Source organism: Electrona antarctica (genome assembly GCF_951216825.1).
Source record: "Electrona antarctica genome assembly, chromosome: 15".
Classification (NCBI taxonomy): domain Eukaryota; kingdom Metazoa; phylum Chordata; class Actinopteri; order Myctophiformes; family Myctophidae; genus Electrona; species Electrona antarctica.
In genome coordinates, this window is record NC_136796.1 from 45,802,917 (window position 1) to 45,947,095 (window position 144,179).

Genomic DNA, 144,179 nt, shown 5'->3' on the forward strand with positions numbered 1-144,179 from the left:
AAGCTGTAGATTCTATGTTGGAGTGTTGGTTATCTGTAGTCTACCAAGCTGTAGATTCTATGTTGGTGTGTTGGTTATCTGTAGTCTACCAAGCTGTAGATTCTATGTTGGTGTGTTGGTTATCTGTAGTCTACCAAGCTGTAGATTCTATGTTGGTGTGTTGGTTATCTGCAGTCTACCAAGCTGTAGATTCTATGTTGGTGTGTTGGTTATCTGCAGCCTACCAAGCTGTAGATTCTATGCTGGTGTGTTGGTTATCTGCAGTCTACCAAGCTGTAGATTCTATGTTGGTGTGTTGGTTATCTGTAGTCTACCAAGCTGTAGATTCTATGTCGGTGTGTTGGTTATCTGCAGCCTACCAAGCTGTAGATTCTATGTTGGTGTGTTGGTTATCTGTAGTCTACCAAGCTGTAGATTCTATGTTGGTGTGTTGGTTATCTGCAGTCTACCAAGCTGTAGATTCTATGTTGGTGTGTTGGTTATCTGTAGTCTACCAAGCTGTAGATTATATGTTGGTGTGTTGGTTATCTGTAGCCTACCAAGCTGTAAATTCTATGTTGGAGTGTTGGTTATCTGTAGTCTATACCAAGCTGTAGATTCTATGTTGGTGTGTTGGTTATCTGCAGTCTACCAAGCTGTAGATTCTATGTTGGTGTGTTGGTTATCTGTAGTCTACCAAGCTGTAGATTCTATGTTGGTGTGTTGGTTATCTGCAGTCTACCAAGCTGTAGATTCTATGTCGGTGTGTTGGTTATCTGTAGTCTATACCAAGCTGTAGATTCTATGTTGGTGTGTTGGTTATCTGTAGTCTACCAAGCTGTAGATTCTATGTTGGTGTGTTGGTTATCTGCAGTCTACCAAGCTGTAGATTCTATGTTGGTGTGTTGGTTATCTGTAGTCTACCAAGCTGTAGATTCTATGTTGGTGTGTTGGTTATCTGCAGCCTACCAAGCTGTAGATTCTATGTTGGTGTGTTGGTTATCTGCAGTCTACCAAGCTGTAGATTTTATGTTGGTGTGTTGGTTATCTGTAGTCTACCAAGCTGTAGATTCTATGTTGGTGTGTTGGTTATCTGCAGTCTACCAAGCTGTAGATTGTGAGCATTTATTTCTTATAATGAAGATTTAGTTGTTTCCATGGCACAAAATGGGGAAATAATAACACCAAGAAATTAAATAAACAAATATCGGCATCAGTATCGGCTGTTGGCTAAATTGTTCTTTTAACCCATTTTGGGCGGGAACCCCTTTTGGTGTTAGCATTATGTTATGCTTTAGCTATTGAAAAATAGCAGATCTACAAGCTCATAGCGCGCCACCGAGTGGCGCGCTACGAGCTTGTAGGTCTGCTATTTTTGAAAAATCGTGAAAATATTTATTTCAGAAAGGTCAGGCCTAAATGGGTTAAACATCGGTATTGGCCAAGAATTTCCATATTGGTGCATGTACTATTAAAATGTCCCTTATTAAATGCAAGATTATATGTTATTGAGTACAGTCAGTACACATAACAAATGAAACAAGTTAAAGTACGGTAATAATGGAAGAGTCAAGACACACGTTTGTGGCAGTGGATCAAAACAGAATAGGAAATAAAATAATATTTTGTGAGCAGCATGCCTGTTAGTAACGAGCAGTCTGCTTTCTTTCTTTCTTTCTATCTTTCTTTTTTTTTAGTTTTAAAAGCAGGGCATGTAGCCAGACAGCATCTTGTGCAATCGCAACGTCTTGGATAGCAATCTCCTCAGCGCAGCTTGTAGCGTGCTAGACTATAGGAATAACACTTTGTTCCCTCCTCCTCCATATAAAAAATAATAAAAACTAGACTAAAATGTTAGGAAGGGGACCAGAGATCCAGTATCTCCATTAGTCATTTTACACTTGGTTGCATGCTGAAAATAGCCGATCTACAAGCTCACAACGCGTCGCAGCGCGACGCGTTGTGAGCTTGTAGATCGGCTATTTTCAGCAAGTGTAAAATCAATCATTACGACGGAATCAAGGCCCGCCAAAATACATTTTAGGACAGGAATAACACTTCGTTCACTCCTCCGAGTCCTTACCCTTTTAGACGTAGCACTCCCGTTCACCGGGGATGGTGAGGCGGTCGTAGAGGTGGAGGAGGAGGAGGTGACGGCAGCCGAAGAAGAAGAAGAAGGTGCAGCGGTGGCTGGTGGTGTCGGCGTGGAGGAGGAGGAGGAGGTAGAGGAGGGTGGGGTCGGTCTGCCGCTGCTGTTGCTGTTGTTGACACAGGAGGGGCTCTGCTGCTCCCTCTCCCTGCCCTGCACGGAGGGGCTCGGGGTGGGCCTGTCCGCCGCCGCCACACCTCCCCGGTTCCCTCGACTGGCGGCGCCGCCACCTCCTCCTCCCCCACGAGACGTGTGCCTCACGGTGGCGCGGAACGCCGGCCGACACACGTAGTTCTCCAGGATCTTGGGGGGTTTCTTCATGCGCTTGGCCTGCAGGCCGATCTTCAGCTTCACATTGCCCTCCGACAGGCTGCTCTCCTTGATGGAGAAGTGGGACTGGTCGCCTCCCGGTCCCCCGCCGCCACCACCCTCTCCTCCGTTTGCGCCTCCTCCTCCTCCGGGTACGGAGGAGTCGGCGGCGGCGGGCGCGCCTCCGCCCTCTCTCTCCTTCTCTCTCTTCTTCTTCTCCTCGTCGTCCTCCTTCTTCCCGCCCCCTCCCTCCTTGTCTCGCTCCCCCGGGGGAGTGGACGCGGGGAGAGGAGGGGGTGGCGTGGCGGTTCCCCCCTGAACCTTCTGATCCATCAGAGATCTAGGGGGAGTCCGGGGCGACTAGGGGAGGGAGGGAGGGAGGGAGGGGGGGGGGACGATTGGGGTGCGATTGCAGGTAAGAGTGGGTTGTTGTCTGTTGCTAAGGGGAAAGGCCGGTGGTCCTGACGGAGATGGGACGGGGGTGATAAGGGGAAGGGGGGGAGAAGGGGGGGAAAGGGAGGGGGGTAAGTGGGGGAAGTGAAAAGCAATCTTCGACTGGCGTTGTCTGTCCTCCCTTCTCTGGCTGTCCGGATCTCTTTCTCCGCCCTTCAGCTGTTGAGGGGGGGGGGGGGGGGGAAAGGTAGATAGAAGGAATTCCAAATTAGTCACCTGATCAGGGAACGTCACACAATGGACCATATGCAGACCGCGGCCATCTTACCATATAAGTTCATGTCATGGTGCTACCTAGGTGCAACTTCCATTGGCAGCCCATTCATCCAAACAGAACAGACCTATCTGATTGTATTAAACAACGTCAAACGCACCAACATTGCAGCTGTACGAAGAGCTTGAATTATTCTCTTTCTATCCTCAAAGTGTTTGTTTCATAAAAATCCACTGTAGACATGTTATTATGAGTTACTTTCTGTCCAGTTTGCAGTTTGGAAGTGCTCGTTAGATATCACTCGACGGCCCTGCGTACCACCTGTTTTGAATTTGCACATTGATTGATTGATTGATTGAAATATTTATTAACAGTTTGCCGAATTACAGTACATTTCCAGCACAACTCAATAGAAAGACTGTTAACTGTGAGTGGACGACCCAATAAAGCATTACACTTGTTTACAAGAGGGTCCACCTTGTTCAATTCATCAAAACATTTAGAGACGTACAAATAGACACGTCTACATAGCCAAAGAACAGAACAGGAATGCATCATAAAGGAGGTAAAAAGGGAAAAGAAACATATACAGTGAGGGGAAAAAGGGGTGTTGGGGGGATTCCGAATTTACGGGGGCCAGTTTCGAATTGCAGCCGTCCCTAGGTGCCCTTTGAGAGCGGTTTTGAAGGAGTCAAGGGATTCGCATGTCTTAATGACTGTTGGTAGGGGCGTTCCACATTTTGGTGGCATAGGAGCGAAAAGAATTTAGTCCCTTGCTTGTGCCGAATCTGGGTTGTACATGGTTCGTTGCACTCCCTCTGGTGTTGTGGGTGTGGACTTCGTTAACATTAACCCATTCTGACCTGAGATCAGATTCTAAAAATGTCTTCTACATCCTGACAGTTTTCTGAAAAAGCTATGTTGTCAGTATGTCAGTGGTTCTTCGATTTTTCAAAAATATCAGACCTACAAGCTCGTAGCACGCCACTCGGTGGCGCGCTATGAGCTTGTAGATCTCGGTCATCATCGAGATCAATGACAGCTGAGGTAGTGTTGACACCGTATGACCGTACGTACAGTGCACGACGTCCCGTAATGAATGCTAGAGGAGAACAGGCAGACAACAAAAGTGTTTTATTTATTTGTATCATCTATTTGGTTAGAAAACTGTCCTTCGAGCCTGTCTGGGTGACTTTTTATGATGCGTTTGTCCTCACAGAGGCAGTGGCAATCTGTGGCCTATTTACTCTAGCTGGGATGTGTGTCTACCTTAACCCATTTTGTGCGGGAAACCCTCTTTTGGTGTTGTAAGCGTTATGTTATGCTTTAGCTATTTGAAAATAGCAGATCTAACAAGCTTGTACGAGCTTGTAGGTCTGCTATTTTCGAAAAGTCGTGAAAATGTGGCGCACATCTTTGAATATGTATTCTTTCAGAGCGAGTTTATTACTCAAATCTTTGTTACTGGGGGGGGGGGGGGGGGGGGTCCCTAACCTGATACTCCGGCCACCTGGGAACTCTCAGGCAGACTTGATGCCCGGCCACAAAACGGCCTGGCCAATCAGCGGCAGCTAGAGGCGGGATCAAGGCAGCACTGTGTATGCTTTGATCCCGCCTCTAGCTGCCGCTGATTGGCCAGGCCGTTTTGTGGCCGGGCATCAAGTCTGCCTGAGAGTTCCCAGATGGGAGCAGGAGGGGGGAACCCAGTGTACTCTCTGCTGCCCCATCTGGCGGAGTCAGGTTAGGGGGTCCCTGGAACAACATATTTTTAGATGGGGGTCGGAGGCCAATTACATGTGTTTTTGGGGGTCCTTGACATGAAAATGTTTGAGAGCCACTGACAGAAAACTGTTAGGATTTAGAGAAGACATTTATAGAATCGTCCTCAGGTCTAAATGGGTTAAAAAAGGAAAATGGTGCTGCCGTGCTGCCGTGCCCCCCTAAGGATTCACACACCGATTCTAGCACAGCTCAATTGGAAAGGAAAAAACTAAAACAGTGTTACTACCACATACAGCCAGGTACTTTGGCCTAATGGAAGACCAAAAAAGTAAGGCAAATTAATATCATGCCAAAAGCCAAAAGCACTACACAATACTGGCATGGTTGACCCATTTTGGGCGGGAACCCCTTTTGGTGTTAGCATTATGTCATGCTTTAGCTATTGAAAAATAGCAGATCTACAAGCTCATAGCGCGCCACCGAGTGGCGCGCTACGAGATTGTAGGTCTGCTATTTTTGAAAAATCGTGAAAATGAGGCACAAATCTTTGAATATATATTCTTTCAGAGCGAGCGTTTTTCTTATTTCGACGTCAGGCCTAAAAGGGTTTGGTTCCATGGACAGCTATAGGGTGTGAAACTACAGCCCCACTGGGTCAGTGTTTGTTTTTGGCAGCATCATTTTGATTTTAGTTTTTAGTCATTAAGTCTCTTGAATGGTTTTCATTTAGTTTTTAGTCACATTTCAGTCACCTGGAATGTTTTAGTGTTAGTCTAGTTTTAGTCGACTGAATGTCATGGGATTTTTTAGTCGACTAAATCTACAGGCGATTTAGTCGACTAGAGCGTGTTTCGGCGGGCCTTGATGCCCGTCGCAATGACTGATTTTACACTGCGACGCGTTGTGAGCTTCGGCTATCGGCTATTTTCAGCATGCAACCAAGTGTAAAATGACTTATACTGGATCTCTTGTCCACTAGTCCCTTCCTAACATTTTAGTCTAGTTTATATTTGTCGACGAAATTGTCAGTACACTTAAACTTAGTTTTAGTCACCATAGCTTAGGTTTCATGTAGTTTCCATTTAGTCTTCATCAGTGGAAAAAGGCAGTCGACGAACATTTTTCGTCTTAAGTCGACAAAATCAACACTGGCACTAGTGGATATAGGAGGTAATACCCATAGAGTATATAAAAGGATAGAGACTCACTGAACTGCCGCGAAGCTCTGCCCCCCCAGCTATTCATGTCAGTGGAAGTTGCTCAGTGGCGTTTTGAAGCACCCGGAAGACTGCCGGAAGTACCGTCTCAGAACGTCTACTTCCGCATTTGACCACCACATTTTGGTGGTCAAATGCGGAAGTGCAACCGAGCGCTCAATGTTAAAGCCCAGCTGCACGGGGTTTCCCGGTCGTGAATCCACGGGTCCGCCTGTAGTCCCTCCTCCTACCACTAGGGCCCAGTGCTTCAACGTTGAATAGCCTCACTGGCCCCTTGGTAATACCAGGGTGAGGGGGGTTCCATTTACCTGTCAAAGCTAAGTGAGCACAGTCAGCGCTAACGCTGCTATCAGGGTCTGATTGGCCCTGGGAATATCCCCGCTGAAAATGTGGCTTTCAATATGATTACACCTTTTTGTTTTGCATAAATGCGTCCCACATTGAATTGTATCGTGTCCGCTGGAGAGCTACTAATCCTAGCCTATACGACGAGATGACGATGACTTACACATAGTACAACACACTCTGGCTCCCTGGGTGGTTTCTCGTGATACAAGCAGCCAAATGAGCCATATCCCCCCCAGTAGGGACCCTCATTTGCTGCTCTCGAAAAATGCATCTCTAAGTCTGTACAAATCGGCCCCAAACCGGTCACTGGCTATAGCGTGGCAGCGGCCAAGTGCAAGCACGGTTTCTTAATTGTGTTCCTTAGAGAGAACAGCCCCCGACGATTCAAAGAAATCGTCCACAGCTCCCTCCCTCCCTCCCTCCCTCCCTCCCTCCCACCCCCCAGAGTGATTAAATGCGGCTTCGCCCCCGAGCAGGTGCTTTCTGTGCGCGGGTGAAGTCATTTGGAGGCGATTCAGAGAACTTGTGACCTCAGCAACATCGTCGGGGTCCTCTGGGACAGACAGAGGATCCGGGGGCCGCCTTTTCTCAGCCTTCTTCCTCCTCCTCCTCGGTGACCACCGACTGACTGAGAGTGAGTGATAGGGAGTGAACCTGCCGGCGGGTTTCCATGTGCCCTACATTAGCGCTAAAGCACTAAAAAAAAGAGCCACTTAATGGAACCTCTCTGGAAAGGCATATACAAGTTATTGCATGGCAAAGCAGCTAAGGAGCAGCAAGAGAGAGTGAAGGAATCGGGCAGTGTGCTGAGGCTTTAGGAAAACTGTTTGTTTTGGATTGCGATTATGGGAGAGTACGGTAGTAGAGAGACCGTCTGTGGAACCACACAGTCAGTATAACTGCTGAACCAATTCCAGTCCAAGCTCGGGGTTCCACGCCCACTTTTCTATGTTTACTTCAATTACTCACTCCATTTCGCTTCAAAAAACTCTCTAGACCCCCCCCCCCCCCCCCCCCACCCCCTCCTTCTGCTACACATTCCTGCTCAAATCACACCTCCCTCTTCTCGCAGACACTCCATCAATCTCTCTGTTCTTTCGACCCTTTCTTTAAGCCTTCATTTCTATCCTTTTCCTCCCCTGATCGCCGGACTTGGAAAGCAGCGAGGAAAGGGAAGACAAACTAAAAAGTTGCTGTGTTCCTTTCTTTAATCGAAAACACATTTCACCCCCTCCTCCTCCTCCTCCTCCTCCTCCTCCTCCTCCTCCCTTTAGTCTCTCAACCCTATGCTTTCTCTTGCTGAGTGACAAATGTTCTCCCTGTTCTTTGATACTGCTTGATGCTGCTGGGATAATATTGGCTGCACTGCACAAATTAAATCAAAAAATTATAATAAGAAGAAATCATGATGTTAAAGCTGCTATAAGCAATAATATGTCAAAATTCTAATGACCTTTTTATTTTTATTTTATTTTTTGGTATTCAGACAGCCAGATATGGGTAGAACGCTCCCAAAAATAATTTAGTCTCTGTGACACATCTAGGGGCCGCAATCTGCATTCAAAGATTTTCCTAGAAGCTTTGTCATCGGTCGATTTGCCTGTCTGCTTCCTGATTGGTTAGTCATTGCGACCGGGTTTTTTTCCGACCAATGACAAAGCTTCTAGGAACATCTTTGAATGCAGATTGCGGATCCCTAGATGTGTCACAGAGACTACATTTTTTTTGGGAGCGTTCTACCCATTGCTGGCTGTCTGAATACCAAAAAAATATAAAAAGGTCATTACAATTTTGACATATTATTGCTTATGGCAGCTTTAAGTTTCACAATTATGTCAAGTCAAACATGGCAATTAATTCCAAACACCTCATTTGAGAAATGTTGCACCATTGACCTCGTCATCTCCTCACCAGTAAGTACACAAGGGTCAACTCATTTCTCCATCATCAGACTAACCAGGACATGCACACGTAGACATCAAAGGGGGCTTCAGCCCCAGCCCTTTTACCCTGTCTGTAAAACAACTGCCCTTTCCACTAGACCACGAATGCAGCATTCACTACATGGTGAAAGAGATGCAAATGACACTCCTTTCCATGCCATGCCGGAAGGCAGCATTCAGGAGAATTGCTTTTTTTCCGAAGTCTCCTGAACTTGGAACGCAGCATTTTGCGTTGAACACATTTGTTCTGAAATCCATGTCGTTACACACCGCATCTACACTAGCTAAAGAGCGCTGGGTTGCGCCCCGAAAATAGCTGATCTACAAGCTCTCAACTATTTTGGCTATTTTTGTTCAAAAGTGCCCTCTTAACGGCAGAACAAGATCACAGAGGCTGCTTGACCAACGATATGACACGACAAGCAACACAAACATTATGGAAATGTTAACCCATTTAGACCTGACAAATTCTATAAAAAAAATGTCTTCGAAATCCTGACAGTTTTCTGAAAAAACCCTATGTCACCCTATGACCCTATGTCAGTGGTTCTCAAACTTTTTCATGTCAAGGACCCCCAAAACTATATATGTATTTGGCCGCGTCTCAAAATATGTCGTTCCAGCCCCCCCCCCCCCCTAGAAGCAAAGATATGAGTTGAAAACATTCGCTCTGAAAGAATATTCAAAGATTTACTCCACATTTTCATGATTTTTCAAAAATAGCAGACCTATCCAAGGTCTGCTATTTTTCAATAGCTAAAATTTAAAATAATGCTTAAAACACCAAAAGGGGTTCCTCCCTGCACCCTGAATGGGTTAAACATACTTGAGGGGCGCTAGTCCCTCCTATGTCCAGCTTTTAGTGTGCGTGTAAACACAAACTTTGTCCTAACAAACATTAAATGCCATTGATAATGAAAGGCCAGCTTTGAGTGTTTGTGTAAACACAAACATTAACCCATTTAGACCGTACGGCGTGTGGGAACGTCATAACTAATCCAACCGACGGGTTGCGAGGACGTGAGTGCATTTTCATTGATATAAAATTAGATAGAAAAATATTCTGATTTTTTTTTTAGTTGGCCTCTCCTTCTGCACCATACTCCTTGCTCTTTCGCGCATGTGCGTTGTCGTTCACTATCCCTGTTTACCGTTCACAAAGAAAGGCTTGGTGCGCGTAATCTAAGGAGCTCTCCGTGGTTTTGACCAGATGGATATACTAAGGTCTTCATTTCTGACTTCAACATGCCTCTCGTTCAAAATATGAAGCGAGCGATCATCAGCGACTTTATCGTAATCTTAGGGAGGTAAAGCAAGCAAAAATATTTCTCCCGGTTTTTGTCCGGAACTGAAACTGAAGGGGGAGGAGGGGGGTTTACAGAGTAAAAGCGGCCATATCTTCCCGGCACCCCAAGCTTCTATTTTGAAAGAAGTCCCGGCGCTGATTGTGTTAAAAGCTGGACATGGGATGTGATTGGCCGGAATGAGATGATGACGTATGATGATAAGAGCGCCCCTCACTTCACATAGGTGTGATTTTTTTTTTTACACTAAAACTTACCGCCAGCATTAACTGATTAATAATTATAATTAGATATGAAACAAAAATGAATAGGACCATAATTTTAGCTATAATTGTGGAGCCCTAGATCAACGGTTCCCAAAGTGGGGTCCGGGGACCCCCAGGGGTCCTTGAGGGAGTTCCAGGGGGTACCCAGCTAAATGATAGTTTGGAACCAAATGGGCCCTTATGGGTCTGTAAAAATGGAACCAAATGGACGCTAAAAGGTCCATTTGTACACTCTCAGAGTTACATTAACATTGATTTTACAATATAAATCGGGGGTCCCAGAGAGAGAAATTACATTAAATGGGGGGTCCGCGGGCTAATTAGTGTCAATTTGAGGGTCCTTGACATTGAAAAGGTCTGCTGGTCTAACGACAGCATGGGACCAAACAGAAGCTTCTGTAGTAGCAACCAGAGCCTTAGATATAGACAGAGTTACGCAAACTGTGTTCACTTCATGGGGCTTCAGTCCAATGGCGGCTCTCCTACATAGACTTCTATTGGTCACTTCATGGGGCTTCAGTCCAATGGCGGCTCTCCTACATAGACTTCTATTGGTCACTTCATGGGGCTTCAGTCCAATGGCGGCTCTCCTACATAGACTTCTATTGGTCACTTCATGGGGCTTCAGTCCAATGGAGGCTCTCCTACATAGACTTCTATTGGTCACTTCATGGGGCTTCAGTCCAATGGAGGCTCTCCTACATAGACTTCTATTGAGAATGGGGACAACCAACTGGGACAAGTCCTGGACCGGAAGTATAGGCAGAAATGCATTGGGACTCAACAACAGCAACAGCTCAGCTTTAATGATCTTAAATCCCTTTATTTAAGATTGTTTTGTAGTAATAGTACAACGTAAACATTAAAGAGAGTTGTGGCCTGAGCCGTGGCTCAGCGGTCCAGGCTCCTTGGCCGGTAGCCCGAGCCTGGCAGTGTGCCGCGGGTTCGACTCCCGATCCCGACGGCCTTTACTACGTATCACTCCCCCATCTCTCTCCCCCATTTCCTGTCAGCCTACTGTCTGTCCCTCTATAAAAAATATAAAATAAAGGCTAAAGCCGCAAAAAAACTTTAGTTGTTACTGTACAATACTTTTAAAACAGTTATCATGTTGCACACATGCAATTATATAGCAACTATTTGCACCGCCCTCGTTGAAAACAATGTATTTCCCAACTCCAGCTTGGCTCAGTTCAGGCTGCATGAACATTGACAAACAGCGCTCGAGCGCTCCGTTTCTGCCCCCTCAATATCGTAACTCTTCTATTAGATGGCTCTGGTAGAGCAACGAAGCTGTGCTAAGAGCCCAGTGAGGCATGACACCAGGTTACAGCAGAGCCTCGCTGTGAGTCAGAACCTCTCTCTCTCTCTCTCACTCCATACGTCTAGCAGGGCCAAGTCAAACCAATTAGAGGCACTTGTTCTCCTGTAAACGATCTGATGGCCAGCTTGCATCTCTTTCCGTTCTGAAAGCGATAGTTAACCCACGTAGACCTGCTGAGACCAGATTCTACAAAACATTTGACAGTTTTCTGAAAAACCCCATGTTTCTATATCAGTGGTGCTGCGTGCTCAACCTTTTTCATGTCAAGGACCCCCAGAATGATTATGTATTTGACCGTGGACCCCCCCCCCCCCCCCATCTGGAAATATGTTATTCCAGAGAGCTCCCAGAAGCAAATATTTGAGTGAAAAACGTTCACTGTGAAAGAATATATATTCAAAGATTTGCGCACATTTCCACGATTTTTCAAAAAAATAGCAGATCTACAAGCTCGTAGCGCGGCACCGAGAGCTTGTAGATCTGCTATTTTTCCAAGAGGTAAAGTTTAAAATAATGGTTAAAGTGGTTAAAGGCTATAAAGGTGACACTGATGCGGCCTCGGGCCTAAATGGGTTAAGAGGATGTTGTTGATAAACCCGCAGATGAGAGCATCTTCTTGGCATCGGGTTACTTTTTGGCTTTGGAAAGGATGTGTACAGTCATAGTCGTTAACGACTCATTATTATACATTAGACGTTTTACTCCTAAATGCAACGCTGCAGGTTTATGATCCTACACAATATGCTCCTCCTGCCTGCAGCCAGGGGAGGGGGAGGGGGGGGGCTATAGTTCAATCAGTCATGTTTCTCACAGCAAGTTTTTTTTTAGCAAAAGGCCAAGAATTCCAAACAACTCGCCCCCTTTATCAACTCGCCCCGGGCGTACAGGCCGGTGGAACGGCATGCGCGGCCTGGTATTCCTAAAGTAACCTAAGTCAATTATGCTTAAACGGTTAAACCTAACCGTATTCCTAACCTTAACCCCAGTAAAACTATATGTCTAAACCTAACCTTATTCCTAACCTTAACCCCAGTAAAACTATATGTCTAAACCTAACCTTATTCCTAACCTTAACCCCAGTAAAACTATATGTCTAAACCTAACCCTATACCTAAACTAAACCCCGGTAAAACTATGCCTCTCCCTAAAAGTATTTCTAACCTTATTCTCAGTAAAACAAAATAAAGAATACAAGAACCGTCGGACCGAGCGGCCGGCGTGAGGTCGGCGGAAAGATCGAGGGGCGAGATGGTTTAGGGGGCGACCGTACCCGATACCAAGGCCAATGCACACCTCAGAAGGCTAGTGACAGGTGCGTATAGGGCAATAGAGCATATATTAAAAAAGGGTATCTTTGAAAAAACTAAGAAAAGGTCCCGCTGACACTGTCAAGACACTTGCCAAGATGTTGCTCTTTATTAGGTCGACGTTTCGGTCGCTTCGGACAGACAATCACTCACATAGCTCAACAGCTGTCAGCCACTATAGGCAAAATTGTAACCTGGAAAAAGGGGACTATTATTAAGACCGGGGGGGAAAAAATGACACAAGAAAACTAAATGTGTTCTTTTGAAATGAAGGGCGGACCAAAAACAAAACGATGACTTTATGTCGAAACGGTGGAACCGAGGCTGCCTGGAACGTAGTAAACAACTTCCCGGGCCCCCCCCCTTTCCATTTTTCTCCTCCCCTTAAAAACTCCCTCCTGACTTTCACTCCCCTCCTTACTTTGGCACATGTTGTTCATAACTGCTGGTTTCCCCTTGGCTAGAGCGGAGTGAGTCAGTGTATATTATCGACCCCACCCCCCACGGTATTCATATGAGGGGCTGGCAGGCTTCAAAACCCTACTGAAACTGATTTCATTTGCGCACTACGTATATACCCACCCGTCCTCCTCGCCCACTCACTCACATACTCTTTCTCATGAGCATGGACTGTGTGTGTGTGTGCGTGTGTGTGGGGGGGGGGGGGGGGGGGGGGCACCAAATTCCTTCACTCCTGTTAGCTTGCATAATGATCATGCTGCTGTATCCACATAGCTTCCGAACACACAATGGTGCAGGTTTCTCTCTCTCGCAAAGCTAGAATGACAGGTGTCAGTCAATCAATCAATCAGAGCATCCCATTGTGGATGACAGTGAATGTACCGCATGTCCTGATTTAGGAGGAATCTTATAAATTGGCTCAACAATCCAGTCGCTGAATTAACCTAAAAACAGTGAGAGACCTCATTTTTTAAAATCATTGTAGACCTAAATGTTTGATTAATGGGAAAGGCTGAATTATGTTAGTTTTCTTTTCTTGACAGCAGCATAAAGCTTGCCTACTGTACTAGACTAGTTCCTACCTAAATCATTCACTGACAGACAGACAGGTGGTGTTTGCGGTTGAAGACATGATACAATCTACTTTCGGATCTTACAACACCACAATCAACACACACCTTTCATGCCCGTCAGGAGAGATTATAAAACTCCTTTACTATAAGTGTTGTTAATTATACCGACGTGCTTACTCTGGCATTACTAATGTATTATACAGTGTAGCCATATCACACTGATGATTAGACAAGAGCTATTATTATCGAAATCCCCTACAACGAGTTTTTTTTTTTTTAAAGCGAAATTTGGGATATAGGCTATACTGAATGCATGTAGTAGTAATAATAATACAATCAATGTGTTTAAGAACAATCACCTCAGCAGATATAGGGTGTGGAAGCTGTCAAAATGCGATCAATGGGTTGTGTGAATCACCTAACTGGTGTTGCAGCCTATTGGAGCAGCAATAATTCACAAGAATCGGTCAAAAGAAAATGCATTAATTAAGTTTTATCAATATTATTTACTCACCTTGGTATTTTTTGTCCACCCAGAAATGGTGCTCACATCATTATTTGACTTTGTATCCTTCCTCCGTGCGTATCAACATGGTGGACACACATGCTTTTATATTCCAAGTGCTGATGTGCCAAAAAAAAGGGGGAAAGTAAAACGGTGGGAGGAAAATAAATCAGATATGTGAATGAATGTTCAACTCAGATGTTCACCAAGCCTACCATTATCACTATTATCACCCATAATGGCCATGATGATGTACGTATAGTCACTTTTATAGGACATCTTTACGTGTGCAAGTGGAGCGTTATTACGGAATTAAATAAATTAAACTCGGGTGTTATAACAAGGTAATGAACTAAAACACCGTATAACCTCCGAACCGGAGAGGGGGGGGGGGGGCACAAATAGCTTTTATTATTGATTCATTTTAGTTTATTTTTTTAAATCCCTGCAGAAAACAAAGTTTTTTCGGATGTGGCGCAAATGCGAAGCGTCAACAACAACACTATCCGTGGCATTCCTCTATACACGTTGTCCCTAGAAATGGAATAATTACAGTTTATTGAGAAGAGAAAGTATAACAGTACATGTATCCAAGTTGATGTTTATGTTGTAACCGCTACTACCATCGGGTCCCATCCATTATAAAAGACACATTGTAGCCACATCGTATCATCAATGACTATACAACTCGCCACAACGTATCATGTTTATGTAGCCACGTTTATCTCAGATGGAACTATTCTCGGATAAGATATATTTGATCTATCTATCAGCATAGGAAACATTTAGGCTATAAAACATAGCAGTTTACAGTATATACATTACTGTAGCAGCACAGCTAACGAACGGCTAACGTTTATACTTCGTCGTATATACGAACGCCGCGCGGCACATTTTTTTTCTTCTCCAACGTTATTTTTTTAAACTGGGAAAATTCGCCGTTGACGTGATTTTTTTCCAGGTTTACAAAACAACGTTCACGTCGTTTTTTTTCTCGTATAAAATCCACTTACAACCAACGTTGTAAAAACGAGCCGTTATATAAATAAAACAGGGACGCGATATTGTTTTAGCAGTCACATATTAGCGATCAGAGGCTACAATCACAAAGACGTTATACTTCTAAAATAAACCAAAACCCCGACACAGACCTAGAGATCAAAGCGACGTGTGGGGATCGGTGATGGTAATTATAACGCTATTGACGTTTCTGTTAAAATAAAAAATAACAGATGCAAAGCAGCGTGTGTATAAAAAAAAACACACACATACATACACACATACACACACACACGAACTGTCAACAAAATGGCGGCTGCGTTGAATCAACAGAGAGAACCCGAAATGGATCTCCCTCTTATTTGGTCCTCTCCCTGGTCTCGTCCCCCCAATGCTGGATAAAACCACATTTGTATTTCCTTACGGAGAATGTTCGGGTAGTCCGGGAATAGTTCCGAAAGAAGAGGGTCCGGTGCGGTGCTCTCCCGTTAGCCGAGCGTGGATGTGTCAGAATGGGGCCTGGCTCGTTACTCGGGCCTCCTCCATGTCTGCACAGCCCCGGATCATACTGTCACTACAGGAGGGGAGGGAGAGAGAGGCAGGCTGGGAGGGAGGGAGGGAGAGAGGGAGGGAGGGAGAGAGAGCCTGGCAGCCAGGGAGGGAGAGAGAGAGGCAGGCTGGGAGGGAGAGAGAGAGAGAGAGAGGGAGGGAGGGAGAGAGAGAGAGCCTGGCATCCAGGGAGGGAGGGAGAGAGAGGGAGAGATGGAGGGAGGGAGGGAGAGAGAGAGGGAGGAGGAGGGCAGATGTCGGTCGTACGCACGCGGCACCGTGGTCACTACACGCACACACACACACACACACACACACACACACACGCACGCACACACTCACTGCACTAGGGTATAGTGGTGGGTGGCTACTCTCTCCTTGTATGACAAAATCTCTCTATTGCATCATTAACATTATATTCTGTTTCATAATAGCAAGTGTGTGTGTGTGTGTGTGTGTGTGTGTGTGTGTGTGTGTGTGTGTGTGCGTGCGTGCGTGCGTGTGTGTGTGTGCGTGCGGCCGTGCGCGCCCGCAGCATCAGTGCAGTTAGCCCAGTTAGTTACATTAGTGATAGGGGAGGACTCAACTTTCACACCGTCTCTGAATACATAATTGACGACCTTGTGAGGGGGAAGCGTTCCGGATGCTGCCCACTGTGGCAATGTTTACCCTCAGCAACAGCGACAAGTCTAGACCTCTACACCCCCCCCCCCTACACCCCCTCCTCTTTCTAGGAATGAATGGATGATTGAAAAGGGGGGGGGGGGGGGGGGGGGTGGAGCGAGGAACTATATACAAGCCAAAAGAAAAAGCTATATGACTAGTATATATCCTATTCTATATCGTTATTCTTTTGAGGTTGAAAATATTTTTTTTCTTTCAACATGATCTCAAATTATTTAATGGTTATAACAATATTGATTGATTGATTGATTGAAGTATTTATTAACAGTTTGCAGAATTACAGTACATTTCAAGTACAACTCAATACAAAAGACTGTTAACTGTGAGTGGACGACCCAATAAAGTACTATACACTTTATTGGGTCTATACACTTGTTTACAAGAGGGTCCACCTTGTTCAATTCATCCTATAACTAGCCTATATCACAATGATAATTGTTGCATATATTGTGGTATATTAAAATAATGGGCATCATGGAAAATGTCGCAATTGTTGATATCTGGATGTGATTGGCCTAGTTTATTGTTTATTGCTTATTTCATTATTTCATTCATATAAGCTACTCTTCGTGTACACAAATTGCATTACATGACATTACATAATAATAAGCCTATAAGAAAATTCAAACAAATGTTTAAAAATCGATCTCAATTATGGTGCTCTGAGGATCAGTGGAATTTATTTGAGGCATGTGTGTACCAGAGCCTTAGAGTAAGACAGAGTTACGCAAACTGTGTTCACTTCATGGGGCTTCAGTCCAATGGCGGCTCTCCTACATAGACTTCTATTGAGAATGGGGACAACCAACTGGGACAAGTCCTGGACCGGAAGTAGGCAGAAAATAATGCATTGGACTCAGGCAACAGCCAGCTTTAATGATCTTAAATCCCCTTTATTTTAGATTGTTTTGTAGTAATAGTACAACATAAACATTAAAGAGACTTTAGTTGTTACTGTACAATACTTTAAAACAGTTGTCATGTTGCACACATGCTTAAAATAGCTATTATTTGCGACAACTCCAGCTTGTCTCAGTTCAGGCTGCATGAACAGCGCTCGAGTGCTCGGTTTCTGCCCCCTCAATATCGTAACTCTTCTATTAGATGGCTCTGGTGGTGTGTACCAAACCTAACCATTAGGAGCAGTGGTTTGGGGTTCAGCAATCTGGGAAATAAATTAAGGAAAAACAGCACCCTCTTTTCCTTTGATTAATTGACCCGAGTCAACAGTCTGTCTGTCTGTCTGAGAGAGAGAGAGAGAGAGAGAGAGAGAGAGAGAGAGACTAGGGGTTAAGTGTCTTAAGCTCAGGGACACTTCAGCACAATGGACAAGGGTGAGCCTATAGGCTCAAACCAGCGACCTCCTGATTCCCAGCAGTATCTCTAGCTGTGGGTACTGCTAGAAGTACCCACAGCCACACCTAAATGCAGAGTTGATAAAAATGCAAACAAGTATAGATATAGAAATATTCCCGAACTTAAGCCTATATATGTCTACTTCATTGAGGCCCATATAGGTGAGGTGACCTGGAATATCAGTGGAATATCTATATAATGAAACTATACTACTATACTATACTATACTATACTATACTATACTATATAATATATAGTATATATACTATTACACACACATACATATCGCACCGCCAATCCGACCAGGGCCGGCCCGGCTTCATGCGAATGCCTTAGGTGCTGCAGCACAGGGCACCAAGCTTGGGGGGGGGGGGGGGGGGGGGTCATCAAGCGACGGGGAGAATGTAAAAGAAAACTTAACTATCGCGGAAAAAGCGTCACATTTTAGAAGGAAAGGCTGCTAAGAAGGAGCACTAAAACGGTGGAACACACGGTCTGCGCAGCGTCTATTTTCTACGCTGTCCCGTTGGCTGTCCGTTGGGCGCGGAACATGGTACGCCGATACACCGCATATGCACTCATTGTGGGACGCGACAGGACACATATTGGACAGCATCGTTGCGCATAGGCCTATGGTGCTTAGATAAGGTAGTGTGTTGACTGTTGACCGTCCGTGGCATGATTTATTTGAGCAGAAAACAGGCCTTCTCCTGTCCACTTGTCTTGTTGCCTTATTTGTAGTCAACACACAGCAGTGAAATGCTTATAGTAGGGGGTAATACCGTCATGAAATGGCTAAAATCGTTACGCGGTGGATAAAAGCACCACATTTGGTACACGCACTCTTTAGGGTGTATCTCACCATCTCAGAAGGGGTGCCCAAATTTTTAAACACATTAAAGGCTTTTTTTAGGGGAAAATCCAAAATGGCCGCCAGAAATGACCTATTATACCTAAAGCTGATATAATTCTGAAATTTTTACTGATTGTGCCAAGTATAACCTTCACATTTATAGTTATTAGACTAATATTAAAGGATTTGGCAAAAAGAACCCCTGACAAATGTCTTAAATATGTTTTAAACAACTTTAAATGCCAAAAATGTACTTAAAAACCACTCGGAATGAGATGACCTTCCACATTAATCCCTTTCTGAGTGATATATTGTCAATGCCAAAAATATACAATTGTTTTTAAAAACTTTTAAAAGACCATATGAATGATTACCAATAGATAATATATTGTAAAAATCTTCATATGACCAGAGATAAGCCCTCTATTGGGGCACAGCTCCTATCGTCAAAAAATGGCCAAATCGTTACGCGATACAATCGATACAAGCATGACAATCGATACACTCGATACAAGCATGAAATTTGGTACAGATGTCCCTTGGGTCATCCTAAATCATCCTAGAAGGGGTGCCCAAAAAAATCTTTAACAGGAAGTGAGTTATGTAAAAGATTCAAAATGGCCACCTAAACTGTTGACAGTTGACTCAAAATACACCAAAGTAATCTCCAAAAAGCATACAATTTGGCACACATGTCCCTTGGGTCACCCCAAGACATCCTAGAAGGGGTGCCAAAAACAATCATGAACAGGAAGTGAATTATTGACAAAATTGAAAATGGCCGCCTACAGTGTTATTTGTGATTGGCTCAAAAAGCCTATAGAATCTCATAGAAGCATACAATTCAGCACATATGTCCCTTGCATCATCCAAAGACATCCTAGAAGGGGTGCCCAAAGGAATCCGAAACAGGAAGTGAGTTATTGACAAAATTGAAAATGGCTGCCTACAGTATTATCGATAGTCTCAAAGACAACTAAAGAATCTCCAAAAAGCATACAAGAGACACACATGTCCCTTGTGTCATCCTAAGACATCCTAGAAGGGGTGCCTAAAGGAATCCGAAACAGAAAGTGAGTTATTGACTAAATTTAAAATGGCCGCTTACCCTACACTGTTGACAGATGAAAAGTGAGTTTTTTGCTAAATTCAAAATAACCGCCTAAAGCAGAGACATCATAAAAGCGTATAGTGCTCGTTCCTAAAAGGGATTATTTGTTTGTTTGCATTTGTTTATTAAACCTTTTAGGAAGGGGCCATGTTGAAGAAATTCTAAATGGCTGTTTAAACTGTTGACAACTGCAGTCTGTATAACCTGGTACATTTACACTACATCATCATATTTATTTATTTTTCTTTACTTTACTCTTTGAATCTTCTTTATTCATCTAACTGCATATCTTTATCTATTTTACTCAGCATCTTTATCTTACTCTGAATATTGTTATTTTACTCTCTCCATACAAGCAACACATCTTGTACACGCACTATTTAGGGTGTATCTCATCATCTTAGAAGGGGTGCCCATTAAAGGCTTTTTTTAAAGGAAAGGAAAGGAAAAATCCAAAATTACCTATTACCAAAATTACCTATTATTTCTAAAGGTGATACATGTTGAAGAAATAAGAAGAAATTCTAAATGGATGTTTAAACTGTTGACAACTGCAGAATGTATAACCTGGCGTATTATGTTTAAATTTACACTACATCAGCATATTTATTTCCTTTTCTTTACTTTACTCTTTGAATCTTTATTCATCTAACTCTACTCAGCATCTTATGTTACTCTGCATATTGTTATTTTACTCTCTGCATCTTAGTTATTTTGCCCTCATCTTGTTGCTTATGTTGGACTCTATCTTCTTATTTATTTTCTTCTAGCAACTGTGTGCCATTTCGCAACTACCAGCACATTGACATAATGCTGTGCAAGGTAACCCAGCATCCTGGCACCGTCTTTCTCGAACAAAGAGGCAGCCTCTGGCAAGAGTGTGAATAAAAGTGTCCACAAATCAGCAACTTTAATCCGTCCATATTTCAGACCAAAAGCCAGATTGGTAAACTGCTCAATCTGAATGTTGTAGCAGTGCAGCTTGTGTGGGAGGAATGTTTTCCATTGAGAGACATTTTTGAGCAAACAGGTCCTTCCTTAGATCATTAACATTTTCAATGTCAGTTGTCTTGCCATACAGAACCATCAGTTTTCTTTTGTATCACATGCTTTAGGTGGCCATTTTCAATTCAGTAAATAACTCACAATAGCCCACTATTTTGGGCACCCCTTCTAGGATGTTTTAGGATAACCCAAGGGACATGTGTGCCAAATTTCATGCTTTTATGAGATTATTTAGTTGTCTTTTGAGTAAATCGACAACATTGTAGGTGGCCATTTTCAATTTAGTCAATAACTCACTTCCTGTATCAGATTATTTGTGGTACCTCTTCTAGGATGTTTTAGGATGACCCAAGGGACACGTGTACCAAATATTATGGTTTTTGGAGAATCTTGGTGTCTTTTGAGTCAATCGCCAACAATCTAGGCGGCCATTTTCAATTTTGTCAATAACTTACTTCCTGTTTCAGATTTCTTTGGGCACCCCTTCTAGGATGTATTAGGATGACCCAATGGACATGTGTACCAAATATTATGATTTTTGGAGATTCTTGGTGTCTTTTGAGTCAATCGACAACACTCTAGGCGGCCATTTTCAATTTTGTCAATAACTTACTTCCTGTTTCAGATTTCTTTGGGCACCCCTTCTAGGATGTCTTAGGATGACCAAAGGGACATGTGTATCAAATATTATGGTTTTTGGAGATTCTTTTGTTGTCTTTTGAGTCAACTGTCAACAGTTTAGGTGGCCATTTTCTATTTTGTCAATAACTCACTTCCTGTTTAAGATTTTTTTGGGCACCCCTTCTAGGATGTCTTAGGATGACCCAAGGGACATGTGTACCAAATATTATGTTTTTTGGAGATTCTTTGTGTCTTTTGAGTCAACTATCAACAGTTTAGGTGGCCATTTTGAATTTTGTCAATAACTCACTTCCTGTTTAAGATTTTTTTGGGCACCCCTTCTAGGATGTCTTAGGATGACCCAAGGGACATGTGTACCAAATTTCATGCTTTTATCCGCCGCGTAACGTTCCAGACGGTATTACCCCCTACTATTAAGCGCGAGTCCTGCACCGCACACGACGCGTGAATATGTGGCGCCTACGCAGAATGCTATGGCTGTAGCCCTCTACTGGGCAAAAATTACAGTTTTAACCAAAGTTTAATGGAAAATATTAAAGTTAAACGCAGTGCCGTCGCTACCTATACGTGCAATACGCACTGCGAGTAGGGCAACACGCCGAGTAGGGCAACCAAATGGTCAGCTACGCCCCTGGTTAAACGCATGACATGTAGCCTATTGGATTTCCCAGGGCGCGCATTATATCTGTGCAAGTTTGGAACCAATTGCACTACTGGTGTGCCATTACGAAGCTGATAGGATAGGATAGGATATCATCAGTTATCATAGTCAGACTTAAAGCCGGACCTAAACTACCATTTGTTTTAAAAATGTGTGGTAGAATGCATTTAGATGTAGGGTGCGTTCGGAAATGCACCCTGAACGCACTGGTGTGCTCTCTTGTCGTTCGTTTATTCAGTGCACTCGGTGCGTTGTCGTTCGAAAATCCAGTGCGCTGCGCACCGGGTGTGCCGAGTGCCCGCACTGAGCGACCCTACCCTGAAGCTGGGGTTGTCCAGTGTGAACGTGTCACAGCTGTGGTCGTTCGTAAATAAGGCCCACTGAACCCCCTCTGTGACGTCACCGCCCACCACACTCAACAAACTGACCACATTCCCGGTGCGCATTTCCGAACGCACCCATAGTGTGCCACTATATTTTAAACCATGGATCTCATATAACTAAATCAAATTGGAATTGTGTTATGTAAAAGTAAAAGAAAGGATTGTAGATGGATGCAGTTCACAGGGTTTGTCTTTTAATAAAACTTTGAAACAGAGAAAACAAATTGATGAAAGTAAGGAGAATGGTAGGAAGAGTTTATTTTAACCCATTTAGACCTGGGAACGATTCTACAAATGCCTTCTAAATCCTGACAGTTTTCTGGAAAACCCCTATGTTTCTATGTCAGTCATTCTCAAACATTTTCATGCCGAGGACCCCCAAGATTATATGTATTTGGCCACCGACCCCCATCTGAAAGTATGTTGTTCCAGGGACCCCCCCAGAAGCAAAGATTTGAGTTAAAAACTTAGTTAAAAAAATAGCAGACCATTCAAGCCAACCTTTCATTATGTTTCACAGTCACTGTCAGCTATAGGGCTGATATTAGTTCATGACTCCTGAGTGAAGTCATTCAGAAAACCACATCATGGGGATAGAGCCAGCGACACGGACGCATCACTTCCGCAACGTCGTTGTCAGTAAACAGCGGAGACCATTTGGTGTGGAACACAAAAAAAGGGGTGCTGCTTACAGCTCACTGGAGTACAACACGCCACGCCAAGGTCTTTGGTGGAAATACATTAACTGAGTGGTTCTGAAGGTGAAAGCTGTGTTACGTTTTAGCAGGGCGTGTAAATATGTCAACTCAACAAACACTCATTCTTGCCCTGATGAAGACCCGGTTAGGTCGAAACATGTTGGCAGTCTTTTTTTTAACCCATTTAGGCCTGACGTCGAAATTTAAAAAAAAAAGTCTTCTAAATCCTGACAGTTTTCTGAAATACCCATGTTTCTATATCAGTGGTGCTCAATATTTCATGTCAAGGACACCCCAGAATTATCTGTATTTGGCCACGGACCCTCATCTGAAAATATGTTGCTCCAGGGACCCCCCCGCCCAGAAGCAAATATTTGAGTTAAAATCGATTTTTCAAAAATAGCAGACCTACAAGCCCTTAGAAAACATTCGGTGCCACGCTACGAGCTTGTAGATCTGCTATTTTTCAATAGCTAAAGCATAACATAATGCTTTAAAACACCAAAAGGGGTTCCCGCCCAGAATGGGATTAATTTAATAAAGGCTTTCCTCCTCTTTTTTTTTGAGTAACCCGGATCGTCTCTTTTTTTCTTCATATCAACAAACAAATCACTTGTGATGTGACGACAAAGACAAAGCATGTGAAATCTGGAGCAGTGGTAAACGTTGGAGGGAGGTAGAATATCGTCCGTCCCCCCCGTTTCTCAGAGTGCTTGCCTCTCCTGTCGCCCCGATCTGATGGAGGGGGGCAGCGGTGGCTCCGACGTGGGAGGGAGGCTGTTGTCGACGCCGTCGAGACTTTTGCGGCAAACGGGACAGGTGTCGTGCTGGTGAGGAAATGCACAATTTAGGATTATGTACAAATAAATAAGGCTATATCAAGCTTAAGTTATACAGCAGATCGTTTTCTATGGCAGTGGATTTTTTTTTAATCTATAATTTTGATCCCACGATTTTGTAACCCATTTTTCACCCCTGTGTCAATTATCTAATGTGATCCGGGGCTCTACACACCCTCCGCCAACCTGGGGAGAGCAACGGACTTGAACTCATGCTTCCTTCATGCATGAGTGTCCAAGTTGCTCCTTTACACCTGACAGGGGGGAGTTTCCCTGGTTGGAGGTATAGCGCGTGGAAGGAACACATTATTCCAACCAGTTCCATTCCCCTCCACCAGGCGCCCCGGCTGGCCAGGGGGAGGCAGTTTAGAGACCAGGATTACTGCATGTTTTTGTGAGGGCAGTGCATTTCAATGTGTGGTCCGGCCGGGGGCCCCTTATAGGTCCTCCATCTGGCCACGTTCTCAAATGAGGAGTAGTTTTAATTTCAATATAGTTCAAATCACTTGAACGGTTCATGAAATCAGGGAAAACTTTAACCAAATTAACACATAAATGAATAAATAAATAAAATAACCTAATAATTAACCAACATAAGCAAGACCTCTAGGTTACATTATCTACTGTTCTATTATACATGCGTTCGGGGTGTTTGTTTAATGACACCACGCATGTGACTGAGTTTATTTTCCTGGGTGCTAAAAGGAATGAGCAAAACATACTGCTCATCTATAAATAGCCAAACTTGTGTGAGAATCACAGATTTCCCGTGAATTTCACCAGTTACTTCCGTATAACATTATAGTCTCCTGGATTGTGTCGATTTCTCCACCGTCCCGTCCTCACGGAAAACACAGATAACTATATAGTCCAGGTCCATCACATTATAAGTTAGACTCAGGTCCCCGTCGTGTATGACTCTATGCTCGTGTCTCAGAGAGAGATGACAATCTCTCAACTTGTCCATCTGGATCTTGATTGATTGTACATTTGCGGCATTTATGTTCAAAGAGTGGGGGCTCGATTGCAGTGTTGTTTTTGGCAGCAAATTTCTATTTTAGTTTCTTGAATAGTTTCCATTTAGTTTTAGTCACATTTTAGTCACCTGGAATGTTTTAGTGTTAGTCTAGTTGCAGTCGACTAAATATCATAAGATTTTAGTCGACTAAATCTACAGTCGATTTAGTAAAAAAAATATTTTGGCGGTGCCTTGATGGCGTCGTAATAGACGATAGACGATCTACAAGCCCACAACGCGTCGCGACGCGACCTCTCTAGGGAGATGCCCGAGAGGCATCCTAACCAGATGCCCCCGAACCACCTAAGCTGGTGGAACACTTCATGACCATAGGTGAGAGTAGGAACACTTCATGACCATAGGTGAGAGTAGGAACACTTCATGACCATATGTGAGAGTAGGAACACTTCATGACCATAGGTGAGAGTAGGAACACTTCATGACCATAGGTGAGAGTAGGAACACTTCATGACCATAGGTGAGAGTAGGAACACTTCATGACCATAGGTGAGAGTAGGAACACTTCATGACCATAGGTGAGAGTAGGAACACTTCATGACCATAGGCGAGAGTAGGAACACTTCATGACCATAGGTGAGAGTAGGAACACTTCATGACCATAGGCGAGAGTAGGAACACTTCATGACCATAGGTGAGAGTAGGAACACTTCATGACCATAGGTGAGAGTAGGAACACTTCATGACCATATGTGAGAGTAGGAACACTTCATGACCATAGGTGAGAGTAGGAACACTTCATGACCATAGGTGAGAGTAGGAACACTTCATGACCATAGGTGAGAGTAGGAACACTTCATGACCATAGGTGAGAGTAGGAACACTTCATGACCATAGGTGAGAGTAGGAACACTTCATGACCATAGGCGAGAGTAGGAACACTTCATGACCATAGGTGAGAGTAGGAACACTTCATGACCATAGGTGAGAGTAGGAACACTTCATGACCATAGGTGAGAGTAGGAACACTTCATGACCATATGTGAGAGTAGGAACACTTCATGACCATAGGTGAGAGTAGGAACACTTCATGACCATAGGTGAGAGTAGGAACACTTCATGACCATAGGTGAGAGTAGGAACACTTCATGACCATAGGTGAGAGTAGGAACACTTCATGACCATAGGCGAGAGTAGGAACACTTCATGACCATAGGCGAGAGTAGGAACACTTCATGACCATAGGTGAGAGTAGGAACACTTCATGACCATAGGTGAGAGTAGGAACACTTCATGACCATAGGCGAGAGTAGGAACACTCCATGACCATAGGCGAGAGTAGGAACACTTCATGACCATAGGCGAGAGTAGGAACAGTCCATGACCATAGGCGAGAGTAGGAACACTTCATGACCATAGGCGAGAGTAGGAACACTTCATGACCATAGGCGAGAGTAGGAACACTTCATGACCATAGGCGAGAGTAGGAACACTTCATGACCATATAGGTGAGAGTAGGAACACTTCATGACCACAGGTGAGAGTAGGAACACTTCATGGCCATAGGTGAGAGTAGGAACACTTCATGACCATAGGTGAGAGTAGGAACACTTCATGACCATAGGCGAGAGTAGGAACACTTCATGACCATAGGCGAGAGTAGGAACACTTCATGACCATAGGCGAGAGTAGGAACACTTCATGACCATAGGCGAGAGTAGGAACACTTCATGACCATAGGCGAGAGTAGGAACACTTCATGACCATAGGTGAGAGTAGGAACACTTCATGACCATATAGGTGAGAGTAGGAACACTTCATGACAACAGGTGAGAGTAGGAACACTCCATGACCATAGGTGAGAGTAGGAACACTTCATGACCATAGGTGAGAGTAGGAACACTTCATGACCATATAGGTGAGAGTAGGAACACTTCATGACCACAGGTGAGAGTAGGAACACTTCATGACCATAGCTGAGAGTAGGAACACTTCATGACCATATAGGTGAGAGTAGGAACACTTCATGACCACAGGTGAGAGTAGGAACACTTCATGACCATAGGTGAGAGTAGGAACACTTCATGACCATAAGTGAGAGTAGGAACACTTCATGACCATAGGCGAGAGTAGGAACACTTCATGACCATAGGCGAGAGTAGGAACACTTCATGACCATATATAGAGTAGGAACACTTCATGACCATAGGTGAGAGTAGGAACACTTCATGACCACAGGTGAGAGTAGGAACACTTCATGACCATAGGGGAGAGTAGGAACACTTCATGACCATAGGTGAGAGTAGGAACACTTCATGACCATAGGGGAGAGTAGGAACACTTCATGACCATAGGCGAGAGTAGGAACACTTCATGACCATAGGCGAGAGTAGGAACACTTCATGACCATAGGTGAGAGTAGGAACACTTCATGACCACAGGTGAGAGTAGGAACACTTCATGACCATAGGTGAGAGTAGGAACACTTCATGACCATAGGTGAGAGTAGGAACACTTCATGACCATATAGGTGAGAGTAGGAACACTTCATGACCACAGGTGAGAGTAGGAACACTTCATGACCATAGGTGAGAGTAGGAACACTTCATGACCATATAGGTGAGAGTAGGAACACTTCATGACCACAGGTGAGAGTAGGAACACTTCATGACCATAGGTGAGAGTAGGAACACTTCATGACCATAAGTGAGAGTAGGAACACTTCATGACCATAGGCGAGAGTAGGAACACTTCATGACCATAGGCGAGAGTAGGAACACTTCATGACCATATATAGAGTAGGAACACTTCATGACCATGGGTGAGAGTAGGAACACCTCATGGCCATAGGTGAGAGTAGGAACACTCCATGACCATAGGTGAGAGTAGGAACACTTCATGACCATAGGTGAGAGTAGGAACACTTCATGACCATAGGTGAGAGTAGGAACACTTCATGACCATAGGTGAGAGTAGGAACACTTCATGACCATATATAGAGTAGGAACACTTCATGACCATATGTGAGAGTAGGAACACTCCATGACCATAGGTGAGAGTAGGAACACTTCATGACCATAGGCGAGAGTAGGAACACTTCATGACCATAGGTGAGAGTAGGAACACTTCATGACCATAGGCGAGAGTAGGAACACTTCATGACCATAAGTGAGAGTAGGAACACTTCATGACCATAGGTGAGAGTAGGAACACTCCATGACCATAGGTGAGAGTAGGAACACTTCATGACCATAGGTGAGAGTAGGAACACTTCATGACCATAGGCGAGAGTAGGAACACTTCATGACCATAGGCGAGAGTAGGAACACTTCATGACCATATATAGAGTAGGAACACTCCATGACCATAGGTGAGAGTAGGAACACTCCATGACCATAGATGAGAGTAGGAACACTTCATGACCATAGGTGAGAGTAGGAACACTTCATGACCATAGGCGAGAGTAGGAACACTTCATGACCATATATAGAGTAGGAACACTTCATGACCATATATAGAGTAGGAACACTTCATGACCATATATAGAGTAGGAACACTCCATGACCATAGGCGAGAGTAGGAACACTTCATGACCACAGGCGAGAGTAGGAACACTTCATGACCATAGGTGAGAGTAGGAACACTTCATGACCATAGGTGAGAGTAGGAACACTTCATGACCATAGGCGAGAGTAGGAACACTTCATGACCATAGGCGAGAGTAGGAACACTTCATGACCATAGGCGAGAGTAGGAACACTTCATGACCATAGGCGAGAGTAGGAACACTTCATGACCATAGGCGAGAGTAGGAACACTTCATGACCATAGGTGAGAGTAGGAACACTTCATGACCATAGGTGAGAGTAGGAACACTTCATGACCATAGGTGAGAGTAGGAACACTTCATGACCACAGGTGAGAGTAGGAACACTTCATGACCACAGGTGAGAGTAGGAACACTTCATGACCATAGGTGAGAGTAGGAACACTTCATGACCATAGGTGAGAGTAGGAACATTTCATGACCATGGGTGAGAGTAGGAACACCTCATGGCCATAGGTGAGAGTAGGAACACTCCATGACCATAGGTGAGAGTAGGAACACTTCATGACCATAGGTGAGAGTAGGAACACTTCATGACCATAGGTGAGAGTAGGAACACTTCATGACCATATATAGAGTAGGAACACTTCATGACCATATGTGAGAGTAGGAACACTCCATGACCATAGGTGAGAGTAGGAACACTTCATGACCATAGGCGAGAGTAGGAACACTTCATGACCATAGGCGAGAGTAGGAACACTTCATGACCATAGGTGAGAGTAGGAACACTTCATGACCATAGGTGAGAGTAGGAACACTTCATGATCATATATAGAGTAGGAACACTTCATGACCATAGGCGAGAGTAGGAACACTCCATGACCATAGGCGAGAGTAGGAACACTTCATGACCATAGGCGAGAGTAGGAACACTTCATGACCATAGGCGAGAGTAGGAACACTTCATGACCATGGGCGAGAGTAGGAACACTTTATGACCATAGGTGAGAGTAGGAACACTTCATGACCATAGGTGAGAGTAGGAACACTTCATGACCATAGGTGAGAGTAGGAACACTTCATGACCAGAGGTGAGAGTAGGAACACTTCATGACCATATATAGAGTAGGAACACTTCATAACCATAGGCGAAAGTAGGAACACTTCATGACCATAGGCGAGAGTAGGAACACTTCATGACCATAGGCGAGAGTAGGAACACTTCATGACCACAGGCGAGAGTAGGAACACTTCATGACCATAGGCGAGAGTAGGAACACTTCATGACCATAGGTGAGAGTAGGAACACTTCATGACCATAGGTGAGAGTAGGAACACTTCATGACCATAGGTGAGAGTAGGAACACTTCATGACCATATAAGGTGAGAGTAGGAACACTTCATGACCATATAAGGTGAGAGTAGGAACACTTCATGACCATATAAGGTGAGAGTAGGAACACTTCATGACCATAGGTGAGAGTAGGAACACTTCATGACCATAGGTGAGAGTAGGAACACTTCATGACCATAGGTGAGAGTAGGAACACTCCATGACCATAGGTGAGAGTAGGAACACTCCATGACCACGGGTGAGAGTAGGAACACTTCATGACCACGGGTGAGAGTAGGAACACTTCATGACCATGGGCGAGAGTAGGAACACTCCATGACCATGGGCGAGAGTAGGAACACTCCATGACCATAGGTGAGAGTAGGAACACTCCATGACCATAGGTGAGAGTAGGAACACTCCATGACCATAGGCGAGAGTAGGAACACTCCATGACCATAGGCGAGAGTAGGAACACTCCATGACCATAGGCGAGAGTAGGAACACTTCATGACCATAGGCGAGAGTAGGAACACTTCATGACCATAGGCGAGAGTAGGAACACTTCATGACCACAGGCGAGAGTAGGAACACTTCATGACCACAGGCGAGAGTAGGAACACTTCATGACCATAGGCGAGAGTAGGAACACTTCATGACCATAGGCGAGAGTAGGAACACTTCATGACCATAGGCGAGAGTAGGAACACTCCATGACCATAGGTGAGAGTAGGAACACTTCATGACCACAGGCGAGAGTAGGAACACTTCATGACCACAGGCGAGAGTAGGAACACTTCATGACCACAGGCGAGAGTAGGAACACTTCATGACCACAGGCGAGAGTAGGAACACTTCATGACCATATATAGAGTAGGAACACTTCATGACCATACAGTAGGTGAGAGTAGGAACACTTCATGACCATATATAGAGTAGGAACACTTCATGACCATACAGTAGGTGAGAGTAGGAACGAAGATTGCGAATGAAGAGCAGGAAGAGAAGGACGTCGACGCAAGCAAATTCTCGGTAGAATTTAAAAATAGCAGTGGTAGGAGTTCACAAGGACCGGCGTTGGCAACCACTGATCTAGGGCTCATCGTGAAGCAATTATTACAACATTATTATCCCATTCTGGGCGGGAACCCCTTTTGGTGTTTTAAACATTATGTTATAATTTAGCTATTGAAAAATAGCAGATCTACAAGCTCATAGCGCGCCACCGAGTGGCGCGCTACGAGCTTGTAGGTCTGCTATTTTTTGCGGCGCAAATCTTTGAATATATATTCTTTCAAAGTGAATGTTTTGAACTCATACAACATTATTATTACACAGTATACAGCAGCAACAAAACGGCTACTGTTTTCCCTGCAGGCCCTCCCAGCGACGTGTGGGTTTGGCGACAGACTGTCTCTAAAACCCACATGACAGAAACGAACGGGAGTATCTCATGTTGAAACCCCCGGGACGATGGACCACAGCCACTTCTCGTCCTTCCTTACCAGTTCGAGCCAAGGCACTATACAATCACCGTGGAAGTAGTGATGGCAGGGAAGCTGTCTGACTGATTCCCCCAGAGAATACTCCTCTCTGCACACCGGACACTCCAGTCGGCAGTCTGCGGGGAGGAGAGGAAAGGGAATGACAGTTCTTTGTTTAATGTGTGTCTTGTGTGCGTGTGTGTGTGTGTGTGTGCGTGTGTGTGTGTGCGACTGTGCGTGCATGCTCAACGTGTGACGTGTGTGTGCATAACCATTTTAAATCATGGGACTGATCAACAGTGTCATTTTAATCAAAGGAACCTGTTGGGACAGAATACTATTCTCTTAAGTTATCCCTGCTTTGTCAACATACAGTCAGTCAGGTCGTCCGTCCGTTCATACCTACAGAGATATGTCCATCTTTATGTACAGTATGTCCCAAACCTGAAAGCAATATCTCAGGATGTAAGGAACAAACGGTCTTGGACGTGAGAATGAACTGATTTGAATTTGGTGACATTTTTGGGGGATGTAAAACTTTTGAGTTACTGAAGTGACTTCTCTGACTGAGGTGTTCCGGGAGTCATGTCTCCCACAGTGTGTGTGTGTGTGTGTGTGCGTGCGTGCGCGTACACCAGTACAGTAGAGAGTGGTTATATGTCCACACGGGGAAACCACACCTGTTTGTTCCTGAGAGACGCCGACTGTTGGCAGAGATGAGATCATCTCCTTCTCAGCAGGGGGCGGCCCTGTGCTCTCTAGCTGACCCAGCAACTGTAGGAGGAGAGTGGAGGCAGTTAAAATTAACTACAATCAACCAAATTAAACTAGCAGCATGTCATTATAGGTGACACTGTTCAAAAAACCTTTCAAACATTTCCCTATATTTTTACACTACTTATGTGTGGTCCACATTCTGAAAGAGGGCCCATTTTTTTTATAAATACATAATTTCTGCTTTAACCCATTCTGGACGGTGAACCCCTTTTGGTGTTTTAACTAAGCGTTATGTTATACTTTAGCTGTTGAAAAATAGCAGATCTACAAGCTCGTAGCGCGCCACCGAGTGGCGCGCTACGAGCTTGTAGGTCTGCTATTTTTGAAAAATCGTGAAAATGCGGCACAAATCTTTGAACATATATTCTTTCAGAGCGAACGTTTTTTTTTATTTCGACGTCGGGCCTAAATAGGCTAAGTGGTTAAATACAGGGAAAAGTTCAGTTACTGTATTTTGAAATCCGTTGAACTGAAGAGTGAACATTTAATCTCCCAATAGCACCGTTTAGAAGAGAGAAGGAAAGAAAATCCCCTCTAAGGACTAGCATATTTAAGTGCTATAAATATGGACAAGAACCAATACAAGCAACTTACCCAAGAAACATTTCTGACTTTCTGACAGTCTCATTTCTATGACTCATACCGTATGTCCTCACTACACTACACTCTGGCAGAATGGAATGGATTCAGACATTTCTCTGTGTTTTACAAATAGATCAACTACAAAGAAATGTACACACACAGAGGGGGGGGGGGGGGGTTGGCAGAACGGGCTATTTTAACCAGTTCTGCCCGGGAACCCCTTTTGGTGTTAGCATTATGCTATGCTTTAGCTGTTGAAAAATAGCAGTTCTACAAGCTCATAGCGCGCCACCGAGTGGCGCGCTACGAGCTTGTAGGTCTGCTATTTGTTGAAAAATCGAAGAACGACTGACATAGAAACATAGCTTTTTCAGAAAACTGTCAGGATGTAGAAGACATTTTTAGAATCTGATCTCAGGTCAAAATGGGATAAGACAACGGGAACATAGCCTTTTACAGAAACAGAAAGAGAGAAAGAAAGAAAGAAAGAAAGAAAGAGAGAGAGAGAGAGAGAGAGAGAGAGAGAGAGAGAGAGAGAGAGAGAGAGAGAGAGAGAGAGAGAGAGTAACTGAATAGCAACTATAGGATAACAGTTTGCAGCGAGGCCAAAAAACATCTCAAGAGAATGCTGAGACAGACGGACGGACGGACGGACGGACGGAGAGAGAGAGAGAGAAACAAGAGAAGAGCTTATGGTTTTATTTGCTGGTGTAAGGCATGAGAGAAAAGGACAAGACGAGTAGAAATGAAACTGTGTAATGTGATTCTGTATATAACCGCGGAGGGAGTAGACTATAAGAAAAGAGACAGAAAAAAAAGAGACCTCACTGACCTCCGTGATCACGGCATCGAGACCTCCCTGACCCCACGCATAGTCCCCTGGGCTGGAGTGCAACTGTAGCATGCTGGATCTGACGGACGGAGATAGAATGAAGAGACAGCGAGAGAGAGGGAGCAGAATGTCAGTTTGTCATCAAAGGAAATAATGCAATTTAAGCCGTTCTGGACGGGAACGCCTTTTGGTGTTGAAAAGGGAGCATACCTATGTTCCTCAGGTTCTATGTTCCCCAGGTTCTATGTTCCCCAGGTTCGATGTTCCCCAGGTTCTATGTTCCCCAGGTTCTATGTTCCCCAGGTTCTATGTTCCCCAGGTCCTATGTTCCCCAGGTTCTATGTTCCCCAGGTTCTATGTTCCCCATGTTCTATGTTCCCCAGGTTCTATGTTCCCCAGGTTATATGTTCCTCAGGTTCTATGTTCCCCAGGTTATATGTTCCTCAGGTTCTATGTTCCCCAGGTTCTATGTTCCCCAGGTTCTATGTTCCCCAGGTTCTATGTTCCCCAGGTTCTATGTTCCCCAGGTTATATGTTCCTCAGGTTCTATGTTCCCCAGGTTATATGTTCCTCAGGTTCTATGTTCCCCAGGTTCTATGTTCCCCAGGTTCTATGTTCCCCAGGTTCTATGTTCCCCAGGTTATATGTTCCTCAGGTTCTATGTTCCCCAGGTTCTATGTTCCCCAGGTCCTATGTTCCCCAGGTCCTATGTTCCCCAGGTTCTATGTTCCCCAGGTTATATGTTCCCCAGGTTCTATGTTCCCCAGGTTCTATGTTCCCCACCATGCAAAAAAGGTTCTTTGTTCCCCACTTAGAATAAACCTAACCTAGTAATTTTAGTAATTCTAGTAAGACTAAAAGTATTTTAGCAACTTGGTCTTAGTGTTACTTTTAGTAGCACATTGTGATTTAAGCTCAGTCTTTGAACAATCCATTGAACTTTAGGCCTGCCTATAGGCTACTTAAACTATGTAGTCTTAGCCAACTAAAAATTAACACTGGCATAAAATAAACTAAAACATAATTGCTCAGACTCTTCAACAAAGATGGCAAAAACAAACATTCTTTGTTCTGTATATTACAATTGTATAGCACAAAACACTGAAGTCCTTAAACCAGAAACCTATAACGCTAACCCTAAACCCTAAGGTAAGTGGGGAACATAGAACCTGGGGAACATAGAACCTGGGGAACATAGAACCTGGGGAACATAGAACCTGGGGAACATAGAACCTGGGGAACATAGAACCTGGGGAACATAGGGATGACCCCGTTGAAAACTGCATTATGTTATACTTTAGCTATTGAAAAATAGCAGATCTACAAGCTCATAGCGATTTTGAAAAATCGTAAAACGTGGCGCAAATCTTTGAATATATGTTGAATATATGAATATTTTTAACTCAAATATTAGCTTTTTCAGAGGGGGGGGTCGGCGGCCAAATACAGATAATTCTGGGGGTCCTTGACGTGAAAAAGGTTGAGAACGACTGACATAGAAACATGGGGTTTTCCAGAAAACTTGTCATGATTTAGAAGCCATTCTTTTTAGAATCGTCCTCAGGTCTAAATGTGTTAACCCATTTTGGGGCGGGAACCCCTTTTGGTGTTTTAACTAAGCATTATGTTATACTTTAGCTATTGAAAAATAGCAGATCTACAAGCTCATAGCGCGCCACCGAGTGGCGCGCTACGAGCTTTGTAGGTCTGCTATTTTTTTTAAATCGTGAAAATGCGGCACAAATCTTTGAATATATATTCTTTTTGACGTCAGGTCTAAATGTGTTTAAAGGGTTAGTGGGGAAAATAAAATATAAAAGTGTTTTCCATTTACAGAGAAGCTGGTGCTGAGCTCTGGTTTCCAGTGTTGGCAAACAGGCCGGCCAAGAACTGCTGCACGATCCTTTTAGAAAGAGGGAAAAGACAAGAAGACAGAGACGTCTCCCGTTTAGAAGATGCACACTTTAGGAACACTTTCAACCTACGGTATGTAATGTATGCTATTAGAAGCCAAAATGTTAAATTTAAAAAATGTCAGCAAAACAAAATAGCAAGATACTGTATCTAGAATAATCAGAATCAACTTTATTGTGACATCACAGGATTACGAGTGTAAAAGAAGAAGTGGGTGAGATTCATAATCGTGCAAAAACTCCATCGTTTTTGTTATTAAGATAAAAATCACACCCGTGTGAAGTGAGGTAACATGTCGATTTGCTCCGACACTATGGCGTACAATTCTCCATTCATTCTCAATGGGAATTTAATCTTTGTGTAAGACGAAAATCTACACTAATAACTGAATATAGGAGGGGCTATAGCGCCCCTCAAAAAATGAAAAGTCACATGTAAGATTACATTAAAATGTAATTTTAATTTTATCAACCTAAATTTAAATGTAACTAGAAATGCACTCTATCGAGGTGCCACTAACTACAAGCTCATAGCGCGGCACCGAGTGCCGCCCTACAAGCTTGTAGGTCTGCTATTTTTGAAAAATCGTGAAAATGTGCGTCAAATCTTTGAATATATATTCTTTCAGAGCGAGTTTATAACTCAAATCTTTGCTACTGGGAGGGTCCCTGGAACGACATATTTTCAGGTGGGGGTCGGCGGCCAAATACAGAAAATTCTGGGGGTCCTTGACATGAAAAATGTCGAGCACCACTGACATACATTCTTTTTTCAGAAAACTGTCACAATTTAGAAGGCATTTGTAGAATCGTCCTCAGGTCTAAATGCTAAATGGGTTAATGGGTTATGTGGGTTAACCCATTCTGGACAGGAACCCCTTTTGGTGTTTTAACTAAGCATTATGTTATAATTTAGCTATTGAAAAATAGCAGATCTACAAGCTCATAGCGCGCCACCGAGTGGCGCGCTACGAGCTTGTAGATCTGCTATTTTAGAAAAATCATGAAAATGTGGCGCAAATCTTTGAATATATATTCTTTCAGAGCCAATAGCCGTTTTTAACTCAAATCTTTGCTTCTGGGGGAGGGTCCCTGGAACGACATATTTTCAGATGGGGGTCGGCGGCCAATTACAGAAAATTCTAGGGGTCCTTGACATGAAAAAGGTTGAGCACCACTGGCATAGAAACATAGGTATTTTTCAGAAAACTGTCACGATTTAGAAGACATTTGTAGAATCGTCCTCAGGTCTAAATGCTAAATGGGTTAATGGGTTATGTGGGTTAAAACCCATTCTGGGCGGGAACCCCTTTTGGTGTTTTAACTAAGCATTATGTTATACGTTAGCTATTGAAAAATAGCAGATCTACAAGCTCATAGCGCGCCACCGAGTGGCGCGCTACGAGCTTGTAGGTCTGCTATTTTTGAAAAATCGTGAAAATGTGGCACAAATCTTTGAATATATATTCTTTCAGAAGACTTTTTATTTATTTCGACGTCAGGCCTAAATGGGTTAAACCCGTCTCCACTCACCCCTCCACCGCGGGCATTGGGTCGGACAGGGACGACCTCCTCCTCTCTCGGCCAGGCTGGCGAGAGGGAGATTCCGTCTCTCTGGTTTCCGTTGGTCCCGAGGAGGAGGACGAGGAGGAGGTTTCAGAAGGACTGCTGGGCTGAGGAGGCTCTACCTCCTGAGAAGAGATGTGTTGAGGAAAGAGGTTGTGTTATAGATTGTGTCTAATGTCTGTCGGTTTTAACTATAGGCTATTTGTAAGGAGTTATGTCTGGTCATTTATTTTCTTTTGATCTATTTTTTTTTCCTTTTTGTCTAAATTCCTTTTTGTGTGTTTCTGGTTATCGTGGTATATTATATTGATTTTGTATGCACTTTATATTTTGAATACATAACTTTCGCAATTTGAATGGTTTTTGTCCTTGGTATGTACATGAATGTGCATACTGTAGGCTTTAATTGATATTTAAATTTCTGCTCAAAATGTTTTGCTATTTTTTGTGTTGCTAAATTTTGTATTTATTTTAATGTATTGTAAACGTTTTTTAATTGTAATTTGACCCCAGGAAGAATAGTCTCTGCTGAGGCAGTAGCCCGGGGTCCACCTATGCTTTCTATGGCATAGGCAGCTCCCGAATCTAGACGCTGCTGCGCGACATGAGACTAATTAATTAGAGCGACAGACTGCCTGGGCACACTTGAACTTCTATGCGCGGCCAAAGGAAGCTGTCTTTTGTGTCATTTCCGGGTTTTTAGACAGCTGGTGGATGGAAATGAAGCTCCACCCACGCGGCAGAATGCCACTGGGGCGGAGCTTTGCCGGGAATCTGGCCGACACGGCAATCTGCCGCCTGGGTGGAGCTTCATTTCCATCCACCAGCTGTCTAAAAACCCGGAAATGACGCAAAAGACAGCTTCTTCTGTCCGCGCATGGAATCTTAGGTGTGCCCAGACCCAGAGAGAGAGAGGAGTGTGTGTGTACGTGTGTGCGTCAATTTAACAAAGGTGCAGACGATCAGAAATGAGCAGAGAGTGATCGACGTTTGCGCTACTGTATGCCGAATTGAAGTGGCCTCTCGCTCCCAGACTTTGTTTTTTCTCCCTGGAAATAAAAATGTCTGGTTTTCCGAGGCTACTGAGGCAACGACTAATGGGGATCTAAAATAAACAATGAACAAACCTCGTCCAGGTCACTGGCGGACGTCACATCGTGGTTGGGGGCGTCTGAGTCGGAGTCAGAGGACGGGGGATCCGACAGCAGTGCAGAACGCTCCATGAACAGCAGCTGCCATAGCTTGAATTAAGAGAAAATTACTAAATTAAATAAAATTACTATTTTAATTGAACCACTTTTTAACCACCCAAGCATCCCTTATTCTGGGGGTAACATTTGCCCCCAAAAAAAGCTGATCTGCAAGCTCACAACACGTGAACTTATAGATCTGCTATTTTGGCTGAGAGATTTGGTGTAGATGTAAAGTACAGTAAAGGTCCTTCAGTGTTGATTTCGTCGACTAAAACTAAGAAGAAAAATGTTCGTCGACTTTTTTTCACTGACGAAAACTAAATGGAAACTAAATAAAAACTAAGTTACGGTGACTAAAACTAAGACTAAATATACTGACAATTTCGTCAATAAATAGAAACTAGACTAAAATGCTAGGAAGGGACTAGTGGACAAGAGATCCAGTATAAGTCATTTTACACTTGGTTGCATGCTGAAAATAGCAGATCTAGATCGGCTATTTTCAGCGAGTGTAAAAACAGTCATTACGACATCAAGGCCCGCCGAAATACAATTTAGTCGACTGAATTAACTGTAGATTTAGTCGACTAAAATCCTATATTTAGTCAACTAAAACTAGACTAAGACATTCCAGGTGACTAAAATGTGACTGAAACTAAATGAAAACTATTGAAGAGACTATGACTAAAACTAAAATCAAAATGTTCTGCCAAAAACAACACTGGGTCCTTGCAGACTGGCTAAGAGATTTGGTGTAGATGTAAAGTACAGTAAAGGTCATTGCAGACTGCTGTAAAGTACAGTAAAGGTCCTTGCAGACTGATGTAAAGTACAGTAAAGGTCCTTACAGACTGCTGTAAAGAGTTTTTTGAGCGGCGCTAGCCCCTCCTATGCCCAGCTTTCCGTGTTTGTGTGAACACAAACATTGGCTTGTGATTGGCTGATCACCCCATAGCGATGATTTCATTGGCTGAGCAAAGTACATATTGTAGATAAATGTGAGTGAGAGCCAAGTGAAGACGCCAAAAGTGATTGGCCGGGAATTACTTTTGTGATGATGTGATTGGCTGAGCACGGAATGTGATGGACTTTTTCTGGGTTTTCTCACCCTATTTCTGAAAAGACGCAGCAGTCTACAATGAACTTAACTCTGTTTTACTAAGATTAGAGGGTTTAAAATAAATGGTTAAACCAGATCAGATTGAACAGATTTGGAAGCAAAAAGGGATGTAAGTTTTTATACTGTACCTCCGAGAAAAGTGTGATTGGTTCATCGCTGGGTGCTGTTCTATTGTCCTCCAGGAGACTGGAAATTAAATGTGTAAATATAAGCATAATAATCGTGTAAAATAGAATAGATATGAGCAACATAGAGTCTGATAAGTTAAAGGGATATTTCACTTTCAAAAACACTTTTGGTCATTTTATCGTCTACTCAGGCTTATGTGAACACCGGGAACACCCCAGACAGTTTTTACGTTGCTTGATTCAGATATTTGATATTCATTTTAGCTGCCCCGCCAACTTCCTATACAAACCCATTGTAACTTCAAACTCTATTTTAATCATCTTAAATTCAATTGATTGACAACACACATCCTTGGTTCAGGTGACTGATATTGTCCTTCTAATTACTTTAAAAAAATGTTTTAATCATTTAAAAAAAAAAAAACATTATGGATCCTTATTCTTCTCATTTTCTAAAAATTTAAAATTTAAATTTAAAAATGAAAATGTATAGATACTAGAACTAGATGTATAGATACTGAAAATATGTTGTTGCAGGGACCCCGACAAGATTTGAGTAAAAAGCGTTCGCTGGGACAGAATATGCGCTATGAGCTTGTAGATCTGCTATTTTTCAATAGCTAAAGTATGCTTAAAACAACCAAAAGGAGTTCCCGTCCTGGATGGGTTAAAACATTTAGAACCCTTGGTAGTGGATATCTGGGACGGGATTTATATAGACATATAACTCGGATGTTTCAATAACTTGGTTGAGGTATAAGTTGCGCGCTCTGCTCACGCACAAGTAGGCAACTCGTGCGCGAAGCGCAAGTTGGAAGCTCGTCAGAGTGCATTTCTAGTTATGTCCGTGTCCCCTTTATGCCCATATATGGAGATTTCTGTACCTTTCTCTGTGTGAGTCTGTGTCCCTTTATTCCTATATATAGAGTTTTGTGTTCAGACATGCCCAAATATGGAGTGTTGTCAGAACAGCCCAGCTCCATATTATGGTCTGTCCAGAGCCCGGGCAGAGAGAGGCCTTTTGGGGGCGGTACTGGACAACCGTGGGTCCGACCGACGCGACACCGGGCACTGTCTGCACCCCCCTGTGGGGGTGTGGAACGCGTGTGTCGAATTTGAAGTCGGTGCGGGGCGAACGGTTCTCGAGTTACGTGGATTACAGACGCACACACATATACAGAAGAGACGTGGTGCATATAAGATAGAGATACTCTACACTTAAAGGACCACTTCACCACTTTTCAACATCTCTTCATACCACCATTTTTTCCTACTCAGTCTGTGTCTCATAGGAGGGCTTTGGGCAGTTCGGACACCCGTCCACCAGTGACATCATCATTAGGCAATTTTTTTTTAAAACAAGATTTGTTTTAAAATATATTTAGATTTGTATTATCGTGAGAACGATGGCTTCAACTTTTGCATTGCAACTTTTCAGGAAAAGAAAGCCTGCCGTTTCTATTAGCTTGGATTCACCATCGATGATGTCACTGGTGGACGGGTTTCTGAACTGCCCACAGCCTTCCTATGAGACACAGACTGAGTAGGAAAAAATGGTGGTGTTTTATCATGAACATTAGTTAGGACCAATTATAGGAAGATAAGTTGAAAAGTGGTGAAGTGGTCCTTTAATAAATAGTAAATATTAGGGGTGTATACGTTTTAACAGCGATACGACACGTATCACGTCACATGGTTGATGCGATACATGGACGATATTGGTTCATTATGGTGATACGATACGACTCAATGATTTTAAATCGATACAGTAACTATTTAAAATACATTTACATTATTTTAAATGAAGTAATTAAACCCCTCTTTTTCATTTTTGAGTATTGATACAATCGATTGATTGCATAGCAAAACGATTCGATACCGATTATTTCTATTGCAAAACTATACGATATTAGGGCTGTGAATCTTTGGGTGTCCCACGATTCGATTCGATTCCGATTCTTGGGGTCACGATTCGATTCAACTCGATTCTCAATCCAAAAACGTTTTTTTAAAATTCAAAAGCATTTTTTTTCCAGATTCAAAACTATTCTCTATTCAAAATGATTCTCGATTCAATACATAGGATTTAATCACAATCTACTCCAGTCTTGAACTGAAGTGACTACAGTAACTTGAAAATGACTGAAGACATGATGTTTACTGATGTTTAGGGTAAGCTTACATTTCATATCACAGACACCATGTAGTGAAAACTCCTGTAACTGTAACCAGAAAAAGAAATCAATTTTTGGAAATTATGAATCGATTTTGAATCGTTCATAACGGAATCGCAATTCTAATTCGAAGCGATTTTCCGATGCAGTTACTATATCGTTACACTCCTATAGTAAATATCCTTTGTATAGCGGGTTTTGGTCATGATTCACCAGGATTCTGGATGGCTGGATTCTATAGAGCGTCGCAGTCCCGCCCCCTCGAGAGAACCGGAAAATAATTCCCCTTTCATTTTCCTCATAGACTTTTCAAAAAGTATTTATTTAAAGACGTTTACGCTGCGGACAAAGCCAACTCTTGTCGTCACAAATCATGACAATAAACACAATGTTTTGGGCCAAACAAAGAATTAGAAAGAAGAGAAAAAAATGGCAGGTTACAACACTTTTTTGGTTGTTTTTATTCTTTGTAATTATTTGTTTGGTCCAAAATATTGTGTTTGTTGTCATGATTTGTCACAACTCGAGTTGGCTTTGTATGACGCTTATAAGGTAAAGGTCTTTAAATAAATACTTTTTGAAATGTCTATGGGAAAAACTGCATTGGGAATCATTTCCTGGGCCCTGGTAGGGGGCGGGACTGCGACGCTCTATATAGGCTTAAAATAACTGATATTTTTGTAAATCTCTATGGGAGAAAAAAAAGGAATGGCCTATTTATCAGTGGGTCCAGAAAACCACGCCCACTGCTATGCTCTCAGTCTATACTAGGAAGGGGGCGGGGCAACAAAAAAGGATATCTAAACATTGACTCAAGCAACTTACAAACTGTCTGGAGTAATCACATGAGACTATGAAAATGACCAAAGGTTTTGAAGTGAAATATGATATCCCTTTGCGTTTGTAATTGTAGCTACCTGGAGTCTTCTGTCACCTCTTCAATGAAGCCAGACTCACACCTGGGGCATATCAAGTCCTTGAGGAGAATTAACACACATACAGACAGACAGACAGTAGGCTAAATGAAAACTAAATTATATTTTTAAAAAAACCACCTTGCAGCACGCACTCTCTCTCTCTCTCTCACACACACACACACACACACACACACACACACACACACACACAGTCACACACACACACACACACACACACACACACACACACTACACGCACACACGCACGCACACACGCGCGCGCGCACGCGCACACACACACACACACACACACACACACACACACACACACACAGAGCAGGTGTCATACATACATACAAACTCTAATGTCTAATATAAAATATTAGTGCATTAATTTAACAATCTTTAGACGTTGTCTGCAATATGGTCACGGTGGTCTCATACACGCCCCCCTTGTGTTTCTCACATGCGTCTGACTTGACTACCGGTAACACGCACGCTCGCCAACAGTAGTACAGCCTACTTCTAAATATGGCAACGACGCAAAACGAAACTTGCTGCTATTTATTCTTCTAAAAATGAAAGCTTTTCACAGAACGTCATTCATCCAGGCCAATCAAACCACATAACCACGTAATAAAACAAGTATTTTTATTCTAGTATAGGCTTAGTAAATGGCACAGATTAATAGCATAATATAAAAGAAGAATACTTTACAGTATATCGACTATATCCTACTTTTCGAGAGACGCACAAACTCTCATTGCCTGGACGGATATGTTTAGTCATTTAAGGCCAGTCCAGCAACGGGTGTAAAAAACGCACACTGTCACTCCCTCAGTATAAACAACTCACCGGGAATTGTGGTTCAATTTCACATTTACAACAGTGACAGAAAAACCGGTGTTGTGTTGTTGCTGGAGCCTCCGCCATCTTCATAGTAGGCTGTGTGTATATATATATATAGCACTGTCACTGACATAGGTGTTGCACAGACACTGGTAGCCTATCGAATACTGTGACCCTCCCTCAGTGGGGTCGCTGTAGGGCGCGTTCGGAAATACCGCACCGGAGCGCACATACATGTATGCGACATAAATAGTGTAGACATAAATATCATGTTTTTTTTTTAGAATTAGGGTACAAAGCTCTGGTAATTAAGACTTTTGACCAAATTAAATCTCCCCTTAGGACCATTACCCTAAAATACAGGACGATTTACTCGACATAGATTGTTTTCATTATCAGACAAGTCATCAATGTGCGAATCAGCGTCACCTAAAGTAACACAATCCAATTGCTTATACATTCCGGTGTAATATCTGTATTTACAGTCGTTAACTTCGAGCTTGCCAGAGAAGGGTCAGTCGAGTCTGGAACTGGACTTGTAATATGTAGGTAGACCTATAATTTTAAAACTACTGGACTGCACTGCAGTATAGTTTGAAAGTGTAAATTACAAATCCGGTTCTACAACTGCAACAGCTGCTGGACGTCTCACAATTTAGTTTGCAATTATTGCATTATTGCAACACATTTGGCTTTAAGCACATTTCCAAATACTCAAACAAGATTCAACAAGAGTGAGAGTCAAATATATTTGAAGTAGGCTAAAGTTAGATTTAATTGTCAATGGCATTGGCTCTTATTTCCTAACTTATTTCCAAACTGCAAATTAACTAAATAGGCCTATGAAGTCACAAAATCAAACAAGTTGTCACCATGACATCATGGATGCAATTTTCTTCAAGTGCATTGGGGGGCACCGGAGTACCTATATTTCTAATAAGAGACTGGCTTGCTCACACACACATGAGCGGACTGTATTTACAGATGCAAAATCAGAATTGCAAAATCATAGTAAAACATAACCACAATGGAAGACATCATGGATGCAATTTTCTTCAAGTGCATTGGGGGGCGCCAGAGTACCTATATTTCTAATAAGAGACTGGCTTGCTCACACACATGAACGGACTGTATTTACAGATGCAAAACCAGAATTGCAAAATCATAGTAAAACATAACCACAATGGAAACAAGCCCTTAGTAGGACCTTTTAACATTATTGTGTTTGTGTAGCTCTACCATGTTGCAAACTGAAAGAGATATTTCACTTTCAAACACGTTTGGGTTTACTCACTTTTGTGAGCACCCAGGGCAGTTTAAATGTTGCTTGATTCAATATTTAGATATTAATTGTATCTGGCATGTCCCCTTCCAATAAAAAATAAACAATTCTAACTCCAAACTCCATTTTAAATTATTTGCACGCACACACACACACACACACACACACACACACACACACACACACACACACACACACACACACACACACGAGTCCATTAGATAAGCATCTCTCACTTTTTTATTAAAACCAATACAGTGATTTTTAATAACAATCATAACAACCACAAACAACCACCAACAGAACAACATCACAACCAAAACACAGTTCTCTTTTTTTTTTAAATACAGTAGGACAGTTTGGCAATAAAGGTAAATATGCATTCTCATTTGGCATAATAACAAAAACAATTGGGTTAGTTATCACTGAAGCAACACAATGGTAGTATTGGTAACAGATAGTTGAGCTATACTCACTCCGTACTGAATCAAATGATTTAAGTGGCATTGATTCCAGTTTTTTTTAAGCATGTGCACGTCCTCACCCCCCTTTAGGAAATGACCCAGGCAAGACATGCTCCGAAGAAACACAATTGGCACACCGCTTGACTTGTGTACGTGTGTGTGTGTGTATATATGCGTGTGTGTATACGTGTGTGTGTGTGTACGTGTGTGTGTATGCATGTGTGTGTAATAACATAAATGCATTTAGTTATTGCTGCAGTATATTTGCTACAGTACATCTGCAGCGGATGCCATTAATACAGCACCCATGGGGCTGAGTGTCTTGCTCAGGGACACTTTTGACACTTAGGTAGGTGTGTGTGTGTGTGTGGGGTAACATTCCTAAATGCCCCCTCTACCCACTATGGCCGTGTGTGTGTGTGTGTGTGTGTGTGTGTGTGTGTGGTGTGTGCGCATTGATACAGTATATATCTATATAGTACATATACAGTATATTGTATACTGTACATAGAGATATAGATACTTACACTTGATTTACCGCATGTAAAACAGAGCCTTTCCCTGCATTCATTCATTAACACTTTTAGTTTTACAGTAGGTATCTTCATCACAAACAATAAAGTACGTAACACCTCTCCCACACCTCTTTTCCATTCCATAATATATATTATATCAACAACAACACCCATGACTTGGTGCCTGCAGTTAGAATTACCCAAGGTTAATTCAAATAAGGTTAGGAAGCGAAGACCGCACGGTGGACTCCATGTTGCTCCCTGGAAAGGAAAGAAACATGCGCAATTGAGACCAAGGAAGCTGAACGCGGAAGTGTTGGCTGCATATAGCCCATTGCGCATGTTTCTTTCCTTCCAGGGAGCAACATGGAGTCCACCGTACGGTCTTCGCTTGCTAACCTCATTTAATTAACCTTGGAATTACCCAATGCCTACATGGCTGGCGTGGAGGTCACGTTGACCTTCACTGTACAACTGTACACACTTTTTTTTTTTTTTAGCAAAAGGCCGATGCATTGCACACCTCAGAAGGCTAGTGACAGGTGTGTAGGGGCAATTGTAGCATACATTAAAAAGGGTATCTTTGAAACGCAAAGAAAAGGTCCCACACACACACACAATCCTCAGGACATTAATTTTAGATTGTCTGTCCTTCATCAGGACAGACAATTCCTGTCTGCCCTGATGAAGGTCTAAAAATCGACCGAAACGTCGACCTAATAAAGAGCAAAACATTTTTGGCAAGTGTCTGACAGTGTGCGGAGGTGCATACTTAGTTTAGACTATAGTTAAGACATGGGTTAAGGTTAGGTTTAGGTGCGCTGCCCCGTGGGAGGTTAGGTTTAGGGTGAAGGTTTGAGATAGGTTGTAGTTGTAGGACTAATGACTGGTCTAACCAATGACTAGTCTAAACTAAGTACTGTCTAAACTAAGTACTGTCTAAACTAAGTACTGCACCCCAGTGTGCGGGACATTTTCTTTGTTTTTCAAAGATACCCTTTTCAACTGTCACACTTTAACATGAGCCCATCATGGTCCTACTACCCCCTTATCCTGCAGTGCAGATTCCCTTGAGCGCCGACATGCAGGAGCCACGTTTTCCTCTCCTCAAAATTCAAATCATGAAGGGGGAGAGAAATCAAATGGATCCCATCTCAGCGCCAGGTGGGGGAGGGGCGCTCCAACCGTCCAGCTCACCTTCCAACGCCGCACCTGTCGCCCCGCCTCCCTCCTTATCGAGGAGGTCCAGTGAACGCCGCCTGCCCTGCATTGGCGGCCGCCTGCCGCACAGCCTGATTGGACATCACTCCGCTGGCGAACTCGGCCTGGGCTTTCGTGAAACTGGCGTCCGTCTGCCTGTACAGAGAATGGACCTGCAGGGCATGGTGGTGGGGTGGGGTGGGGTGGGGTGGGGTGGGAGAGAGAGATACCTGATACACATAACCAATAACCAATTCATCATCACACCACACCCATTGTCAGAGGGGGGAAAGACGATACCCTAGAAAGCGATATGGAGGGCATTCCTGGGACCGCAGATTATATGTTGACAGCTCTGTGACCGGGGCTACTATAGGGGTAATTATCAGGAGTGTCGCAGTCTTTCATTTTTTATTTATTTATCATTTTTATCCCACGATTGTGTAACCCATTTTTCACCCCTGTGTCAATTGTCTAATGTGATCCTGGGCTCTAACACACCCTCCGCCAACCTAGTCCCCATATATGGGGGACATGGGGAGAGCAACGGACTTGAACTTATGCTTCCTTCATGCCTGAGTGTTGCTCCTTTACACCTGACAGGGGGGGGGGGGGGGGGGGTTCCCTGGTTGGACGTAGCGCGTGGAAGGAACACGTTATTCCAACCAGTTCCTTTCCCCTCCATCAGGTGCCCCGGCTGGCCAGGGGGAGGCAGTTTAAATCTTTATAATTTTTATCCCACGATTTTGTAACCCATTTTTCACCCCTGTGTCAATTATCTAATGTGATCCTGGGCTCTACACACCCTCTGCCAACCTAGTCCCCATATATGGGGGACATGGGGAGAGCAATGGACTTGAACTCATGCTTCCTTCATGCCCGAGTGTCCAAGTTGCTCCTTTACACCTGACAGGGGGGAGTTTCCCTGGTTGGACGTAGCGCATGGAAGGAACACGTTATTCCAACCAGTTCCTTTCCCCTCCATCAGGTGCCCCGGCTGGCCAGGGGGAGGCAGTTTAGAGACCAGGATTACTGCATGTTTTTTGTGAGGGTACCTACCCTAGGGGACACGGGGAGAACATGCAAACTCCACACAGAAGGGCCCTTTCGCCAACCCCGCCTCGGGTATGGGCACTGATGACGCGGAGGAGGAAACACGCCGCCAGCACCCACAGCGTCCCGAGCGGGAATCGATCCCAGGACCTTCTGTGCCACCGTGCCCCCTTTCATGACAACGAGACCCGGAAAAGAATTCCCCGTTCATTTTCCTCGTAGACTTTTCAAAAGTAATTTATTTAAAGACGTTTACGCCGCGGACAAAGCCAACTCGAGTTGTGACAACATCATGACAACAAACACAACATTTTGGGCCGAACAAATAATTAAACAGAAGAAAAACAAAACAAAAAGTGTTAACCTGCCGTTTTCTTCTTCTTCTTTCTAATTATTTGATCGTCCCAAAACATTGTGTTTTGTTGTCATGATTTGTCACAACTGGAGTTGGCTTTGTACGACGCTTAAATGTCTTTGAATAAATACTTTTTGAAAAGTCTATGAGGAAAATGAACGGGGAATTATTTTCCGGGTCTCTCAAGGGGGCGGGACTGCGACGCTCTATACAGGGCAGATGATATGCTCTATGCATTTTTGTCCCCCCCCCCCCTATAAATTGGTACGACTCGTTCCAGATTGGCCTTAAAATTTATTTTCTGTTTATTAATCCATTGAGACCTGGAACGCATCCATGTCACGTTAGCGTTTAACCACACATTATGTTATAATTTAGCTATTGAAAAATAGCAGATCTACAAGTTCATAGCGCGCCACCGAGTGGCGCGCTATGAACTTGTAGGTCTGCTATTTTTGAAAAATCGTTAAAATGTGCCTCAAATCTTTCCGAAAATTGTCATGATTTAGAAAACCTTTTTTTTTTTAATTTCGACGTCAGGCCTGAATGGGTTAAAGAGGTGGAGGGACCATCCGGGACACTCTTACTGAACAAACACTCTGTGTCTATAGCAATGAGCACTATGGTAAACCTCTTAACAAGCCTCAACGACCTTATAGGCGTATGCAAAGGCTCAAGTTAACTTACGTAACTTAGATAGCGTTTTATGTAGACATAGCACTCCATAGTGTATATACGCATAATTTCATTATATAGATATTCCACTGTTAGGGTCTTAGCTTACGTAATACGTATGATTCTTGATGAGTTTTTTTTTTATGTATTTGATGTATTACCATGTTTTGTTCTTGCTTACTGTAAATCGCTCTGGTTTAACTTTTTTTTCCCCCCAAGTCCGTATATACGGACGTCGATGCTAGGTGGCGTCATATCCCAGGTCCGTATATATACGTACCCCAACGTATACTCCCGTTTATATAATGGTTTAGTCCTACGGAAGCTTTTAACATTGGTCCGGTTCCTATAGCAACGCCCCACCGTTCCAACTATGGGATTGCAAATATATTCACAGTGCAAAGCAGTTGAAAGGAGGATTTCCAAGCCTCCATAAATCGGATTCTAGAATCGCTGTCCTTGATTCACATTTCGGATTTAAGTTGTGCCTTTGTACTGCCGCCATGTAAAAGCTTCTGATGAGAGGTAAAGAGTGTGTGCGTGTTCCAATGATATTGGGTGTGTGTAGCGAGTGTAGGGGGGGGGGGGGGGGGGGCAAACTCAGACTTTTTAAAGTGAACGCGTATGCTGGAACTGGGGTTTATGCTAACAGCTAGCGGTAGAGATAGAGTTAAGAGTGTCTGCTAAAGTGTCTTGTAATTTGTAACAAAAAGCTTTTTGTTTTAACCAAAAACTATCACTTACCCTGCCTTTAATGATGCGCGTGTTCCTGCTCCAAGTTAAAGTATAGATTCAAGTATTTGTGATGATTATTTATCCTTTATGTACCGGTTTGTGTTATCCTGTGTATTAATCAAGCTCTTAGCGCGGCACCGAGTGCCTATGAGCTATGAGCTTGTAGATCAAAAATCTTGATAATGTGGCGAAAATCTTTGAATATATATATTATTTCAGTTCGCTCTGCTTCTAGGGGGGGTCCCTGGAACAACATATTTTCAGATGGGGTCGGCGGCCAATTAAATACAATTTTTGGGGTCCTTGACATGAAATATTGAACACCACTGATGATAGAAACATAGGCATGAATGGGTTAACGTAGTCTACCATGAAAATATATTGACTAAAAACATTATATACAAGACAAGAACTAAGTGCCTGTTGCAGCTGAACAAAAGCAGAATAATTGAATATACTAATCATAAAAACCCCAAAATGATTGCTGTAAGCCAATATTAACTAGGATAATACATTAAAATATATGTGTGTCTACGTTGCTTCCATGGTAATATCCAGCATAATCCAAACCCATCCATTTATAGGCACAGAGATATTATAGATAAAAGGTATTAACTAGTCATATTAAGTAGTCATTTGGCATTATACTGTACAGGCGAGACATTCATCCGGAGTTTACCTTCTTAAGCATGGCGACCCCCATGGCAGTCTGGGCGGTGAAGCACACAGCGTTTAGCAGCATTATCACACCAACGGGGACACTGGTCTTCAGAGCAGCCAGGCTGACTATCCACCCACTGAGGAGAAGAGAAAGTTACGGAGAGATGTAGGAGTTAAAAGGAGAATTCCAGCCTGGGCCATAATGGTCCAGGCACCTTGGCTGGTAATCCAGTCTGGCAGTGTGCCGTGGGTTCGACTCCCGATCCCGACGGCCTTTACTGCATGTCACCCCCCTATCTCTCTCCCCATTTCCTGTCAGCCTACTGTCTGTCCCTCCATAAAAAAAATATAAAATAAAGGCGAAAGCCACAAAAAAAAAAAAACATAAAAAAAAAAAAAAAGGAGAATTCCATGCTAGAAGGCTACGTAGAAATACATTACAGAGATGCAATGACAGTTGAGTTTGGAACAAAGTTTTGGCGGAGCCTGGTGGTGGCTGCTGCTATAGCACACACAGCCACACACCCAGTGTTGTTTTTGGCAGCAAATTTTAGTTTTAGTCATTTTAGTCTCTTCAATAGTTTTCATTGAGTTTCAGTCACATTTTATAGTCACCTGGAATGTTTTAGTGTTAGTCTAGTTTTAGTCGACTAAATCTACAGTTGATTTAGTCGACTAAAATGTATTTTGGTGGGCCTTGATGCAGTCGTAATGACAGATTTTACACCATTTTCAGCAAGTTTTAGTCTAGTTTTTATTTGTTGACGAAATTGTCAGTATATTTAGTCTTAGTTTTAGTCACCATAGCTTAGTTTGCATTTAGTTTCCATTTAGTTTGTCAGTGAAAAACATTTTTCGTCTTAGTTTTAGTCGACGAAATCAACACTGCACACACCATATAGGGACACATACACACCGTCGTGTAATGTATGTATGGCTACCGAAAAAACTTGACAATTGACAAAAAAAAAAAGAGGTTGCAATCTCTCTCTCCCTTACACAAAGGGGTTGAGTGTATTGAGCAGAGACACAGTACGTTTCTGTCTCGGCGTGCACGAATGCACGCACGCACGCAACGGGGTGTGCAATGAGATTACGAATGGCATTTGCTCAGCATGTTTTAGGTTATACTTGCACAGCTGGTGTTCAACAGAGGTTACATAATAAAGTAACGCAGTCACACAAACGTGTTTACATGAGTGCTGCTACATAATATGACCAGCTAAGATGTTTTATTTATTTCTACCCGGGTATTTATAGAAGTTTCAAGGAATCATATTGCATTCCTTGGTATAGCACCACACACCACAGATAAGAGTGTTGTTTGATACATTTTACTTAACCCATTCTGGGCGGGAACCCTTTTTGGTGTTTTAAGCATTATGTTATACTTTAGCAAGCTCACAAGCTTGTAGATCTGCTTTTTTTTGTATCGTGAAAATGTGGCGCAAACCTTTGAATATATATTCTTTCAGAGTGAACATTTTTAACTCAAATCTTTGCTTCTGGGGGGGGAGGGTCCCTGGAACAACATTATTTTCAGATGGGGGTCGGAGGCCAAATACATATATTTTTGGGAGTCCTTGACATGAAATATTGAGAACCACTGATATAGAAACATGAGGTTTTTCAGATTTTATTTTTATTTCGACGTCAGGCCTAAATTGGATAAAACAGTGGGATCACTACATGTATGGATGTCTTATTGCTTTATGGGTCCGTGATTTTAATTAATAGAAATGAGCTGTGGAATCATATTCTGTAAAGTGACAATTTCATGTATACCATGTATGAAAAGAAACACAGAGAAACATCTTTAGTAACCAGACCAATCTTGGTCACGATGAATTCAATTTGTTAAGTCAAACCTGTTTGAAAGAGTATAATGCGACAATTACACTTGTGCTGTTACCTGAAACCCCATCCTGGAATTCCGATGGTCATGATGACGTACGTGACCACTTGGGCAAAGAACACAAAGAAGAAAGCGAAGAAGTTGAAAGAGCTGTCACTCCTGAGAAAAGAGAAATGGAAAGACATTTCTTTCTTTAAATTAATCAAATGAAATACTCTGCAGGCTACCATTCTTACATAGCACTACAACCATGTTTAGACCCAGCTCATCTATTTGGGAGCTAGTAAATGGTAAATTTATATAGCGCCTTTATCCAAGGCGCTCTACATAGATTGTGCATTACATTCACCCATTCACTTCACACGCACATTCGTACACTGATGGCGGCGGAAACCATGCAAGGCACCAACCAGCACATCAGGAGCGAATTCGGGGTTCAGTGTCTTGCTCAAGGACACTTCGACACCAACTCTGGGTGGAGCCCGGGTTCAAACTGGCAACCTTGCGGTTACCATCCGGTCACTCTACCCCTGAGCCACCACCGACCTAGTAATGGTTACGCACCTAAAAGCTTTGTACACAGGCCTGTACCAACAGACGAAAGAACAAGGAGTGAATAGCAGGGCCCACAGGATAGCTAGGCCCAGTCCCACACCTCCAGAGGGGTCCACGCAAAACATAGACAAAGACGAGATCAGGTTGAAGAGCAGAGTACATGCACCAACTGGAGGACAGGAAAGAGGAAGAAAAGAACGAGAAACAAGATAAGCGTAACAATAGTTAAATTACATACATTTTTGTTATGTCACCGACTATCAAGTATTAACCTCAGTATTATTTACCTGAACTGAAGAGAGAAAACATGCAATTATTTCCAATTGATCAACAGACCAAAGTACCCAATCGACAAGTACAGTAACAATTAAAAATGTGAACGCAGCAGTTCTGCCCTTCTGTGAGTTTTCCAAAAATAACCAAGAAGTCATGGTGCTTCAACCACCCTATTTGGGCATGTCATGATCATGAGTGATTTCTTAGACCAGGGGTTCTCAACGTTTTTGGCCGGGGACCCCCGAAAATGCTTTGGCAACGTCTCGGGACCCCCGCCCCGCCCCCTCCCGACCCCCATTATAAATTGACTGATACAATAACCTTAATAATAGAGACAATACACCATAAATAAATACTGAAACCAGATATAATCATTAGGGAAGGTGTATGCATGTACTATGTGTACTATATGTAAACTCTTCATTTCCATCTTCTAGCCATTCAGTTGCAAAAAAAAAAAAAAAAAAAAAAAATATTTTTTTTTTTTTTTTGGAAAATGATTTGGGGACCCCCCAAAATAATTTGGCGACCCCCCGAGGGGTCGCGACCCACGGGTTGAGAACCCCTGTCTTAGACAATCTACAAGCTTAGCTCGCAGCAACCCGTCGAGCTGTAGACTGGTGATTTCCACATGGCTCCATCATACGAAGGTGTATAAAGTGAGGCTTAAGTGGTTAAAAGACCTGGGTTGGTGGAATTATGAAATAACCTGTATAGGAAGCAGGCAGGAGATGGATGCTGGATGAGTAAATGGGCTAGCCTATTTTGCATTGGAAACTCATACACTCAGACACGTGATCGCAAATCACATTGGATGTGTGTCGCATTGTAGTCTGAAAACTCCCTTCCTCAGACTCCACCGTAGCCCGTAGCCTCGACGACCCTGCAGGCGTATGCAAAAGCTAAAATATGTAATTTAGATCAGTGGTTCCCAAAGTGGGGTCCGGGGACCCCCAGGGGTCCTTGAGGGAGTTCCAGGGGGTCCCCAGCTAAATGATAGTTTTGACCCAATTAACCAAATGGACCCATATGGGTCTGTAACTCTGATAGTTAAATGAACATTGATTTTACAATATAAATTGGGGGTCCAAGAGATAGAAATGCCATTAAACGGGGGTCTGTACACTAATGCACGTCAAACTGGGGGTCCTTGAAATTAAACGGGTTGAGAATCACTGCTAGAGCCGTAAAAATATTATCTTATGGGGGTACCTGGCATATCCTTGACATGAAAAAGTTTGGGAACCACTGATTTAGATTGCATGTTATGTAGACAAATGTCAGCTCATTATTGATCTAGATTATATACTCTTTACTTTTTCTTAACTTATACCCTGTTACTTTTGATTGTTTCATATTATAATTTAAAATGTTACCATAGAATGTCGCACAAATATTTCACTGCACATACTTGCAGTATATGGCCGAGTTAAGCGATATTGCACAAGAGGGTGTTCTTTATCGTCATTAATGCACGCCTGTGGTGCTGCAGGAACTCGCCCGCAGTGTGAACTCGCCCTGCCTCGAGTGTAATATTGCAATTATACAACAGTCACCCTTAAAACTAAGATAATGGCTAAACAAATCATAATTTGTTTAGCCGTCTGTCGTAGTGACAGATGTAGCCACTACGACCACAAATGTCCCAAGAAACTCCGCTAGCCTAGCAACCCAGTCCGCTGCGCTTTGGGAGAACAGTAGCCTGGCTAATACGCCAGACTCAAATCACACTGTCGTGTGGTATTTGAGTCTGGAGATGCTGTGTATGGATCTTGTTTCCCGGGGGGCAAACATTTTCTCTTTGACGCAATTGGTCAGAGCTACTGTCAGTCAAAGGTCTCAAGCATTGAACGTCAATGTACCAAAGCCCGCCCATATTGCATGCCGTGTCCCGATTGGCCACACCAGTTCTCTGGTGTAGGAAATGGGCGTACAATTGAGCCTCTCCAGACCGTAATCCGCCGTCAGGCAATTTTTTATTTTGCCAACGGCTGATTCGGTCTGGATTATTAGCCAGGCTAGGAGAACAGAGCAGCTGATTTCTATGTTTTCATTAGTTGTTCCTTTTCCTTTGCGCTGGTTTAAGCCTGTTTCAACCAATCAGATTGCTTCCTCGAAACGACCCGTTGTATAATGACAAATAATGCCTCTTGAATTTGAATTGTCTCATGTTGGGTTGTCTGCAGTGGTGGACTGGCCATAGGACGTACCTGTCATATTACCGTTTTTCTTTTCTTTTTGGAAAGGCAGGCAGGCCAATAGGCAGCAGGCCACCGGGAAAGGTCCGGCCCTGCTGCCATTCTGCCATCATGATAATTTCACTGTTATCAGTGAGTGACAAATAAACCCTCTTCTATCTTGAGTCCTTTTGCCAGCATCATTCTTGTGAGAGCAACACAGGGTTGTGTAGTTGTCTGTTGGTTTGTATCATACTTGACAATTCAATAAGGGTGGTGAGTTTTTAGACTTAAATTTGCTGAAATTAAGTCAAATCCATCTCACCGCTGAAGTGCCCTTGAACAAGGCATTGAACCACTACGATGAAATGTGTTCTATGAGCAGGGCCTGGCTGGAAACAAGTTCTTAAGCTTAGCCCAGATACCCTGGGTAAATATAGTAATCATTTCATTTCATTTCACCCTTTCCCTCTTTAGAATACTATTTTGGGGCTGTTCGGAATTGGTCAAGACTCAAGACACACTTTGCTAGCACGCCAATGAACACATACCGACGAGACACTGCAAGCATTTTCTCAACTGTCAAGACACAGCGATTTGTTTTGCTTGAAATAACTCGCATGTGATGTGCTTGGACCGACCTGGACTATACTCAAGTCTAACTTATCTCAAATGTTAAAGAGAGAAAAAGTGGGACTAACCTGGACTTAATGCAAGCCTAGTCGCAAGCGACTCAATGAGTAGTACAAGTAAGGCGCGTGAACGCGGGAAGCGAACGCAGCTCGTAAATTGCAATTAGAATAAATTACGTACTTTTTTTTCTTTCTACTGTGTGTGTGTGTGTGTGTGTGCGCGTGAGATCCAGTATAACGCCAGGGCTCCACCGGACGCGTTGCGTCTCCGTCGCGTCGCGTCAAAAAACGCACCGGTTCAATTTTAATGCACGCGTCGCGTCTCCGTCAACGCGGGCAGTGGAGCCACCCTTCATTGATTAAAAAGGGATCATTCCCTGACGGTGACGGAGACGCGACGCTGACGCGCCCGGTGGAGCCCGGCCGTTAGTCATTTTACACTTGGTTGCATTCTGAAAATAGCCCATCTACAAGCAACGCGTTGTGAGCTTGTAGATCGGCTATTTTCAGCAAGTGTAAAATCAGCCATTACGACAACATCAAGGCCCCCCAAAATACATTTTAGTTGACTAAATCAACTGTAGATTTAGTCGACTAAAATCTTATGACATTTAGTCGACTAAAACTAGACTAACACTAAAACATTCCAGGTGACTAAAATGCGACTAAGACTAAATTAAAACTATTCAAGAGACTATGACTAAAACAGAAATTTGCTGCCAAAAAAACAACACTGGTTCCAACTTGCACGGAAGTTTTAAGAAACTTGATGTATGAATTTATGTGCAGAGCAACAGAGTCAGAAAATGACATCATTACTGCTGTGACTAACTCTTGTATACAGTTCGTATAGATTCTCTTCCAAATTGTGGAAGCACTGGCCGACTTGTCTGCATGTTAGACATTAATGTAAGTCGTACTGTACTGTACTTTGTGTAATTTGTACCGTTTTATCTGTATTGTACTCTTTTGTGCAGTGTTGTTTTTGGCTAATTTTAGTCATTAGTCTCTTCAATAGTTTATTTAGTTTCAGTCACATTTTCACCTGGAATGTTTTATTGTTAGTCTCGTTTTAGTCGACTAAATATCATAAGATTTTAGTCGACTAAATCTACAGGTGATTTAGTCGACGAAAATGTATTTTGCCGGGCCTTGATGCCGTCATAATGACTAATTTTACGCTTGCTGAAAATAGCCGATCTACAAGATCTACAGATGAGCTTGTAGATCTGCTATTTTCAGCATGCAACCAAGTTTAAAATGACTTATACTGGATTTCTTGTCCACTAGTCCCTTCCTAACATTTTAGTCTAGTATTTGTCGACAAAATTGTCACTATATATTGAGTCTTAGTTTTAGCCATCGTAGCTTAGCTTATTTAGTTTCCATTTAGTTTTCGTCAGTGAAAAAAGGTAGTCAACGAACATTTTTCGTCTTAGTTTTAGTCGACGAAATAAACACTGCTTCTGTGATATGGATCTCCCTGGGTCTGAAATAAAAGCATCGATTGATATACTGTGGAACTCACACATCCAGAAGTAGTACATGATGGTGACGGTGCGCTGGAAGTTCTGGCTGATGTCCATGGTTATGTCCTGGTAAAAGCATGGTCCCACCGGGCAAAACGAGGGCAGCGGGGGCCAATTATTCTGACGAGCTAAAAGAAAAGAGGGGGATTTTACACAGAAGAATTCTGATGAGTGCATTTACACAACGCTCAAATTGAAAGTTTAATATGTTGAGAAAAACAATATGGATTATATTAACAGTGCTGCAGATTAACCCATTTTGGGCAGAAACCCTTTTGGTGTTTAACATGAAGTTATAATTTAGCTATTGAAAAATAGCAGAGCTACAAGCTCATAGCGCGCCACCGAGTGGCGCGCTACGAGCTTGTAGGTCTGCTATTTGTGAAAAATCGTGAAAATATTTATTTCAGAAAACTGGAGGATTTAGAAGATTTTATTTTTATTTTGGAGGTCAGGCCTAAATGGGTTAACAGATTTATGTAGCATCAAGCTAATCGTCCAGCATTTACAGCAGGCAGGGTGATTGTGTAGTATACTTTATTCCATGTACAGTATACTTCATGTACAGTACACGCGTCTATCTAGTTTGCGTCCGAACATAGACATGGTAACGCCCCGCCTGCCTCTGATTGGCCTACCGACACTGCTCGTCTTGACCGTCCTCCAAGATGCGAGGTTTAGTTATTCCGTGGTGGGAAATAATACAAGAGAATGACAGCTTGGCACGCGCGACAGAATGCTTAAAAAGGATAAAGATGAAGGGAAAATAGAGCTTTTTCAAGTTTACACATACAAATACATTACACAATAATCAACACAAACACTTTATTTAGAATTAGAACACACCCGTCCCAAATCAAATAATATTATGGCGTACATGTTCAATTATTCAATCAAAGCAAACGGCATTAAACAATATCAGTTTTCCTCTTCTAAAAAAATAAAAACGTAGTCATCTTCCCACCACCACGGGAGTAACCTCGCATCAGACTATCCAGCATAGCGGAGGACAGTCAAGACGGGCAGTGTCGGTAGAGTACAGTAAGGGCTCGATCACACCAAAGTTTAATTCTACCTATGAGGTTGGATTCTGCCATTAATGCTTTTCAATGGGAATGGCGTGGTTTGATGGTCTTGTGCATCTTTCTGTGTGTCACACACACACACACACACACACACACACACACACACACACACACACACACACACACACACACACACACACACACACACACACACACACACACACACACACACACACACACACACACACACACACACACACACACACACACACACACACACACACACACACACACACACACACACACACCTTGAGTTTATGCATTCTACAGGCCTACACCACGTCTATTTGGAGCAAATAAATGCTCGGGATGCTGCTCCCCTTGTCGAACTGGTTCTGCATCACTCTAAAATATAATCTGAACCGTCCACCGTCAAAGCAAGTCCCCCCCCAGTAATCCCCTTCTTGTTTTCCATTTCCTGACAGTCTTACGAATCCTTTTCTTTTCTCTTTTATTTGTTGCTGTTGCATCTCACTACACCTGAGATATACTGTAGTTTGATTTTCTTTTTAAAGAAGCAAACAGCCATGTCGGAAAAGGCTCTGCATGATTATCAACCAGAGAACATTACATTTCTTCACAGAAATTGAACATCCTGACAGCAAATCAACCAAACTATTGTACAACAGACCACATGTTCACTCTCAACACGCTAATCGAGGAAGAAAAAAAAAGTAAAATATTCTCCTGTTTTGTAGACAAAAAGCATTTACCGGTAACTCAATTTGGCACGAGGGTCTAATGTACAAACTGCTAGAAAGCGGAATTGGGGGGAAAAAACCTACGACATCATCAAATCCATGTACACAACACAATGAACACATACGCTGTTAGGATTGGGAAAAACACACAGACTTCTTTCACCAAAGCAGAGGAGCTAGACAACAGATGACCTGGTGTTACTGTCCCCTACCAAAGAAGGATTACAACAGCACCTTGACCTCCTGCACACATTTACCCTAACCAAGTAGACCGCTAGACCTACCACATGGTAAATGGTGCATTTATATAGCGCCTTTATCCAAGGCGCTTTACAACATTCACCCATTCATACACCGATGGCGGCAGAAACCATGCAAGGCTGAGGCACCAACCAGCACATCAGGAGCAATTAGGGGTTCAGTGTCTTGCTCAAGGACACTTCGACACTAACTCTGGGGGAGCACACAGGGTTCGAACTGGCGACCTTGCGGTTACCATCCGGCCACTCTACCGCTGAGCGTCTCACATGTAAACAGAGCTGCTACCTTTAAACACATCTTAAATCTGAGTTTTTTGTATACTATTTAAATAGTCTTGAGAAAAAAAGCCATTTTAGAAATGGCTATAGCCGCTTGCCCAAATGTGCTGACCTCATCACATTTGTCAAGACGGCTATGGGCATTTTCAGGCCAAGGAGTGTTTTTTCTTTGCAAAAATAATGCTCAGAATGGATTCAGAATCATGAAAACCACTTAGTTTGACATGTCACATGCAATTAAAGCATGATGAAATTTTGATGTTTTTGCCTTATAGGCCTACAGGATGTTAATGGTATGGTTATTTGAATCATAAAGGTTTATATACTAATCACCATTTCTGGGATCATGAACATTCCAGTAGACTGAAGACAGAAGTGACTGCAAAAACGATGCTGCTATTTGTTTCAAAAAAGCTTTATACCCTGTATGACATGTATATAACGATGCAATGTGACAGCTCCGTTAACAACATGCTGTATCCCCTCCAACTGTATACACTTTCTCCATTTTCAACCGTTTTTATTGTATTGTGACACTTGCTTTGGCAATGTAAACGTATGTTTTCTCATGCCAATAAAGCTCCTTTGAATTCAAAATGAATTGATAAAGATAGCAGTACAGCCACCTAATAAAGTTGGATAAAGTCGCAACGTACAGTAACCAGGCTACAGACAAAGCGTTTGCTAGTCTGCGCGCTACAGGGAACGATGGTTGCCTGGTAGACAAAGCGTTTGCTAGTCTGCGCGCTACAGGGAGCGATTGTTGCCTGGTAGACAAAGCGTTTGCTAGTCTGCACGCTACAGGGAGCGATGGTTGCCTGGTAGACAAAGCGTTTTGCTAGTCTGCGGGCTACAGGGAGCGATGGTTGCCTGGTAGACAAAGCGTTTTGCTAGTCTGCGGGCTACAGGGAGCGATGGTTGCCTGGTAGACAAAGCGTTTTGCTAGTCTGCGGGCTACAGGGAGTGATGGTTGCCTGGTAGACAAAGTGTTTGCTAGTCTGCGGGCTACAGGGAGCGATGGTTGCCTGGTAGACAAAGCGTTTTGCTAGTCTGCGGGCTACAGGGAGCGATGGTTGCCTGGTAGACAAAGTGTTTGCTAGTCTGCGGGCTACAGGGAGCAATGGTTGCCTGGTAGACAAAGTGTTTGCTAGTCTGCGGGCTACACAGGGAGGGATGGTTGCCTGGTAACTTCCAAGACAGAAGGCGATGCAGGATACGGGGAGCAGGGTCCTGAAAATGAGTGACAGTTGCATCACTGGCCATCACCACCAGCCTGTTCAAGCCACTGCCACGCCCACGGCAGAGCCCAGAGCAGCACCACCAGACCCTTGAACAGTTTCTACTTTCTACTTGCTTACTACTTATTTATTTTATATGCATACACATATTGTATCATGTAGATTTGTCACTTTGTACTATGAACTTTGATTTTTTTCTCTTTTAACTGCAATGATGAGCCTGCACAACCAAGAATGTCGTTGTTACTTGAGGTGAAGTACAATAAACAAATAAAATCATGCAAAAGGACATACAATGAGTGCTGGCATTTTCTTCACCTCAACTTATATCTTCGAGCCTTGCACCTAGAAGGATTTTGTTTTAACCTGGAGTGCTGCGGGTTGTCTGCTATGGCGGTACTTTTTTTTTAATACCCATGTTACTTGTAATGTGATGTGACAAAGATTGATTCTGATTGGGACAGAAGGCGCTGGAAGCTACTCCGTTTTTTGAGTGGTGCAAACCACTCCAACAACTGGCTTTGTACCCGTGTACCCGTGTTTGTTCGTACCAAAAAAACGAGAATGGTTGCTATGGTTAGCAACCAAAAAAACGAGCATGGTTGCTATGGTTAGTATGTGACGTCACTGACATCACAGATATCACGTCAGAGTGAATCAATCTCTATATAATCACTTTTATAGTTATTCACAGTAACTATAACAATAAATGTGTAGTTGCACCACTCAGTTCACACGGGTGTGATTTTTTTATGTGCTGGGTGGCCGCGCACAACCTGATGGAGCTTAGCAGCTGGCAACCATAGCTTGGTGTGACCGCGCCCTAAATAATGCCCTCTTTACTGGACTTCTGAAAATGACTGCTGGAAGAATCCAGCTCATTAAAAATGCTGCAGTCAGAATATTCACTGGGATGAGAAAAAGATGAAAACAGTGGCTCCTTATACAGGGGTTGACACTAAGGTCTCAGAGGCACTTGCCCGTCGGGCAATTACAGATCATGTTCTACTGGCCCAAATGTCATGCCCACTTGCCCGAAAAAATAAGTCATAAGTACATTTTTAAATACTTTCTGGGCCTGTTATACAATACAGAATTGCAAAAGTACTAATAATAAATAATATGCAAGGCTCTAGTCCTGAATACAGCTCTGACCTGTTCACTACCTATAAACCAAATCAGAACTCTCAGATCAGACACTGGTCTCCTAAACCTTCTTATTCTACTGTATATTATTTAAAGTAGTCATTATTTCTGTTTGTGCAAGTGTGTGTTTGTGTATGTGTGTGTTTGTGCATGTGTGTGTTAGAGAGTTGAGACTGAGTGACATGGGTGGGGTCGGTGTCAAAGGCACGCTGTATCATGTGAATGTGTGTAATCATGGGTTATTTTTTTAATGCTTTATTTTATGCATGCAAGGGGGAGGTTGTTGCTGTACTATACTGTATATACAGTACACTCACACAGAGACATGGGACAGTTAACAGAAAATAAAGTGTCTTACAGTACGTTTTAACAGCGGGCGAGCATCGGCCGACACATCACCCGCTATCGCCCGAAAAGATGAATTATTTGTATCTTTTCGGGTGACGTTGCTCCGCCCACTTTCCGACCATCGCCTGTTCGCCTGCTATCGCAGGTAGTCGCCAGTAGGGGTCCCGTAGACAAATAATGCACTTCCGGAAAATTCGTCTGGCCGTCGCCCGCTGTTAAAAACGTACTGTTAGTGAGTAGTAAGGTGTTGAGCCACACAAGCCAAAAGAACAGCTTCAATGCTCCCCCTGCATCTGTCATAGGAACTCTACTAGAGAGGGAATATAATAACATATATAACATAAAATATATCATAACAAGATATTATCCCATTTGGTATCTTTGATTATGCTGGTGGAGAGCACCAAAAATCAAGCTCGGCCGAGATCCGGTGTGGTGACTGCGATGGCCATAAATAAATCATTTTCAGACTAATCAAACAATACAGTGGCATCTTGTGCCCCCGTGGATGGGAGCGTTGTCGTAGAAGAGACCACTCCCATCAGGATAGAAGTGGTCCATTATATTATCACTCAAAATAAATACATGCAGTGATCCTTCCCTCTACGGGGGCAAGTGGCCCCAAACCATGCCATGGTCACTGAATGTGCACGTTCGACCACAATTCACAGCCCTAGTTACCGATGTCTTTCCAGACCTATGTGTAAATGTAGGTGTCACTTTAGTCACTGTTCCTAATCCAACAGTAGCCAATTGAACAGTCTTAGTACATCTATGACCCAATAATGTTCATATTATTACATATTCACTTTGATATTTTCCTCTTGCCATCGCAAGCCATATCCAAGGGCAAATGGGACGGTGTTAATTGCTTCTTTGTATCAAGCAGTCTGAGCTGTATAAAAACAGATGCATTTGTTTGTCCAGTTGTTATTTCAGTTACAATAATTGCACTGTATGTAGTCATAGCACATCATAGTACATATGTATAGCATAGTATAGTATATATGTATAGTTTATATGTATAGTGTCATTATATAGATATGTTCTAGTTACGTTCTTAGCTTACGCATGTTTCATGATAAATGCATTTTATATATGTGATGTATTCCCATGCTTTTGTTCTTGCCTAATGTAAATCGCTCTGGATTAAGAGCGTCTGCTAAATGCCTAAATTGTAAAGTTTTCCCTTTAATTTGTCTCCCATCTGTGTGTGTGTCTACCTATCTAATATCTATCTATCTACCCATCTATCCATCAAAATTATATGCATGTTGAATGTGCTTTGTATGAAATGTGCTATACATTTGCAATGGACTTCATATGACAAGGCTTCCTTACACGTTCATCAATCATTGTACTTTTGTTGTACAGTAGTAGCGTGCTTTTAAAAAGTTGGAAAGGACTTGCTGAGTGTCTAGCAGGACCGTTTCATGCCTGCTGATGGACGGATAGCATCCTGCTAGAATCACCAGACTAGTATTAGCCTAAACAAACACCTGACTTTAGTACACCGTCTTTACATTCTAACTCCAAAAGCATTATGAACAGCCCTGCACATGACTGGTATGCCAGTGCGCATGCGTCGTCAAAATGTTTGCTGCGCGGTAGATCAAAAGTATGCGAGGCACATTTGCGTACCAACAGCTGAGACAGTTATGTAGAGAATCCTGACAGGCACTCAAATGAGATGTTAACGTCCTGTATAGAGGACGTTTAGACTTAGAAAGAAACTAAGTGTTGACTAATCATTAGAAGTAGCTCTTATTTTGATGGGGAAGTCAGAGCACAGGAAGTCTGTTTCAGTTGTAAACAAGCTACGATGACAGTTTTAAAAACTGTTATGGATGGTGAGCTGTTAGCGACCATATTTACAATATGTCACTTAAACAATGTAGGTTACACACGTTGTAATTAAACATGGAACCTGCAGGCTTTAGGTGAGTAATTCATTGTATGTGTGTTGGACGTTAGTGGTTGTGCTAATGATAAACGGATACCTGCTGCTAAAGGGATCCTCCTGCTGCTTAACGACTACAAATACACTGTCTGTGACTCTGTGTACTAGTGTAGCTTGCACCTGCCCGTGTGAACGTCCAGGTGCTCCTTTGAGTACTAGCCCAAAATAATAATGTGCACCCCTGATTATGAACATAGATTTCCAGAGCCTTCGGAGTTCAGACCTCCCCACCACCCAGTGGGTTCCTACCGGCTCCAGGTCCCAGGCTGTGGGACTCCAGCTCCCTCTCTCTCCTCTCCAGCTCGCGTGCCTTCTTCTCAAGCTCCTCCTGCTTTTTCAGAAGCTCCGCCGTGGTAGCGCTCACCGCAGTCTGCTACAGGAAGGAACACACAGTCAGGGACAGACCTGGCCTCGGACGTCAAAATCTTTGAATATGCATTTGGTGGGCAACTTCGGGCTGGTATCGAAACCTAAATTCACATCATTCTATTGTGAGGAGGACATGGGAAAGTCAAGACTCTCCGCCAGACAATTTTTCTTTTTAATAATAAAATGTGAGCACCTGCTCTGCCTCCTTCTACCAAAAGTTTTTGTCTTTACAGTTAGTACACTCCATTCTTCTACTGGTACATTATTTTTCAAAGAGGAACACAAAAAAAAATAAAGTATGAATCCTGACTGATCTGACCTAAATCTATCCTTCGATATGAGCATGTAAGCATGATTGCTCCTAATGTACAGTATGCACCAGTTCACTGTATTTAGATTGCATTGTACTACACGACATGCTTAACCCATTTTGGGCGGGAACCCCTTTTGGTGTTAGCATTATGTTATGCTTTAGCCATTGAAAAATAGCAGATCTACAAGCTCATAGCGCACCACCGAGTGGCACGCTACGAGCTTGTAGGTCTGCTATTTTTGAAAAATCGAAGAACGACTGACATAGAAACATAGCTTTTTCAGAAAACTGTCAGGATGTAGAAGACATTTTTAGAATCTGATTTCAGGCCTAAATGGGTGAATCACCAAGAGGTCTTCATCACAGTTAAGTGTGCTATGTAGAGCACAGCATTTGATCATACTGTAAAAGCAAGAGGAACCAAAATGGAACCAAAACTCTGAGTTAGATTGACGCTGAGGATTTCACAGAGCAGAGCACGTGCAGAGGTCGTGCAGGGTTGATTTTGTCGACTAAAACTAAGACGAAAAATGTTCGTTGACTACCATTTTTCACTGACGAAAACTACATGGAAACCAAATGAAAACTAAGCGATGATGGCTGAAACTAATACTAAATATGCTGATAATTTCGTAGACAAATAAAAACTAGACGAAAATGTTAGGAAGGGACTAGTGGACGAGAGACAAGAGATCCAGAATAAGTCATTTTACACTTGGTTGTATGCTGAAAATAGCAGATCTACAAGCTCACAATGCGTCGCAGCGCAACACATTGCAAGTGTAAAAACAGTCATTACGATGGCATCAAGGCCCGCCAAAATGCATTTTAGTCAACTAGACTAACACTAAGACATTCCAGGTGACTAAAACGTGACTAAAACTAAATTGGAAGCTATTCAAGAGACTATGACTAAAACTAAAATCAAAAATGTGCTGCCAAAAACAACACTGCTGTCACGTGGTGCAGCAGAGGGTCTGACTCTGAGGGTCTCGCTACGGAGACTCTACTACACACCTGAGCTCCCTGGCTGGTGTACGAGCCATAGTTGCGCGGCTCTGTGGGAGTGGTGGCCTTGCTGGGGGGCGTCTGTGCAGGAACAGGCCCAGCAGAGGGCGATGTGGCTTCGTACGGCGGCGGAGGCTGAAGAAGAAAATGTTCAAAACAACAACAGTGGTGAGTCACACAGGAAGTCATGCATTACAACCTTAGAGTATATATTAATAGAGACGGCACGGCACCGGATTCCTCCTCCCATCCACTTGCATTAAAGGACCACTTCACCACTTTAACATCTCTTCATATAATTGGTCCTCAATGACAATAATGTTAATGATAAAACACCTCAATTTTTTCCTACTCATAGGAGGGCTTTGGGCAGTTCGGACACCCGTCCACCAGTGATATCATCATTAGGCAGATTTTTTTTAAACAAGATTTGTTTTAAAATATCTTTAGATTTATATTATCGTGAGAACGATGGCTTCAACTTTTGCATTGCAACTTTTCAGGAAAAGAAAGCCTGCCGTTTCTATTAGCTTGGATTCACCATCGATGATGTCACTGGTGGACGGGTTTCTGAACTGCCCACAGCCTTCGTATGAGACACAGACTGAGTAGGAAAAGATTGTGGTATTAGTGAACATTAGTTAGGACCAATTATAGGAAGAGAAGTTGAAAAGTGGTGAAGTGGTCCTTTAAGTTGCTCAAAAGCGCATGAGGCGATTTCACTCCTCCTTCCGGGTAGGAACAGAGTGCATTCTGGGATGGATTGGGCCCAAACACATGAACGCGCTGCCGTTGACTATAATTGCACGCAAACAGCGTTCACGGGTCATCATGAACGTGCGCAATGATAGTCAACGGACCAGTGCGTTCATGTGTTTGGGCCAGCGCTGCAATACCAAATTCGGCCACTATGTCCATTTCGCATCAGGGTTTCCTCCGGGTGCCGTCTCTATTCATATATACTCTAAGATTACAACCATTGGTGTCATGCTCGTAGAACACAGTGCCACGCCGTGGTACCACTACGTTTTTGACGTGCACGTGCAGGGACGGAATGGTGCACCATACACACATAGACGCACTGTACCCCAATTGTTTTTGTTGCAAAAATCCTTAATTGCTAGCCTACTTGCATAACAGGTTTCTAGCTGGCAGTGAGTGTCCTCCTGTCCCCCCGGCCGACAGCTCCTCCCAGATTTACACCGTCCGTGTCAAGTACGAGTACCCAAAATCAAATCATTAGCATTTGTTTACCATGAACGTCCGGAAGCATGAGGTCAGTCCGCTGCCCCCCCAGGTTGGCAGAGGAAGTGTAGCGCCCAGGATTACATTAGATAATTGACACCGGGTGGAAAAAAATGGGTTGCAAAATCGTGGGATAAAAATTTAAATAACAAAAAAAACATGAACGGCCTCATACAACTGCATAAAGGCAACACAGTTGAGTACGTTTACTCCATTACTCATTCTGGTGTTCTAAAGAATGCCTCGTCCTCGACCGAGTAAAGAAAAGATTCCTTCCAAAGCAAACGTTTTAGTTCTGCTACCGATGCAGCCGCGCCTCCTCCTACACCACCTCCTGCAGCAGACACAGTGACAGTGGACGACCAACTAGGCGAGCTGCCTGAAGTAAGTAAACAGTAACATGCTGTGCAAAGTCAGTGTGCACACAGTGGCGTGCACAGATAGACACTAGGGGGTGCTAGAGCACCACCTGCCCTTGCCCTCTGGACAGCAATGTGCCCTTTTGTACAGTATGTGGACCATGGTGACATTGATCAATTCTTGATTTTAAAAAAAAAAGGCTTCTAATATATTATTTATGCCCCAAAAGCTATCAATCTCACACTATTAACACAATCAGTGCCGGGATTCCTTCAAAATAGAAGCTCTGGGGTGCCGGAAAGACATGGCCGCTTTTACTCTGAACCCCCCCCCCCTCATCAAGGCCCCCCAAAATGTATTTTGGGGGGCCTAGATGCCGTCGTAATGACTGCAATAATAGAGTGCCGAAGTCCTGACGTCACTCACTCATCCCCTGGTTCTGCCTGGTTCACGGAAGTAATTTCCCTATGGAGAATAACATGGGCTCATCATCTAACCCTTGTTTCATATAAGCGTTATGGTCCAGAAATTAACAAGCTGTCTCTGCGTTATTGTCAGGGAGGTGTCTCTGTATCGTTTGCGACCGTCAGTCACTCATGTTTATAGCGAAAATGTAACTAATTCAGCAGCAGTAACAATAGCATTTTCTCTCAGTCAGTTGATTCTTCATATCCATATGAGTGTAACGGCCTGGATGACATGTTTATTTTTCAAACACAGTTATTATATGAGGCGGTCTAAAATCCCCCCTATGGGTACAATTAAAAGAACTCTTCGTCTCTGGTGAGTTGTCACTGTCGGCTGTTCTGTGTGCATGCACATGTAGGCGCGCGTGCATGTGACGTCATTAAAACGCAGTGGTAAAAAAAGAAAACACACCATTACACCACTGATTACAACCTATCAACTGCTTTATGAGAGTTTGACCCGATGAAGAGCCATGGTTTGAAATGTTGTAATTAAATTACAAGATGAGGATGTAGGTTCATTCTCCCCTCCCCCCCAACCCATCAACTGCCCAATGCCCATCCCCTCTGGGAACAGTGCGGTTCACCACTTAGAAAATATTTTAAACTAAAGCATTTATTCTGTGCACAGAATAATGGCTATATTAAACACAAAGTCAACGTTCGTTGGGCCTAATCTCTAATGCGCTGCTCTCAATAGATGATCTAATCAATGCAGTCCATTGAAAAGCAAAAAACTGCGCCCGGGACATGAACAAACAGTCACAGACAGCGAGTGCAGTGGTGTAGGCTATAAAGGCTACTGTCTGTCTGGCAACTATAAAGCAGCACAAAGCCAAGATCTCAGCGATGATAATAATAACAACAAATCTTTAATTCTCACCCCCGTTTTATTGTCAAACGGGTTGTAAAGGTCCAGTGTGGCATATCCCGTGTTACTGCTGTGCTGCGTCACAGAAGGGTCCTGGCAGAGAGATATAGAACCACACAAAAATAAAGGGTTATATAATAATAACACTAAACGTTAAGACAGACATTAACAAATCAAGGACTTAATTATGTTATGCCTAGTTCAGAAAAATGCTGGACTTGGCTGACAAGTGAACGGGTTAGATTCGTCTTGAGTATAATAAAGGACAAGTACAGTACAAGAGTTGAAGTGTGGGTAGTAGATTAGACGAGTGGCCTCCACATGTCACATGAGTAACGGCGTGCCTGCAATCCAGTCAATCAATCGGAATCCAGTAATGGGGGAAAATGCCACACATACCAACGTCAAAGCCGCGCGCTCTCTCTCTCTCTCTCTCTTATCATCAAACAAACACAGACGTTAATATAACAACATTATCTAATCTACTGCAACACCAACGATGTTAAATACACCATATTTGTATTGATTGATCACCTGGAATGGATTGTGGTCGTCGCCGACAGGCTCCGGGAAACTTGTGTATTTTGACATCTCGGTGATGATAATAAGGGAGGGACAGTCCTCTGTTGTTGTTTGAAGAAGAAGACAGAAAATAAACACGGTAATGTTAATGTCAGCCAGGGGCTGAGGAGGTATAAATGCCAGCAGCCAGACCTAATAATCCCTTATTTAATTTATCCCGTCGTTGTTGACTTTCCCAAAAGCATAAACCGTTGACTAGAACGTTAGACCCCGTGGCTTCCTCTCTACTGTTAAGCATTGATTTCCCCCATCCCATCCATCCCACCCCATGCAAAATGCTGGCTCATAATAAAAAACGCATCAACACTAGCAAGTAGCAACAACAACCACCGAGCATCCACCACCAACAAAGACATTTCTTTTTAAAACAGGTCGTATTAATTGTACTCAAGATAGATATATAACTCCACACTGGCCTCGTTAATTTGTTCTATTTCCCAGTCAATCATGCATCGTCAGATCTTTTTGTTATGTTATGTACACACACTCAGTCAGTCTTGTTATGTACACAGTACCAACCAAAAGGGAGTAGCTCGGAGCTCCGCTAGTCCACAAAGTAGGAGAATCCAACCAGGAAGTAAAGTACGCCGTAAAGTCTAGGATCCCATAGCCCGGGGAGGTCGGTCGCGCTGTGATTGGTTAGTTGTCATTAGTCTGAGACCGAGTAATCTAGTAAGAGAGTGGCGACAGTAGCGTTGACTCCCATTGGAACAATGGAATGCGGAAGTGCTCATTCTATCTCAATGGGATAGTTCCAGGAGCAATGTTTGGAACTATAGTATAGCCCATAGGAAGCCGCTTTGCGGCGAGTCTCTACTCTCCTACTCTACACTCTGGACTGAGATGAGTAACTGGCAAAGAGATTCTATATTAAGAGGCGACACTCCCATTAAGTCTCATAGGGGGGGCGTCAGCATAGATCGGGGGCGCACTGGTCAGCGCCCCCGACCAGTGCCTCCACCATTTTGGAGTGATGACGCAAATTCCGGTTGCTCTAAAAGAAACATTTAAAAGTAATTTTCTATTCTATTCTATTCTATTCTATTATGCTTCTACAGAACTGGTCTGTGTTGAACAGCGAAAAGGTATTATAAATATAATTAAATATATTTAAATTATTTACTCATTATTTATCATATTTATGGATGGATCAAAGCTGAAGAACGTGCGGCCAAACTTGAATTCAGATTTAGTGCAATGGAAAGGAAAAATTAACTACAACCATTATAAAGCATTATTGTTTGATATAGCCTACACGAAACCTTTCTCCCCAGACAGTCAGAACATCAAGTCATCTTTATTCATGTAGCACATTTACAAACAACAGTTAACCCAAAGTGCTTTCCAATGGGTCATGACCAACACAGGCCTATTGTACTGTATAGTAATACAGTAATAGCCTACAAAAGCCAGGCCTATTATACTGTAGGCCTACATAATAGCACACAAAAGCCATAATGTGAAACAACAGATAAAACACAATAACATTAGCCTTAGTAGCCTATATATTAGAACAATCTAAATTGTGATTATACTAATATTGACTTATTTTTATTATTACATTATTGACAATTCTATGGGTTGTTTTTGGTTTTGTTTTTAGCAGTCTATGATAATTGTAACGTTGCAATTAGCATAGACTGCTACAGCAATGATTTTCACTGTGTAGCATTATTTGGGTGATCAAGCTATAGCCTAAACGGATATAAGTGATCATGTTCCCGGACGTTGCTCACCCGATTTAATTAATTATGATTAATTTAGAGCAGACAGCAGAGCCTATTATATGATTCATTTAGAGCAGACAGCAGAGCATATTATATGATTCATTTAGAGCAGACAGCAGAGCTTATTATATGATTAATTTAGAGCAGACAGCAGAGCCTATTATATGATTCATTTAGAGCAGACAGCAGAGCATATTATATGATTCATTTAGAGCAGACAGCAGAGCTTATTATATGATTCATTTAGAGCAGACAGCAGCATAGAGTTATATGATTCATTTAGAGCAGACAGCAGAGCATATATGATTCATTTAGAGCAGACAGCAGATTATATTGTATGATTAATTTAGAGCAGACAGCAGAGCCTATTATATGATTAATTTAGAGCAGACAGCAGAGCCTATTATATGATTCATTTAGAGCAGACAGCAGAGCATATTATATGATTCATTTAGAGCAGACAGCAGAGCCTATTATATGATTAATTTAGAGCAGACAGCAGAGCATATTATATGATTCATTTAGAGCAGACAGCAGAGCTTATTATATGATTCAAGAGCAGACAGCAGAGCATAGAGTTATATGATTAATTTAGAGCAGAGAGCAGAGCTTATTATATGATTCAAGAGCAGACAGCAGAGCATAGAGTTATATGATTAATTTAGAGCAGAGAGCAGAGCTTATTATATGATTCATTTAGAGCAGACAGCAGAGCATAGAGTTATATGATTCATTTAGAGCAGACAGCAGAGCATATATGATTCATTTAGAGCAGACAGCAGAGCATATAGAGTTATATGATTAATTTAGAGCAGACAGCAGAGCATATATGATTCATTTAGAGCAGACAGCAGAGCTTATTATATGATTCATTTAGAGCAGACAGCAGAGCATATAGAGTTATATGATTAATTTAGAGCAGACATCAGCATAGAGTTATATGATTCATTTAGAGCAGACAGCAGCAGAGCATAGAGTTATATGAGCAGAGCTTTTCCAGTTACCACTGTAAAAGTAGCGTTCTGACTACAGTCTTTGGAATCACCACTAGATGGCGGGAGCGGCAGCGTTGCCGCCATCTTGGTGTGATGATGACGTCAAAGCGCTACCGTTGCGCCATCTAGTGGTGATTCCAAGTATTTGAGGAGGAGTGTCGCCTCTTTATAATAGAATCTATTTGAGGTCGGTCGCGCTGTGATTGGTTAGTTAACTTGTCATGGGACCGATGCTAGCCTATAGGGAACCGTTATGTTTATCAGCTAAACCCAGAGCCTTAAAGGGATAGTTCAGATTTTTTGAACTTAACTTGTATGAAATACTTGCCATTAATATAGTGGTTGCAACTGTATTAATTGATTGCCCGAGTCCTGTGGTGGGAGTTCTGCTCTGGTTTTGGTGAAATATTAGTGCAACTTCCGTTCTTTTTTTTACCCCTCTATCACACAGAACTATGTTTTTCACTACGCCCAAAAAATAGTTCCATGTGATAGAGGGGTCAAAGTTGAACGAAAGTCGCGCTAATATTTTAGAAATAGGTCAACAATACAAATTACGTTCGTTTTGTGGATTCATTTACTTTTACTGCGTGGCCCCAGGCCCAGTGCCCCCCACAAAATGACCGGAACTACTTAATATTGACCAAAACCAGAGCAGAACTCCCACCATGGGACTCGGGCAATCAATTAATACAGTTGCAACCACTATATTAATGGCAAGTATTTCATACAACTTAAGTTCAAAAAATCTGAACTATCCCTTTAAGAGTAAGACAGAGTTACGACATTGAGGGGGCAGAAAACAGCCCGGTCACGTGGTTCATGTACTCGCGCGAGCCCATAGACTCCAATGCATTCCGTAAACTTCCGGTTGTCCCCATTCAATTCAATTCAATTCAATTCAAAGGGCTTTATTGGCATGAGAAAACATACGTTTACATTGCCAAAGCAGAAAGCACAATACAACAATACAGCAATACAATCAAAACAAAAAATATGTACATTTGAACGTCAGAATCTTCAATAGATCAATTTCTATATTGTACCAAGATCACTGGATGCAGGTATAGTGCAGGAATATACACAATGATTAGTCTTTAGGGTGGTTGTGTTCCGTTTGATATCCTTCTCCTATCACAGCAACTCACGAATCTTGCTGCTGTGTTTGCACATTGTTGTACTTCGCCCAGCAGATATGGGAGTTTTTTGTCATTGGTCATGTTTTCAAAATCTCCGTGTGTGGTTGTAATCTGTGGGAAGTATGTGTCTCTGATGTCTTGGTACAATGGACAGATGGTTAGGAAGTGTAGCTCGGTTTCCACTTCATTTTGTGTGCAGTGGGTGCATAGTCCCCATTCAATAGAAGTGTACCCCCAAGGGGCCAGTGAGGCTATTCAACGTTGAAGCTCTGGGCCCTAGTGGTATGAGGAAGGACTGCAGGCGGACCCGTGGATTCATGACGAGGAAACCCCGTGCAGCTGGGCTTTAACACGTAGGACCATCACTCCCTACGTCACCCCGGACCTCAAATTTGAGGTCCGGAGGAGGTACTTCCGGCAGTCTTCCGGGTGCTTCAAAACGCCACTGAGCAACTCCATCGAAATGAATAGCTTGGGGGCGGGGCTAGTGCTCCAGTTCGGTCTCTATCCTTTATATACTCTATGGTGTACCCCCGTGTACCTGACAGCAACCAAAGGAGTGTTGGGTGGGAGTAGTAGGACGAATATAAAGGCAGAGACAATTAACACAGAGGTGTGTTGTTTTTGGCATCAAATTTAGATTTTAGTTTCAGTCATAGTCTCTTCAATAGTTTTCATTTAGTTTCAGTCACATTTTATAGTCACCTGAAATGTTTCAGTGTTATTAGTCTAGTTTTAGTCGACTAAATATCACAAGATTTTAGTTTTGACTAAATCTATAGTTGATTTAGTAGTAGACTAAAATGTATTTTGGTGGGCGTTGATGCTGTCGTAATGACTGTTTTTACACGTGCTGAAAATAGCCGATCTACAAGCTCACAACGACACGTTGTGAGCTTGTAGATCTGCTATTTTCAGCATGCAACCAAGTGCAAAATGACCTATACTGGATCTCTTGTCCACTAGTAGTCCCTTCCTAACATTTTAGTTTAGTTTTTATTTGTTGACGAAATTGTCGACACATGTCGATACATTTTTCGTCTTTAGTTTTAGTCGACGAAATCAACACTGGCACAGAGGTGTGTGGGGAGGGATTAATTGGCTAAACTGAGCAGAAAAAGGGTTGGCGACTCTGAACTTTAGCGCCCCTCAAAAAAGACAAGAAACAAGGTGGGAGAAGGTCGTTATTTAGAGTTTTATTGTGATTTCCAGTACAAAGGTTCAGACAGGTACATATAGTAGTGTAGTGTTGGTATTAATTTAATAGCTCACGTTTCATGCAAAAGGCCAAACAGCATAGCGCCACCAGAGACAACTTATAAATTAGGCATCAGTGACCATGCGCACGAACGCGCACGCACACACACACACACACACACACACACACACACACACACACACACACACACACACACACACACACACACACACACACACACACACACACACACACACACACACACACACACAATGATGCTGTTTAAGCGGATCTGTCCAATCCGTCATGTGGAGCAGTGTGACATTATTGCATTCAGTTGACTATATATATATACTTTAACAAATAAAAACAAATCTAAGCGTATTTTGAGTGTATAGTAGATTGAACGTTTCAACATTAGCAGACGGCAAGCTGCATAAATACTTGTGGAATATAATATACTGCAGACTCTTGACTTGTCCACACAATACTGTTAACGCTGTTAAGGGGAAACTTCACCCTTTTTGCCAACAAAATATATGTTAATGACGTTTAGAAGATTTGGAACACTTTCCTGGGGGTCTTCATGTGTGTAATAAAGTGGTTTTAGATATTTTAGATTTTAGCAGTGAGCCCAGTGTCTCTGATGTCATCGACACACATGGGCTCACTTATTTCCTGGACTACAATTCCCATAATGCTTTGGTGCACTGCTCCTCCTTGTGGATAAGGGGAGGGCTGTCTTACTGAGACAACATTAAAAGAGGACCGGAAGCGAAGACCGTACGGTGGACTCAAGGGGCCAGTGAGGCGCTCCAACGTTGAAGCACTGGGCCCTAGTGGTAAGAGGAAGGACTGCAGGCGGACCCGTGCTTTAACACGTAGGACCATCACTCCCTACGTCACCCATACGTCACCCCGGACCTCAAATTTGAGGTCCGGAGGAGGTACTTCCGGCAGTCTTCCGGGTGCTTCAAAACGCCACTGAGCAACTTCATCAAAATGAATAGCTTGGGGGCGGGGCTAGTGCTCCAGTTCGGTCTCTATCCTTTATATACTCTATGGGTGGACTCCATGTTGCTCCCTGGAAGGAAAGAAACATGCGCAATGGGCTATATGCAGCCAACACTTCCGCGTTCAGCTTCCTCTTGGTCTCAACTGCGCATGTTTCTTTCCTTCCAGGGAGCAACATGGAGTCCACCGTACGGTCCTCGCTTCCTGTCCTCTTTTAATAGTCCTTGATGTAGTCCAGGAAGTAAGTGAGCCCATGCAGTGTCGATGACATCAGAGACACTGGGCTCACTGCTAAAATCTAAAAGATCTAAAACCACATATTACCCACATAAAGACCCCCAGGAAAGTGTTTCTAAACGTCATTAACATATATTTATTTTGCAAAAAGGGTGAAGTGTCATATTTATATATATATATATAAATATGACAATGCTACAGCAGCAATGCATTAAATAAGCAGAAATGAGGACCTTGAGAGAGCCAAGTTGTCACTGGAGTGGTCAGTAAAACCTTCAGAGTTAGTTCATCCATTTGTAACTCAGAGAGCGTGAGAATCGGACGGGTCCATTTGGTTACATTTGTACACTCTCAGAGTTAAAGGAGCAAAATAGACAATATTCGGCCACTAAATGTTGCACTTTTGCCACACCTTCTGCAAAAAAAGTTATTAAAGGACCACTTCACCACTTTTCAACCTATCTTCATATATTAGTCCTCACTAATAATCATGAAAAAAATGGCGCAATTTTGTTCTACTCAGTCTGTGTCTCATAGGAGGGCTGTGGGCAGTTCAGAAACCTGTCCTCCAGTGACATCATCGATGGGGAATCCAAGCTAATAGAAACTGCAGGCTTTCGAGTCCTGAAAAGTTGCAATGCGAACATGGAAGCCGTCGTTCTCGCGATAATAAAAACATTTTTGTGTTCTGTTTTCTGCCTAATGATGATATCACTGGTGGACGGGTTTCTAAACTGCCCACAATCCTCCAATGAGACACAGACTGAGTAGAAAGAAATGGTGTCATTTTATCAGGATTAATAGTGAGGACCTATTATATAAAGATAAGTTGAAAAGTGGTGAAGTGGTCCTGTTTCCCTGTCTGTCGTTAAGGCAGCAATCTTGTATTTCGCAACACTGCAACGGCCAACAATACGTTTGGGGCAAAAAGTACCGTACCCACATGCACACAGTTTACAGAGGTAAACAAAACATTAATTAATTTACATTTTAATTTACAATTTACATTAATCAAAAAAAATAAAAATAAAAATTATTAACATGAATATTTTTTCAGGGGCAGGGAGGGACACAATACTTTTTAAAAAAAACCTGTGTGGATATATTATTTTATTTTTTATCATATTGATAAAAATGTCAATATAGTCTTTAAAGGAGCATTCAGTGATCTGGGTGATTTGGGAAAAAAAACCCGGTCCGCCCCGGTAACAAGATAGCACTACAGTGGGGGGGGGGGGGGGGGGACACACGCGACAGGCCAACAGCACACACACCAAGGCCTGCCCCCGCTCGATCCTGATTTGGACGGAAGGCCCCTCTCTATCCTGATTGGATGAAGGCTGGGCCACCTGGCCAAAAACTAAACCTACGTTTTTTTTGACCCCCAGGTGTTAACTGGGGACAGGGAGGAACTCCTTATATGGTCAGCACACTCCATAGTAGGGAGGATTATCACAACAAAACAAAAAAAGAGGTGATATTTGAATTTGAAAGTGAAATCACTGAATATAGCTTTAAATGAACACTGAGGAGTTTACCGTGTGGTCAAGTCACACATGCCACGCCCACATCAACAGGCTCATGCAACGCTGCTCTCCACAGACACAGCAGTTTTATATTTTTGTCTATTTTCTTTCTTTTTTTCTTAAAGGTGTAGTGAAACGGAAATGGTGGGCCTTTTATTTTGAAGTTTCAGCTTGAAACACTGGCTCGCTCTGAAGTTTCGGAACCAATCAGAGCGTCGCATCCCTCCAGGCTATGGGGCCTCCAAGTCCGTAACTTCCTCTCACGTTTGTAAACAAAGTGACAGAGAGACGTGTGGGGCCAAGCCAGGGGATTATTTCTAACCTATACACAAGCTATGTACATATTTTAGCGTGATGAAGTTTAAAACGAGTAATACACTGTCTGGATGTCATCTTGAATGAGATTAAAAACAGAGTAGTTCTTTAATCAAAACCAGCTGTGTTGGAGGAGGACAATGAAGCAATGGGAATCAAACTGGTGAGCTTCATTTTCATTGGCTTTTATTGATGTGGGCCTCGACACGTCATCACGCAGCACGTTTTCGTTTTCAGGAAGTAATTAAAAAAATATTTTTATGGACTTTTGATATAAAAACACACAAAAATGAGAATTTGCCCATTTCTTTTGGCATCCATTGTTAGGTATGCCCATATGATGACCACGGATATGGTCTAAAAGTGTGAAAAAACATATTTTTCATTTCACTACACCTTTAAACATACCACACTCTTGGGGAAAAAAACCAAGCATATCTCACATTATGTAACACCGCACGCGAGTTTTGTGAAAACACACAAGTCACTCTTGTATTTACAGTTGAGGCCCGTACGTGCTGTACGAAGTCCGCTATAGGGTGAGGTCACGGTGCATGCCAGGTGCAAAGGGTTCGCCCATAACGAGCCGCTCATAAGAATGCGCTGGGGTTGGCCCGGGGGTCCTTCTGGTTCCTGTAGCGGTATGTGAACCACACTCCCAACATCTGAAACCATACAACAGACATACACATGGCAGCAAGGTGAACAGGGACGTGCACACATTGACGTCAAAGGGGGCTTCAGCCCCTGCCCTTTTACCCGCCTGTAAAACTACTGCCCTCTCCAGACCACGAATGCAGCGTTTACTACATGGTGAAAGAAATGCAAATGCCGCTCCTCTCCTTTCTATGCCATGCCGGAAGGCAGCATTCAGGAGAATTGCTTTTTTTTCGGAAGTCTCCTGAACTTGAACGCATGCAGCATTTTGCGTTGAACTAATTTGTTTAGAAATCCATGTCGTACACCGTACATCTCCACTAGCGAAAGAGTGCTGGGTTGCGCCCCGAAAATAGCTGATCTGCAAGCTCACAACGTGTCGCAGAGCTTGTAGATCAGCTATTTTCGCTATTTTTGTCCAAAAGTGCCCTCTTACGGGATTTCAGCCCCCGCCTCTCTGACACTCTGTGCACGTCCCTGAAGGTGAATGCTTTTCATGTAAAACATTGTTTTAAAGATGAGAAAGAAGCCTTTTGCACACCTAAAAAGTGACATACTGTATGTGTCCAAACTATGCCCAAAAACATAGCAGAAAAAACTCCTGCTCACTGTCTTCATGGTGCAAAAAAAATAAGCCTTTTTTGGGGGGGAAATACAACGTTTCTGTACTGATTTCTCAGGACTGATACGATTATACATAAATACAAAATATATATATATAAATACATACATAATCTTTAACTGCCGAAGCCACGATATTGCGTCTTTGTAATCGAGACCCGTTGTCTGCCAAAGCCGCGACATCGCGGCTTCATAAGCTTTATAGCCGGGGAGCCACAGGCCCAAAAGCTCAAGGAATAGAGATTAACCTGTGATGTCATGACATACTTTTTATTTGTGTCATTGCTGACCTCATCACATTTGTGATGACGGCTATGGCCGTTTTTAGGCCAAGGAGTGTTTTTCGTTTCACGCACGCACGCACGCACGCACGCACGCACGCACGCACGCACGCACGCACGCACGCACGCACGCACGCACGCACGCACGCGCGCGCACGCACGCACGCACACACACACACACACACACACACACACACACACACACACACACACACACGCAAACACACACACACACACACACACACACACACACACACACACACACACACACACACACACACACACACACACACACACACACACACACACACACACACACACACACACACACATGCGGCCCCCGCCTTCACTTAGTGTGGCCCTCAGGTCAGAATACTGATAGGCCTATTGGTTTCAGCTGTTACAATTCCACAACATGCAAACATGACCCGCTTTAATTACTTCAGTCTAAATTAGTAGCTCATTGCTCAACACAAGTATAATTAAAGGCATTTGAAATTACATAAAAATGTAAATTTTCAGGATTCCAATTCAAAAATAGATTAAAGAGATAGAATATAGCAAAAATTGCCGATCTACAGAGCTTGTGCCTGGATCGGCTATTTTTGCTACGACAGTAATATATGGCCCTAGGGAGTGAGTGTGGAAATGACATCGTCAAAGTTACCCAGCCCTGTTCTAAGGTCTCACCTCTGTGAAGCTGAAGAACAGTCCGATCCCTCCCACCACGCGGAGCACCTCCCCAGCGCTGTGTTGGATCTGATCAGCACACGGCAAACAGGAGTTGTTGGGGAAGCAGGCCTGCAGCGGGACACAGTCAGAGAAGCACTGTTGTTTTTGGCGGCAAATTTCTATTTTAGTTTTAGTCGTAGTCGTAGTCCCTTGAATAGATTTTAGTTTTAGTCACACATTTTAGTCACCTGGAATGTTTTAGTGTTAGTCTAGTTTTAGTTGACTAAATATCATAAGATTTGAGTCTACGAAAAAAATTATTTTGGCGGGCCTTGATGCCGTCGTAATGGCTGTTATTACACTTGCTGAAAATAGCCGATCTACAAGCTCACAGCGCGTCGCGTTGTGAGCTTGTAGATCGGCTATTTTCAGCATGCAACAAATTGTAAAATGACTTACACTGGAACTCTTGTCCACTAGTCCCTTCCAAACTATGTCCTTAACTGCCACTGCTTTCCATTCCATTATACCGAAAGGCAGCATTCAGGAGAATTACTTTTTTCCCCCGAAGTCTCCTGAACTTGAACGCAGTATTTTGCGTTGAACAAATTTGTTTAGAAATCCATGTCGTACACCGCATCTCAACCAACTGGAGAGAACAGCTCAAGACAGAGATGCCTGGAGATCGCTTGTTGACGGCCTATGCCCTAGAAGGGGCAGTAGGCGTAAGTAAGTAAGTAAGTAAGGGCCGATTCATACTCCTATTTTACCACTGTTTCGGTGCTGTAGTGCCGAAATGATTTCGGCTCGTCAGAAATTTTCAGTAGCACCGAAGAGCCGACTTTAGGACGGTACCCGCCCCACCGAACCTCAAATGACGTCACATTGTAGGCTCTACAGCGCCGAACCGACTTTTATTCGTCTCTAAAATAGGAGTATGAATCGGCCCTTAGTAACACCGCATCTCCACTAGCTAAAGACTGCTGGGTTGCGCCCCGAAAATAGCTGATCTACAAGCTCTCAACGCGTCACAGCGCGACACGTTGTGAGCTTGTAGATCTGCTATTTTGAGAGATGGCCTGAGAGCCCACACTACAGTATGCTATTGCTATAACGTACAGCCTCACAGGTCCCACCCCTGGCCTACAGTAGGGCAGTAGTTTACTAGTTGCCTAGTTTACTAGTCGACTAGTTGTTTAACTACCTATTATGTAAAAAATAAAATAAATTAAAAAAATAAACTTTTTTTCTTTTTTTGGAAATAAATATTTGTACATGGTGACTATAATCTACCTGATCTTGAGGCCTATATATTTTTTTATCAACTACTGTAGTCAACTAGTACCAACAAGGTCGACTAGTGGATCTACTAGTCGACTAGTTGCTTAATGCCCTAGCCTACAGTATGCCATGGCTATAACGTACAGCCTCACAGGCCCCACCCCCTGGTCTATACAGTATGTGATTGCTATAACGTACAGCCTCACAGGCCCCACCCCCTGGCCTATACAGTATGTGATTGCTATAACGTACAGCCTCACAGGCCCCACCCCCTGGTCTATACAGTATGTGATTGCTATAACGTACAGCCTCACAGGCCCCACCCCCTGGTCTATACAGTATGTGATTGCTATAACGTACAGCCTCACAGGCCCCGCCCCCTGGCCTATACAGTATGTGATTGCTATAACGTACAGCCTCACAGGCCCCACCCCCTGGTCTATACAGTATGTGATTGCTATAACGTACAGCCTCACAGGCCCCACCCCCTGGCCTATACAGTATGTGATTGCTATAACGTACAGCCTCACAGGCCCCGCCCCCTGGTCTATACAGTATGTGATTGCTATAACGTACAGCCTCACAGGTCCCGCCCCCTGGTCTATACAGTATGTGATTGCTATAACGTACAGCCTCACAGGTCCCGCCCCCTGGCCTATACAGTATGTGATTGCTATAACGTACAGCCTCACAGGTCCCGCCCCCTGGCCTATACAGTATGTGATTGCTATAACGTACAGCCTCACAGGTCCCGCCCCCTGGCCTATACAGTATGTGATTGCTATAACGTACAGCCTCACAGGTCCCGCCCCCTGGCCTATACAGTATGTGATGGCTATAACGTACAGCCTCACAGGCCCCACCCCCTGGTCTATACAGTATGTGATTGCTATAACGTACAGCCTCACAGGTCCCGCCCCCTGGCCTATACAGTATGTGATTGCTATAACGTACAGCCTCACAGGCCCCACCCCCTGGTCTATACAGTATGTGATGGCTATAACGTACAGCCTCACAGGTCACGTTGAGGTCCACTTGTTTGAAACCGCAGCAGTTGAGGCTCTTCTCCACGTCGCCCTGCGTGGACTTGGAGTTGTTCCAGCCAACCTCCAGTAGCTCCTCCTGCAAAACAACAAGATATACAGTAACAAAACAAAACAGAAATAGCCCGGCTGCTTCGTCGGCCTGTAGGAAGGGCTGTGGCTGTGGGGTAGAAACCGCGTATATCCATATTTCAACTTTTTATGTTTCTTCGTAAATGAATGCCCTACTTCTTCATACATTATTAAACAAAAGTATTGTAGCAAAATCGGCTACTTTTGAAAATGTCATCAAGTGAATGTGAAAGTGGCTAAGTGTGTCTGTGAATTGTATGAATATTGAGCCAATGAAATATATTAACTTGTTATTAGCTTGTTTACTAATGGCATCTTACACACCGCCTGATATTTGCTCCGATTATGCTGTCGGGGACAAAACACCCGGCCCGATCTGACGCAAGATCGGGCTTTTGCTCGACGATAAAAGCGCTCGCCGACTCCTCCCCGACCATTTCTGAATATCTAGTATAGGGGCCATCAATTGGATCCAATGGAACAATCTTCTATTACTCCTGAAAAGTGACAATTTTGGACATGCAAGGTTTCCGCCTGACAGGGTTGAGAGGCGAGAGTTACACAGCTAGCTTCTAAAGGTGCTCTCTCCCAGATGGCCTCTCTAATCCATTAATCTACGGGCGCCCCTTGATAGACACGCACAAAACCCACCAGACAAATGAACTCCTGAAAGCTGATCTTCAATATTATTATCCCAGTCATTAGCGGTAGAGCTAATCGACCAACATAATCCAAGCAATTCAATTTTGACAGCAACCAACTGGTCCAATTCATTACAGGCTGATGTATGTATTATTCATGCTGTTGGTCTGTCATCTCATAGTAAAAAGGGTTCCTTTGCGTAGCTATAAAGTGGGATATGGTGCTCAAGCATTGTTTCCCAAACCGTTTAGCTCGGGAACCCAAAAGAGAAATCTGGTGTCTTGCTGGGACCAACATTACAAAACAAATTATGAATTAAGCATTATGTATTCATGTATTTTGTAACAGTGAAAATAGCTAAGCTCACGTAACTTATGGCAATGCAATGTGTTGTGAGCTTGTAGATCACCACGCTCAAATGCAAAGTGTTCACTATTTCATAGGTTTTTCTTTATATATAATTTTGAAAACAATTCAAACTTGTAATTTTTACCCAGAAAATGTGAAACACTGCTAAAGAACAATATGGCAAAATGCAAAAGAATACCAAATCTATCCAAGAACAAACGCTTAGGGTTTGGACTAATTTGTGGAAAGAGAAGTGGAATAGATCAACAGTACCTCTTCCTGCAAGGAAGTCAAAATGTCACTTCCTGTCCCTTATCAAATAAAGCCTTTGTTTTCCATCTGTGGTTAAAGGAGCGCTCCAGCTACTCTTTCCACAACTTTCCACAACTTTTTCTTGGATTGGGTTTTATTGTTTCTTATTCTTTTTTCTTTTTTTGGGGAAGGGGGTCTCCCATAAAGTAAATGGTTCACTAAGCCTGAATACTTTGGTGTCCCATGCATAAAATAGCAGATCAATGCGTCACGTTGTGAGCTTGTTTTTTCAGTGTGATGTGCGTTGTGCAGTGGAATATAAATGATTATTAAATAATAATAATAATGATAATAATAATAATGATAATAGTACCTGCTGTTCTTTGTTGATTGCCAAACAGGCGAGGGAGAGGGAGAACTGCACAAAGAATATCATGAACAGAATGATCATGTACTGAGTTTCATGGTCAAGGAATGAACAACAGCAATTCAAACATTATTAAACACAGACTCACTCACGGACTCAGCTCTCTGTCTACCGAGCAATCTTCGTTCCTACTCTCACCTGTGGTCATGAAGTGTGGGTCATGACCGAAAGAATAAGGTCACGAATACAAGCGGCCGAAATACGTGTGGCTGGCATCTCCCTTAGAGATAGGGTGAGAAGTTCAGTCACGCGAGAGAGAGACTCGGAGTAGAGTCGCTGCTCCTTCGCCTGGCAAGGAGCCAGCTTAGGTGGTTCAGGGCATCTGGTTAGGATGCCCCTCGGGCGTCTCCCTATAGGGAGGTCCTCGAGGCACGTCCCACTGGGAGGAGACCCCCCCGGGGGCAGACCAAGGCGCAGTTGGAGGAAACACATCGACTCACTGGCCTTGGAGGAAGTCACTAATGTTGCTCTGGAGAGGGACGTCTGGAACACTCTGGTGGAGCTGTTGCCCCCGCGACCCGACTACGGATAAGCGGTTGAAGATGGATGGACTCACTCACAAAGAGTACGACTTGACTCACAAGCATATTGGACCTATACCTGTTGGAAACGGCTGCAGACGGCTGACTACTACACAAAGTGAAATATGATGCTGGCCTGCATGGTTGGTCTTGCATATCTTATTCCACAAACATGCACGCATGAATGGATAACGCACATGGAGTTTCCACCTCAGAAAACAAAAGGAACTAGAAAAAGTGCCCTTCTGGGCACAGGTCTCCACCAGGAGGATAGGAGTGTGTGTGTGATGTTTGGCAAAATGTTTAGGAGCAATATAAACGTGTCGCGCGCGCGTGTGTGTGTGTGTAATGGGAATATGCATGCAGTTTCACCACAATCGGACCCTGCGTTGAGCAGTTGTGGCGATTTGTACAAAACGGGTACAAAGCGGGCTACTCCTGAAAAGTTTAGAAGCCAATTGTAGCCAATGAGGGTGGATTATGAGAAATCAAACCCGTCGTGATCACATGACTATGGAGAGCATGTGTACCGATTTGCGTGAAATTTGGATAAATGTGTTTTACATATGTCGACCTCCTGGTGGCGCTATAAAGAGCAGATATGAAAAATTCCAGGCAAAGGTTTTTCCTTGGCCTCTAGGGAGTTGGCATACAAAGTTATCCACAGATCCGTGCAGTTAGAGGTAAAAACACTTTTCGGCCAGTTATAGCGCCACCATGAGGCTGAGTTGAAAACATACTCTCTCCCCATGCCTTCGGCCTGGTGGAGACAATAAAACGACCAGATGGTTATTTACTAGTTTATATAAACCGTGGAAGCTGTGGCTCAAGGCTCATAGCTCCAGCAGGCATTCAGAGCTCAATACAATGGCTCTCTGACAGGCGTCCTTGTATCCATGACAACGGTGAAATGTCAGGAGGTACAGTTAGTGTGACGCTCGCAGCCTTAGAGACGGTCCAAATGACGCCAATGAGTCAAGAAAAACTCACAGGGCTCACGGGGGTTGTCCTACATAGTATAAATTAAAACCTTTTATAAGATGTTGTAGATGGGGTCCGTATACGCTTTTCCAACCAGTCATTGGTCCGTCGACATGCGGAAAACCACCGGATTAAGGTTGGCGAACGCATGCGTTAAAGTTAAAGGACAACTTTAGTTTTTTTCAACCAAGGTTCATGTTTTAGTAAGAGATGAGTGTTATTTTCTTTGAATTTGCTGCTTTCTTTCGTTTTAGGGATTAGGGATCGTTTTAGGGATTCTACAGTATACTTCCATTTCACCACCAGATTATCTTGAGCCTGTAAATTAAGTCTATAAATCCTTATAGTGTTCATTTAAGTCCCAAGAGCACGGGTCCATTTGGTCCCATTAAGTCATCATCATGTCCACTTGGGATGGAAATTATTTACACCAAAATGTTACTTTTGCCACGGACATACAAAATGACCAGTCAGTAATGTTACAATAAATACTGCTTAGTCGCACGCACGCACGCACGCACGCACGCACGCATATGCACATGCACATGCACACACACACAATTGCCACAGACATTGGATTGGATTCCATCAAACTGACATCTTGGTGACCTCTGCAATGCATGGCTTTTAAATGAACACGACGTTGTACCGCAGCGGAGTCGGCCAGATGTCCATGCAGCAACCACAGGACGTTCTGTATACCCATTTAGACCCGAGGGACTACAAAATGTCTTCTAAATCCTGACAGTTTTCTGAAAAACCCCCATGTTTCTATGTGTCAGTGGTTCTCTGATGGTTATCAGTGTATTCTCTATTTCATGTCGAGGAGCGGCTGGAACTATAGCTGTAATTGGCCTCCGACCCCCCATCTGAAAATATGTTGTTCCAGGGACCCTCCCCCAGAAGCAAAGATATGAGTTAAAAAACGTTCGCTCTGAAAGAATATATATTCAAAGATTTGCGCCACATTTTCACGATTTTTCAAAAAATAGCAGATCTACAAGCTTGTAGCGCGGCACTCGGTGCCGCGCTACGAGCTTGTAGATCTGCTATTTTTCAATAGCTAATGTGCTTAAAACACCAAAAGGGTTTCCCGACTTCCCGTCCAGAACGGGAGTTTGAAAAGGATACAAAGAACAGAAGGACCTGGTGATGTTTCATGGCTCCAATGAGCCCCGCCAGTGCCACGAAGAACAGGAACACCCCCACCGCCACCACGCCCCCCACCACCTGGAAACTGGACACCAGGCCCAGCCACTTCCCCCACGCAGCGATGCCAATCATCAACAGGCTCACCATCTGGAGAGAGAGAGAGAGGGAGAGAGAGAGAGAGAGAGAGAGAGAGATGGGGAGAGAGAGAGAGAGAGTTGAAGGAGAAAGAGAGAGGCAGAGAGAGAGTTGAAGGAGAAAGAGAGAGAGAGAGAGAGAGAGAGAGAGGGGGGGAGAGTGAGAGAGAGAGTTGAAGGAGAAAGAGAGAGGGAGAGAGAGAGAGAGAGTTGAAGGAGAAAGAGAGAGAGAGAGAGAGAGAGAGAGAGAGAGTTGAAGGAGAAGAGAGAGAGAAAGATTAAGATACAAAATAGATATAGAGATATTTGAAGGAGAGAGAGAGAGAGAGAGAGAGAGAGAGAGAGAGAGAGCGAGAGATGGAGAGAGAGAGAGAGAGAGAGAGGGAGAGGGGAGGAGGGTTCGGGTAAGGACAGTGATTCTGACAGATAATCTGAGCACAGGTGTGCTCTGTCATCTGTGTAACATGATGATGGCCAAAACAGTTTGAAATCATTTTTTTTTAAATGAAAACCTTGGTTTGAAAGTGAAACTCAACTAAATTTTAAATAAATAAATAAATCCAATAAGCAAAACTAGCTTTTAAAGGGTAATTTGGGCTCTATATTAACATGTGTTACTATCACTATTGCCTATGTCCTCTGTTATACATGCTATATATTATATTACATTACATTTATTGTTTTTAATGGTGTAGCCTAAGCTTTTAGTGTGTTTTTTTCATATGATGGGTCCTTTCAGACCTTTCTTTCTTTACTTGATGGTTTGATTGTCTCCAGCCATATCTAATGAGTTTGTTGCTCTGTGTTTTGTTATCCCTGATGAAGACCGTAATAGGTCGAAACATGTTGCTTTAATACAGATTCTTCTACTTTTTAACCATTTTGTGTGCCTGGAACGGATGATTTCGCCGTTCCAATGCAGAGATAACGGTCGAATCCGCTGGCCTGGATCTCCGCCAGGATCACCGCCTTCTTTCAAGTAAGACTAGCTGTTTGTGTTTTTGCTGACAATTCAAAATCAAGTATGTCAAATGTGTGTCATGATATAGCCCTGCAGGCTGTGACACAGGTAAATAAAATCACACCTGTGTGAAGTGAGGGGCGCTCTATAAAGGGGTTCCCGCCCAGAATGTTATGGACTGGCAGTTTTTCTGCTGTGTTTCTGTTTTTCCTTTTCCCTAATATGGTCTGGCGTGGGCGTGTGATGTGCTATCTACTTCCTGTGTGGAGCTGTAGGCTACACCTTGAGGTCATCTCCTCATCAAGCCCAGCTGATAAAAACCCTGGCTCTTCACTCCAGCCCTCGCCAGTTTGTCATGCAGTTGCCGGTCGGTGAAGTTACTGTGCCTCTATGTTTTTTGCTTGCGATCAACATAATTCTAATTCCTCGTCTCCTTAATTGTTCCCCCAGTGTTCTACGCCTGCTGCCTGCCTGCCTGCCGACCAGCCCAACACACAGCCCCCAAGCCTAATTTAGCTTTTTCATCTGTTTTGTGAATTAAGGTCTATAATAAATACCTGAGTTTGTATCCAGCTGGTTCTGCGTTCTGCTTTTGGGTCATGTTATACAAAACCCGAAGGCCTCACTCACACCAAAGACACACGGAAGACACATTTGTGGACTAAATTATTTTCGCTCCTATGCCACCAAAATGTGGAACGCCCTACCAACAGTCATTAAGACATGCGAATCCCTTGACTCCTTCAAAACCGCTCTCAAAGGGCACCTACGGACGGCTGCAATTCGAAACTGGCCTCCGTAAAATCTGAATTCCCCCCCCCCCACCGCCCACCCCCTTTTTCCCCCTTACTGTATATGTTTCTTTTCCCTTTTTACCTCCCTTATGATGAATTCCTGTTCTGTTCTTTGACTATATATAGAAGTGTCTATTTGTACGTCTCTAAATGTTTTGATGAATTGAACAAGGTGGACCCTCTTGTAAACAAGTGTAATGCTTAATTGGGTCGTCCACTCACAGTTAACAGCCTTTGTATTGAGTTTGTGCTTGAAATGTACTGTAATTCTGCAAACTGTTAATAAATATTTCAATCAATCAATCAATCAATCTGTGTCTTCTGTGTGTCATGGCCGCCTCGATGCATTTCCAATGGGAGTCACATGGTTTGACCAAACACTTTTGTTTGATTGCCCCCCTCCCCCGCATCAAACAAAAATGTTTGGTCAAACCACGTGACTTCCATTGGAAAAGCATTGAGGCGGCCATGAAACACAGGCAGAGCACAGAACAGTTGTTCTTTATGTGTATGAAGCCTGACACAACCTTGTTGCATGGCTGTCTTCTAAACCTGTATATAGGAGGGGCTAATAAACATTAAACCTGTATATAGGAGGGGCTAAACAAACTAAACATGTATATAGGAGGGGCTACACAAACATTAAACCTATTATAGGAGGGGCTAATAAACATCAAACCTGTATATAGGAGGGGATAATAAACATTAAACCTGTATATAGGAGGAGGGGCTAAACAGACATTAAACCTGTATATAGGAGGGGCTAATAAACATTAAACCTGTATATAGGAGGGGCTAAACAAACATTAAACCCATGTAAGAGGGGCCAATAAACATTAAACCTGTATATAGGAGCTGGGGCTAATAAACATTAAACCTGTAGGAGGGGCTAATAAACATTAAACCTGTATATAGGAGGGGCTACACAAACATTAAACCTGTATATAGGAGCTGGGGCTAATAAACATTAAACCTGTAGGAGGGGCTAATAAACATTAAACCTATAGGAGGGGCTAATAAACATTAAACCTATAGGAGGGGCTAATAAACATTAAACCTATAGGAGGGGCTAATAAACATTAAACCTATAGGAGGGGCTACAGCAGCCCCTCAGAAATGGGTGTACAAGGAGCATGTGTTCTGTCGTCACCTCATCGTTATCTCAAAGTAAAGCCGTATCTCAGTGTGTGGACGTTGGTCACTGCGTTGAGATATGGAGGCCCAGCAGTCATAAAACACATACTGTGACTCAATGGAACTCAAGCTATATAGAATGTTACACCTGCAGAGGACTGCAATAAGGTGCCTTCGGCAGCACGTTTCTATTTTAGTTTTAGTCATAGTCTTTGGAATGAAAGTTTTAGTCACATTTTAGTCACCTGGAATGTTTTAGTGTTAGTCCAGTTTCAGTCGACTAAATGTCATGCGATTTAGTCGACTAAATCTACAGGTGATTTAGTCGACTAAAATGTATTTTGGCGGGCGTTGATGCCGACTTAATGACTGATTTTACACTTGCTGAAAATAGCCAATCTACAAGCTTGTAGATCGTAAAATGTAGATTGTAAAATGACTTATACTGGATCTCTTGTCCACTAGTCCCTTCCTAACATTTTAGTCTAGTTTGTATTTGTTGACGAAATTGTCAGTATATTTAGTCTCAGTTTTAGTCATCATGGATTAGTTTATATTTAGTTTAGACTATAGTTATAGCTGTTTTAGCAGACAGTTTGTGGGTCCAATGGAGTTAAGAGGTTTTGTCCAAAGCATTTTGTTTATATATAAACTATATACACACAGACGTACAGGGTGTTCAATAGCACTGGAAAGAAAACAAATGGGAGTTAAATTATTATTATTATTTTTTTAACCCCATCATTTTGAAAACCACCGCCATATAGCAATGTCGTGAGCTTGTAATGTATATCGACTATACTTTCGCCAAAGATATTTAGTGTAGAGGGGAAAAAAGGTGGGTGCCCACTACAGAGCCCTGGGGGACCTCAGTAGGCTAAACGAAGGAAGTGGATATAGTGATCCATTCAAAAATGGGGCAGTATATCTGAACATGCGTATCATCTAGAGCAGGGGTTCTCAACCCGTGGGTCGCGACCCCTCGGGGGGTCGCCAAATTATTTTAGGGGGTCCCCAAATTATTTTCAAAAAAAAAAAGATTTTTTTTAATTTTCACGATTTTTCAAAAATAGCAGACCTACAAGCTCGTAGCGCGCCACTCGGTGGCGCGCTATGAGCTTGTAGATCTGCTATTTTTCAATAGCTAAATTATAACAATGCTTAAAACACCAAAAGGGGTTCCCGCCCAAAATGGTTTAAGGTTATTGTAGCAGTCAATTTATATTGGGGGTCGGGAGGGGGCGGGGCGGGGGTCCCGAGACGTTGCCAAAGCATTTTCGGGGGTCCCCGGCCAAAAAGGTTGAGAACCCCTGATCTAGAGCAGTGGTTCACAAACTTTTTCACGTCAAGGACCCCCAAATTGACACTGATGAACCCGCGGACCCCCATTTGAAAAAGACATGCCAGGGACCCCCATAAGAGAAGATTTTTACGGCTCTAGCAGTGATTCTCAACCTGTTTAATTTCAAGGACCCCCCAGTTTGACAAGCATTAGTCTACGGACCCCCATTTAATGGCATTTCTATCTCTGGGACCCCCAATTTATATTGTAAAATCAATGTTAATTTAACTCTGAGAGTGTACAAATGTTACACTCTCAGAGTTACAGACCCATAAGGGTCCGTTTGGTTCCAAACTATCATTTAGCTGCAGGGGACCCCTGGAACTCCCTCAAGGACCCCTGGGGGTCTCCGGACCCCACTTCGGGAACCACTGATCTAGATTATGGGATACAATTCTTATAGGCTTAAGTATCTCATGGGAGTGGGACCCCAATCTAATGTGTTTGTGCCCGCGGTTTGTGCCCGCGGACCCCATGTTGAGAACCACTGAAGTAGGTCATCAAATGGCATCATGCGCCCTAATGTCAGCAAATCTGCATTTTCTTATCTTTCATATTATCCTGCTGCCTATTACATAAAACCTTGTTATTTTTAAGGTGATAGGCGGCAGACAAAAGTACAACACAGTCCAATAATTAAGCTATACACACTCTTTATAAGAAACCAAACCACTATTAAATCATATGAGATCATAAATCTATATGCAAAGAAAGCTGACACAAACAGGACGGTGTTCTGCCTTCCAGAGGAAGGAAATAACGCACATTTTGAAAGCCTATAGAGACTAATAGCTCATTTCATGATTTCAAGAACATGTATTTAACCATGCACGGGTCGGGGGAAAAGGAAATTAAATGGGGTTGGCATTTATTTGTATTTGTATAACCTACATTTTATGCTTCGCGGGACTCAGGAGGAGGACATGCGATCATTCACAACCCATTTCTGACACGGAATAATTCTGAATAATTGATCAAAGGCTGACCTGGCTGCATTGTGCCGTTTACAAAAACAATACCGTATAGGCTAAACCCTATAACAGACACATAATTAATAAACCATCCACCCATGTGGTGCTATAAAGCACCATATGGTATTTATTCTTAGGATATGAATATATGGCTACTCACAACATAGAGGATGTTGAGCGCACACAGGCAGTGTTTGGAGCAGGTGAAACCGGCGCAGCCCATCTTTCTTGACAAAATTCTGACAAATCCAGACGATTAAAAAAAATATATAATGCCGGAAATAAGGAGATCAGGCTATAGCCTCTACTTATCTATTATGGAACCGGATCGATCATGAAATAAAATGTATTCTATATTCCTGGAGCTAATAATTAGGGTTTTCTTTCCTAAAGGAATGGAAATGAAAGAGCAGGTTGGAAGTGAGTGGGACGGCCGACGCTGTGCACGTGACTCGGATGACGGGCGGCTGTGGCTCAGGAGGTAGAGCAGGTAGAGCAGGAGGTAGAGGAGGTAGAGCAGGTCGTCCAATGATCCATGGGTCGGCGGTTCGAATCCCGGCTCCTCCTGTCTACATGTCGAAGTGTCCTTGGGCAAGACACTGAACCCCAAATTGCTCCCGATGTGCTGGTTGGTACCTTGCATGGCTTCCGCTGCAATCGGTGTATGAATGTGTGTGTGAATGGGTGAATGTAATGCACAATCTATGTAAAGCGCCTTGGATAAAGGCGCTATATAAATGCACCATTTACCATTTACCATTTACGGAGGGTTCTCTCGGCAGTCTAGACCGCTGATTGGCTAGTGGACCCTAATTGTTACATACTCCTACTGCTCACTCAGTATACTACAGTCCATAAGACATCTTTCTCTGGTACAGTATAGGGGTTTTCAAACGCTTTCATGACATTAAGGACCCCCAAATTGATGTTTCTTTTCCCTTTTTACCTCCTTTATGATGAATTCCTGATCTGTTCTTTGGCTACATAGAAGTGTATTTCTGTACGTCTCTAAATGTTTTGATGAATTGAACAAGGGGGATCCTCTTGTAAACAAGTTGGGTCGTCCACAGTCCACTCAACAGTTTTTGTATTGAGTTGTGCTTGAAATGTACTATAATTCTGCAAACTGTTAATAAATACTTCAATCAATCAATCAATCAATAGCATTCCCTCATTATTTGTCTGACTGAGGACCTCATTTGAAAATACTAGACCGAGAACGATGCAACTTGGGAAATAATAATACCCGTTGTGAACTTAATAGCACCCATTTTTTAACTGTCTGTCTGTGTCCCTTTTGTGCCCATACTGTATATGGAGATCTCTGTATCTGTCTGTCTGCCTGTGTCTGAAGAGTGTACTGTAAACTGACTGTGAAAAGTGAGAAGTGGTTAAGTGATCAATTTGCAGGTGTGGGGTTGCCATGGCAATCAATTGGCTGAGGCAGAGGCTGGGAATTGCACAGGTGAGGGGATTTAGGCTGATTAGGCCCACTGGAGAACCGCGTGTCCGACCGACTCGATACCGGGCACTGCAGGGGGGGGGGGGGGGGGGGTGGAACGCGTGTGTCGAATGTGAAGTCGGCGGGGCAAAAGGTTCTCGAGGTACGTGCATTACAACTGTACACACACGCACGCAGACATGCAGAGACGTGGTGCATTTGTAGGATTTTTTGAAAAAATTCCAAAATGTAAAAAAAAAAACCCCACCTAGGATAGTCTAGAAAGATGCAGAGAATGAGCACACACAAAAAACAACTGTATAGACTGTTGTGAATTATGATGCCCTAGTAGTGGTTATTCAGAATCATAACGGAGCTTGTAGATCTGCTATTTTTCAATAGCTGAAGTATAACATAATGCTTTAAAACACCAAAAGGCGTTCCCTCCCGCCCATTAATGTTAGGCGATGGTCAAATGGGTTGCATGCGATTCCTTCCTCATGTTACTCATTTATGATTCAACAGCCTGTTTAGGTCCAACAGAGAACACAATCCTTCGTGTCTGCATGCAGGGCCACTATCTGGGACATATTGGCCAGACCAAAGGACCACAGACGAGAAAACACCTGCACGGTTCCTTCCTTCCACAGACAAAACAAACTGCTATTTTTCTACTTTTAGTTTGAAACGAAAAGGCCTTAATTGTGCACTCCTACAAGGACAGGTGCGTCGGAGCCGGCAACCAAATGTGAATCATGAGAAGAAAAGGGTCCCGCACACTGTCTTTCACTTATAGAGCAGTAGTTTTATTAGATGACAACGTTTCGGTCAAAACGACCTTCATCTGGACTACAGTAGATACCAGATGAAGGTCGTTTAGACCGAAACGTTGTCATCAAATAAAACTACTGCTCTATAAGTGAAAGACAGTGTGCGGGACCCTTTTCTTCTCTTACTTTTAGTTTGAAAAACACACATGAGCATCAAAGAGGTTATATTATTTATACCATATAGGCTTCACACAACCTCTCAGCAACAAAGACACAGTATCCTGACCTACTGTATATTCACACATAACCTCAGCATTAAATTAGATATTAGTTATATGCTGTACGCATAAACTATGCATGCTGAACGACGCATGCAGAAACTTACACAAAGTGGACATTTAGCCCTTGGTTTGGTTTGGGAAGAAACAGTCAGGGACGTGCACACATAGACATCAAAGGGGGATTCAGCCCCTGCCCTTTTACCCGTCTGTAAAACAACTGCCCTCTCCAGACCACGAATGCAACATTTACTACATGGTGAAAGAAATGCAAATGCCCCTCCTCTCCTTTCCATGCCATACCGGAAGGCAGCATTCAGGAGAATTGCTTCCCCCCCCCCCCCCCCCCCCCCGAAGTCTCCTGAACTTGAACACAGTATTTTGCGTTGAACAAATTTGTTTTTGAAATCCATGTCGTTACACACCGCATCTCCAGTAGATAAAGAGTGCGCTCCGAAAATAGCTGATCTACAAGCTCTCAACGCGTCGCAGTGCGACGCGTTGTGAGCTTGTAGATCTGCTATTTTTGTCCAAAAGTGCCCTCTTATGGGATTCCAGCCCCTGCCCCTCTAACACTCTCTGCACGACCCTGGAAACAGTGGTAGGTAAACAGTGTTTAAACAGTGTTTAAACAGTACTTCTCTGAGGAACAACAGCTCGCTGCTACAGTAAATGTTATAGTTCCCCCAAACTGTGAAAACAATGTATCCTTGAACACAGATAGAGGGTCAGCCATTGTTCTCTCCCTTGAAGGAAAGGCTGCAGTACACTGGTGGTGGTGCATTTGACATTTTTATACCAGCTCATTCCACATCCATTTTTTTTAATTATTGCAATTATTAGTGTTGTTTTCACAATTTGCCAGGTTTACCAAAACATTGTTGTATAATTAATAATTGTTTGCTTTCTTTATTTTCACCGAGCAAGATCAAATCTCCCACACCGGTATCCGGAGAACTCGCCAGTTTACCAACTCGCCGCGGTTTAGTGCATTTTAGTTTTACTTCACCTTCATTTAAATTGCGAGAGAGAGAGAGAGAGAGAGAGAGAGAGAGAGAGAGAGAGAGAGAAAATAGTTGTTTAGAGTTAACACTAGAGAAAGTAGGAATGCTAAAAGTTTAAACCGAAACAATGTAATTCATTAAACAATATCCTGAAATGGTAGGCCTACTTATCATTGGTATTCACATACTCAACCTTTTTATCATCATCATCTATAGCTGACCATTTAATTGCACAAAATAATTTGATCACTTTGGAAATTAACTATAACATCTGTGGGGTTTGACATACTACACTGATGAAGACAGCATGTTAGCATAACGATGAAGACATTGATGAAGAACCTTCGCCATGGCGACTTGGTAAACGGGCGAGTTCTCCGGTATCCCCCACACCCAATAGTGTGCTACTTAAACAGGGATATAAAATATATTATATAATCATATATAATCATATTATGATATTATGATTATGATTAGGAGGAAAATTAGGATCAATCAGTTATGGCATTTCAGTGTAAAGAACAAAGACTTGTTGTGACTGTGCTGACAGTCAAGGACGACCATACACTGTACATACAATATATACAAGCTGCTGTGCTGCATACACTGTTTTTGGCAGCAAAATTAGATTTTAGTCTTAGTCATAGTCTTTTGAATAGTTCTCATTTAGTTTTAGTCACATTTTGGTCACCTGGAATGTTTTAGTGTTTGTATGTATTTGTATTTGTATTTTGGCGGGCCTTGATGCCGTCGTAATGGCTGATTTTACGCTTGCTGAAAATAGCTGATCTACAAGCTCACAACGCGTCATGCAACCAAACGTGAAATGACTTGTACTGGATCTCTTGTCCACTATAGTCCCTTCCTAACATGTTTGTTGACGAAATTGTCGATATATTTAGTCTTAGTTTTAGTCATCATAGCTTATAGTTTTCATTTAGTTTCCATTTAGTTTTTGTCAGTGAAAAAAGGTAGTCGACGAACACTTTTCGTTTAGTTTTATAGTCGACGAAATCAACACTGGCTGCATAGTGTACACATTCACTCTCAGAGTTATGGGGGCCCTTGAAGTTAAAATGTTTAAGAAGCAGGCACGTGCACACATAGACATCAAAGGGGGCTTTTACTTATCTGTAAAAAAAAAAAAAAAAAAAAAACTGCCCTCTCCAGACCACAAATGCAGCACGGTGAAAATAATGCAAATGTCCCCTTTTCAAACTCTCCTGAATTTCAACGCGACATTTTGTGTTGAAATAATTTGTCATACGCGTAGAAATCCATGTCGTACGCCCGCATCTTCAGTAGCTAAAGAGTGCGGGGTCGGGTCACGCCCCGAAAATAGCTTATCTACAAGCTCTGCGATGCGTTGGGTGCTTGTAGATCCGCTGTTTTCGATATTTTTATTCAAAAGTGCCCTCTTAGGGAATCTCAGCCCCTGCCCCTCTAACATTCTCTGCACGTCCCTGCTGAGAAGCACTGAATTTAGACTTATACTGTTGTCGTCACCAGAGCACATTCACACAAGAATGACAAAAACCCAAGAATGAGAAGAAACACTCCATTCACTTTTTTTGGCAGGTTTTTGTATATGCCACATAGAAATTGGTATGTGAATACATATAAAAACATTTTATTATTCATAAAAAGGTAAAATAATTGCCACGTCACATACGTACACACAAGTTTTGCGCCATGAAACGATGTGTGACAACAAACCACTGCAGATCACGAGGTCGACTCTTGATAAAGGGACCGCGCGTGTGTGTGTGCGCACGTGTACACACACACACACACACACACACACACACACACACACACACACACACACACACACACACACACACACACACACACACACACACACACACACACACACACACACACACACACAGTGTTGCTGTGGGGCATAAACCTTGTGTCTCTGTATTTCAAGTTTGTATGTTTTTTTTAATGTCAATTAATGCCCTATACTTTGTCACACTAAAGAGTCACACAATGCATGTGGAAAAAGCACGTCTGTGGGGTTTTCATAAATATTGAAACAATGAAAAGAGCTTGTGACCAATTCACTTTCATCATAAGAGCCTGTGTTCCAATTGGATACAATGCACTATACATCTCCTGAAAAGTTATAACGGTTTTGGACATACAGGCTTTTTGCCCGACAGCGACAATATAATTTGTGTGCGTGAGTGTGAGAGTGTGTGTGTGTGTGTGTGTGTGTGCGAGCGTGTGTGTGTGTGTGAGAGTGCATGCGCGCGCACAGTGCACACGCGCACGCACGCTTGGTGTAACCTCTGGAAGTGAGGAGTCGGACTGTGGACATGGCCCTCATGGCCTCCTCAACCTCCTACACAGAGAAAGTGCATTATTCTAGAAAACAAAAGAAGAAATGAATGAACCGATTCAAAGCGGTGTAATAATAGAAATCATTCCTATAGATAGAGAGTTTTGTTCAATGACAGGCTCTCCCCATGTCTCTCCAGCTCTTTAGAGAAAGAGAAAAGCACATTTTTCACTTCAGGATACCTACTTTATCCAATCATGAGCGTGAATGAACTCAAGTAAAAAGTGATCTGATGCGGAATCTTTCGGGGAGGTCATCTCTCCTAAAATATAAAATTGATATCCCGACTGAAGATCTGGGAGAGACGGGCGAAAGTGATTGTATTGCATTGGAATACAGAGCTTTGGGGCTCCATTTTCGTCACCGCTAAACCCCTTATCCCTAAACTTCTTTGCCTTTTTTTTTTTTTTTTTTTACTATTTTGAAAAACATTTTTGAATAGTTCAACTAGCCAATCTACATTGACACATTGTGAGCTTGTACACCCCACTAGACAGCTGTGGAAAACGTATAAAATCGACCCCAGTACGAAAAAGAAATTACACAGACGAAATATCCGGCGGCAGTGTGCAAAAACTTGATTGATATATAAAGTGAGGTCGATTCTGTTTTCTTTTTTTTTTACGTCCTCTGAAATTAGCTCCGATATCCGGCCCGGAAAAACCCAGTGTGCAAACACCTTTACACCCGGTTAAATAACACATTAGGTTTAATTCATTTTACACCCGGTTAAATAAGAGTATATAACACAATAGGCTTGACCCATTTTGGGCGGGAACCCCTTTTGGTGTTTTAAACATTATGTTATAATTTAGCTATTGAAAAATAGTAGATCTACAAGCTCATAGCGCGCCACCGAGTGGCGCGCTACGAGCTTGTAGATCTGCTATTTTTTTAAAATCGTGAAAATATTTATTTCAGAAAACTGGAGGATTTAGAATATTTTTTTTAAATGTTGAGGTCAGGCTTAAATGGGTTAATGAATTTTACACCCGGTTAAATAAGAGTATATAACACAATAGGCTTAATGAATTCTCCCTAGACAACATACTGTTATGCAACATGGAAACTAAGAGGGAGTTGCTGTCAGGCAGAAACCTTGTATCTCCACATTGGACTTTGTATGTTTTGCTTTTGTGTAAATTAGCGCCGTATATACTGCCATTTTGGTGTTTAACCCATTTTGGTGTTTTAAACATTATGTTATAATTTAGCTATTGAAAAATAGCAGATCTACAAGCTCATAGCGCGCCACCGAGTGGCGCGCCACGAGCTTGTAGGTCTGCTATTTGTTTTTTAAATCGTTAAAATGTGGCGCAAATCATTGAATATATATTTCAGAGCGAACATGTTTAACGAAAATATTTGCTTCTGGGGGTCCCTGGAACTACATATTTTGAGATGGGGGGGTCCGTGGCCCAATAGAGATAATTCTGGGGCTCCTTGACATGAAAAAGGTTGAGCACCACTGACATAGAAACATAGGGTTTTCAGAAAAAAAAAGTTTTAGAAGCCTTTTTTGTATCGACCTCAGTCCAAAATGGGTTAAGTGAAAATTAAAGTGCTGTGGGTTTTAATAAATATTGAACCAATGAAAAAGTATACTAAATAACTACATTGGAACACAGGGTTATTCTTTCTTTCTTTTCATGATAAGTGATGTTTTTTAGGTTTAGGACATACAAGGTTTCCACCCGAGTGACGAGGTGCAAAGACGTTCAGTACAGGCCACAGGAGGCTTCGGAACCTCACAGTATCAAAGGTCTCTTCCCTAGTCTTCCTCTCCCTCAGGTCTCTTCCCTAGTCTTCCTCTCCCTCAGACTCGGACTCTGAAAACGACAAGATCAAAGGAAGGCAGCTGTCAGAGCCCTGAATGAGGACGTGGACATAAAAGCAACAAAACATAGGAACAAAAAAAATGTACTGAATTGAATAGACGAGTGACTCTCATTCCTACACCAGAGAACTGGTGTGGCCAATCGGGACACGGTATGCAATATGGGCGGGCTTTGGTACAGTGACGTTCAATGCTTGAGACCTTTGACTGACAGTAGCTCTGACCAATTGCGTCAAAGAGAAAATGTTTGAACCCACCCCCCGGGAAACAAGATCCATACACAGCATCTCCAGACTCAAATACCACACGACTGATTTGAGTCTGGCTTATTAGCCAGGCTATCTCATTCCCACCTCAGCGTACGAGGAGCACGGCTTGAAGTCGTGCGGTAAGTACTGGGAGCTGATGGTAGGTGTTGTTGTAAGTACTGGGAGCTGATGGTAGGTGTTGTAAGTACTGGGAGCTGATGGTAGGTGTTGTAAGTACTGGGAGCTGATGGTGGGTGTTGTAAGTACTGGGAGCTGATGGTAGGTGTTGTAAGTACTGGGAGCTGATGGTAGGTGTTGTTGTAAGTACTGGGAGCTGATGGTAGGTGTTGTTGTAAGTACTGGGAGCTGATGGTAGGTGTTGTAAGTACTGGGAGCTGATGGTGGGTGTTGTAAGTACTGGGAGCTGATGGTAGGTGTTGTTGTAAGTACTGGGAGCTGATGGTAGGTGTTGTTGTAAGTACTGGGAGCTGATGGTAGGTGTTGTTGTAAGTACTGGGAGCTGATGGTAGGTGTTGTTGTAAGTACTGGGAGCTGATGGTGGGTGTTGTAAGTACTGGGAGCTGATGGTAGGTGTTGTTGTAAGTACTGGGAGCTGATGGTAGGTGTTGTAAGTACTGGGAGCTGATGGTAGGTGTTGTACTGGGAGCTGATGGTAGGTGTTGTTGTAAGTACTGGGAGCAGATGGTAGGTGTTGTAAGTACTGGGAGCTGATGGTAGGTGTTGTTGTAAGTACTGGGAGCTGATGGTAGGTGTTGTTGTAAGTACTGGGAGCTGATGGTAGGTGTTGTAAGTACTGGGAGCTGATGGTAGGTGTTGTAAGTACTGGGAGCTGATGGTAGGTGTTGTAAGTACTGGGAGCTGATGGTAGGTGTTGTAAGTACTGGGAGCTGATGGTAGGTGTTGTAAGTACTGGGAGCTGATGGTAGGTGTTGTAAGTACTGGGAGCTGATGGTGGGTGTTGTAAGTACTGGGAGCTGATGGTAGGTGTTGTTGTAAGTACTGGGAGCTGATGGTAGGTGTTGTAAGTACTGGGAGCTGATGGTATAGGTGTTGCGCTCCACCTCAGCGATCCATCTCCCAGAGGTCTAGCGCATTGAAACGGGGATAGACTCCCGCACCCTGGCTGATACCGACAATTAGCCCATCTTGCCTCTATGTCATGATTTCCTGTTTTTGGCTATTATATAGAAGTGTATATTTGTACGTCTCTAAATGTTTTGATGAATTGAAAACGGTGGGCCCTCTTGTAAACAAGTGTAATGCTTTATTGGGTCGTCCAACAGTTTTTGTATTGAGTTGTGCTTGAAATGTACTGTAATTCTGCAAACTGTTAATACATACTTCAATCAATCATTATGACTTACTTAGTTCCAATGATTCGTTCACCGTTCAATGGCATGACTGAACCTCATCACTACACTTTCCAACCCTAACTCTTTTTTTTCCAGTATTTTAAATCATTGCATATTTTGTATTGCATATTTCCATTATTATTCTTTTCCTTATAATTATGTTATCGCTGCTTGTTAAGTTAGTGACAAATAAAACCTTCTTGATCCTTGATCTTGGCATGGGTTGGTGATGCCCTCTGCTGGTTACAGGGAGGATTACAGCTGCTCATTTGTGCCTGCTTGTTATTTTCAAAGTACAGTTTCCCAGGGGCATACTGCCTAGACCAGACAGTGGCCTTGTGGTTAGAGTGTCCGCCCTGAAACTGGGAGGTCGGGGGTTCGATCCCCGGCCGGGTCATACCAAAGACTGTAAAAATGGGACCCAATGCCTCCCTGCTTGGCACTCAGCATCAATGGGTTGGATTGGGGGGTCAAATCAACTAATCAAATAATTCCCGAGCGCGGCACGGCTGCAGCTCACCGCTCCCAAGAGATGGGTCAAATGCGGAGAACAAATTTCGGTAACGTGTGTGACAAACCGTACGACTTTGACTTTACTTGGTCTGCCAACGTATTGTAAGCTTATAATACGTAGCAAAGCTTGCATGTGTTATTTATCACAGAATGTTTGCCTGTTTTGGCCAAGCTTACTATGACATCCCCAGAATAGGGTATTCTGTGTAAAACAGACAAAGGAATTCCGTGGTTCATGTGGTTAAGCACAAAGAAATATTAATATATATCTCATCGCTGTCAGGCAGAAACGAAAGCCTTACTTTGTCATACCACAGTCACAGTGTCACACAAAAGTAGCCGGCTGCTATATTTGTCAAAAAACAAGAAAAATAATGTCTAAGGCCTAGTTCACACCTACACAACAAATGTTCGGTCCGTGTGTGATGCCTGATTGCTTTTTGATTGCTGCTCCAATTCATTTTCAATGGGAGTCACATGGTTTGACCAAACATTTTTGTTTGATGAGGGGGGAGCAATCAGCAATCAGCCATCAAACACAAATGTTTGATCAAACCATGTGACTCCCATTGGAAAAGCATTGTGGTGGCCCAAAAAAACAAAAAAATGACCAAACATTGCTTGATTGGTGTTTGGTACGTGTGAATGAAGCCTGAGGCTTCGTACACACCTTTCGGACACACAGATCTGTCCGACCGACCACTGATTACATTTTTATGATTTGATGCCTCCATGTCCCACAATGCTTTGCGCGATTTGGGCGGTGCTACGACACGCGGAAATAGATGCACATATGTTCAGTGTAGTTTTCTTGACTGCAGCAGCAGCTAGCGATAGTTTGTCGAGGCCGTTTTTCACACTCAAAGTTCACTTAGAAGGTCCGGATCAAGGACCAAGGACCACATATTTGCATTTTGATTTTGGTCCGTTTGGTGTTCACACTGGACTCTAAAGCGTACCAAATATGTAAACAAATGACACGTGGACACGTTAAGCGAACCAAATAGTGAAAAAAAGAAAAGAGGTCATTTTACGAGGGAAAAATAACATGAGGGGGTGCGGGAAATCACTGTCTACAATTTTTGGGCGCAACCTTCAGTCACACAGAGAGAAGAGAACAGCAACATGAATCATGATTGCAGCAACAACTTGAAATTGCATTAATTCTTAATAATTGTATTAGCCAAATAAGACAACAGATGAACAGAGGAGCAGGTGTTTGAACAATAATGTGCTTGCTGCTGGTGCATACAATTCACCGGAGACGTATAGCCTACAACAAAGTATCCCCGAATCCCGATAAAAAGGACCACCTGTGTAGCTTATTTAACATTTGCTCCATTGGCTCTTTATGCGTGCGGCCGTGCGCTAGAGCGAGACAGGATGATTTTAAATATGTCTCTGTCTGCGTCTCTCCCATAGAGCTATAAAATATATCGGGTCTCTCCCCCCACATGTGCGCGCGTCATAACTTTTCGTGGTGGCGGCGGCGCATGCTTAAAATAAACAGATCTACAAGCTTACATCGTGTACCATACCGTAAGTACCATTCGTGTCGATAACTTGTACATCTGTTATATTTGCGCATGTGAACCTCGTACGCTGCCATTACATTTCTACTCTAGGCTACTCATAGACATGCGTCTAGGCCTACTATTAAAATCAATAGTGATCCCCGTAAAAAATACATGCTTTTAGAACTAATTATTAATGCAGCCTCACAACTGCCGAGGCCCGACGGCTATTTTGGCTATCGTCCTGTATTTCTGGACTCACTCACTGGAGACAGCCGTGCGCAACTTGGACTCTCCAAGTTACGCACGGCCGTAGCCAAAAGAAGACATACAAACAAGCGATATAATAGTCTGTGTCACGTAACTCAGAAGACTACAGCCTAAACCCCACCCAGTGCTGTCAAGAACGGAAGTTCTCTCCTATTAGTTGGCGGTTAAAAACCACCCTTCTGTCCGATCTGAAGTCCCACCCTGTTCGTTGGCTGTTTTGACTACAAGGTGTCCGATGTGTTTGTTGTGCCCTCCGCCCCCACATCGGACAGGTTTGTCCGATCAAACGACGTGACTCCCATTGAAAATGAATTGGAGCAGCAATCAAATAGCAATCAGGCATCGCACACGGACCAAACATTTGTTCTTTAGGTGTGTACGCAGCCTAAGGCTTCGTACACACCTTTCGGACACACAGATCTGTCCGACCGACCACTGATTACATTTTTATGATTTGATGCCTCCATGTCCCACAATGCTTTGCGCGATTTGGGCGGTGCTACGACACGCGGAAATAGATGCACATATGTTCAGTGTAGTTTTCTTGACTGCAGCAGCAGCTAGCGATAGTTTGTCGAGGCCGTTTTTCACACTCAAAGTTCACTTAGAAGGTCCGGATCAAGGACCAAGGACCACATATTTGCATTTTGATTTTGGTCCGTTTGGTGTTCACACTGGACTGTAAAGCGTACCAAATATGTAAACAAATGACACGTGGACACGTTAAGCGAACCAAATAGTGAAAAGAAAGAAAAGAGGTCATTTTACGAGGGAAAAATAACATGAGGGGGTGCGGGAAATCACTGTCTACATTTTTTGGGCGCAACCTTCAGTCACACAGAGAGAAGAGAACAGCAACATGAATCATGATTGCAGCAACAACTTGAAATTGCATTAATTCTTAATAATTGTATTAGCCAAATAAGACAACAGATGAACAGAGGAACAGGTGTTTGAACAATAATGTGCTTGCTGCGGCTGCATACAATTCACCGGAGACGTATAGCCTACAACAAAGTATCCCCGAATCCCGATAAAAAGGACTTTTCTTCCATGTGTGCACCTCCGCTGCAGTTGACCTATATCACGTCTTTTGCTATAGTGATGTAATTAATTAATCATTTAGGACCACCTGTGTAGCTTATTTAACATTTGCTCCATTGGCTCTTTATGCGTGCGGCCGTGCGCTAGAGCGAGACAGGATGATTTTAAATATTTCTCTGTCTGCGTCTCTCCCATAGAGCTATAAAATATATCGGGTCTCTCCCCCCACATGTGCGCGCGTCATAACTTTTCGTGGTGGCGGCGGCGCATGCTTAAAATAAACAGATCTACAAGCTTACATCGTGTACCATACCGTAAGTACCATTCGTGTCGATAACTTGTACATCTGTTATATTTGCGCATGTGAACCTCGTACGCTGCCATTACATTTCTACTCTAGGCTACTCATAGACATATATGCGTCTAGGCCTACTATTAAAATCAATAGTGATCCCCGTAAAAAATACATGCTTTTAGAACTAATTATTAATGCAGCCTCACAACTGCCGAGGCCCGACGGCTATTTTGGCTATCGTCCTGTATTTCTGGACTCACTCACTGGAGACAGCCGTGCGCAACTTGGACTCTCCAAGTTACGCACGGACGTAGCCAAAAGAAGACATACAAACAAGCGATATAATAGTCTGTGTCACGTAACTCAGAAGACTACAGCCTAAACCCCACCCAGTGCTGTCAAGAACGGAAGTTCTCTCCTATTAGTTGGCGGTTAAAAACCACCCTTCTGTCCGATCTGAAGTCCCACCCTGTTCGTTGGCTGTTTTGACTACAAGGTGTCCGATGTGTTTGTTGTGCCCTCCGCCCCCACATCGGACAGGTTTGTCCGATCAAACGACGTGACTCCCATTGAAAATGAATTGGAGCAGCAATCAAATAGCAATCAGGCATCGCACACGGACCAAACATTTGTTCTTTAGGTGTGTACGCAGCCTAAGTGAAAGTGTGCGTGTGTGTGTTATAATTATTGGACTAATGAATGTTTAATTAAAGGACCACTTCACCACTTTTCAACATCTCTTCAAATAATTGGTCCTCACTAATGTTCATGATAAAACACCACCATTTTCCTACTCAGTCTGTGTCTCATAGGAGGGCACCCCCCGGACACCCCCCGTCCACCAGTGACATCATCATTAGGCAGATTTTTTTTTAAACAAGATTTGTTTTAAAATATATTTAGATTTTTATTATCGTGAGAACGATGGCTTCAACTTTTGCATTGCAACTTTTCAGGAAAAGAAAGCCTGCCGTTTCTATTAGCTTGGATTCACCATCGATGATGTCACTGGTGGACGGGTTTCTGAACTTCCCACAGCCTTCCTATGAGACAGACTGAGTAGGAAAAAATTGTGGAATTTTATCATGAACATTAGTTAGGACCAATTAGAGGAAGAGAAGTTGAAAAGTGGTGAAGTGGTCCTTTAAGCAATATTACACAAGAGGGTGTGGTTTAACATGATTATTGCCACGACAGTGATGAGGTAAGGAACGAGACGAAGTCGAGTTCCGCAAGCATCACTGAAGTGTAATATTTTTACACTACATATTATATTATGAAAACATGGTGACATCACAGCTCTGTTACCTTCTTCGGCGTTCTGCAGCCACTCCACAAACTTCTTCATCTGCTCCAGAAAGACACTCTTGCCTTTGGTGGCGACCATGGCGTGGCCATCTTTGTACCACCTCAGGATGGACTCCTCACTCAGCACGTCGGCTAGAGGAGACAGACAGAGAGAAGAGAATAAGAGATAGCGGGGGTGGTATAAGGTATGAGGTGAGGTGGTGGTATAAGGTGGTATAAGCCAGGTATGAGGTGGTATGAGGTGGTACAAAGATGGCCACCGTGGCGTGGCCATCTTTGTACCACCTCAGGATGGACTCCTCACTCAGCACGTCCGCTGGAAGAGACAGACAGACAGACAGACAGACAGACAGACAGACAGACAGACAGACAGACAGACAGACAGACAGACAGACAGACAGACAGACAGACAGACAGACGTCCTACGGTCTAAATGGGTTAATGGGCTGATGAATGGGGGGCGTGCAGACCTTTGTAGAAGAGCATCACTATCTTGGAGAAGGACTTCATGAATTGGATGTTGTCGTAGCAATACTCCTGGACCTTCAGCAGCAGCACCATTTCTGACTGGCCCTGTGTGGTGAACTCTGCCAATAGTGGAGCGTTGTGCTGCGAGATGAAACGCACGCACGCGCGCGCGCACGCACGCACGCACGCACGCACGCACGCACGCACGCACGCACGCACGCACGCACGCACGCACGCACGCACGCACGCACGCACGCACGCACGCACGCACGCACGCACGCACGCACGCACGCACGCACGCACGCACGCACGCACGCACGCACGCACGCACGCACGCACGCACGCACACACACACACACACACACACACACACACACACACACACACACACACACACACACACACACACACACACACACAGTATTACAATCCTTGTGAGGACATCATTTTAGGATGCCGATGTGATGAAGGCATTTTAGGGCAGGACGTGAGACATCATGTGGCCAATATTTAAATATAAATACACTTTCTGACAATACTGATTTCGTTTTATACAATAATAACACACTGCATTCATTCATTCATGTCTCGTAACGTATGTGGTGGCAGTGAATACATCGTGTGGCAGCCACAGTGGGCGCCCATCATTTATTTTAAACAGGTTGTGAGCTTGTAGATCGGCTATCTTAGTAGCTTTGTACCCGACACTAATACATTAGTAGCTTTGTACCCAACACTAAGTATACATTTGTCATAATAAGTAACAAATGTTAATTTGTCCATTCATATCTCCATTCATATTCAAATGTATTTTGGTGGTGCCTTGATGCCATCGTAATGACTGTTTTTTTCACGTGCCGAAAATAGCCGATCTACAAGCCTACAACGGGTCTACACTGCGACGCGTTGTGGGCTATTTTCAGCATGCAACTAATTGTAAAATGACTTATACTGGATCTCTTGTCCACTAATCCCTTCCTAACATTTTAGTCTAGTTTTTATTTGTTGACGAAATTGTCAGTATATTTAGTCTTAGTTTCAGTCATCATAGCTTCGTTTTCATTTAGTTTCCATTCAGTTTTCGTCAGTGGAAAAAGGTAGTCAGTCGACGAAACATTTCTCGTCTTAGTTTTAGTCGACGAAATCAACACACACACAGATCCCCCTCTGGGCGGCTCTCGAGTGCCACCATGTAAATAAACAACAACACCCCACTGAGCTTGTATACAGTTGGGTGCCACCGATATTGTCCCTTATCATTTGACCCATTTAGGCCTGACCTCAAAATAAAAAAAAATCCTTCTAAATCCTCCAGTTTTCTGAAATAAATATTTTCACGATTTTTCAAAAATAGCAGACCTACAAGCTCGTAGCGCGCCACTCGGTGGCAAACCTCAGCAAAAAGAAAAGGACAATATCGATGGCCTCCAACTGTAGTTTGTCTATTCTGGAGTGCAACCCAACCTACCTTGAGGTGTTTGAGCGCCTGCTCAGTGACCAGCTCGTCCTTCTTGTTCCACTCCACGGCGTTCATCAGACAGGTCCACAGCAGGCCGATCACCGCCTGCTCCTGCAGGGAGCTTCTCTTCATCTCCTCCTTGACATACACCACCATCTGCACGAGAAGAGCTTATTTCTGTGAGCTTGCAGATCAGCTAATGTCACTATTCGTCGTATAGGGCTTCATCAAAGATCTAAATGCCTGAGAAGATGTGCACACACATCCACTGCAGTGCACGAACAACAGAATAAATAAAGCCTTTGATCAACAAGCCAAGCAAAAAAAACATTGATCAACCGACGATCGAAACATTCAGTGGAGTATATCTAATTCGAGTTGTTGTTGATACAGACACCCAGAATCGCCTAAAATGCCGGCATTGTATCGGCTAGTATGCCAGCCTTGATGCCGAACCGGTACGTCATTTATCACTTTCATATATTGTTTTTTACTTTGATTGCTTCAGTTGATGTTGCACTGCTGTTTTATCCTCTCTTGTAGCTGCGCTTTATTAATGGAATTTGTATTTATTCCTAGATCAGTGGTTTCCCCCAAATGGACCGGTAAAAGTCCATTTGGTTAAGCGTCCATTTGGTTCCCTTTGTACACTCTCAGAGTTACAGACCTGTAAATGTCCATTTGGAAACAAGGGGAGTCTTGAGGTATAATAGTCTCTTATAATTTAACCCATTTTGGGCGGGGACCCCTTTTGGTGTTTTAAACATTATGTTATAATTTAACTATTGAAAAATAGCAGATCTACAAGCTCGTAGCGCGCCACCGAGTGGCGCGCTACGAGCTTGTAGGTCTGCTATTTTTGAAAAATCGTAAAAATGTGGCGCAAATCTTTGAATATATATTCTTTCAAAGTGAATGTTTTTAACTCTGGTCTAAATGGGTTTACTGGGTGCAAATATTCTTGACGATATACAATGAAAGGATTATCTGCACTCTCTTGGGTTGTTTCTTATTATGTTCCTTTAGAACCCATTTAGACCGGAGACCAGATTCTACAAATGTCTTCTAAATCCTGACAGTTTTCTGAAAAACCCTGTGTTTCTATGTCAGTGGTGCTCAACCTTTCTCATGTCAAGGATGTCCAGAATTATCTGTATTTGGTTGCGGACCCCCATCTGTTCCAGGGACCTCCCAGAAGCAAAGATTTGAGTTAAAAAACGTTCGCTCTGAAAGAATATATATTCAAAGATTTGCGCCACATTTTCACGATTTTCCAAAAAATAGCAGACCTACAAGCTCATAGCAGATCTACAAGCTCATAGCGCGGCACCGAGTGCCGCGCTATGAGCTTGTAGATCTGCTATTTTTCAACAGCCAAAGTATAACATAATGCTTAAAACACCAAAAGAGGTTCCCGTCCAGAACGGGATAATTAGGTATGCACAACAGCAGCCGTCTATCTAGAGAAAGAAACAAACGTTATTTTCCCCCAGCAGGGTCTCTCGTACCTCCTTTATGGGACAGTCCTGTGACAGACGCTCCTGCAGCTCCTTCTGAAGCTCCTTGCGCGTTCCCAGGGTCTGCTGGACGCGCAGGAAGTCCGACAGCTCCTTCAGCCCGGCGTCCGTGAAGTACTTGGTGAAGTGCTCCACGTTCTGCTTGTTGGCAGGAAACAGCTCCTGGAATCATTTAGTGTAGAGAATGAACGCCGTCGCCGTCACCATCACTTCATCACAAAACATGCCAATCTTTGCAGGCCTGTGACAAATAATGTCATATATCTGCTGTATACAGTATTGTGAGTCATGTCTCCTGCTCTTTTCCTACCTTGCCTTGCACTTAACTTGAAAAATGCTGTATTGTTGTAGTTTATGTCAAGCAGTTTTTCTGTTTACCTTTGTGTTCGTGTGTTTTTGTTATGTTTTTTTTGTTTTCTTGGATTCATATTTTTGTTTGATTTCTGTTCATTCATTCATTATTTGGTGAAAAAAAAATGTTTTGAAAAAAAAAAAAAAAAAAAAAGCCAATAGCAAAACAGCAGCTCCCAACGTGTCCCGATGTGACACTTTGTGAGTGGGCCTAGTTGTAGATGTGCTATTTGTGCTACTTTTGTGTGATACTGTAGTCAATCAATCAACTTTATTTGTTCAGACTCAGGGTCCAAAAAAAAACAGACAACATAAAACACTACATATAGAGAAGAAACACCCCTATCCCATAAAAACTTCAATTTTACAATAAACTTTCATACCAGTGCTTCCAAAAAGCAGACCGATACCTGGTGCTACTGAAGCTGGGGTTACACAGCAGCATTATTATACAGTTTTGAGACTCATTGAGCCGACACATACATGTGTACATTAAGTTTCTCAGTAAGGCATGAAAAGTGTATACTCCCATACAGAATAACTCACTTGCACTGCTCCACCTTGGTTTTTTTCAATAATATCCGCATGCAATCATTATAGGCAACCTGCAGTTTATACATGCTTGCTTTCTTAAATTTAACCCACAAGGGGGCGGTATACAGGGGAGTGCAGTATGCTCTGAAGAGATTTACTTTTACCTCAAGTGAACTTGAGCATTTAGGCCTCACTCACACACGTAAGACACACGCAAGACACATGTGTGAGGATTTAGAAGATTTTTTTTGAAATGTTGAGGTCAGGCCTAAATGGGTTAAGCATGCCTGCCTCATGAAGCGCTTGTGTTGTTGTTGGAATCCTACCGGCATTCTATGAATACATGGCACTATAAGGCCTGATTTACACTGGCAGCCAAATGTAGCCTGAATCAGATCTGTGTCACTTCAAGATAGAAATCCCATTTGCTTAAATAAGTCTAAATGCAGACAGGTCACATGGAATCCGATTTCTTCAAATGTGACTTGAGTCACATCCAGAGTTTGGTTTCAAATCTGATTTAAATCCGATCTGAGGAGATCTGTCTCAGTCTGAATGCAACGTCCAGATGAAGCGACCCGAGTCGCATATCACACTGTCCAAACGTCACTTGCAGCGCGACCCGAGCGCTACTGACGTGACTACGTCATTACAGAGCGCGAGTATTTTAATTTAAGTAAACAAACAAGAGAGAGAGAGAGAAAAACAACCTGTTGACTGTTTATTATGCACCTACTGTACACATGCAACAGTTCAGGTACGCGAGTCCTCACTAAAGGCCAAGAAAGTACCTTAGGTCATATCACTGCAGTTCTCAGATATTTACACTGGCTCGACCATCTGTCAAAGAAGTTATTTAAAAATACGGTTTATAGGGCCAAAATACATTTTCTTATCTTCTGCTTTTGTTATGAAATATGATCCTGACCTCATGAGGTCATGGATAGGTCTGCTTTCTGTCAGAACTAAACATTCTGACAGACATTCTGTCAGAACTAAACATTCTGACAGACATTCTGTCGGAACTAAACATTCTGACAGACATTCTGTCAGAATGTCTGTCACTCCACGTGACGCTCCATCTCTGTCCTTTCGGCACTGCCGGTAAACTGCCGGTAACTGCCGGTTAACAGCCGGGGAAACTGGGGGGGGGGGGGGGGGGGGGGATTAGGACACTCGACTGCCGCTCGCTTCCGCGGCAGTGCGTTGGTCCGACATGCGTTGCGTCGTGCTTGCGGTTAGCGTTAGGGTTTAGGGTTTGGAAAATGGGGTAGAGTGTCGGACTGAAACACTACCGCCTGCCGCGATTGTTCCGCAGCTGAAAATGCTCTCTCTCCGTCTTTTAATGAATGAGGTTTTTTGCACAGGTTTTTTCATGTGGAACGTTTGGTTGTTAATGCTCTTAATGATAAATCTCTTCGAATTGCCTTGTTGAAATGTTCTATGCAGGTAAACTTCAGGACATTTCAGTGATATAAATTGCGTTTTGTTTTTCTCCTTTTTTTTTCGCCTTTATTTTATATATTTTATGGAGGGACAGACAGTAGGCTGACAGGAAATGGGGAGAGAGATGGGGGGGAAGACATGCAGTAAAGGTCGTCGGGATCGGGAGTCGAACCCGTGGCACACTGCCAGACTGGATTACCAGCCAAGGTGCCTGGACCACTGAGCCACGGCCCAGACCTTGTTTTTCTCCTTTAAACCACGTATACCCAATACACATGGAGTTCCCCAGAGGTATATAATAGGCGGCCAACTTTCCCCCCCCCCTCTACACCAAATATCTTCGTCGAGAATAGCTGAACGAGTCCACAACATTATGTCACACTGTGACACGTGAATAGGGATGCTAGGGTTCAAGTGGTTCATTCAGTAGAACAGCAGAGACAGAGATCTATGCTTTCTATGGCATATAGGTCAGAGACATGAGACTAATTACTGTAATTAGAGCGACAGAGAGGAGTGTGTGTGTGTGTGTGTGTGTGTGTACCGTACACACACACACGCACACACACACGTACACAGTGTACGTGCGTGCGTGGTGCAGACGATCAGAAATCGACGTTTGCGCAACTGTATGCCGAATTGAAGTGGGAGTTTTTTTTTTATCCCTGGAAATAAAAACTTCTGGGTTTCCGAGGCTAGAAGACATACAGTACAACAAAGGTCTCCAGCTATAATTGGGGCCAATTAACAGTTCTACTGCGAAACACGCGTTACCCACTATTTAATCAAATATATTCTACGCTGCCGAGATTGTTTTATTATCTTTAGAGCATACGCTGAAGTATTTGGGCTTTTGATCCGTGAAAATCCGGCGAAGAATGGTCCGTCGGCATGTTATGATCATCCACACCAGCGGCCATTACAATGCGCTACAGGATCCGCCTCTGTGAGGCATTGTAGTCCAAACAAACCCCCCCGTCCACTTCAATTTCCCAGAAGCCCTAGCAGCCCAGATGATGACTTGATTTCCGGTTTCGTCATCATAACGTGACGGCCTCGTCATCAGGTAAATAAATCCGCCGTTTCTTTTTAATTATTTAAAAACAGTGAATTAAACACATTAAACAAATAGCGGGAATGTCGTATTACGCGCGGTGGAACCCTGGAGTAAACAATTAGCGGCCGTCAAACTGTTAATGCACTTTGCAGTTCTATTCTTACCAGAAGCCTTTTATCCAGGTTGGCCTTCCTCAGAGCCGAGGTGACAGAATTGGCATCTTTCTCTGCTATCCACGCTTTGAACAACTTCACCGCAAACGATGCAGAGATCCCTGAGAAGGTACATTGAAAATAATAATATTGATGAATATTCAACCAAATATGAAGAACGAAACCATGATTGGTGTAAAAGTCAAGAGGGACAACGGACGAGAGAGAGAGAGAAAGAGAGAGAGAAAGAGAGAGAGAAAGAGAGAAAGAGAGACAGACAGACAGACAGACAGACAGACAGACAGACAGACAGACAGACAGACAGACAGACAGACAGACAGACAGACAGACAGACAGACGAGACCGAGGCTAAGCAGTCTTTCCTGTCTAGACGTAAGAGGATAAAATGATAGATTTGTGATCGGCGTCGTCTGCGGCCCACAGTCCAGGCCAGCAACACATGAAAGCTACATTTCTCATTTCAACCCCCAGGAGAAGTTTCACTCTCTCTCTCTCTTTTTTTCTCGTGCTTCTTCTATCCCACCTCTCCTATTATCCGCTAACCCCCACGGAAAATGGGAGAAGGGAGAGGAGCAAACAGGAGGGATAAGGATGTATCACTACCACATATGGCATCATTCTGCCTCCCTCCCTCCCACTCCTCTCCTCTTATTAACTTTGCATCAAGAGGGAAAGTTGAGATGAGCACTGTTATGTCACGCACGCACGCGCACACACACACACACACACACACACACACACACACACACACACACACACACACACACACACACACACACACCCCTACCTTCCTTGACGACATTGTCGCTGAAGAGGCTGCTGAGGATGGGCGGCGCCACCGTCCCATTGGCCAGCAGGATGCCGGACAGCATGGCCAGCTTGGTCTGCTCCGACTCACTAAACGCTTTCAGGAAGAGCAGCAGCTACACAGGAAGTGACACGTGCAGACAGGAAGGGACAGGCATGAGGGTGAGAGGGCTGGTGCTGAGAGAGAGAGAGAGAGAGAGAGAGAGAGAGAGAGAGAGAGAGAGAGAGAGAGAGAGAGAGAGAGAGAGAGAGAGAGAGAGTGTGTGTGTGTGTGTGTGTGTGTGTGTGTGTGTGTGTGTGTGTGTGTGTGTGTGTGTGTGTGTTAGGGTTGCCACCTTTGAGATCTTGAAATAAGGAACTCTTATATGACCACGCGGCGAAGCAGCACCGTTATCGGGTTATCGGATCACATCGACTAACTGGCCTTGGAACGCCTCAGGATCCCCCAGGAGGAAGTTACTAATGTTGCCCTGGAGAGGGAAGTCTGGGGCTCTCTGGTGGAGCCGTTTCCCCCGTGACCCGACTACGGATAAGCGGTTGAAGCTGGATGGATCAGGGACGGATTAACCCCCATGAGGGCCCCTGAGCCGTGCGCACAAATTTGTTGTGTTTTTTTATGTTTTTATCATCTTTTTGACTTAAATGTAACAAAATCAATGGCCAATTTCAGGGCCTCAAACCCAGTACCACGAGGTCCAGTTTCCTCAAAGGGCCCCTAACAGCCAAGGACCCCTGGGCCCCGGTCCCACTGGCCCAATGGCTAATTTGGCCCTGGGATGGATGGATGATTTCACATAACTAGGGTTGATTCAACCCAACACAACTGTTATGAAGTAGCCTATTCTGTTTATAACAACATAAGAGTTCTGATTCTGAATCTGAGTTGTTCTTTAAATATTTAATTAAATTGATTCATTTATATTAAATACATGTTTATTTATTAGACTTTATTAATAAACAATCAACCATAATAGTCTACTGAAATAGTTTGGCTATATGCCCACATCAGCAGCCATTGGCTATTGCATGGGCAGGACAATATAAATACTACTGATTGACAATTGACATCTTATAAAAACACAGATTATCACATACCGAATCGATCTCAGGGGCAGTTTCAGTCATGAAGAACTGTGACACTTGTTGTTGTGTGTTCTGTGATCACTGTTGATCCCTGAAGCATGCCGTTTGCTATCAAACAGTCCCCCATGCGCCACAGAAAACATACAACATACTTTGCAATTTGCTTTATATTAATCTCCCGTGACGCTGTCAAGCCAGGGATTTGCCTCTTCCCTGCACTCACGTCTATATTTTATAAGGCGTTTTCTTTTTTGAGACGGACGCGGTGGAGAATCAGCTGTTGTAGAATCAGCTGTTGTAGAACTTCTAGTACTAGACATTTTAAACAGCGCGGTGTGGCCGGCCGACGAGACAGGCACTGGATTCGGCACGTCGCCACGGTGCAATTGAGAGCAACAGCAGATCACACCGCACACAATCAGATCGGCAGCCACGGGGAGGTTTTTGTCACAACAATGGTCTTTACCTTTTTGATTTCTTCTTCAAACGCCTTCTCCAGGTACTTATATCTCCTTATAAGCTTATGGAACACCTGTGAAGATCAAGAGACAAATAGAGACACAACTAGAAAAAGTGCCCTTCTGGGCACAGGTCTCCACCAGGAGGATAGGACTGTGTGAGATGTTTGGCAAAATGTTTAGGAGTAATATAAACATGTTTGTTTTTTGCAACAGTTTTCTTCATTTTGTTGAGGAACACAAATCAACCTGTTGGTGGCGCTATAACAGGCCAATGTGAAAAGGGTGGGATATATTCCTCAGCCTAGTAAGAAAATGTGTGAAAGATTTCACGTAAATTGCATGCTGCGTTCATGATTTGAGGCTTTTGTTCAAAATCTTGCAAACTGTGAAAGCCAATTATAGCCAATTAGGATGGAATATGAAATATCGGACAGATCCGACTTGAGCACATGACCATAGAGATAATGTGTAACGATTTGTGAGATTTTTGGACAGAATCTGGAGGAGTAATATCAAAAAATGTGTTTTACAAAAGTCGGCCTCCTGGTGGCGCTATAAAAGGCAGATGCGGAAAATGCAGGTCAAAGGTTTGTCCTTGGCCTCTAGGGAGTGTGCATGCAACGTTTCACACAGATCGGTGCAGTTTTAGGTAAAAATGTGAAAAGCTGCCTCATGGTGGCGCTATAACAGGCCGTTCTGGAAAATGTGGGGCAGAGGTTCATCGTTGCCATCCAGGGAGTGTGTGTGCAAAGTTTGGCATCGACCAGGTTAACGGTGCCGGAGATTAGCTGGTAACGGACGGACGGAAGGAAGGAAGGACGGACGGACGGACACACACACACACACACACACGGACGGAGTGCAAAACATACTCTCTCCCCATGCCTTCGGCCTGGTGGAGACAATTAGTGACAACAATATCCACCTATTGGGGCGCCCGCTGGCCTAGCGGTCCAGGCGCATCTTGCCACATAATAGGCTCTGGACTGACGGCGCGTTGCGTGTTTGAGTCCCGTTCATGACGACCTTTGCTGCGTGTCTCTCCCTCTTTCCTGTCCATCTTCACACTATGTGGCTTTCGCCTTTATTTTATATTTTTGAGTGGTGCAAACCACTCCAACAACCAGCTTTGTCTGTATGTTTGTGTACCTGTGTACGTGTCCGTGTACCTGTGTACGTGTCCGTGCACAGGTGAGCATGGTTACCATGGTCACTGACATTATGTCAGACCACAGCTGATCAGGCTATATAAGACCTTGCACCACTCAGTTCACACGGGTGTGACAGACAGGAAATGGGGAGAGATGGGGGGGGTTGACATGCAGTAAAGGCCGTCGGGATCGGGAGTCGAACCCGCGGCACACTGCCAGACTGGATTACCAGCCAATGTGCCTGGACCACTGAGCCACGGCCCAGGCCAATATCCAGTTATTTAACACGAAACCAAATGCCACCATGTGAGATGGTACGGTCCATATGCCCCAATATGAAATTTATAATTTAGGCATTTAGCAGACGATCTTAATCCAGAGCGATTTACAGCAAGCAAGAACACCACATATAGTAATACATCAAATACATACAAATAGTCATCAAGAATCATACATAAGCTAAGAACCTAACAGTGGAATGTCTATATAATGAAACTATGAAATGAAATGAAATGAAATGATTACTATATTTACCCAGGGTATCTGGGCTAAGCTCAAGAACTTGTTTCCAGCCAGGCCCTGCTCATAGAACATTTCATCGTAGTGGTTCAATGCCTTGTTCAAGGGCACTTCAGCGGTGGTAATTTTAACGTGTCGGACCGCTGATTCGAACTGGCGACCTTCCGGTATCAAGACCGCTCCGCAGTCCGTTCGGCCACCGCTGCCACAAATGCATATGCATATATTATACACTAGTATAGAGTGTTATGTCTACATAAAATGCTATCTAAGTTACATAAGTGGAGCCTTTGCGTACGCCTGTACAGTACATGCCAGGATTGGGTCTCAAAAGCAGGGATTTATGAAAAGACTAAAGAGGATAATTAACAACAAAAACTCCTACAATATTTTCTCCAGAAAGGGGGAGGGGCACATTTGAATTTAGAAAGTTGCCATGCTTTTTGTTCTTGCTTAATGTAAGTCGCTCTGGATTAAGAGCGTCTGCTAAATGCCTAAATTGTAAATTGTAAAGTTGTCACATAAAATAAATTAAACGTAAAAGTGTACTTTCAACTGGAAGGCACTGTTGAGCCGTGAAATGATTTATGGATGACTTGCTTCTTGTCTATGAATTGATGGACTATTGAATTCTGATTGGAAGCCTTAATATTTTTTTGTCTAAAAGGGAGTTTGTGGACATTTAAAAAGTGAGGCATTAAATAAATCTGCCCAGTGGAAAAAGGGGGCATTAAAACAATTTCAAAGTGTGAATAGCTGAATTCCGTTGAAAAAAGAAGAAATAGGCCCCGCACTCATAGCCACGATGCTGGTAGTTTAATATTAACGGAAACCAACGTTTCGACCTGTAAGGTCTTCTTCAGGGAATGTCTTTCCCTGAAGAAGACCTTAGAGGTCTTGCAGCCTTTTTCTCCTTTTTTCCTGGTTCATCGTCCTTAGGGCTTAGGCCACCTCATTGATATTGGTGTGCGCCCTTCTCCTGCCTATTCATCAATTTAGCTGAATTCCATTCACACACAAACGGCAGAGGCAACCATGATGCAAGGCATCACTATGCCCAATCATCAGGAGCAGTTAGTTGTTCTTGCTTGCTCAAAGATATTTTGACACACAGCCAAGATGGCAGAACCAGGAACCCGCGGCTCTTTTCATTCCAAGAGAGCCCCAATACCTCCAGGGCCATTTCATCAGAAAGCCCCTTCTGGAGTATACCTGAGCATAGAGGCGTAGAGGCTTTCCTCAGTGGTGAACACACATTATACCAGTGATTCCCAACCTGTGTGCCGCGGCACTTTAGTGTGCCGTTTGATATGTCCAGGTGTGCCGTCTGATTTGACAGAAAGTAACACTAACCCTCCCCCGAAAGCAATATTATAGCTACTGGGCTGCAGGCTTCCTATTGTTGCGTCATTGTTGTTGTCACACGTCTAACCATTAGATGTGCGATAACAACAACGACGGAACAATAGACTCTAACGACCCTCGGCCATTGAAATGTTAATGCTAGAGATGCATCCAGAACAAGACGCTACATTTCGCTCCCTCCAGAAAGACACCACCAGAACCCGACAGCAGCACACACAGTGCCGCCGGGTCACCTGCATCTGACGACGGCACAGCCAGTGGCCCCTCCCCGCCGGGGGGAACAACAACAACGGCGACTACTACCAACGCAACGCCTACAAAGAAAGCCACTTGCACTGGCTTCACGTTTACTGGGGATACAACTAACCAGATTCCGCTGTGCATCGTTTGTGGATTCAAGTTTGCATTTCAAGCGTCACCTTGATACCAACCATGATCAACTCGCTACAAAAGACACAAACATTTTCGTGAGTTTGAAAGAAAAAAAGGAGAAAGACACAGCGAGGCAGGCAAGTCTCTTGATACGCAGTACCACTAATACTTCTGAAAAAGGTTTGGAATTAAGCTACCAAATCGCAGAGATGTTGGCAAAGTTAAAAATGCCACATACATTGGCAGAAACAGTAATAGCCACTTCATTCAAACTCGCGGGGGTGTGGGCTTGGTGGGACCAGATGCTGCAAAGGAATTAGCAAATGTGCCACTCTCAAATAACACAATTGGCCGACGCATTGAAGACATGTCTGCATGCAGACATCGAGTGTAAAATTTGGTGGATGAATCAACAGATAGCCTATAAGTGGACACGCACAGCTGTTGGCAAACGTGAGATTCATTGATTGTGACACAGATGGTGACTTCAGAGAGATTTACCTGTTTTGCAAACAACTGCCTGGAAATACAACCATAAAAAAAATCATATTTTTATCAAATATTTTTTTTTTTTGTACAGAAGTACTCAAGTTTAAGACCATTGTATTGTGGCCAAATATTTTTGTTCTTGTTTTTGCAACTCTTTTTTAATTTAAAAGTATTACTTTGCATTGACAAATTGAACATGTGTGTGTGCTATATTTTGTATACGTTTTCAAAAATAAATTGGTGAAACTGAGGCACTGTCTCTTGTCCTTTCCTTTCTCTTTAAAGTTATTTGGCGAGTACTGTCATGTGTGTTTCATGGAGACAACCTATATCTCCATATATGGAGACATCCTAGCTCCATATATGGAGACATCCTATAGCTCCATATATGGAGACATCCTATATCTCCATATATGGAGACATCCTATATCTCCATATATGGAGACAACAGCGATATCCAGCGCTGACATCAGACTAGTGTAGAAACCTCCATATATGGATATACACGCCTGGCATCATCATGGTGACATCATTCTCAGTTGGCTGGGCATCGTCATCATGACACGCATCTAGTGAACCATATATAAGAAGAATCTGAAGAGGTTTTGTGGGGGATCGCGACTACACTGCTCAGCGAGATCTCAAATCATGAGAATGTACAGGACCCAAGCAAGACTCAGGACTCAAGACACCGTTCTCAAGCCAGGGGCTGAAGTCACGATGACCAGGGGGCTTGCCTCGGGTGAGTGACGGGGAGAGAGTGACGGGGATTGTGGGTTAGGTGTAAAACGCAAGGTTTCATAGTTAACACCTTGGAGGCCCGGAACTATTTAATCCATTTCATCTATGTGCCCATCATTTATAGCGCACGGACCACTTTGTGTGCATGTCTGTGTAGCAGATAACAATAGCCACACCACTCTAGAGTCGATCGACAACAACGGGAGGTAATATAAATATATCGCGACTAGCGACTGGACCGCGAAAGGCCGTCAAACACAGGATCTTTTTTCAGAATTAGACGGGATGATTTAGATCGGGAGTTATGATCGTTTTAAGATTTTCGTTTTCGTCAGCTAAACAGGCAGGGGACATTTTCGATGACGTGTCACTTTTTGACACGTCATCGGATCGGGCAACAAGCGCTCCTAGGCTCTAGAGCAGGGTTCCCTAATAGGCGGGCCATTTGCGGCCCGCGGAGCGCCCCCTTGTGGCCCCTGGAAGAATTTAAAAAAAACAAAAGTTTTTTGTTTTGTTTTCGGGGGGTGTCCCAGATATAAATGGCATTAAAAAGGGGTCAGTAGCCTATGCATGTCAAACTGGGCACCCCCTCAAGGACCACTGGTGGTCCCCAGACCACTGGTTGAGAACAATTTTTAATTAATTAATGAAAAAATAAAAAACCCAATTTTTCGCCCGTGCAGACTCGGCCCCCAGCCTGGTTCCCTAGTCAAAATATGGCCCTTGAGGAAAATGTATTGGGAACCCAGCTCTAGAGCGATGCGAACGATTTTGTTATCATTAATCTCCGTCCTATTTATCAATCTCCGGCTTGGGCACTTGACCATGACCTTGAACTTGACGGAGAACTCCGCCCCGGGCCTCCAAGGTGTTAACTGCGACCTCCAGTCGCAATAACAAAGTAGAGTAATTAACCCATTTTGACGATTTTTCTAAAATAGCAGACCTACAAGCTCCTAGCGCGCCACTCGGTGGCGCGCTATGAGCTTGTAGATCTGCTATTTTTCAATAGCTAAAGCATAACACCAAAAGGGGTTCCCGCCCAAAATGGGTTAAACATTAGGTTACGTATAAAGGTAACCCCTGTTTTATAACAAAGTTGATTAATTAAACATCAGGTTACGTAGGTAACCTCTGTTTTATAACAAACTAGATTCATTGCACTTTGGCAGCCGGCTGTCTTGAGCCGCGTCCTGAGGAACTGACCCACGAGGGCCCTGTCCATGAGCGGCATGCCCTCGAGGCCACCCGACGAGAGGGAGGGGGAGAGAGAGAGAGAGAGAGAGAGAGAGAGAGAGATGCACATCGTCAGTCAGTCAGTCAATCTGTGTCTGGCAGTTGCTGCCGACGTCCTACGTTTAGACCATTATCAGTTGGTAATAATACAACACAGCTTGCGTAGAGGGTTGGAAATAGATTAAAGAAGAAAGAACAGTTACCCCAGTTACCCCTATTTTTTTGTTGAGTGGTGTAAACCACTCCTACAACTGGCTTTTGTGTGCATAAAAAAATGACCATGGTTGCTATGTTCAAAATAATTTCTGACGTAATTAAATCACACCCGGGTGAACTGGATGACCGTAGCAACCGTGGTCATTTTCTCTGCACAGAAAAAGCCAGTTGTGAAATCACATCCGGGTGTGATTTCATTACGTCAGATCAGAGCTGATCAGGCTACATAATACCTTACATTACATTACATTACATTACATTACAGTCATTTAGCAGACGCTTTTATCCAAAGCGACTTACAATAAGTGTATTCAACATAGGTAGGGAACAAAAACTACTAATCACCAGAAGTCTTTAGTGCATTTTCTGCAAAAACAAGCAACCAAGAGTATACCTAGCGCTAAGGTAAAAGTGCAATATATCAGCTACCTATTTCCTTAACCGGATGAGACAAAATAGCTAAATCAAATGAGCATGAGCTAAAACAATTAAGTGTATCGACTAAACAAGATCCAATAAGCAATACAACAATAGAAAACAAACGTTCGTACAACTAGTTAACAACAAGTAGGTCAGGCAGAGAGGAAGGGTAGTGTTTCCTGAAGAGGTGGGTTTTCAACCTGCGGCGAAATATGGGCAGTGACTCTGCTGTCCTAACATCAGTGGGGAGTTCATTCCACCACTGTGGGGCCAGAACAGAAAAGAGTCGTGACCGTGTGGATCGGCCAGAAGGACCCTTGAGTGACGAGGCAATCAGTCGCCCCGAGGTGGCAGACCGAAGTGGTCGGGCAGGGGTGTAGGCATCGACCATAGCCCGGAGATAGGAAGGAGCTGTTCCTTTCACTGCCCTATAGGCTAACACCAGGGTTTTGAACTGGATGCGGGCCGCTACGGGGAGCCAGTGTAGAGAACGGAGAAGGATGGTTGTGTGGGAGAACTTGGGGCGGTTGAACACCAGACGAGCCGCAGCTTTCTGAACAAGCTCCAGAGGTCTGATGGCAGATGCCGGAGCACCAGCAAGGAGGGAGTTGCAGTAGTCCAGGCGGGAGATGACGAGAGCCTGGATGAGCACCTGGGCTGCCTTCTCCGTGAGGAAGGGGCGAATCCTCCTGATGTTGTAGAGGAGGAATCTGCAGGACCTTGTCACTGATGCGATGTTTGCCGAGAACGTCAGTTGATCGTCCAGGGTCACACCCAGATTTTTCGCAGTCCGAGTTGAGGTCACCACAGCATTATCAATGGTGATGGCCATGTCTCGGTGCGGACAGCCCTTCCCCGGGAGGAACATCAGCTCGGTCTTGTCCAGGTTGAGCTTCAGGTGGTTTGTCGACATCCACGCCGAGATGTCAGCCAGACAAGCAGCAATGCGTGCCTCCACTTGGGTATCAGAGGGGGGGAATGAGAGGATCAGCTGGGTGTCATCGGCATAGCAGTGGTAGGAAAAGCCATGGGAGTGGATGACAGCACCCAGAGATGTAGTGTAGAGAGAGAAAAGAAGAGGACCCAGAACCGAGCCTTGGGGAACCCCAGTTGTGAGCCTGTGTGGTTCTGACACAGACCCTCTCAGCATCACCTGGTAGGAGCGACCCGTCAGGTAGGATGCAAACAGGGAGAGTGCAGAGCCTGAGACACCCATCCCCTCGAGGGTGGAGAGGAGGATCTGATGGTTCACCGTGTCGAACGCTGCAGACAGGTCCAGGAGTATCAGGACGGAGGAGAGAGAGTTCGCTCTAGCGGCATGGAGCGACTCCGTCACTGCCAGCAGGGCAGTCTCTGTCGAGTGACCCACTTTGAAACCAGACTGGTTGGAGTCCAGGAGGTTGTTCTGGTGGAGATAGGAGGACAGTTGTTTAAAGACAGCACGTTCGAGAGTTTTAGATAGGAAGGATAGAAGGGAAACCGGTCTGTAGTTCTTGATCTCAGAGGGGTCAAGTGTCGGTTTCTTCAGGAGGGGGGTGACTCTGGCAGTCTTGAAAGTAGAGGGAAAGTAGCCAGATGTCAGAGAGGTGTTAATAAGGTGGGTTAAGAAGGGAAGAAGTTCAGGTGCAATAGACTGCAACAGAGTGGTTGGGACCGGGTCCAGAGAGCATGAGGTGGGGCGACTAGAGGTAACAAGGAGAAGGACCTCGTTAGGGGAGAGGGGAGAGAAGTGGGACAGAGAGGGGATGGGGGGGGGAAGAGGAGTAGATGAAGGTAGAGAGGGGGGGGTGGCAGGCAGACGGGTGTGGGCAGTGCGCAGGGCACCAGCCGGGGGAGGAGGGAAGGAGGATCGGATATCGTTCACCTTCTTGTCAAAGAAGTTGGCGAAATCGTCAGGGAGGAGGGACGAGGAGGGAGGAGGGGGTGGTGGTTGTAGGAGAGAGGAGAAAGTTTCAAAGAGTTTTTTAGGGTTGGAAGCAGAAGCCTGAATTTTAGTGCAGAAAAAAGCAGCTTTAGCAGCTGATAGAGAGGAGGAAAAAGTAGAAATGAGAGATTGGAAGGTGAGAAGGTCCTCCGGGAGGTTGCCCTTTCTCCATTTGCGCTCAGCCGCTCTCAGGCTCCGTCTCTCAGTCCGCACTGAGTCTGACAACCAGGGGGCAGGTGGAGTTTGGCGTGCAGGCCTGGTGGTGAGGGGACAGAGATGGTCGAGAGAAGAGGATAGAGTAGAGAAAAGAAGATCTGTGGCGGTATCAGGGGATAGAAGAGCAAAGGATTACCTTATTTCATTACGTCAGACATTACGTCAGACCACAGCTGATCATGCTATATAAAACCTTACACCACTCAGTTCACACGGGTGTGATTTTTTTATTTAAGTTCCGTTGAGTTTAGTCATTCCTTTCATTTTCACAGAAGGTAACAGACATTGGCATTGCCTTTGCATGGGTGATATGGTTTCAGTGTGGCTGCTGTTTCACACCCAGGCCGCTAGAGGGCGCCTGCGGTTTTGGGATCATTATATGCTACCTTCCTGCGGAGATTTCTCAGAATAAATCCAGCAGTGAAAAGAGCGACATATAAACAGAGCCTGTTGTCTTTTCTTATACATTCTACAGGTTAGTAAAACGAATATAATGATCAGAATACGAATGATATCAATGTTAAACATGTATGTGTTGTAAAGGTTTGAACTAAGTTCATGTATTGTCTCAAGGAAATACGTTTTGAGGAGTTTTGTACAACACTGCAGGTTTGTGCTGCCTAGCTAGGTGGCTAGTTGGTAGCTAGGTGGTAAACGTGTCCCATACTAATACTGGTGTTACTGTTAGTATGTTATTGTCACATGGTGGACAGACACTAAAGCATAAATGGTAAACCATTATTGTGAATGCAGCCAGTAATGTGTTCAGCAATGTGTTAATCATTCTGTGAGGAATTAATGCTGTTACTGTACCAAATGTGTTTATTTTGAGAGAACATAACATTTTTGGTTATATAAGAACAAGGAAACGTGACAAATGAGGTTTATTGCATAAAAGACAAAAGCTGTTTTCTTATTTGTGTTTTGGTAATGTATTCACATGAATACAGTACAACTAAGTGCCTTCATTGTTTTCTAAATGAGAAACTGGTTTGGAGAGAAAGCATTGTACATTTTGGGTCATGTGTATTTTTGTTTGATAAATACTGCACTGTATTTATTGGTAATACTGGGAAGGAATTTCTGTGTTAAATGTGTTCAAGTGGCCAAGCCAGAAATGTAATATATGAAGTGATTGTTATGTCATATCATTTTGATATTTGAAATGGAGAGAATAAATCCAGCAGTGAAAAGAGCGACATATAAACAGAGCCTGTTGTCTTTTCTTATACATTCTACAGACTCTGGTTACCCGCCCTCTGACCCCTAGCGGAGGCGGGCAACACTTGCATGTTATTTAAAAACATTTTATTCATGTCTTTTCCTCTCTCCTCATTCTCCATCCCAGATGTCTTTCCTGCCGGAGAGAAGCCCTACTACGCCTGTGACCAATGTGGGACTAGATTCAGCCTGAAGAGTAATCTGAAAGTTCACCAGAGAATTCACACTGGAGAGAAGCCCTACGCCTGTGACCAGTGTGACTCTAGGTTCAACCAGAGCTGTATTCTCAAATGTCACCAGAGAATGCATACAGGAGACAAGCCCTACCACGGTGACCAGTGTGGGGAACGGTTCAAGCAGAGCGGTCATCTCAAATGTCACCAGAGAATGCATACAGGAGAGAAGCCCTACGCCTGTGACCAGTGTCGGGGACGGTTCAGCAGGAACGTTGCTCTCAAACTTCACCAGAGAATGCATACAGGAGAGAATAACTACGTCTGTGACCAGTGTTGGAAACGGTTCAGCAACAGCAGTCAGCTCAAACGTCACCAGAGAATGCATACAGGAGAGAAGCCCTACGCTTGCGACCAGTGTGAGAAACGGTTCAGCAGGAACGATGCTCTCAAACTTCACCAGAGAATGCATACAGGAGAGAAGCCCTACCACTGTGACCAGTGTGGGGAACGGTTTAGTGAAAGTGCAACTCTCAAACTTCACCAGAGAATTCATACAGGAGAGAAGCCCCACGCTTGTGACCAGTGTGGGAAACGGTTCAGCAGGAAGAATACTCTCAAAATTCACCAGAGAATTCATACAGGAGAGAAGCCCTACGGCTGTGACCAGTGTGGGGAACGGTTTAGTGAAAGTAATGGTCTCAAATTTCACCGGAGAATTCATACAGGAGAGAAGCCCTACGGCTGTGACCAGTGTGGGAAACGGTTCAGACAGAGCAGTACTCTCAAAAACCACCAAATAAGTCATACAATGTTAAAGCCATACCACTGTGACCAATGTGGGAAATGGTTCAGCATGAGCAGTCATCTCAAACGTCACCAGAGAACTCATACAGGAGAGAAGCCATACCACTGTGACCAGTGTGGGGAATGGTTCAGCATGAACAGTCATCTCAAAAGTCACCAGAGAATTCATACAGGAGAGAAGCCCTATGACTGTGACCAGTGTGGGTCTAGGTTCAGCGACATCGATCATCTCAAACGTCACCAGAGAATGCATACAGGAGAGAAGCCCTACGACTGTGACCAGTGTGGGACTAGGTTCAGCGACAGCAGTAATCTGAGAAATCACCAGAGAATTCATACAGGAGAGAAGCCCCACGTCTGTGACCAGTGTGGGAAACGGTTCAGCCAGAGCAGTACTCTCAAACATCACCAGAGAACTCATACAGGAGAGAAGCCCTATGCCTGTGACCAGTGTGACTCTAGGTTCAACCAGAGCGGTCATCTCAAACGTCACCAGAGAACTCATACAGGAGAGAAGCCCTACGCCTGTGACCAGTGTGACTCTAGGTTCAGCATGAGCAGTCATCTCAAACATCACCAGAGAACTCATACAGGAGAGAAGCCCTACGCCTGTGACCAGTGTGACTCTAGGTTCAGCATGAGCAGTAATCTCAAACGTCACCAAAGAACTCATACAGGACTCTCTAAAGATGTCATGTAGTCAGAGAGCAGGTATCACTGGTGTAGCTGATCTACAACTCCCTCGTGACACACTGTGAGCTTGCAGATCAGCTATTTGCGCTGGTTAAAACATGTACAGTAAAGGCGTTTATGTCCAGAAGGGGTTAAGTGGCTTTTAAAAAAGGCAAGCCATGATAATTCTGGCTAATGGCAATTTAGAGCTAGATAGATAGATACGACGTATATAGGGACAGCACTGCTGGCATGGCAAAACAAATGAAAATAAAAATCGTTATTTAAAGTCCTATTGAGCTCGAACAAAAACATCAACATCTTAATTGGTTCTGTTTTACTTCTCTGTGAGCCGATCAATGGCAATCAACGACAATGGCGGACTACAGTGGGGTCCCATATCATTCTTCCTCAATCTCAAAATGGTCTCTATGGGTCCCCAGAGGTACCTCTGTTAGACACACCCACAGACACACCCCCAGATTCTCAGCCACACCCACAGGTTTATTTTAATATGCGGAGTGGCTATTCAACCTCCAGGTGGCTTCAACCCATGATGAGCAGAGCTGCAGTCTTAGCTTCTAGCAATATGCAGTGGTGGAAAAAGTATCACATTTTGTACTTGAGTAAAAGTATCAATACTGCAATATAGAAATACATTGAAATACATACTGTTACAAGTAACAGGTATTCAACATTTACTTGAGTAAAAGTACAAAAGTATTGTTTTCAAAGTGTACTTAAAGTACCAAAAGTAGAAAGTACTCATTGTGCAGAATGTCCCATTTTAAGTAATTACACTGGAATCACAGGGACAGATGTCCTATTAACAGGCCCTCGTCAGTCTCTGCTATGCTTAAAGGGATAGTTCAGATTTTTTGAACTTAAGGTGGCCTTACACTAGCCGATAATCGGGCATTTTTTGACGCTCGGGGGGTGCCCGACTCAATCGATCTGCTCGGGGCCGCTCAAAGCGCGATCGGGATCGGCCCGATCAACATCAAGAATGTTTGATATTTGCTCTGCCCCGCTCCGATTATCCTGTAGTGTGTGGTGCTATCAGATTTCAGATTGAAAAAAATCGGCTAGTGTAAGGCCACCTTTAAGTTGTATGAAATACTTGCCATTAATATAGTGGTTGCATCTGTATTAATTGATTGCCCGAGTCCCATGGTGGGAGTTCTGCTCTGGTTTTGGTCAATATTAAGTAGTTCCGGTCATTTTGTGGGGGGCACTGGGGCCATGCAGTAAAAGTAAATTAATCCACAAAACTAACGTGATTTGTATTGTTGACCTATTTCTAAAATATTAGCGCGACTTTCCTTCAACTTTGACCCCTCTATCACATGGAACTATTTTTTGGGCGTAGTGATATGGACACAAAAAACATAGTTCTGTGTGATAGAGGGGTAAAAAAAGAACGGAAGTTGCACTAATATTTTAGAAATAGGTCAACAATACAAATGACATTAGTTTTGTGGATTCATTTACTTTTACTGCGTGGCCCCCAGTGCCCACCACAAAATGACCGGAACTACTTGATATTTCACCAAAACCAGAGCAGAACTCCCACCACAGGACTCGGGCAATCAATTAATACAGTTGCAACCACTATATTAATGGCAAGTATTTCATACAACTTAAGTTCAAAAAATCTGAACTATCCCTTTAAGGTCTGCAAAGTCTGCATGAGGACAGAGCTAGCATAATGAATAAACTATTCTCATTTTTGAGGACATAAGTCAGCTTCTGATGACACTGGCCACCAAGTGGCACCAAAGTTCCTAATTGAAAAGGATCATGCTGATCTGAGTAAAATCAGACCAGTCTGATTTGGTTCCAAATACATCTACCAAGTGAGTGGTGCAACAGCGCCCCCTGTTGGTACTAGGGCATTCACTTCTAGTCATTTTTACTAGTTGCCTAGTTCAGTGATTCCCAACCTGTGTGCCGCGGCACTTTAGTGTGCCGTTTGAAATGGCCAGGTGTGCCGTTTGATTTGAAAAAAAGTAGCCTCGGAACCCAGACGTTTTTATTTCCAGGAAGAAAAGTAACCACGACCCTCCCCCGATAGCAATAGATACTGGGCTGCCTGCGGTTGTTGTTGCCCATCCCCACCAGCCTAACGACCCTCGGCCATAGAAATGCTAATGTATGGCTTTGTTTACATGAGGAGATCACCTACTCTCCTGGCACGTACTGTATAAAAAAATGCCTGCTTTTTGCTGTTGTCTTTTAAGCTGACCTACAAGCCCACACTGTGTTGCAAAAGCGGCAGTGATGGGCTTACAAATCGTCAGGGCGGAGCTACATACAGCTGAACTCATGTCGAGAAGTAACGGCAGACGAGTGAGACGACACAAGAGAGAGAAGCAGTAGCCAGGTCCTTCATGTTTCATAACGTTCGCTGTTGTCATATACCGTGAATTCATAATTATATAAGTTTCTCAAACGTAACTTTCAAGTGAACTTTATGGAAACTTTAGGAAGTCTTTCTTGCCTGACTGACGTGAACAAACATGTGTGATTCAGTTCACCGTGTCCAGATTGCGAGCAACACGGGCACACACAACACAGACATGCAGACATGCAGTGACGTCAGAAAGTGACTTTGTGTGTGCAATGTGCACTGCATGCACTTAAACTTTATGGATCATGCGTGACATGATGGAAGCAATTGTATTCACATTGGTAGGTCCGTAAATAAAATATCTAAATATTAAAAATATTTTTGTTAAATAAAACTTTCCATCTTGTGTATATGAGAACAAATATTTTGTTCTGGTTTCAAATACATTGTAGCAGCTGTGCGTGTGTGTGTGTGTGCGTGTGTGTGTGGAAAAAGTATATTAATTATACCCCCCACCCCCCCGTATATCTAGGTGTGCCCTGGGATTTTTTGGCTATGAAAAGTGTGCCCTGGCACAAAAAAGGTTGGGAAACACTGCATTATACAACCGGTCGTTTCGAGGAAGAAATCTGATTCGTTGAAACAGCCTTCTAGCCGTGGTTCAAACGAGCACCACTCCACACCTAATCAAAACAAAGAATTCAGCTGCTCTGTTCTTCCAGAGCGCAGCAAACTCAGTGGCTAGGCTAGCTAGTTTCTTGGGACATTTGTGGTCGTAGTGACAACATCTGTCATTAAAAAAATATGTTTTTTCAGCGATTTTCTTAGTTTTAAAGGGTAACTGTTGTATAATTGCAATATTACACTCGAAAGGGGGTGGTTTAACGTCATTAATGCACGCCTGTGTTGCTTTCGGAACTCGCTCTGCAGGCTCGTTCCTGCAGCATCGCAGGCGTTCATTAATGACGTTAAACCACCCCCTCTCGTGAAATATTGCTTAAGTAGGCCTACCTGAGCATAGAGGCGTAGAGCCGAGTGGCTTTCCTATACCTGAGCATAGAGGCATAGAGCCGAGTGGCTTTCCTATACCTGAGCATAGAGGCGTAGAGCCGAGTGGCTTTCCTATACCTGAGCATAGAGGCATAGAGCCGAGTGGCTTTCCTATACCTGAGCATAGAGGCATAGAGCCGAGTGGCTTTCCTATACCTGAGCATAGAGGCGTAGAGCCGAGTGGCTTTCCTATACCTGAGCATAGAGGCATAGAGCCGAGTGGCTTTCCTATACCTGAGCATAGAGGCATAGAGCCGAGTGGCTTTCCTACCTGAGCATAGAGGCGTAGAGCCGAGTGGCTTTCCTATACCTGAGCATAGAGGCATAGAGCCGAGTGGCTTTCCTATACCTGAGCATAGAGGCGTAGAGCCAAGTGGCTTTCCTATACCTGAGCATAGAGGCGTAGAGCCGAGTGGCTTTCCTACCTGAGCATAGAGGCGTAGAGCCGAGTGGCTTTCCTATACCTGAGCATAGAGGCGTAGAGCCGAGTGGCTTTCCTATACCTGAGCATAGAGGCGTAGAGCCGAGTGGCTTTCCTATACCTGAGCATAGAGGCGTAGAGCCGAGTGGCTTTCCTATACCTGAGCATAGAGGCGTAGAGCCGAGTGGCTTTCCTACCTGAGCATAGAGGCGTAGAGCCGAGTGGCTTTCCTACCTGAGCATAGAGGCGTAGAGCCGAGTGGCTTTCCTATACCTGAGCATAGAGGCGTAGAGCCGAGTGGCTTTCCTACCTGAGCATAGAGGCGTAGAGCCGAGTGGCTTTCCTCAGTGGTGAACACGCAGTAGGCCGTCACCTTGGTCTTGTCGCCCTCGTCGATGCGCGTGCCTCCGGGAGCTGTATGTGGTAGTGAATGTGAGATTGAAAGGTTAAAACAATTTAGGCCTGACGTCAATTAAAAAAAAAAAGTCTTCTATTTTTTTCTGAAATAGGGGGAAGATGAGCCAGCGGGTAAGTTGAACCACCCCCTTTATCTAGAAAACTAGAAAACTGTGTTGCCATGTGACCTTAAATCTAGTAAGCATCCATCATTTACACCTGGCTGTGAAGTTGGGAAGCACATGGGGAAAGTAGAAAACATTATTTTACACAAAAAACAGGTTTTTGTCAGTCAAAGTAACATTTTGACACATCATGTAAAATGACTGTTATACAAAGCAAAATGTACCTAGGTCTAAAATGTAATATCATACACGTTGATGATTTGCCAATGGATAGAACCATGTGAATCATTTAGCAAATACATTGTCTGAAGTAACTTATTCTAGTCAGTTTTCTAAAATGGAGGCTGGGGGTAAAATGAACCAATGTCCGGGGGTAAATTGAGTCAATGGGAATCACTATTCATATTTTTGAGTGGTGCAACCACTCCAACGAACAGCAATGTCCGTTTGTGTGTGACTATGTGTGTGACCAGTACCAATGAGTACCAAAAGTGGCGCTGTTGTGCCAGAAACGGAGAGAGAGAGATAGTGCTGCATGTTACCTGCTAATGAGAGAGAGAGAGAGAGAGGGGGGGGGGGGGGGATTTGCACCACTCGGTTCACACAGGTGTGATTTTTATATTATTAAGTCTTTGCTACTCAAATTATACTGAATGACCTTTAATTTGCATGTATATACTCATTTAAAGGTATATTCAGTGATTTGACTTAATTCAAATATCACTTATTTTTTCTTTTTTTCTGGATAATCCTCCCTACTATAGAGTGTGCTGACCATATAAGGAGTTCCTCCCTGTCCCCAGTGAGCCCCTGGGGTCAAAAAACCCTAGTTTCAGTTTTGGTGGCGGGTGGCAAAACCTTCATCCAATCAGGATGAGTGGGGCCTTCCTCCAATCATGATCGAGTGGGGGCGGGCCTTGGTGCACATGCTGTTGGCCTGTTGCACTTCCCCCCACTGTAGAGCGTGCATGTGCACATTTTGTTACCGGGGCGGACTGGGTGGTTTTCCAAATCACCCAAATCACTGAATGCTCCTTTAAGAGAAGTTTGCAATATTGTATTAACAATATTGCAAATGAATAACAAACTTTATTTAATTGTCTTAATATTGTTTAAATAATAAATAAACACATAAATAAGACTATTTGCAAAAGGGAAAACTGTTATTATATTATTATCGATAAGTGAATACATTATCTGTTCAAGTTTAAGCTTTTAACATTCAAATATCATGTGGTTCAACTTACCCCTCGACTTGGATCAACTTACCCCTTACCTGGGGAAAATTGAGCCATATTACCACTTTTTAAAAAAAAGTTAATATTTTCATGGCCCTGATGCTTACTCATCATTTCAATTGATAGAAGACATCCTGAAATATGTTTAGATCATTAGATTTTACTGCCATCTCATTTTGCCTTGCTTCCAGGACAACTTAAGCAAAAAGTGGTTCATCTTACCCCGTTCTCCCCTACCTAAGTTTCTATATCAGTGGTGCTCAATATTTCAATTGGCCACCGACCCCCATCTGAAAATGTGTCGTCCCCCCCCCCCCCCCCCCAGAAGCAAAGATTCGAGTTAAAACGCTCACTCTGAAAGAATATATATTTTGTTCAAATTAATTTTTTATCAATGAATTTTTTTTTAATTTGTGTGTAGACATTATAGAAACACATCATATGACCACGTTCAAACATACATACCGCTATCGTATCTACTGCTACAGTGATACTATATAACTGTCAACATACTGTAGATTCTGGCTTGACACTTCGTGTACATCAGTGGTTCTCAACCTTTTAAGGCTGTGACCGCCCAAAATAATACTATTTGGACTGGGGACGCCCCACCCTGAAAAGCACTTTGTCAGCCTTCTGATTGGTCCCTGACTGACCAACCAGCAGGCTCGTTCTGCCTTGTGCCGCCCTGGTTCCACCTTGTTTATGTTGAATTTGCTAAAACATCATTTTTGGGAAAAAAACTAAGAACAAACATGATTTGCCCAGTCACCGTGCTGCACCTGTGATGTTCCTTTTTACTGACACCACGTTTAAAAAAAAGAATTGAATGCACAGAATATCAATACGAAGCAACTGAAAAACACGTTATTTCAATGGTAGTGAATGGAGAGAGAGGATTTTTGTCCAACCACGAAACGGCAACCAATGGGTGCGAAGTGGGGCAGAACCATGGGCGGGACTTGACAAAGGGTGAATTGTAGTTGAGGCATTACATTTAGTTTGACTCAGTTCCACACAGATACAGTGAAAATAGCAGATTTACAAGCTCACCTTTTTTCAAAATGTTTGCCTGTTTCTTATATTATTTGACAATTTGCCGAATGTTTGACCAGTTATACCAGTATATATATATATATATATATATATATATATATATATAGTTATAGTTATAGTTATACCAGTATAGTATAATTAGACCAGTACACAGTATTTTTTTTTGTTTTTTTTTTGGCTTTCGCCTTTATTTTATATTTTTTTATGGAGGGACAGACAGTAGGCTGACAGGAAATGGGGAGAGAGATGGGGGGATGACATGCAGTAAAGGCCGTCGGGATCGGGAGTCGAACCCGCGGCACACTGCCAGACTGGATTACCAGCCAAGGTGCCTGGACCGCTGAGCCACGGCCCACAACAGTAGTTTGTTGATTATCTTTGATGCACGAATGGCATTTTTTTATTTTTAAATTGTATCATGTGGGGACCCCGACCCACATGTTGAGAACCACTGCATTTACATTGCAATCTCATTAGGGCAACTTTGCACATTTAATAATAATAATAATAATAATAATAATAATAATAATAATAATAATAATGAATTGCATTGCATTTTTATAGCGCTTTTCCAAGCGCTCAAAACGCTTTACAATGGTTCATTCATTCATTCATACATTGGGAGGTGAAGCTGCGAACAGTCGACGCCAGCGTCCTCACCTCCCACATTCACACACCGACGGTGGCGAGCTCACACCGACCGACTCATTGGAGGCGATGTGGGGTTCAGTGTCTTGCCCAAGTACACTTCCACATGTGGACAGGAGGAGGAGGAGCCGGGATTCGAACCGCCGACCCAGGGATCATTGGACCTCCTGAGCCACAGCCGCCCATTTCTAACCTGTATTCCCATCTTTGTAAGGGGTACTGTACATGTGAAAATTTGAATTCAAACTTCCCAATGTGTGCTGCTGCGTGCGTCTGGAGCATTTTGCTCTCTCAGCAGTGGAAAATCCATACCAGCCCAGCAGGCAAACGACTTGTTTCAACACAAATGGCCAAAGGCCAGGGAACTCTTCTCCCTTCTGGCTCCCAAAACTATGGAATGGACTTCCCATTACAATCAGAACTGCAGCCTCACTCCCAATCTTCCACCGTCTGAAAACCCACCTTTTTAGACTCCACCATGGCCCGTAGCACTTACCCTATACCCCCTTAGATAGCACTTTTTGTAGATAGCATTTGATACAGACTTATAGCATGTTATGTAGACAGCACTAGAATTGCATTGTATGTAGTCATAGCACTTCATAGTACATATGTATAGCATAGTACAGTATATATGTGACTAAATTTGACTGAGGGACTGCCATTGGATTTTTTTTGAATTTTCGTTTTGTCATGTCATATGAAAGCAGGGAATCATAGCTTCAAATTGACATATTGGTTGTTCAGTTTGGCCCAACAGTTTTGGAGATATGGCTTATAGAGTAATGTCTTGCAGAAAACAACGAGTTGAGAAAACAGGCTTGAAAGGTTCACTTCTGTGGTCTCTAACATTACACCTAGCTACATGTTTAAGCATTTATTTCATATTTACATGTCGATTTCAGCTCTGACACTTATTTCAGACATGCTCTAGTATGTGAAGAGTCTGCCTGTGCTATAAACTCATTTTGAAAAAAGTTTTTCTCCTCTGGTGAAAAGCTGGATTTTTCGCGATGGCAGTCTCTCAGTCAAATCTGGTCACATATGTATAGTTTATATCATAGGTATAGTTTCATTATATAGATATTCCACTGTTACGTTCTTAGCTTACACATGTTCATGATAACTACTTTTTATGTATGTGAGGTATTGCCATGCTTTCTGTTCTTGCTTAATGTAAATCGCTCTGGATTAAGAGTGTCTGCTAAATGCCTAAATTGTAATTGTAAATTGTAAGGCGACTGTACTGGTACTACAGTATAGTGATTATATGCGGTTTCTGTTCTTTTATTTACTATAATAACTGGCTCACTAAGAGCCACCACTAATAGTTGTACAGCATGATTTACGTATTCATGTCACCGTAGCTACGTACAGTGCTACGTACAGTAGCTACTGCTGTTAATCTCTTCCCATTTCAATAACAAATAATATAACTATGGGTGGCAATACAGTTCAACCTGCTGCTCGTGGCTTGGGGCTCATGCGATAAGGCCATTATGCACAGGAAACATTTGGACAAACGTAGATTACATTTACCAACAGATGGGACCAACCTTATGACCTTCATGATATTCTTGCTGCTTACAGCGTTATTATCCTGGTTTTGTTTTTGTCCCATTCGTTATCCCAGCTAAAGGCTTATCCTCCATTACGGCCGGGCTCCACCGGGCGCGTCAGCGTCGCGTCTCCGTCACCGTCAGGGAATGTTCCCTTTTTAATCAATGAAGGGTGGCTCCACTGCCCGCGTTGACGGAGACGCGACGCGTGCATTAAAATTGAACCGGTGCGTTTTTTGACGCGACGCGACGGAGACGCAACGCGTCCGGTGGAGCCCTGGCGTTACATTACAGCTACAGTAGCTGATATTTCACAGCCATCCATCGGTATCTTGGTTTTTCTGTAGGAAGCTAGCTGTCCTATTTCTCTTCACATTTTCTATTTCTCTCCACTGCTTTGCTAGTGTCTGTTACTAGATATTTTCTATTGCTAATGTGATGCTATAGATTGCTATAGATCTCTTGGATAATGTGACTAGATCTTATCTGCTGTGAATAGATCTTTGATAGTGTGTACAGCAGGCATTTTCTAGCATTTCCAAATCTTTGCTATACTAGTGTGACTATATTTGGTAGTGTTAACTACCGTATATTACCAAATAGTAGCCCGGGCTGTTAATATGCAAAATCGGACCCCAGGCGTTTATAAGGAACCAGGCCGTTATTTGCAGTAGGCTGTTATTTATTTTTACACCGGCCAGCACAGGGCCATTATTTGGTTACAGTTTTACAGTCGAGCATGTTTTTTAGTGCAAATTTAAAAGGTATATGATAAACATACTGTACATAAATCTTTTTGATTTAATATTGAGAATAGGGGAGCTTATAGGCAGCACCTGCTGAGATTCCAATATTATACACATTTTAAAAGGCTGTCATATAGCCTACTCTTTATATATTTTTTCAAAGGTTCTTTCAATGTTTGGCCTTATAGATAAAAAAAAATGTGCTCAGTTTTGTAATGAATTCATTTTCAGTTATACACCCAATGAAAATATATACCGGTAACTATGTCTTGTCTAGAGTAACTAGATCGTTGCTACTGTGACTAGTCACTGGCCTGCCACAATACTGAAAAGCAACAATGAAACAAATCCGACTCCTAGACAGTTCCAAGATAGGCTGGATGTGAAGGAATGTGTGTTACGGGACTTCCGGTTTAGCCATGCCCGAGGCAGACGTGTAAATCGTTTGCTCTCCCTCAATCACGATAAAAATAGCCTCCCCACTCGAATAATTGTGATTAAAAACATTTGAATGGAGAAGATATGAGTGGGGATAAACCTAGGAAAAGTCAAAGGAATTTGAAACAGTGGGTAACTGAACACATAACTCCGACAAGACCACACATGGAAGTGGTAACAGAGAACGTGGCTGATGGCGTCTCCCATGCTGCTGTGGAGCCGTCGGGAGGTAGTGAAATGGCGTCGCTATCAAAGGATCTCCGTGACTTCAAGAGAGACTTGCAAGCGTCGATTTCTGGGCTTAAAGTGGACTTGATAAAGGACTTTAAGGAGGAGATGGCTGCCCTAAAACGAGATATCAACAGCAAGCTGACAGAGGTGGGGGAGACGCTCCAGTCCCATGGTAAATCAATAGCCGAGGCAGAGCAACGCATTTCGGATGTGGAAACGAGTGGCACCGTAACAAAAGACGTGCTCTTGAGACTGCTAAAAGAACAACGCAAGCTGCGCGAGAAGGTAATAGATTTACAGAGCAGATCCAGGAGAAACAACATTAGAATATTTTCAGTAGCTGAGGATTCTGAAGCTACGAGCGGCTCGATGATTAAGTTTGTGGAGAACATGCTGACTACCCAACTTCCATTAACCGTGCCTCTCCAGATTCAACGTGCCCATCGCTCCCTAGCAAAGAAGCCAGCACCTGGCGACAAACCAAGGTCCATCATTGTGAACTTTTTGCAATTCGAGATTAAGGAAGCTGTGCTTCAACTGGCCTGGAGGAATAAAGTTGAAGTTAATTCCAAGCAGTGCTTCTTTGACCATGACTTTTCACAAGAGGTGATGGAGAAACGCAGATCCTATGGAGAAATAAAAAAAGTGCTCAAACAAAAGAGCATTGGATTTCAAACTCCGTTCACAAAGATCCGTATCAAATGGAGCAACGGGACACAGACATATGAGGACGCACGGGCTGCTGCACGAGAGATGAACGCTAGGGGGCTCCCGGTGACCGTTCCAGCAGAGGATCCAGATGGCGACGTGGAAGGGGTCATTCGGAGGGCGTTTCCATGGCAACAGGCTGCAGGAGGCGCGGCAGCTACAGTCTGAAGATTTGGGAGTTTAAACATAATACACCAGAGGTTACCCATTCCTGGTAATGTAAAGTAAGGCAATGTGTCCTTTGATTTTTGTTTTTTCTGATCACTGATTGAGTAGGATAGCTTTTTGATTTAGTATAGTTAGCTAGTTGGACTTTTCTAGTAGGTTCATGGAATGTGAGTGTGATTTCAACATTCCACCACTAGGGAGGGCCCCTTCCCTTCGGTTGGGCTTTTTCCCTCCTCCCTCCAACAGGGACGTGTACAGGTTTGGAAATAACCTGTCATCTCAGGAAGTTTTGTGTTTATGTGTGTATTTGTTTTCTGTTACAATAGGGGGAGTTCTGTTTTCTTTTTTTCTGTACAATGTGATTCTTATTCAGGATGATTATTATCTTATGCAACATAACATTAGAAATAGCTTGTACTTTACTGATATAGTACTATGGTGAATTTCATTTCTTTGAATGTTAATGGTCTTCTCAATCCAACCAAGCAGAGGAAAATTATCTCAAAATTAAAAAAAGAAAATATAGATATAGCGTTCCTTCAAGAAACGCATATGACAGGGCTGGAACATGAAAAACTCAAAAGACAGGGGTATAAATATGTTTTTTCATCTTCAAATGGATTAAGACATACTAGAGGTGTAGCCATACTCATTTCTGGGAAAATTATGTATGATCATATTTCAACTATTAAGGATAGAGAAGGTAGATTTATAATGATTAAAGGAAAAATTGATGGAAATATGTTTACCTTTTATAATATATATATCCCCCCAAGTTCAGATTTGGCTTTTTATATGCAAATATTTGACAAGATAGCAACAGAGGCACAGGGGGTCCTTGTATGTGCGGGTGATCTGAATACAACGCTGGGGCCCCACGACTCTTCAGGACGGAGACCAGCTCAATCTAATAGAATAACAAAGAAGATAAATTCAATAATCTCAGAATTGGGGCTGGTTGATGTCTGGAGACATGTGAATCCATCGCTTAGAGACTATACCCACTTTTCATCCCCACATTCAAGTTACAGTAGATTAGATTATTATTTATTATTTGGAACAGATATAAGTAAGGTGCAAAAATGTCATATTGGAACAATGGATCTTTCTGATCATAGCCCAGTGCACCTTTCTCTATCTACATCAAACAGAAAAAGGAACACACTCTGGAGATTTAACCCTAGTATACTGAATGAAGAGAGAATAGAACAATTCTCAAAGGATATAACTGATTATCTAGAGCTTAATGATAATGGTGGGGTGTCTCCGCCCATGGTCTGGGATGCATGTAAAGCAGTGATGAGGGGTAAAGTGATATCATTAGCGTCTTTTCTCAAAAAATGCAGAACAGAAAGACTTAATACTTTACAAATAGAATTGAAAAACCTTGAAACTACACATAAAGACTCAATTGATCCTAGAATTAAAGTGGAATTGGCGACCAAAAGGAATCAGATTGACCAATTATATAACCAAGAAATCCAGAAGAAAATGATGTATACTAAACAAACATATTATGAGGGAGGTAGCAAATACACAAAACTGTTGGCATATAAACTCAGGAAACAACAAGCAGATAATACAATATATAAAATAACAGATCCCAACACAAAAGTTACACATCATGGACTAGAGGAAATTAAAAAATGTTTTACAGATTATTATAAAAACCTTTACTCTCAGCCACCTGTGGCCAATGATGAGCAGATGCATGCACTACTCGACTCATTACATTTACCAACTCTCACAGCTGATCAAAATAAAAGTTTAAAGGCATTGATATCGCAAGAAGAGATTATCTCGGCTATAGCCAGGTTGAAAGCGAATAAATCCCCGGGAACGGATGGATTCACATCTGAATGGTATAAAGCCCTAAAGGTGGTTTTGACACCTATTTTACAAAAAACTTTCAACTGGGTTTTGACAAAAAATGAGATTCCAGTATCTTGGAATGAAGCGATTATTTCGGTCATACCTAAAGGTGATAAAGACAGACTGGATTGTGGAAATTATAGACCAATTAGTGTATTAAATCTGGATTACAAACTGTTCACATCAATTTTGTCTAGAAGACTTGAAAATATTCTGCCAGAACTTTGCCATTTTGACCAGACCGGTTTTGTCTCAACCCGTCAGACACATGATAATATTAGAAGATCTATTCATGTTATTAACCATGTAAATCAGAATAAGACGCCAGCTATGTTGATAAGTGTTGATGCATTTAAAGCGTTTGACTCGGTACGATATAAGTTCTTATTTAGAGTTATGGAAAAATTTGGATTTGATCAGGTGTTTATTAAGACAGTGGAATCCCTTTACAGTAGACCATCAGCTAGACTGAAGATCAATGGCGAGCTTTGTGACTCATTTTTGTTGGAACGGTCGTCTAGACAGGGGTGCCCAATTTCTCCAATATTGTTCGCAATTTTTATTGAACCTTTGGCGCAATGGATCAGACAGAATAATTCAATTAAAGGTATACTAATGCCAGCAGGTGAACAAAAATTGGCCCTTTTCGCGGATGATATTCTTGTGTATCTTTCGAGCCCAACGGAGTCATTGCCTGCGCTGATGTCTGTGTTGGAAGAATATGGATCATACTCAGGCTATAAAATAAATGAACAAAAAACACAAGCTCTCAACATGTATTACAATCCCCCTCACTGTCTTCGCTCTAGGTACAAAATTCGGTGGGACAAACAATCTGTGAAATATCTAGGTATTCTATTACCGACAGATTTATCCAAATTAGAAGAGTTAAATTATGACCCTCTCAGGAGGGGTATAATGGCTGATATTGATAGATGGAATTTAATTCCATATTTAAATCTGAGTTCACGCATAGAATCTGTAAAGATGAATGTATTACCAAGGCTTTTATATTTGTTTTTGTCAGTCCCTATCTCAAAACCAGAACAGTTCTTCTCTGACTGGGATAAAGTTATATCCAGATTTATTTGGGCAGGGAAAAAACCTAGAGTGAGGCTCAAGACATTACAACTACCAAAGGAAAGAGGGGGATTGGCCCTTCCATGTTTGAGAGATTATTATAGAGCAGCTCAAATCCGACCATTGATTGGATGGTGTAAGCCAAGTTACAAATCAAGATGGAAAGATATAGAGGGTTCAATGGGAAGGGGTCTACCTATTAACATGTTGGTGGGAGACCCATCCTTGGTCAAACACTTATCGGATCCTCAGAATGTGATGATAACAGGTTCATTGAAGGTGTGGTGTGAAATAATTAGGAGATATAAACTGAAGGACAAGATTGGAATTCTCAAATGGTTTGCATATGATTCAGACTTCAGACCTAGTACACATGACATGAGGTTTAGAGGTTGGATTGGGAATGGCCTCTCTGCATATTGTACTCTTTTAAAACAGGGTAATGTGATGAGCTTCCAGGACCTGAAAGACAAATTTAATTTACAGAATCAGGACCTTTTTAGGTACCTACAAATCAGAGACTTTATAAATAGAAGGCTATTAAGAAGAGAAGATGCAACAGGAGTAGAGATCATTAAGATTTTCCAAAATGCGTATGCAGGCTCTACTTATCAAAAGATAGTTTCAAATGTATATGTAGTGCTTCAAAACATGAAAGGAGATAATACTCTGAATATTAAAGCAAGATGGGAAGCAGAGGGCAACCTTACTATATCAGCAGAAGAATGGGAAAGAATATGTAAACATCAGTGGAAAATGAGTAGTTCCCCCACATGGAGAGAATTCAGCTGGAAAAATGTGAGTCGTTTCTTTTGCACTCCAGCCCAGAAAAGACATTACACGTATCAGTCGGACTGTTGGAGACTCTGTGGGGAGACATTGGCAAATCATTTTCATGTGTTCTGGAGTTGCCCTTCTGTGGTTCCATTTTGGAGAAGTGTCCACAGTGTCCTGGAAGCAGTTTTTGGGGTTGACATTCCTTTTGATTTTAAAACCATGTATCTTGCAGATCTGGAGGGACTTCAATTTGTAAAGCAGGATCAGTATCTATTGAGGGTATTGCTGGTGGCATCCAAAAAAGCCTTAACAAAAAAGTGGCTTACAAATGTAATACCAACTATAAATGAATGGATTGATTTAATCTATAGTATATTTATTATGGAGAGAATTACATTCAGCTTCAGAGGTCAAGTTGAAGTCTTCACAGATAACTGGTTTAGGTGGATTGCTCATGTTTCTACCATAAGACCTGATTTTGTATAGTTTCAGTTAGACCTGTTTAACCTGTATATGCACCTGTTTGAGGTACTTATGTATTATGAATGATCATCGATCGAGAAGAGAGGCAGACATCTCCCCTTGTGTGTATTGTTCGTATATTGTCTTGTTTTGTTTTCGGTTGTATGTATTGTCAATTGTCAGTCGTTTCGTTGTCATGTATGTTTGATTAAAATTCAATAAAACGTAAATTGAAAAAAAGGAATGTGTGTTACGTGTGCATGCATTGTGAGCATGTTAAGAGATTATAAACTGTAGCCAAAACGACGGGGACGATAAACACAGGACTCTGACCAGTTTACAGCCAAGAAGAGAAAGGCCTCACTCAGACCTTTACTGCATTGCTGTATGCTTGTTGGATGAATGTTGTGTAGTGTCATGGCCGCCCCAATGCATTTCCAATGGAAGTCACATGGTTTGTAGTCAACATTTTGGACTACAAGCTGTTGTATGGCTTTCGGCTGTGTTTCGACTGCGCCCCTCCCCCTCATACAACACAAATGTTGTGTCAAACCATGTGACTCCCATTGGAAATGCATTGGGGCGGCCATGACACTACACAACATTCATCCAACAAGCATACAGCAATGCAGTAAAGGTCTGAGTGAGGCCTAACTGAAACTGACAGAACGGTGAAAGCATAATCACACAGCTACCAGAAAAATATTGTACGCCCCCATGCTTTATTTAAATACGATGTGGGCAAGTGTACACTGCCTGCGTCAGAAGCGGCATGGATGGAAGTGAGACATGGGCCCTGAGGGTACAGGAGCATGAAGAGAAGCTGAACAGAGCAGAGATGAGGATGATCAGATGGATGTGTTGGTGTGTGGTGTGTGTCACTGAGAGGGACAGAAAGACCAGCGCAGAGCTGAGACAGAGGATGGGTTGTGGAGGCCATAGTGGATGTGGTGAGGAGAGGAGAGGCAGACTGCCATGGTACGGACACGTAGTAAGGAAGGAAGAGAATGATGCACCGCAATATCGAGCCTAAGAAGACCTGGCATTAAGACCCAGTGGTCAGTCGGTCTCTCTCTCTCTCTCTCTCTCTCTCTCTCTCTCTCTCTCTCTCTCTCTCTCTCTCTCTCTCTCTCTCTCTCTCTCTCTCTCTCTCTCTCACTGGTACTATGGTTAGGAATGGAGCTCAAATACAGTACATTTCTAACAGACGGAAGCCAATTGACCTTATTACCAATAAAATAATTAAAGATTTCTTTAATTAAAAATTAAAGAAACTGTTAATATGTGTACAGTCACTTTAAAAGCGTCATTTTGTTTACCCGGGGCAGCGCTGGTTGGCAGGTATCAATACACTTTTAGACCGACATGTTTGTGCCAGCATGGATTACATTTTGTTATGCTCGATAACAGGCTTGATAAGCCCAAATCTTATTGATAACGGGTACTCAATAAGTTTGTTATCGGATCTTTTAGGGAATCGGTTATCGAGCTCCATCCCTAACTATGGTACTATGGTACTTGTACCCAACTCACAGCACCTTTGAACAGCACAGGGTGTATTCACTCTGTCCCCGACTCAAAAGAAACAGCAGGATTTGGGGGGCGCGCCGGTAGCCAAACAGATGGCACATACTGTACTGTACTGTACTGTACTGTACTGCAGACCACATAATCCCAAAAGTCCCTGCTTTGATTAAGGCTGAAGGCCTGTGTTGTGTGTCCTTCCTTCCCCTCTCTCTGCCCCCAGCATCCTGTCTCTCTAAATAAAGAAACAGTAAGAAGAAAATAGTCTAAAAAAAATGTATAAATTGATGAAAAAAAATATGAATAGCAGCTGGATTTGGTAGGAGGAGC

At 43.2% G+C, this 144,179-nt stretch overlaps 5 protein-coding genes across 9 annotated transcripts in view; all 5 read right to left on the minus strand.

The window, feature by feature from the left end:
- Window positions 1-2,770, minus strand: part of ash1l (ash1 (absent, small, or homeotic)-like) — a gene marked incomplete at its 5' end in the record, with an annotated part of 70,226 nt that extends 67,456 nt beyond the window's left edge. The window contains one exon of the mRNA XM_079522127.1: window positions 2,063-2,770. Coding sequence (XP_079378253.1) covers window positions 2,063-2,770 — 708 coding nt within the window. The remainder of the gene's footprint in view (window positions 1-2,062) is intronic.
- A 19,734-nt stretch (window positions 2,771-22,504) lies between these two features.
- Window positions 22,505-43,386, minus strand: rnf115b (ring finger protein 115b). Of its 2 annotated transcripts, none has more exons than XM_079523276.1 (10): window positions 43,255-43,386; window positions 42,400-42,458; window positions 39,309-39,366; window positions 37,995-38,108; window positions 36,835-36,992; window positions 35,223-35,291; window positions 33,389-33,467; window positions 31,878-31,971; window positions 31,219-31,334; window positions 22,505-23,842 (listed from the first exon to the last, which is right to left on the minus strand). In XM_079523276.1, the coding sequence occupies exons 1-10, from the start codon at window positions 43,336-43,338 to the stop codon at window positions 23,720-23,722; spliced, it is 954 nt and encodes a 317-aa protein (XP_079379402.1). In that variant the 5' UTR covers window positions 43,339-43,386; the 3' UTR covers window positions 22,505-23,719. The 2 variants fall into 2 exon arrangements, with proteins under 2 accessions (XP_079379402.1, XP_079379403.1); XM_079523277.1 differs by having other exon boundaries at window positions 36,835-36,969; window positions 37,984-38,108.
- Window positions 43,387-44,752: 1,366 nt separating this feature from the next.
- On the minus strand, window positions 44,753-70,177 carry scamp3 (secretory carrier membrane protein 3). 3 transcript variants are annotated; one of them, XM_079521890.1, is made up of 10 exons: window positions 69,963-70,177; window positions 69,396-69,484; window positions 68,874-68,954; window positions 65,928-66,053; window positions 64,478-64,598; window positions 57,211-57,339; window positions 52,607-52,766; window positions 52,100-52,201; window positions 50,207-50,324; window positions 44,753-46,882 (listed from the first exon to the last, which is right to left on the minus strand). In XM_079521890.1, exons 2-10 carry the CDS (start codon window positions 69,450-69,452, stop codon window positions 46,742-46,744), a joined length of 1,035 nt encoding a protein of 344 aa, XP_079378016.1. In that variant the 5' UTR covers window positions 69,453-69,484; window positions 69,963-70,177; the 3' UTR covers window positions 44,753-46,741. The 3 variants fall into 3 exon arrangements, with proteins under 3 accessions (XP_079378016.1, XP_079378014.1, XP_079378015.1); XM_079521888.1 differs by having other exon boundaries at window positions 64,478-64,601; window positions 69,963-70,173; XM_079521889.1 differs by having other exon boundaries at window positions 64,478-64,601; window positions 69,860-69,983.
- Window positions 70,178-78,165: 7,988 nt separating this feature from the next.
- Window positions 78,166-92,146, minus strand: LOC306938915 (tetraspanin-13-like). Its single transcript, XM_079523282.1, has 6 exons — window positions 92,041-92,146; window positions 86,524-86,691; window positions 83,837-83,917; window positions 82,115-82,228; window positions 79,844-79,954; window positions 78,166-78,259 (listed from the first exon to the last, which is right to left on the minus strand). Exons 1-6 carry the CDS (start codon window positions 92,101-92,103, stop codon window positions 78,185-78,187), a joined length of 612 nt encoding a protein of 203 aa, XP_079379408.1. The 5' UTR covers window positions 92,104-92,146; the 3' UTR covers window positions 78,166-78,184.
- A 7,340-nt stretch (window positions 92,147-99,486) lies between these two features.
- The window catches only part of bzw2 (basic leucine zipper and W2 domains 2), a 56,107-nt gene continuing 11,414 nt past the window's right edge, over window positions 99,487-144,179 (minus strand). The window contains exons 4-12 of one of the 2 annotated variants that reach the window (XM_079523270.1): window positions 131,132-131,235; window positions 115,484-115,549; window positions 113,915-114,050; window positions 113,119-113,228; window positions 109,558-109,728; window positions 108,059-108,205; window positions 106,593-106,731; window positions 106,123-106,254; window positions 99,487-99,549 (exon numbers count right to left, since the gene is read on the minus strand). In XM_079523270.1, coding sequence (XP_079379396.1) covers window positions 99,521-99,549; window positions 106,123-106,254; window positions 106,593-106,731; window positions 108,059-108,205; window positions 109,558-109,728; window positions 113,119-113,228; window positions 113,915-114,050; window positions 115,484-115,549; window positions 131,132-131,235 — 1,034 coding nt within the window. In that variant the 3' untranslated portion in view covers window positions 99,487-99,520. Of the gene's footprint in view, window positions 99,550-106,122; window positions 106,255-106,592; window positions 106,732-108,058; window positions 108,206-109,557; window positions 109,729-113,118; window positions 113,229-113,914; window positions 114,051-115,483; window positions 115,550-130,361; window positions 130,382-131,131; window positions 131,236-144,179 lie in introns of those variants that run through there. The other variant, XM_079523271.1, reaches the window with a different exon arrangement.

Bases quoted from the DNA above. Each gene is read 5' to 3' on its own strand.
- rnf115b (XM_079523276.1), bottom strand. From the start codon at position 43,338: ATGAAGATGGCGGAGGCTCCAGCAACAACACAACACCGGTTTTTCTGT. The intron at 36,993-37,994 runs GTTTGTTCATTG...ATCTCTTCTCAG, and splicing joins CCGCCAGTGACCTGGACGAG to GAGGTAGAGCCTCCTCAGCC. The intron at 33,468-35,222 runs GTAAATGGAAAA...TCCGTCCGTCAG, and splicing joins AGCTCAGCACCAGCTTCTCT to ATCCAGCATGCTACAGTTGC.
- scamp3 (XM_079521888.1), bottom strand. From the start codon at position 69,452: ATGTCAAAATACACAAGTTTCCCGGAGCCTGTCGGCGACGACCACAAT. The intron at 68,955-69,395 runs GTGATCAATCAA...TCTCTCTGCCAG, and splicing joins ACGACCACAATCCATTCCAG to GACCCTTCTGTGACGCAGCA. The intron at 46,883-50,206 runs GTAAACTCCGGA...CATGCCCTGCAG, and splicing joins GGGTCGCCATGCTTAAGAAG to GTCCATTCTCTGTACAGGCA.
- LOC306938915 (XM_079523282.1), bottom strand. From the start codon at position 92,103: ATGGGCTGCGCCGGTTTCACCTGCTCCAAACACTGCCTGTGTGCGCTC. The intron at 82,229-83,836 runs GTACTATTATCA...GTTGTTTTGCAG, and splicing joins CAATCAACAAAGAACAGCAG to GAGGAGCTACTGGAGGTTGG. The intron at 78,260-79,843 runs GTGAGACCTTAG...GTATGGTTTCAG, and splicing joins TGTTCTTCAGCTTCACAGAG to ATGTTGGGAGTGTGGTTCAC.